General features: G+C 39.7%; 2 protein-coding genes and 1 pseudogene across 5 annotated transcripts; 1 reads left to right on the forward strand and 2 right to left on the reverse strand.

Annotated features, from left to right (window-relative positions):
- The first annotated feature begins 1,369 nt into the window (after positions 1–1,369).
- On the forward strand, positions 1,370–26,286 carry MDM2 (MDM2 proto-oncogene). Of its 4 annotated transcripts, XM_054580080.1 has the most exons (12): positions 1,441–1,604; positions 2,172–2,309; positions 2,413–2,497; positions 6,050–6,124; positions 6,447–6,580; positions 9,342–9,391; positions 12,023–12,090; positions 12,214–12,310; positions 13,309–13,469; positions 17,436–17,591; positions 18,214–18,291; positions 22,905–26,286. In XM_054580080.1, the coding sequence occupies exons 3-12, from the start codon at positions 2,417–2,419 to the stop codon at positions 23,478–23,480; spliced, it is 1,476 nt and encodes a 491-aa protein (XP_054436055.1). In that variant the 5' UTR covers positions 1,441–1,604; positions 2,172–2,309; positions 2,413–2,416; the 3' UTR covers positions 23,481–26,286. The 4 variants fall into 4 exon arrangements, with proteins under 4 accessions (XP_054436053.1, XP_054436055.1, XP_054436054.1 ...); XM_054580078.1 differs by lacking the exons at positions 1,441–1,604; positions 2,172–2,309 and adding an exon at positions 1,370–1,431; XM_054580079.1 differs by lacking the exon at positions 2,172–2,309.
- LOC129075869 (60S ribosomal protein L27-like) lies at positions 16,287–16,696 on the reverse strand (annotated as a pseudogene).
- Positions 26,287–39,692: 13,406 nt separating the features above from the next.
- On the reverse strand, positions 39,693–119,269 carry CPM (carboxypeptidase M). Its single transcript, XM_054580083.1, has 9 exons — positions 119,242–119,269; positions 118,748–118,910; positions 71,322–71,419; positions 61,217–61,389; positions 58,621–58,805; positions 57,728–57,898; positions 54,742–54,894; positions 42,378–42,526; positions 39,693–40,419 (listed from the first exon to the last, which is right to left on the reverse strand). The coding sequence occupies exons 2-9, from the start codon at positions 118,905–118,907 to the stop codon at positions 40,177–40,179; spliced, it is 1,332 nt and encodes a 443-aa protein (XP_054436058.1). The 5' UTR covers positions 118,908–118,910; positions 119,242–119,269; the 3' UTR covers positions 39,693–40,176.
- Between the last annotated feature and the right edge of the window lie 24,910 nt (positions 119,270–144,179).

The following is a 144,179-nucleotide window of genomic DNA, read 5'->3' on the forward strand; positions in this document are numbered from 1 at the left end:
GGCCTAACGAATCACCTGGGTATTCACTGAGCATCCTATCTTTGAACTCTTACAGCACATACCTGTTCCTTTACTTGGCATTAACAAATGCCATCTTGTATAATTTATATTTTTATTCATCTCTTGTGCTTTTATCCTGTGTCAAGTATGTGCTCTCACAACCAGAAATTCATTGTATTTGCTGTGATACAGGTAAGAGTTTTAACAATTTTTAAAAAGACTTTATTTTCAGAGAAATGGGAAGCGAGGGAGAAAGGAGAGAACCTCATGTAGGAGAAGAACGTTGATCAGTTGCCTCTTACAGGGCTCCAACTGGGGACCTGGCCTGCAACCCAGGTACATGCCCTGAGTGGGAATCCAACCTGAGTGACCTTTCAGTTCACAGGCTGCTGCTCAGTCCACTGAGCCATACCAGCTGGGGCTAATTTTATAATAAAAAGATTTTTTAAATGATTTTTATTTTTCAATTATAGTTGACATACAATATTATATTAGTTTCAGGTGTACCACATAGTGATTAAAAATTTGTTATAACTTACAAAGTGATTACCTAAGTCTAATACCCATCTGACACCATACAGTTATAATTATGACATTATTGACTATATTTCCTATGTTGTACTTTATATCCCTGTGACTATAACTGGTCATTTGTATTTCTTAATCCTTTTCACCCTTTTCAACTCTTCCCTCCCCTACCTGGGGACCACAGGTTTGTTCTTTGTATGTTTGTTTATTTTTGTTACTTTTTAAAAGCCAAACCGAATTATCCTTGAATGATGTCAATTGTGACCAATATTAAGAAACATTCTTTTCTAGTAGGCTTTAGCCTCATATATGAACAAACCAAACATTCTAGAAGCATAAAATGAAAAAAATAACTGCTTTTTATCCTACCAGTCTTTTATTTCTGTAACTAAAACATTTATGTGCATCCGTGTACAAAGACTATATTGTTCTATTTTTACTCGTACTTAAAAAAAAATCTTAAAATAACTCATTTATGTACAACTCCAGCGGATGGCGGCGTGCGCTCACCGTACCGCACAGCTGTTAATTTTGGTTTCTTTTTTTGGTAGCGCAGTTCGATACGCATTTGCCCGCAGTTTCCACCGCAGATGGTGTAAACAAAAGAAACACAAAAAACAGCTCAACGGAAAAAGAAGTCCCTAGCATTCCGCGCCAAACCAGGCGGTGGTGGGCAGGGCCAAACCTCCAGCGGGAAGTTGTGGATGGGGCTGGCCGGTCCCTGAGCCAAGCGCCCGGCCCCACCTGCCAGTGCCGCACTGCGATCCCAGACCGCCCCCTTCGCGTAGGCAGACGGGCCCAACACCCTTCACCGGTTGGTGCAGGCTGGGGCTGTGGATCCCGGACGCGCGCGCACACAGAAGCCCGGATGGGTCGCCACTTCCGGCGTGGTCCTCTCCAGCGGTAGGGGTCGCTATTTGGGTCCCCCTTGTCCTGCTCGGTTCCTTTTGGGGCATGTGCGGGCCTGTATTTCTGAAAGGGAAATGGAGCAAGAAGCTGAGCTTGAGGGGCAGCTTTAAACCCTCTGACCTAGGTCTTGCTGCTTCATACGTCAGGAGCCACCGCCTCTAGACATTGTAAGTTCAAAGGCCCCATTGGCCCGGGCCCGAGAGTAGAATAGTTGCCGAAACCTTTGGTGGAGGGCTGCCACGCACCCTTGAAAGGAACTAAGCAGCCTTGGGGGAATCGCTACCCAACTCCAGGCGCGGAAAACCCTGCGTGGGGAGGAGTAGGTATCGGCTGGGAAGCGCGGGAGCAGTTCTGGGTTGGCGTTGTGACTTGGGTCCCCCAGCTCTTTGTCGTTTCCAGCCTATTACCTGCACTCCTTCTTTGTCATTTCGTGGTGGGGGGTGCAGAACACATGCGTTTCTGGAGGTTTTGTTGGAACGAGGCCAGCTTGTTGTCGCCAAGGTTTCAGGCCCGCGCTCCCGGAAGGGGGTGGCGGGGCAGGGGTGGGCTTTGTGGGCGGCTCCATAAAGGTCACGTGGGCGGGGCTGTGGCGCCCCTAGCCGCCTGCAAGCCTGGGGTTGGAATAATGACAGGTGTATGTTCCGCAGCCAATCTGAAGCGGGCACCGAGTCTGGGCGAGATTGGGCTGGTTCTCTGGGCAGGTTGACTCAGCTTTTCCTCTTGGTCCGGTCAAGTTCGGACACGTTCTGAGTCTGCAGAAAAGGAGCTAAGCCCTGACTTGTCTCCAGCTGGGGTATTTAAACTGTGACTTTTGCCAGCTGTATTCACAGCTGTGGTCACAGGTGTACAGCACTCTTTCTGTAGTGATCCAGGTAAGGGCTCCCTTGCTAATGACTTTAGTTTTAGTAAACGCGTTATTATTTGAAGGTATTGTTATAGGTTTTTATTGTGTTTTATTTTTTTCTCTATTCATAGGCAGATGTGCAATACCAATATGTCTGTGTCTACTGATGGTGCTGTAAGTACCTCACAGATTCCAGCTTCGGAACAAGAGACCCTGGTTGGTATTTTGTCTCAAAGTGTAATTTTTTAGAAAATTTAACTTTATGAGGTGATCAACTAAATTCCGTAGACAGCCCCCCTCCCCCAAAATCATAGCATGATTGGTTCTTTAAGTGAAATTATATGTACGCGGGCTTAAATTCTGCTACTCAGGTATAAGTGTGTAGAGGCAAAGTTAACTGTCAGAAACAGTATTTTCTTAGCTCTTTAACAGGGTTTCAAAGTGAGTTCCATTACATTCTGAAGCATGGATGCTGAAGTTTATTAAGTGACAGTTTTTTTCTATTTTGACTCGTTAGTATTTAACTTTTTAAATGGTTCCGAAGTCACAAAAGTAGTTCATGCTTGTAGAGTTTATGCATTACAGAAATGTAGAAAGTAACAACTGAAAGTTCTAGTTTTTTGACCATGTCTGTTAGATTTTTAAAACTATATATACCCATATATACACACACGTACATGAATTTTAATGTTATTTTCCTTTTCTAGTAAAACTAAATTAGAGGTACATCTATGTCAAAATTACAGAATTGTTTTATGTATTTATTTTTTTAAAAATTTTGAAAGATTTTATTTATTTAGTTTTAGAGAGAAGGGAAGGGAGGGAGAAAGAGAGGGAGAGAAACATCAGTGCATGGTTGCTTTTTGCATGGCCCCCAACTAGGGACCTGGCCTGCAACCCAGGCGTGTGCCCTGACGAACCAGTGGCCTTTCAGTTCGCCGGCTGAGCAAAACCAGCCAGGACTGCAAAATTGTTTTTAATAGCATGGTATGTCATAACAGTATATCATATAACAAATTTATGCCTTCACTAAGTTTCATTTGCCTTTAATTTTTGAGTATCAAAATAGTGCTGCTTTGTACACATATCCTAACATGTTTTACTTGAGTATTTCTGTAAGAAAGATTTTTATAGTAGAACTCTGGTCTTAAACTATATACATACTTGATTGCTACTCATAGCTTGCTAGCTCACCAAAAGATTGTAACAGTGTAGGACTAAAAAAATATTAATGCTTTTCTTCCTACCTTCTAAGTTCTTATGCCTGGGCTAAGAAATTAACAGATAAACAGGAGAAAATCAAAGTTTTAATACATGGGCATTGGGAATTCACATAAGCATGAAAATTCCAAAAACAGTGAGACAACATTGGATATATAAGATATTTTTGGACAAAGGAGAAAAGGCAGGACTGGGTAATTAGGTTTCAGAAGTGAGAATGGGCAGTTTACAGGTAGTTGAGGAAGAGTGGAGAACACATTTAACTTTGAAAGAAAATTCTTACTAGGCAACTCAGAAACAATGGGACACGGTATATATAGCTACCAGGACCTTCCCCGAAAGCCCTTGTATTTACTACACTTAATTCAAATTAGGCTAAGACTACATTCTATGATCACCTTCCTGAAGCAGTTTTTCCTGTCTGAATCTTTTGGGTAGGAAGGAGAGTGGGGAGGGTTGAAAAATCGGAGTCTTTGTTTCTTTTTTTTTTAAAGATTGTATTTATTTTTAGAGAGAGGGGAAGGGAAGGAGAAAGAGAGGGAACCATCAATGTGTGGGTGCCTCTCACCCGCCCCCTACTGGGGACCTGGCTCACAACGCAGGCATGTGCCCTGACTGGGAATTGAACCGGCGATCCTTTTATTCGCAGGCTGGCACTAAGTCCATTGAGCCACATTAGCCAGGGCATGAGTCTTTTGTTTCTTAATAAACAGCTTAAAATCAGTGTCCCAAAAAGCAGCTTCAGGGTAGCAAAATTTGGCTCCCCTGAATTTTAGTCTAGTTGACTGGTGTCTGGAGTACAGGTCGTATATTTTTCTTTTTTTAGCAATACCTATCACTGTATGGTGCTTGGTAGAAGCTCAATAAATGTTCGTCAAATAGGTAATTGAAATGGAGACCAACTAAGAGGCAGCATGATATAGTAGGAAGAAAATGGTGGCTTGTAATTGAAGAAAATAAATTGCAGTCTCAGATGGCTGTTAATGATCTTGTCACGTTGGTTTGGCTGTTTAAATTCTTCTTTCTTCAGGAACCTAATCTGTAAAAGAAAAAGGTTGGAAAAAGGCCCAACACTAAAGATTTGTTTATTTGTCCTGGATTTCGTCATTTAGTTTATAGGAAGCTCTTTGAAGTATTGTCAAATGGGGAGCGCCGCCTCACCCCTGGTCTGGGCGGCAGCTGTCGCGGGGGATGGAGCGTGTCGCGGGGAGCGCGGCGCTCCGGGATCTGAGGGTTACCCTCCTGGGCCAGCTGAGATGGGAGAGGGGGCGCTGAATCCCGCAGAGTCTGACCTAGGAGTGTCACGGATGGAGGGGATGCGGGAAATAAACACGAGTCATCGCAAACACTTCTCTGTTTGCCAAGAGAGGGGCATGGCTCTTCCCCCTAGTGGGGAAGGTCCCAAGACCCTTTGTTCAAAGGCTTTTATTGAAAGGGTTGTCGGTGGGGCTAGGTACCAGGAATGCACAGGTTATCTCATTACATCAGTATGTTAATGTTTACAGAGATAATGTTTTGACGAAAACAAATGGCAGGAGCACACCCATTTACATGGGTCCCAGAGGAGACTAGTAAACAAGAGAGATGACTAAACAGGAGAGTATAGTAAACACAGGAGTGCCGCAGGGTCTAGGGTTAGGGTCTGTGAATAATGTACATTTTCTTCCCAGCATGAGCTGGCTATCATCTTTTGAGGGAAAAACAAAGGACACTTTAAAGAATTTACTTTTAGTCCTGATTTCCCCTGGGAACCGCCAGATCCAGTTTAGGGCTGTCTCCGGTATTGTTTCGAGCCTGAGCCAGGTGAGGGGAGGGAGCTGCCAAGAGACAAGGAGACTCCTTTCAGAGAGAATGAGGACTCCGGCCATGTCCATGCCCAGCGGAGGGCTGTGTGCCTTTGTGCCCTTTCTCCATGTCCTCCAATTCCTTGTCTGCTGCCCATACCGGCCGGTATCTGTCTTAGGTTGTTTCTCCTCGTGAGAATACTTACCTGCCATGGATCACCAACCATCACAGGGCCGAGCAGGGTGATGTGAGGAAGACAGGGGCTGTGCCCCTGCCAGAGGGACAGGTTTCGTCTCCTCAGTGGCCCGTTTTCCCAAGGCCTCCTTGATTATTTCCAGCCTTGGGATCCTCTTGCCTGTCGTCGGGGTTACAGTTCCTAAAACCAGACAGGGCGTTTCCCAACAGAATATTCTATTTATGTCTGAGTTTGTAAGGTAGTAAGCAAATAACAGAAATAACTGGAGGAAAAAAAGTTTTCACTGCATTGGCATGGATACTGCTTTTAGATGGCAACTCTTGGCAGTACTTGCATAATAATTAGGTCCCAGAATTTTTTTCAAACTTCCTAGACAGTCTATGATAATCATTTTATATAGCCTATTACATTTAGTGAAAACATTATATCTTATTTTTTTGAAGTATAACCTAATAAGATTGTTAAATATAGTCTGCTACCTTTATTGAAATTATGGACATATTTGCAATGGGGCTTATAGTTCTGTAATAATTTTGGAAGTATAATAGCAACTCTGTTTTTTATAGGTTAGACCAAAGCCATTGCTTTTGAAGTTGTTAAAATCTGTTGGTGCACAAAAAGACACTTACACTATGAAAGAGGTAAGCTTAACTGAGAGTTATCGAGATAACTAATGTCTTACTAGCATTCTGCTGCCTTTTTCCTTCCATATGTATAGTACCTAGTTTTGTGGGCAGAGTTAAGGTCTGAAAAAATACATTTTAACTAAATCAGAAGCAATGTCTCTGCTTCCATCAAATTAAAAGGAAAAGATTTAAAAGCAGCTTTTTAAAGGGTTTTTATTCTAGATGGTTGTGAATGTGGTTGCTGGTTGTTTAACCCTCTTCAGATAAATGTTATTGAATGTGTTTGAAACTAACATTTAATTTTCTTTAATGCTTAGAAATCATATTTCTATTTCAGGTTATATTTTATCTTGGCCAGTATATTATGAGTAAAAGATTATATGATGAGAAGCAACAGCATATTGTGTATTGTTCAAATGATCTTCTGGGGGATTTGTTTGGAGTGCCAAGTTTCTCTGTGAAAGAACACAGGTAAATTCTTCATTTTAGTTCATTGTAAAAAGCTAGCTGGGAAAACCTTTCTGTTCGACTCCATTCTCATTCTCTTTGGTCAGAAAAAGATTGTTATAATATATATAAAAGATGCTAAAATTTAATTTCTTAGCAATATAGCATATTGTTTGAGAACCTGAGTTCTAAAATCTTAAAAACCTGGGTTTCAGACCTAGCTCAGTCATTTATTTACTAGCTGTGTAATTATGTAAATTGACTTAATCCTCTCTAAACCTTAGTTTCTATCATTTATAAAGTAGAAATAATATAAATACTTCATGTGGAGGTTATGAAAAGACCTTGTGCAAAAAGCATACTGTTTGGCACATAGAAAGTATTCAAATATTAGCTATAGTTACTGAATATTAAAAAATATTGCAGTCTCTTCCAAAGTTTTTTTTTTTCAACCCTGTGATAAACACTTAAATTTGAGCTTTAGTTACCTTGGAAATCCTTTTCTTACTTTTTTTTTTAAAGATTTTATTTATTTTTAGAGAGAGGGGAAGGGAGGGAGAAAGGAAAACATCACTGTGTGGTTGCCTCTTGAGGGCCCCCTTCTGGGGACCTGGCTCTCAACCCAGGCATGTGCCCTGGCTGGGAATTGAACTGGCGCCTCTTTTTTTCGCAGGCTGGCACTCAATCCCCTGAGCCACACCAGCCAGGGCTGGAAATCCTTTTCTTGTATACCATTATGGTACTTAATCAGCTGAATTTAATTCATGTAACATTTTGGGAATTATTCTACTGTGAACTGAAGACTTTTTGGTCATTCATACCGTACATTTGAAATCTTGTCCCATTTGGTTTATCTCAGTCTATATGGGGGCCTTAGCATTTATATCTTAATAAATGGGGTGAATACTTTTCATCTGAAAGAATTAAGTAAATTCTACTTGTGTTTAATGCTCAATAATAATAAAGCTAAAAGGATGGTACTTAAATGGGACATCTGTAACTTTAAAACAACTTCATTAATATAAGCATAATATAAGTTTATTGTTAAACATTAAGAAAACATGGAAAGCTGAGAACAAGGATAATTGACTATAGTTAGTCATTGAAAGGTATTTTTTACCTGTCATTTTTATGTAATGTGCAGATGTGTGTTTTGACCTCGTTGTGAACATAATATATTTAATTTTGTCCTGCTTTTTTTTAAACCTTTATTTAAAAAACTTTTTTAATCCTTACCTGAGAACATTTTTTTCATTGCTTTTAGTGAGAGAGGGAGGGTGAGAGAGACACCCTGTGAGAAAGAAACGTCGATTAAACATTAATTGGTTGCCTCCCACATGCGCCAAAACCAGGGATCAAACCAGCAGTCTAGGTGTGTGCCCTGACCCGGAATCGAACCCTCAACATTGGCATGATGCTCCAACCAACTGAGCCACACCACTCAGGACTCATCCTCCTACATATTTTAACACACAAGCATCTTCCATTGAGAAAGTGCTTTTGTTTAATATTTGTGTATATTATCATTTTACACTTGACCTTGGGCTATAAGCTTTAATTTTATAAATTTAAGAAGTAACTAGCCCTCCTGTGTAGCTTGGTTAGAGCATTGTCCTGATATGCTCAGGTTGTGGGTTTGAGTCCCGGTCAGGGTGCATACAAGAATTAACCAATGAATACTTAAATAAGTGTAACAACAAGTCAATGTTTCTTTCTTTCTCTCTCCCCATTTCCCTCTCCCTCTCTCCCTTCCCCCCCCCATTCTCACACCTCCCTTGTCCTCTGTCTCTAAAATCAATAAAAAATGTAAAAAAAGAAATAATTATCAGTGATTTTGCACCATTTGAGTACTGAATATTCTGATAATGTTTTGAGGTGTAATTTATGATATTAAAATTATCTTTGACTTGAATTTTTGTATGCTGAGAGGTTACACACTCACTTGGAAAAAGGATATCAGTAGGAATATTGATTTTTGTGAGCTTAAGGAGCTGTATCATCAGTCCTGAGGGTAAAAAGAAATACTTGGGTTTGTCACTTCCCCCTTAACCTTGAGAATTAGAAATGATATCTTGTGACCAGTAAACATTCTCTAAAATCATTAGTTAAAAAAAATACTGTGACATCAATGAATGCTGGAATAAGTGAATTGTCTTCCTATTAGGATGTAAGTTCCATGAGAGAAGAGATTTGGTTGTATTGTATTCGTTTCCCCCAGTTTCTAGAACAGTGATTGGTATGTAGTAGCTTCTCAGTCTGTATTTATGAAATGAATGAATACTGCTTTATCCTTAATACATTTTAAGATCAAGAAAGAAAATCCATTTGATTACGGGTCCCAGGTTAATAAAGTCAAAACGATAATTAAGTTTCTATAGTGGGTTTTGTGTAACACTACTTTTTTAGGTAGTCTACTTCTAAGCACAGAGCTTGAAAATTTCTATTTGAATTAAAGTATATACAGTATCCTGCCTTCTGCACTCATACCCATTCTCTGGAGTAATTTGGTAAAGTCCAAACAAGGCACATTTCAGGAAAGAGACATAAAATCTTTCAGCTTGAGAGACCTTAGCTATTGGAAAAAGTATCTGTATGTAATCATTCTGCAACTAATTGTGGTGCTTTTTTAAGATTTAGAAGCTTCATATAATGTGAATGCAGTGATATAAAATTTGGTTTGCAAAAGAATTTGATTTGTTTATAGTAATTCATAAAGTCTGATTAAGTCCAGTTTAATACATCTTTATTTTAAAATGTATATTTCTTCTTGTTTTCTCCCTTTAAGGAAAATATATACAATGATCTACAGAAACTTGGTAGTAGTCAATCAGCAGGGTAAGTTAATTTTTGAATACCATAAACATATATCGTAAAAATATTTTAAAGGCATTTGTGCATGTCCATTCATTTTATAATTGAGAGTCTCCTTAACAGATGCTTTAGTTATATGTTTACTTTTAATGAAATAATATAAATTTAACAGGAAGAAATATATATGAACCAAACATAATACTAAGGTTCAGTAATACATATTTACTCTATATAAGGTTAAATGTCCTGTTACATCAGCTTAAGCCTTGGGATATTAGAGTTAGAATTTGTTTGAAAGGTAGATCGTTTTCAATACCTCCTGCTTAATAGAGATGTAATCAAACCTGAAATGTACCAAAAGGCTTGGGTAGTTGAAAGGTAGGACCATTTGAAAGGGTAGGTATTTTTTTGTTTTTCGTTTTTTGACTTTTGTGAGAGACAAAGCTTTGCTTACAAGTTTGTTTAGGTAAGTGGCATTTTACTTTTCTACCCTTAGACTTGTCCTTAACTGGTTATTTTGGGGTCACTTATCCCTTTAATAATCTGACCAAAGTGCTGGGTTCTCATTCCAGAAAGATACACACATATGGTGGTATGCTGGTAAATGTTTAACAACCCACTGTCCAGCGGGAAAGGCCTGATTTGTAGTAGCTGCTGGTTTCCACGGCATAAATACTTTTACCATGGCCATTTTCAGGCTACAAACATACAGAATTGGGAAGAAATGTGCAGTCTGTTTTGAGTGATGCCAGGAGCTAGTTCCAGTACACCACAGATTTCTGAAAGCCCGTCCTAGAAAGTCAATTAAGAACTGTTTTCAGAAGCTTGTTTACTTCCCAGGATGAACTGACCACTCCTTTTTGCTCCCACTATTCTGTATGTAAATTTTGTTATATTGTTTTGTTATAATAGTTTATATTTCTCTTTTCTGTACGCTCTTTAGGTCTGCATTCTTCATCATATGCACATGCGCACAAACACACACATGCAGTACAGTGTTTTATTAATGTGTTTAGTAAATATGTTGGATATTTATTCTTCCAAAGTTAGGATTTAAGATGCAGAAAAGGGCATCACCATCTGTCTTATCCTGGAATAGAAGTGATTATTAGTTTGGTGACTCTAGTGTTTTACAAAGCTCTTTATGAAATCAAATAAAGGCAAATAAACAACTATAGTATCTGTAATAGTATTTTCAGTTTTCTGAAGTATTTGTGATATTCATTCTTTTACATAAACTTTGGTAGAATTTTGAAATGAACAAAAAGAATAAATAAACTTTGGTTGACTGCAAGGGAAATGTTATGAGTGAGATGGTAACTTGTAGATTACTTAGGAAAAAAACATCCTGAATTTGTTTTAGGTTTCAGTTGAGTAGCATTAACTTCAGAACTCAGTGTTCTAAACCTGGTCGTACTTAGTGTTGTGTTTTGTTTTTTTTTAATTACATCTGTTTTGTAATATCTAGTATATTTAAATAAATATAACCTATGTATATGTACAACTTAAAATATACAATACCTTTTTGTCTTAATATAAAGAAGAAATAAACTTATGAGAATGTATAAAATTTCAAATAGTTAATGCTCAGGTCTGACTTCTTTGTTAGGTGAAAATGTCTTAGAGGGAGCAGTAAAGTGCGTTTGATTATGTTCTTTGGTAACTTCTATATCTGGAACTTTGACTTTTTGAGCTCTCTGTTTACACATCAAATTACAAACTACACTCACCGACCTGAATGAGTTTCATCCCCTTCAGTTCACTATCTTCCCATCCAAATCTGTTGTCTGCAGTTTCTGTCTTAGGTAAAATCTTGGAATCCTTAGCTCCTTTCTCTCTTGCCTGGTATATCAGACACCCTGGTTTTTACCTTTTTAATTTCTTCCAAAATTGATTTTTTTCCATGCCTTAGTTTAGATTTTAATACCTTTTCATTTGCATTATTGCAGTTACTATCTCATACTGGTTTTCCTGCCTCTGCTCTCTTTTCCTTCTATTTTGCCCGAGTGATTTGTCATTCCTGTCCTTAAAATACTGTTTAGTGAGGAGTTCCTTGTTGCTCTCTGGATAAAATAACTTGCTTGTACACTAGCAAGTCACTTTTATCTCTTGGATCAAACATTTTCATGGGGAGTGGCTGTAGCAGGGCTGTAGGGGAGATTCTGAAGGAGCCGCTGGAAAGGGTCTGTTGAAGCAGGACTGCCTGCGTGAGTACTCCTTGCTGTTCACATCCTCTTGCTGTTCAGTAAGATACACAGGACCCTCTGCGATCCTGCGATTCCCGTAGTTCACCTGCAGATGTTTTTTTTTAACGCGGTGTTCCCTCGGTCTGGAAATGACCTTTCCTAATCCTACTTCTACATCTTAAATGGAAACTTTCCTGATTTCTGGTTCCTCAGATGCTGCCTGGTCTCTACCAAATAATCATTGCTCTTCTTTACCACTGATTTATCTTACACTTGTATTGTGTTTGCTGTACCTTATAATTATTCTTATGCATTTCTATATTAAAATTGCATGATCTTATTTACATCTCCGGAATCTGGTACAGGGATGGCACCTGGGAGACACATGTTTAATGTTTGTTGAAATGTTAAATTGTGTAAGCAGTCGCCCTTTCTTAGTTTGTGCTTTTCTGTTTTTATTTTCTCTCAGAACCATCTGATTCAGGCACGTCTGGGAGTGAAAACAGGTGTCACCTCGAAGGTGGGAGTGATCAAAAGGTAATCTTGAAATTAATTTATTCTGGTATGATTCTTGAAAATGGGGAAGCTTATTAAAATTAGAAATTAGCTTTCTGGTGTTACCAATTAAGTTTGTGGGTCTTTTTTTCCTTTAATTTGTAGGACTCTGTGCAAGAGCTGCAGGAAGAGAAACCTTCATCCTCAGATTCGGTTTCTAGACCATCTACCTCATCTAGAAGGAGAACAATCAGTGAGACGGGTATATATGAATATTTAATTGTCATTTTCAAACAATTTTTACTCATTTTCTAATGAAATTAGTACATTTAGGCTTACTGAAATTGTGCCTTTTTGGTTAGATGAATAAATTTCTGTGTTTCATTTTCATTTTTATGTGATTTATTTGGTTTAAAAATTGCTTTCTTAGCAACATTTTTCTGGTTGACTGACTACAGCAAGCACGGTTTATTGTGCTCGCTGGATTTTATAGTTAGCTGGCTCTCTATTCAAGATAATAGAGGACAAGGATATAAACTCCGGTTTACTCATTATTCCTAGTTACCTTAGCAGTTAAAATATTTAATTGTTGTTAATGTGATAAAACATTAGTGAGTTTTAAAATGGTAAATAAATAGCATCTTAGAAATAAATATGAGATAAAGAAAATAGCTGAGCATTTTTGCAGAGAAAAGACAGTGGAGGAGAAAGCCGTTGTCTAATCAGAAGTCATTGTAACTAAAACTATGAATTGAGTGAAAGAAAATCAGTGAAACAGAATAGATAAACCCATACTAGAATCTTGTATATGAGGGGAGTAAGGGCAGAGCATGTCTTACAAAATACATGGGACTGGAACAAAAGGTTAGTTATTGGGGGGGGCGGGGAGTCAATTTATATTTGTAACTTATGCCAAAGTAAATTCCAGATGTACCTTCTAAGTATATTAAACATTTTTGTATTTTTTCACAGAAAAAATTTTGTATCTTAAGAGTTGCTGTGACAAATCCTAGATTGTTTGTTTAATACAAGCTGTGGAAAGATTAAATTGTGACTTACTGGAGATAATGTTCTGAAAGAAGCTTGAAAAGCTTTTTAAAATAGTATTCTGCTATTATTGTGCAGAGCCAATGAAAGAGTGTTCACTTTTGAAACAGTAGTTTAATTTCATTAGAGCTAAGTTTTAGTACAAATGACAGCTCAATTTCTAAATAAATCTGTGTGGCTATTTAATTATCTTGTTCTTCCTTACATATCCAGAAGAAAACTCAGATGAATTACCTGGTGAACGTCAAAGGAAGCGCCACAAATCTGATAGTATTTCCTTTTCCTTTGATGAAAGCCTTGCTCTGTGTGTAATAAGGGAAATACGTTGTGAAAGAAGCAGTAGCAGTGAATCCGCAGGGACTCCATCAAATCCGGTAATTTTCTTGTTTAAATAAAACATGACTTATTTTAATTAGACTTAGTTTTAAAATCTAATCTTGGCAGTTCTAGTAAGCATTCAGATAGAATGCTCATGTATGATACGTGGTTGCTGCTATACACAGTGATAAAATAATTTTTTCTTACTTTTTTTTTTTTTTTGAATTTTTATGAGTTCATTTAAGCCAAACTGATGGCATATTCCAGGGAGCAAGATCTCAAATGTGCTTGGTAAATTTTTTTTTTCAAATAAACTTATGTAGATCTTCCCCAACCTAACCCTAGGTTTGGGGGAGAATGATGTAAGATAGTGGAGTTGCATTGGGGTGTGCTGGTAATATTAGTAACGACATTAATAGCTATTAATTTCACCCTACATATTGGAGAATTTTGTGAGCCACTGCTCCAATAGTAAATTCAAATAAATTGGAGTATAGTCTGAGGGTTTAGAAGTTTTTTTTTAAATAACAAAAATTAAAATTTGATTCAGTTAGATATTTTAGGATTTTAAGGCAAATTGGTCGAGAATTTAGAATAAAAATATGTATTTTTAGTATAGTTGTCAGAAAATAAGTTGGCAGAGTCTGAGCTTCACATTTGCCATATGTAGGTCTAGATATCAGGAAGATCTGTTTACTTATGCAGTGAAATGCAGTATATTATTGCATGGATGAAAAATATTGTAGTTTTGAATAATAAAAATTCCAAAGTATTAGCCAGGAATAAAATTCTTAAGAGATGTCACTGAAAGAAGTTTTTGCTACCAAGAGGACTTGACAATGTGATATTTTTTCTTGTCATGAAATACTGGTCTTTGGAATGTTATTAAAATTGGAACATTTATTTGTGATATGGCAGTGCCTCATGATCAGTGTTCTGGATCTGCACGATCCTTTTTTATTTTTCTAGAAGATATGAGACTGAACCAATTGTGATAGTAACCCTATTCTTTTTATGTGTTCTTGTTGCATGTATTATCTTTATTTTTCTCTTCCATAACAGTGATTTTTATGGCTACAGATATGAACTCTACAATTAGTATTTAATAGAGGTGTTACTTATGTTGGCCACTAGATGGCAGGAGGAGAGCAAATTTATTCAGTAGATAAGTGTCAGGTTCTATTTGGCACTGGGGATACAGTAGTCATCAAGGTAGATATGGTTCCTGCCCTCATGTTGATGTTGATAGAACATCAGCAGTTAACAAATAAAACATTTAGTAAATGCTATGAAAAAATACAGACTCTTGAAAGCAAATATATGTGATCTGAAGATAGAATCCAGTAAAAAAAAACTTGACATATATACAACCTTCATGTTTGGATTTTATTCCTTGCAATCTCCTGCTAAAAATTTTTTTTAATTTTCTTTTTCAGAATTCTAGTTAAATTATATTTAAAGTCCTTGTTCTTGCTTTCCTCCTGGAACCACTGCCTGTTATCAAAGCCATGTAGAGGGAAATCTTTGTTTTTGTTTTTTGGTTACTCGTATCCTAAAAATCCCTCTCTGTTAGAAATCTTGTTTTTTAGTCTAAGTCCTTCGTTGTAAAAGGTTTCAGTAGGGCAAAATTTTTTGTTTGTTTGTTTCATATAAGAGTGTTACAGTTATCATTTGGTGTCATCATTCACGAAGTTGTAAATGGAGTTAAAGGAAAGTGCATTTCTCGTTCATCTTTTCAGTTTAATAAACTTGTGGAACTTAAGCTACATATTCTAGGCTCTCTACCAGGCAGTTTACATGATATCTAATTTATCTTCTCAGCTGCCCCAACCTTTATAGATGGAAAAACTAAGAGGTGAGGGTTTCAAATAACTTATGATCTCATAATAACTGTCACAATTAGAATTCAGATAAAATTAGGGATTTCTGACTTAAAAATTTAATATCTTTCCAGATAAGCCCATCTGATGCTTTTTAAATATACAGTATTTAAAGTTTCTGGGTCATACTTTTTTGAACAGTAGCCAGAACTTTAAAAACCTTTTAATATTGCTTTCTTCAAATACTTTAGAACCAGGGTGGACAAACTTGTTCTGTGAAGAGCCAGGTACTAATTATTTTGGACTTTGCAGGCCATAAGGTCTCTGTTGCAACTACTCAATTCTATTGCTATAAGGCAAAAGCAGCCATAGATGACAGGTAAACAACTGGGTGTTGCTGTGATCAATAAAGCTTTATAAAAGTAAGTGGGTGGTGGGCCAGTTTGCTGACCCCTGCCATAGGGGATGCTTTCTGAGATGTAATTTTTCTTGTGATTTACCCCGTTAGTCCAAACTTAGTGTGCTAAAGACTAATCAATTGAAATATCCATTGTTAGGTTACTTCATTAAAAGTGTTATAGCTTGGCTTTTGAATTTAACCTCATTGTTTGACAGAACCCTCCTTAGGAGTTAGAACTGCAACTTGACAAATGCTGCTTTTACCACTGCTTTCTTAACCTCACTGTAAAAAAACAAAACAGTATTATGACTTTAGTGGTTATAAAATAATATAGTTTGTTTTAAAAAATGATAGAAATTTATTAGAGATCATTTAAGTCAAATTCCTTTTATAGATGAAGTAGCTGTGGCCTTTACAGGTTAAATCTGTCCAAGGTTTAATCGCCACTTAATGGCAAGAATAAGAACGTATGTATCCTGATTCCTACTGAATGGACTTTTTCTAGTTGTAGCCTTCTGCTTTGCATATGTTCCTACCCTTACCCATTGACAGCAATTTCTAAGACTGAAGATTTTATTAGGCTCTTAATGCTTTTCTTTTTAAAAAATTTCTAATAACGGAAACAAAAAAGCCACATCTAAAACCACAGCTTCCTATTTGTTCTTGCTGGTCTTGTGCCTCTCTTCAGCCTTGCCTTTGGCCTCCATCGGGACTTGTGTTTCAGAGCAGGATCTCTAAAGACTTCCTCGTTGATGACAGTTTTGTCCGAAGGTATATCCAGAGTACCTTGTGGGCATGAGCGATTGTAATTTATAAACTTTAATGAAAGACTAGCTCTTTGACCTCTTGGCAGTTTTCTTCTTGCCTTTGGCAGCTGTCACTTTGCAGGGATAACAGTCAATTCCAGCCACCAGAGCATTGTTATAGGGGCAGTCTGGGGTCCTGTTCTTCACGTTGACCATTTTGCGTCCAGAGTAGCATGTGCCAGGACCAGCACTATCTTCCAGGCTTTCATAAACTTGCCCATTTCTACAGTAGGTCTATAGCAGGAAGGAAGTTCTTATACTATTAATTAGAGACCTAAAATGAGGAATCACATGATCAGGCACAGAATTTTTTTTCTGAAAATTTTTTGAAAAAGTTTTCAAAAAATTTCTGGAAGCTCTTCCAAAGAAATTCTCAAAGTTCATTATAAAACAGAAATCTCATAATTATTGCTTTGTAGTAGCTACTAGCATTCTTACCAACCTGAAGATACAAAGATGATTAAGACATGGTCTTAACTCTTAAAAGTGTGCATAATTATGTTTTGCATAATTTATGTGGGGAGATATAATAAATAATATCTAAGTAGTAAAGATAATAGATTCAGGGAGCTCTTTTAGTTATGATTTGACAGAGGCTTAGGCTAAAAAGGGTGAGCAGGACTAAAAACTCATTATTGCAGTTACAGAGGGAAGTGGAAGTTGAAGTGCCAAGCTTGGTTTAGGAAACAATGTAGATCTGACTGATAGTTAATATTTTTTAGGGGAGAGTGTCTTGTTGGGGAAAAGCTAAAAATGTTAATATAGTCAAACTGTATTGTGCCTAGAATACCAAGTAGATTTGGCCCTTTTCCTTAATGTAATGGGATTTTGAACAGGGAAAATAATGTATTGAATAGTAATGACCTAGAATCTTAATCTAGTGTCAGTGTGCAAAATAGAACTAAGGAAGAATTAGAGATACAGGATGTAATTTAGGAAGCTGTTTCAGAGGCCAACAAATAATGTTACAATGTCACTTTTTCCCCTTGATTTTAGGATCTTGATGCTGGTGTAAGTGAACAGTCAGGTGATTGGTTGGATCACGATTCAGTGTCAGATCGATTCAGTGTAGAATTTGAAGTCGAGTCTTTAAACTCTGAAGATTATAACCTTAGTGAAGAAGGACAAGACCTCTCCGAAGAAGATGATGAGGTAGTTTTTTTTCCTCTTAACTGTATTCTAAAAATTTTAAATTATTTTTCATATTTGTTGATTGATGAGATTGAAATGATGCATTCAGATTTTACTTGAAATACTTGAGCTTGATATATTCAAGTTAGAATATTGTTATGTGAATTTGAGGCTTTGTAGTTCCTTGTCTTATTTATATTTTTATAAATATGCCAAAAAGTAAGTAGGTCTTAATGAGCATTGCTATAATAGTCTGCTGGTTTTAAAAAATATTTAATTCAGTTCCCCTCCGTTAATATTAATTTACTTTTTACAAAAGTAAAGCATGCATGTCGTTGCATAAAATCACGTAGTATCTCTAGATTTGTTGCCTACATTTCTGGCTAACTCATTGTTATTTAATACCTCCATAGTTATAAAATAAGATGCTAATATTGAATTTCTTCCTTTATTCATTTTAAACACCCTGTCTGACTTTTTACCATGGTCGCTCAAGATTTCACTCATCTCCATTTCTCCCTTTTATACATCATTGATTTGAACTTTGTCTCAGAATTTCTAGATGGTTATATATGCTATTTGTTTAGGACTTACTGCTAAGAAGCCTTCCTGGTTGAAAAAAATAGTGGATTTATTTTACTAGGTATATCAAGTAACTGTGTATGAAGCAGGGGAGAGTGATACAGATTCATTTGAAGACGATCCTGAAATTTCCTTAGCTGTAAGTATGTATACATCTGTATTTTACATATATTTTTTAAAGATTTTATTTATTTACTTTTAGAGAGAGGAAGGGAGGGAGAAAGAGGGAGAAAAACATCAATGTGTGGTTGCCTCTTGAGCACCCCCTACTGGGGACCTGGCCTGCAACCCAGGCATGTGCCCTGACTGGGAATCGAACCCAGGACTTTCTGGTTTGCAGGAAAACACTCAACCAACTGAGCCATCCCAGCTAGGGCCATTTTGCCAATCTTGTGGAATATAAACATTTTCATAGTATTTGTATTAGAATATGGTAGGATATGCCATTAAAGAAATCAGGACTTAAACTTTGCATGCTTCATTGGGTTTCTGAGGTATTGGAAGTATTTTTTAAAACTATTGTATTTATTTATTTTAAGAGACAGGGGAAGGGAGAAAGAAAGAGAGGGAGAGAAACATTGATGTGTGGCTGCCTCTCACACGCTCAAACCAGATACCCAGGCTGCAACCCAGGCATGTGCCCTGACTGGGAATTGAACCTCAGACCCTTTGGTTCGCAGGCTAGCACTCAGTCCACTGAGCTTTACCAGTAAGGGCCTGAAAATTTTATGAACTGAATATTTGCTTTAATTTTTGTTAATGTTGCCTTTTATATTTGAATAGGAAATTTCATTTTTCTTTCTGAGTTGGAAACAATTATCCAGATGCAAAAGTGAAATTGTAAACTTTAAAAAAATTTTTAAATCATTTTTATTTTTCAATTACAGTTGACATACATTATTATATTAGTTTCAGGTGTACACCCCAGTGAATAGACATTACATAAGTTATAAGTGATTGATTATCCTCATAAATCTAGACCCATCTGATAGCATGCAATGTTATTGACTATATATTTCCTACTCTGTACATTACATCCCCATGACTATTCTGCAAAAATCAATTTGTACTGATTAATCCCTTCACCTTTTTCACTTATCCTCAAACCTCCTCTCACTTGGCAACCATCAAAATGTCATATATATATTTGTTTATTTTGTTTTTTACAATCAATTGTTGATAGGTATTTATTTCCATTTTACTGTTCATGTTTTTAATTTAGGTTTACATAACTGATTTTAGAGAGAGAGGGTGAGAAGGGACAGGGAGAGAGAGACAGACATCGACCTATTGTTCCACCCATTGATGCATAAACTGCATGTGTCCCGACCAGGGCTTGAACCTGCAATCCTGGTGCACTGCGATGATGCTCCAACCAATTGAGCTACCCAGCCAGGGCTGTTCATACTTGATCCTTTTTTTTCTTCTTTTTAACAAAGACCTTTTAACATTTCATACAATATTGGTTTGGTGATTATGAATCCCATCAGCTTTTTTTTTGTCTGAGAAGCTCTTTAGCTGTCCTTGATGCTAAATAATAGCTTTGCTGGGTAGAGAATTCTTGGTTTTACTTGCTTTTCATCATTTTGGATATTTCTTGACAATCTCTTCTGGGCCCTGTAAAGTTTTTGTTGAGAAATCAGCTACCAGTCTTAAGGGGGGGCTCCCTTGAAGGTAACTAACTGCTTTTCTGTTGCTGCTTTTAAGATACTCTCTTTGTATTTAAACCTTGGCATTTTAATTCTGATGTGTCTTGAAGTAGGCCTCTTTGAGTTCATCCTGTTTGGGATTCTGCATTTCCTGGACTTGTATGTCTGTTTTCTTCGCCGAGGTAGGGAAGTTTTCTGTCATTCTTTTTTCAAATAGGTTTTCAATTTCTTGCTCTCCCTCCTCCTCCCAGCACCTCCATGATGCAAACGTTGGTATGCTTTTGTCCCAGAGGCGTCTTACACTATCCTCATTTTTTTGGATTCTTTTTTTCCCTCTTGCTCTTCAGATTTTTTGCACTTCCTTATATACCAAATTGCTGATTTGATTCTCGGCTTTATCCATTCTGCTGTTGATTCCCTGTAAATGATTCTTCATTTCAATTAGTATATCCTTCATTTCTGACTGGTCCTTTTTTATGCTATTGAAGTTCCCACTAAGTTCATTGAGCATACTTATAGCCAGTGTTTTGAACTCTGCATTTAGTAGATTGCTTGTCTACATTTTGTTTCTTTTTTGGAGTTTTGTTCTGTTCTTTCATTTGGGCCATGTTTCTTTGTCTCCTCATTTTGGCAGCCTCCCCATGTTTGTTTTCTATGTATTAGGTAGAGTTGCCGTATTTCCCGAGCTTGGTAGAATGGCCTAATGTAGTAGGTGTCCTGTAGGGTCCAGTGGTTCAGTCTCCCTATTCACCTGAGCTGGGCTCTCCAGGTGCACTCCCGTATGGGCTGTGTATACACTCCTCTGATAGTTGAGCCTTGATTGCTGTTAGCATGTCTATGGGAGGAATTTATGCCCAGTCTGATCAACTGAGAGGACTGGGTGTGACTGTCTTAACTCTGACCACCATGATGGATCAGCTGTGCAGGGACTCACCCCATAGAGCAGGACTTACTTCATCAAGGCTCTGGTGCCTGCTGAGTCCACCCCTTGAGTGTGTTGCATGTGGTTGGGTGGTGATGCTTCAGCATGGTGTGAAGATATCCACTGGGTACACTGGCTCTGGGGCCTCCTAGGAAGGTCAGTCCAAGGTCAGCCACTGCCTGTGTTCTGCTCTGGGCCAGTGGGCATGAGCTACAAAGTGGTTTGTAGATAGGTTCTACTTGTGCTGGGCTTGGAGGTGCCCAGGCGAAGCCAGGCTGAAAAGTAAGGCTGGCTGCGGTTAGTGCTGGGCCTGGGGCCACTTAGTGAGAGGTATGGGGAAAAATAAGGCCAGGTGCTGCTTGTTTGAGAGATTTTAGGAAAATCTGAAGCATCAGCCAAGACAAGCCATTAGTATGGAAAAGCCACTGGAAAGAGCTTGGGTGGGTCCAAAAGTTAGGTGTGGCAGGGCTTTAGGGAATCTCCAGGGTGGGGTAAACAGTGTGAGCCAGGTTGATGGGGACTCAGGTATGGTGTCCACCTCTGGTCTCTGTCAGGGGAGGGCTGATCAAAGGAACAGTGTCCTCTGCCAGCATTTTTGTCTAGGAGAAAGTTGCCCCCCCCCCCCGCCCCCCGCTCTCACCCTGATGCCAGGCAGTTCAGTTTCTCTCTGAATGTTTCTGAAACCTTTCAAGCTGTTGTCCCAGCATTGTAACTCAGAGGGAGTGAGCTTGAATAAGTCTGTGTACAGGCTCTTTAAGAGATACTGCCTGGCGTACCAGAAGCCCTCTCTTTCCCTCAGCCTTAATCCCTGCTGGTTTTTACAGCAAGAAGTTATGGAGACTTTTCTTCCTGGCACTGGAACCCTGGGCTGGGTCCCTTTGCCCCTGATTTTTATCTGTCACATGCATGGGTGTGACACCTCCCATGTCTCCAACCCCTCCTACCAGTCTTGATGTGGCTTCTTTAATTCCCTGCTTGTAGGACTTCCATTGAGCCAGGTTTCAGGTGGTTCTGAATGATGGTTCTGTAGTTCAGTTGTACTTTTGATGTGGTTGTGGGAGGAGGCCAGTACCACATTTACAACTATGCTGCCATCTTGTCTGAAAGGAAAATTGTAAAATATTTGAAATTTTTTTTGCTCTATTAGAAAATAACTCAAATAACTAGACTCATTTGATGTCAAGGTGAGTGAAATGTTTCAGATGTAGATCTTGCAAATTTTTGAACTTTTTCAAGCACCACCAACCCTTGATATTATAAAACCTTTGTATGTGGTTTTATCAGTTAAAACAAATCTACTTCAACAACTCGAAAGAACTGATGTGGGAGAATGAATCTTCTCCATTCTTCTTGCTAATGTCTTATGTCATTTGTTGGGCAATTTAAAAATGGTTACATTATTCATGGCAAGATAGGCAGGACCTCTTCTGGCAAGTGTTACATATATAGCATCCTCAGGTAAGAACCAGGCTTCAGTTAAGGCAAGGAGAAAAGGATATGTTCAGTAGAGGCTGGAGATGTGAGGGGAGTTTCTTATCGATTGCGTGGTGGAAAGTTTAGGGAAATAAGTTGAGATAAGGTAAAAGCAATGAGCAGTTACAGAGTTGAGAACTCAGGAAAGGATAAGCAAGTAACGGGCATGCATTTTGGATAGTGACGAGGATGACAGATTACAGCTGGTGGTGATTGCTGAAGAATGTTTTAGCATTGCGTTTGAGAGTGAAGTTAGAGAACACTCAGCTGAGCCCTGGTTTTAGAGTGCTTCCAAGGGGATCTGTGGCAGATTGAGCAGTAGTTTCATCTAGATTGATTGGTTGGACTATGGACATGGTATACAGGGTTGAGCCTTTATGGAAATGGAGTGTGTACAGTTCTCATTACAGAGTAGAAGATCAATTCCACAGCACTTGCTTCAACTTGCTGATCCAACTGTACATCCATCTGTGTATTCCAACTGAGAATTTTATAGGTTCATGGTTAAGCATTTAGCTGGAAAAGAACACTTAAAATTTCATATTTGAGGGAAGACTGTTTACATGTTGACTGCTTTATAGAAAACATGAAATGCTGAAACCTGAGCTGTGTGATGCATTTTACCTTAGACATATTAAAGTTGTTAATGTTAATATGACTTAGTGATTACAGGATTATGAAAACTAACTCTCTTTTATTTCATCAAAGGACTATTGGAAGTGCACTTCATGCAGTGAAATGAATCCTCCCCTTCCATCACATTGCAACAGATGTTGGGCCCTTCGTGAGAATTGGCTTCCTGAAGACAAAGGGAAGGAAAAAGGAAACATGCCTGAGAAAACTGAACTAGAAAACTCAACACAAGTAGAAGAGGGCTTTGATGTCCCGGATTGTCGAAAAAATACAATGAATGATTCCCAAGGATCATGTGTTGAGGAAAATGATGAAAAGATCACACAAACCTCCCAATCCCAAGAAAGTGATGACTTTTCTCAGCCATCAACTTCTAGTAGCATGATTTATAGTAGCCAAGAAGATACCAAAGAGTTTGAGAAAGAAGACACACAAGACAAAGAAGATATTGTAGAATCTAACTTTCCCAATAATGCCACTGAACCTTGTGTGATTTGCCAAGGCCGACCTAAAAATGGTTGCATTGTCCATGGCAAAACAGGACATCTTATGGCATGCTTTACATGTGCGAAGAAGCTGAAAAAAAGAAATAAGCCATGCCCCGTATGTAGACAACCAATTCAAATGATTGTATTAACTTATTTCTCCTAGTTGACATGCTTATTTAAGTAGGATCATAGTTGTGATCCTACTGACTCGTATGCCCAATTGGTGGGGCCCTTGTCCTGTGGACCTGAGTGTCATGTGTTTGATTTCCATTCTCTACACACCTAGGTTGTGCATTTGAACCCTGGCCAGGGCACATAGGGTAAGCACCCAGTCGATATTTCTCATATCCATGTTTCCCTTCCTCAATAAACACATCCTTAGGTGAGGATTTAAAAGAAGAAGAAAAAAAAGTGCTGTGGTATTTGTAACACCACATACCTCTGAACATGCTGTGGATGGATTTGAAGATAGCCAATATTCTCATTGGCGGTGTATCACTTCTGCCTCTGATAAGATCTTTTAAGAAAAAAGTCCACTTTGACTTCTTTTTATTTTACCTTCTTACAACTGTATGGATACCACTTAGTAATAGAAACATTCCCTCCCCCAAAAAATAATTTAAGTAGGACATTTAAATGTAACTTATTTAGTACCTTTCATGTAAAAAGTTTGTGAAAGATTTAATTACTTAAATTTTAGATATTATTAAACTTGTCAATCCTTAGTTTCTCTGTTCTTTCAGAACCTTGTAAAATACTCTATCTAGATAAAAAAAGAAATTGGTAGTTATATTTTAGTATGTAAGTAAAAATGTTCGTTATTTTCCAGCTTCTCCAGTGTAGTGAAGAATAGATGGTAATGATGTCAGTTTGAGAAGTCTTTGAGAGGAACCATCATTTACCCACAGACACAACTTTTTAAGACCAAGGCATCTTAACGTGTGTATCAGGCTCTTTTCTGCACCTAATTTCAGGATTTGGTGCAATCTCTTGGCTAAATTGAGAACTTCTATGACACTTTGAAATGCCTTTGTGACCTGGGTTTTGTGGTTCCTGGAAGTTACTTAGGTTTCAGACCTTTGCCTAAGGCCAGTTTTAGAAACCAGTGAATTCACAAAGTAATTTGAGAAATGTAATAAACAAAAGGACATTTTAAACTAGTTGGAAATGTTCCAACATTGCTCTAAATTGTCCAGAAATTTTGCATCACTTTAAGAATGGTAGGGTCTGATTCTAAAATATCTCAAACTGCATAGATTAACATCTTGATTTATATTTAATTATGAATTATCAGCAAAATAGTGAAAATAGACATTTTGATTGAAGGTCCCAGTGTTTTATTCCCACTTATGATAGTTGTATACACTCAGGTGAGGACAACTTATTAAACTTTAAGACAATAACCACACACATGATCTACCTGATATACATATGTAAAAAAATAAATAGCTGAAGCATTTATTAGCCAAAGAGTATCCTCAAATACAGTAAAGCTATATTAATTTGGGACTTATAATACTTCAAGTATAGAATTAAGGATCTTTTCTGAGGACAGTAGTAAAAATTAGATCGGGTATATTAAGGCAATGATTACACTATTTATAAAATATTCAGATCTTTCCAAATGATCTCATCATGCCTATACGTTACTAACGTAATTTTTTTTTTTAAAGATTTTATTTATTTATTTCTAGGGAGATAGGAAGGCAGTCAGAGAGGGAGAGAAACATGGATGTGTGACAGATAACCGACTGCTTGCCCTTCGCACACCTCCAACTGGGCACCTGGCCCAAACCCAGGCATGTGCCCTGACTGGGAATTGAACTCATGACACTTTGGTTTGCAGGCTGGTGAGCAATCCACTAGCCACACCCATGAGGGCCTGATATATATTTACTATCCATTTGTATACTTAAATTTTTTTTAATAAATGATTTACTAAATGTTTAAACATTTAGAATTTAGAACGTTTAAACAAATGTTTAGAATTGTTTTAAGAATGTGATTATTGGATTTTACAAACACTTTAAATTTTCCCATAATAATGAGTTTTGTTAAAATAGATACCGTAGTTGAATATCATCTATTTGTGTAATCAAAGGTACAAGTCTGAATGTGCTTGTTTTTGGAATGACCATGCCTGCTTGCTTTCAAAATACACGTTGAGAGCCTCCAAGGCTCTCAACCTGATAAAGTTGAGAGCCTCTAAGGTTCTAAGGTCCACTTGAGGGTATCTTAAAATTTAGTAGAGCTGTGAAATGCTTTGCCCCCTATCCAGTTCACTTGTGTTAACCACATTTCAGGTTGTCGTAAGTGGCTTCTCAATAAGTAATAGGGAACTGCCTTTCTGGAAGGGATGAAGCCCAGACAGGGAAGGGAGTTACGGATAGCTAGCCACTGTACCACTTGTCAGCATGAAAAATCCCTATTGTAATTGCTTATAATTTCTTTGTGTCATCTACAAAACTGCATTCCATGGGACCAAGAACATCTTGATTGTGGTACACAAACAGGTGCTCAAGAAGAATTTATTGAGTGGCCCCTGGCTGGGTAGCTCAGTTGGTTAGTGTTGTTCTAATATGCCAAGTTGGCGGGTTCTGTCCTGGGTCAGGGCACATAAAAGAATCAACAACCAATGAATGCATATGTAAGTGGAATGACAAAATTGATGTTTCTCCTTCAATAATTTATTGACTAAATCAGAGCACTGGGACTTGCTTGAGTCTTGACTGGCTTTAAATCAGGAGCTTGTGTGCCCCCAGACTAGACCAGGGTTAACTATTGGCATTATTTAGTTTCAATTTGTATTTTTAGTAAGGGTTCCAAAGACTGGTTAGTGGCATGTCCGTAGGCTTGTGGTGATATCTGCAAGTTAAATGTATTGTGAAGAGTTTGTGGCTGCACTTTCTGGTGGTTTGGATTCTGAATTGGGTTTTGATTTAGTATTTACAAAAATTTCTTCATCTTAAAATATCAGTTGTTTAGAGTGTGGCTATATTGCCTAGGATATAGTCAGTTTTCAATTATATGATAGGGAATTTGTAACATTTACAAATTATGCTTTTAAAAAATATACGCAAAAGTACCAGCCCATTAGAAGGTGCTCAGAGTGTTAAATATGTTAAACTGTAAAGTGGACTGTAAACAGGATCTAATAACCAACAGAGGTTCGATCCAACGTGGCAGAGGTGTAAGTGAAACCTACGTTAACCTCCTCCCAGGACCAATCTGGAATTAAACTGAATTGTAGAGAAATTTGTTGCATTGCGCTATAGGGGGGCCGCCACCACGGGGGAGCGCTGCAGAGAGCGCAGTGCTCCCTGAAACCTGAGGGAAACCAGTTGGGGCCAGCTGAGGTGGGAGCAGGCTCTGAAAACCCGCAGAGCCTGTCCTGCAGTTGTTACGATGGGGAGAAATAAACACAAAACATCTCAAACACTTCTCTGTTTGCTGGGGGAGCAGACGGGGCACTTCACTCTTACCAGAGAAGGCCAAGGCACATCCCTTTAGTGGGGAAGGCCCCATTGTCCTTTGTTCCAAGGCTTTTATTGAAAATCTTATCAGTGGGTTATGTAACAGGAATGCATACGTTATCTCATTACATCAGTATGGTAAGTTTCACAGTGAGTATATGATGGTTTTAAGAAGACAAGTGACAGGAGTACACTGATTTACATGGGTCCGAGAGGAGACTAAAATCAACAAGAGAGACTATAGATAAAGGGAAAGTAGACTTAAAGGTGCCTTAAAGATATAGGGTAAAAGGTGTAAATAAAGTAAATGTTTTAACGATACCAGGTAAGGGGTGTAAATAAAGCAAATGTCTTAACAAGGTAAGGGGTGTAAATAAAGGTCCTTCGCAGCATGAGTTGACCAGAGATCCGAGGGAGGAACAGGGCACACTCTGAAAAATTTACTTTTAGGCCTGATTACCTCCGGACCCACCAGATCTGATTTAGGGCTATTTTTCCTGCACTGTTTCAAGCCTGAGCTGGGGGCAGGGGAAGGGAGCCACCAAGGGTTAAGGAGACTGCTTCTCAGCTGCAATGAGGACTCCGGCCATGTCCAAGCCAAGCCGAGGGGTGCAGGGGGCCTTTTCGCCCCTTCTCTGTGTCCGCCAATTTCTTCTGCCAAAATCAGGCCAACGCCTGTCTTAGGTCGTATACCTCAGCGTGTGGTCACTTACCTGTCATTGGCTGATTGACCATCCCTGGCAAAGCAGAGAGGCAGGGGCTACGCCCCTGCCCGGGTGAGGGGACAGGCCAAGTCTCCTCAGGAACCTGTTTCTCCAAGGCCTCCTGATTATTTCCAGCCTTGGGATTCCCCAGCCTGTTGGCAGGATTACAGCTCCTGAAACCAGGCCGGGCATTTCCCAACAGAAACCATCCCGAATAACCAACTGAACACTAGCTTGAGAGAAGCCTTATAATCAAGGAGAGATAGAAGAAACTGCTTCAACACAATGTGACTGGTATGGAGTGTAGCGTAAGAGGGTAGACTGGGCTCCCATGGGTAGCAGCTGAGGACCCTGAAGGATATTTCAGCAACTGGGGCGTTCCCCTGAGTCATATGGGGTCTAAACCCCAAGCTGGGCTCCCCAGCCTACAGCACCAGAGCCAGAAAGGAACCCAGATAACATCTAGCTGTGAAAAGCAACAGGGTTTCTGTCTTCTAGGGAGAGATGGCTGGAGACTCAGAGGGCCTCTTAAAGGACCAATGCACAAAATTTCATTTGCAGTCAATTACCCCGGGCCCTGGCAGAGGGAGGGCAGAGTGGACTAGAGATGCTTGAGGAGAGTCTGGGGCTGGCAGCCCCAGTGAGAGAACTTAAGGAACAGCTGCCAGGATCCCTGTGCTGAGTCATTCTCCATACTGCAGAAGCCACCTCTCTCAGATGCCTCTTTCTACAGGAGGCATCTTTCTGTCAGCCTTGGGGGAAGCAATAGCCCCGTCCACAGGAATTACTGCCCCACCCTGTGGTGCTTAAGCCTAGATTCTGATTAAAGCTTCATTAGTTTAACAGCCGAACAGCTTAATGACTGATTATTTTAACAGCTAAGGTGGAAAATACAATCAGCCAAAATGGGAAGACAAGAGACGGACCCCAAATGAAAGAACAAGAGAATTCTCCAGAAGAGTTAGATGAAATGGCGGCAAGCAATTTATCAGATAGTTTAGAGTAATAATTGTAAGGATACTCAACAGCGTGAAAAAAGAAACTGTATAAAAGGACTAAAATAAAAAATGCAATATCTGAGATAAATACACTGGAAGGAATCAACAGTAGGTTAAATGAAGCAGAGGATCAAATGAATCAGTGTTTTGGAAGACAAGGTAGGAAAAAACACCCAGGCAGAGCAGCAAAAATAAAACAATTAAAGTGAGAGCTTAAGAAACGTTAGACAATGTGAAGCATAAAAACATCTACATCATGGGAATACCAGAAGAAGAGAGCAAGCAAGGGATTGAGAACCATTTTGAAGAAACAATGACCCAAAACTTCCCTAATCTGATGAAGGAAAAAGACACAAGTCCAGGAAGCTCAGAGAGTCCCAAACAAGTTGGACCCAAAGAGGCCTACACCGAGACACATAATTAAAATGACAAGGCTTAAAGACAAGGAGAGAATGCTAAAAGCCACAAGAGAAAAGCAGATAGTTACCTACGAGGGAGCACCAATTAGACTGGCATCTGATTACTCATCGGAAACGTTTTAGGCCACAAGGGAGTAGCTTGAAATATTCAAGGTGATGAAAAGCAAGGACCTACAATTAAGGCTACTTTACCCAGCAACCCAGCAAGGCTATCATTAAAAATAGAAGGAGAAATAAGGAGCTTCCCAGACAAGAACAAGGTAAAGGAATTTATTAACACCAAACTATTACTGCAACAAATGTTAAAGGGCTACCTTGAAGGAGGAGGAGGAGGAGAGAGGAAGGGTGGAGAGAGGAAGGGGGGATGAGGGAAGAGGGGAAGGAAGGGAAGGAAGGGAAGGAAGGGGAGGAGGGGGGAGAGGAAAAAGAAAAAAGAGGAAAACAGTCTAATAATAAAATGGCACTACATGCATATCTATCAATAATTGCCTTAAATGTAAATAACTTAAGTGATACAACCAAAAGACAGAGGGTAGCAGAAAGGATAAGAAAACATAACCCATATATATGCTGTCTCCAAGAGACCCATCTCAGATTTCAAGATACACACAGACTAAAAGTAAAGGGATGGAAAAATATTTCATGCAAATAGAAAAGAAAAAAACACTAGGGGAGCAGTACTTTTATCTGACAAAGTAGACTTTAAAACCAAGGCTATATTAAGAGACAAAGAAAAACACTACATAATGATAAAGGGAACACTCCAAAAAGAAGATATAACCCTAGTAAACATTTACACACCCAACATAGGAGCACCTAAATATGTAAAGCTATCTCAATGGGTATAAAGGAAGAGATCAACAGAAATACATTCATAGTAGAGGATTTTATACTACAATGACTTCAATGACTAGATCTTCCAGACAGAAAATCAACAAGCAGACAGCAGCCTTAAATGATACAATAGATCAAACTGATTTAATTGATATCTTGGGAGCATTTTATCACCCCAAAACAGCAGAATATACACACTTTTCAATTGCACATGGAATGTTTCCTAGGATAGGTCACATATTAGGACACTAAAAAAGTCTCAATAAATTTAGGACGATTGAAATCATATCGAGCATCTTCTCTGACCACTTTGCTATGAAACTAGAAATGGATCACAAGAAGAACACTGAAAAATATGCAAAGACATGGAAGCCAAATAACATGTTGTTAAACAGTGAATGGGTCAACAATAAGATCAAGGAAGAAATCAAAAGAAACCTTAACACACATGAAAATGAGGACACAACAACTCAAACCTGTGGGGCAGTGGGAAAGCAATCCTAAGAGGGAAATTCATAGCATTACAGGCCTATCTCAAAAACATAAGAAAAAGCTCAAATAAACAATCTAACCTCACACTTAAAGGAACTAGAACAACAACCAACAAAGCTCAAAGAGAGTTAAAGGAAGGAAATAATAATGATCAGAGCAAAAATAAACAAATGGAGTCTGAAAGAAACCATACAAAAGATCAATGAATCCAAAAGCTGGTTCTTTGAAAAGATAAAATAAGATTGACAAACCTTTTACGAGACTTATCAAGAAAAAAGAGGAAGCCCTAGCTGGTATGATTCAGTGGACTGAGTACCAGCCTGTGAACCAAACAGTTGCTGTTTTGATTTCCAGTCTGCACAAGACTGGGTTTTGGCCAGGTCCCCAGTAGGGGACACATGAGAGGCAACCACAAATGGATGTTTCTCTTCCTCCCTTCCCTTCTCTCTAAAAATAAATAAATAAAATCTCTGAGAGAGAGAGAGAGAGAGAGAGAGAAAGAGAGAGAAGGGACCCAAATAAATAAAATCAGAAATGAAAGAGGAGAAATACAACTGACACCAAAGAAATACAAAAGATTGTAAGAAAATATTATGAACGACTATATGCCAACAAACTGGACAACCTGGACAAAATGGATAAATTCCTAAAAGCATACAGTCTTCCAAAACTAAATCAGGAAGAATCAGAAAATCTGAATAGACAGATTACACCTAGTGAAATGGAAGCCATACTCAAAATATTCCCGACAAACACAAACCCTAAACTGGATGGCTTCACTGGTGAATTTTACCAAACATTTTGAGAAGAACTAACACCTCTGATTCTCAAACTATTTCGTAAAATTCAAGAGGGAAGGCTCCCAAACTCATTGTACAAAGCCAGCATTATCCTAATTCCAAAACCAGATAGACACAACAAAGAAAAAAATTATAGGCCAAAATCTCTGTGAACACAGATGCTAAAATCCTCAACAAAATATCAGCAAACCAAATATAGCAATGCATCAGAAAGATCATACACAATGATCCAGTGGGGTTTATTCCAGGAATGAAAGGTTGGTACAACATTTGCAAATCAATAAATATGATTCACCACATAAACAAAATGAGGGATTAAAAACCACATGATCATATCAACAGATGCAGAAAAAGCATTTGATAAAATCCAGCACCCACTGATGATAAAAACTCTCAGCAAAGTGGGAAGAGAGGGAACATACCTAAACATAATAAAGGCCCTATATGACTAATCCAGTGCCAGCATCATACTCAACAGGCAAAAACTACAAGCATTCCTAATGAGATTGGGAACGAGACAAGGATGCCTGCTTTCACCTCTCATATTCAACACAGTACTGAAAGTCCTAGCCACAGCAATCAGACAAGAAGAAGAAATAAAAGGCATTCAAATTGGAAGTGGTAGTAAAGTTGGAGGAATCATGCTACCTAATATCAAATGGTACTATAAGGTTATAATAATCAAAACAGCATGGTACTGGCATAAAAACAAAAATATAGATCAATAGAACATAATAGAGAGTCCATAAATAAACCCACACCTTCATAGTCAGTTAATCAACAGAGGAAGCAAGCACATACAACAGGCTAAAAATAGTCTATTCGATAAATGATGTTGGGAAAATTGGACAGATATGTGCAGAATAATAAAATTAGACCACCTTCTTACACCACATATGAGAATAAATTCAAAATGGATCAACTTAAATGTTAGACTCACATCCATAAAAATCCTAGAAGAAAAACTAGGAGCAAAACCTAGTTGCTCAAAGAAATTTCTTAACAGATATATCTCCCCAGGCAAAGGGAACAAAAGAAAAACAAATGGGACTACATCAAACTAAAAGTCTTTGCACAGCAAAGGAAATCATAAACAAAATAAAAAGACAACTCACAGAATGGAAGAACATATTTGCCGATACATCTGATAAGGGGTAATATCCAAAATTTACAAAGTACTTACAAAACTCAACACCAAAAATACAAACAAGCCAATTAAAAAATGGGCAAAGGACCTGAACAGACACTTCTCCAAAGAGGGCGTACAGATAGTTAATAGACATACGAAAATATGCTGAACATTATTAATCATCAGAGAAATGCAAATTAACTATCTCACATCTGTCAGAATGGCTGTCATCAGTAGGTCAACAAACAAGTGCTGGTGAGGATGTGGAGAAAGGGGAGCGCTTTTGCACTGTTGGTGGGAATGCAGACTGGTGCAGCCACTGTGGAAAGCAGTGTGGAGATACCTCAAAAAATTAAAAATGGATCTGCCTTTTGACCCAGCAATCTCACTTCTGGGAATATATTTGAAGGAACCCAAAACACTAAATCGAAAGAACATAAGAACCCCTATGTTCATTGAAGCATTAATTACAATCGCCAAGATATGGAAGCAGCTGAGGTGTCCACCAATAGAGGAGTGGATAAAACAACTATGGGGCATTTACACAATGGAATTGTACTTAGCCATAAAAAAGAAGAAAATGTTTTACTCTTTGCTACCGTATGGATAGACCTGGAGGACATTTTGCTAAGTGAAATAAGCCAGTCAGTGAAAGATAAGTACCATATGATTTCACTTATATGTGGAATCTAGTGGACAAACTGAACTAACAAGGAAAATGGGGACAGACTCATAGATGGAGAGCAGGGTGACAGCTGGGAGGGGAGAAGGTTAGAGGGTGGGGGGATTGAGCAAAAAGTCAAAAGGACTCAAGGACATGGACAGCGGTGGGGTGATTGCCGGGGGGAGGAGGTATAAGGGGACTAAAAGGTAATGCAAAAAATGCAATAAAGATTAAATTTTAAAAAACAACAGTAAATAGAACAAAAGCACTAGGAAGTGACAAGGAAGTGGAAGACCACATGTGTGTGGTAATTGATAGCTAATGCATTTGAAATGATATATAACGATATTACTAGAATAATTGGTAAGGACTGGAGAACCATAACTCATTATTCAGTTTTTCCACTACTGTCATGCTAGGTGAATTTCATTTCTTTCTCAGCTACATTTTAGTATGTTTGTGTTTTTCATTTATACCCTAACGCAGGCTACATCTAGTATTAGGAGTGTCTTTAAGGACACAGAAACATCAACTTAAATTTACTTTACTGCCTTTGGTCTTCCCCTTTTATTGGTTGTATTATGGGGAAAAAAACCCCTCAATTTTATTGCTTGTTGGCTATTATCTTAAATCCTCTTCCTGTTCATTTTAGACTTTTAGGGCTCTATGAAACTGGTGCTTTCCTTTCACCATTCTCTCGCTTTTTTTAGTGTAACAAAGTTTATTTGCATCCTGACTCCCAGGATGTTTAATTTTTATCCTGTGGAGTGGGAAGGGCTAAATTCCCATAACAGATCTGGTAAACAAGTACCAAACAAATCTGGTACTTGTTTGGTACTTTGTTGGTAAACAAGTACCAGAATTAGAAACAATAAATGTACAGTAGAGCCTAGGATGGGGTCTGGCAAGTAGTAAGGACTTCTAATAAATCGCAGTTGTTTAAGCTCCTTACATCCATTCATGACCAACTTCCATAACTCAGCTGAGGTAACCTTGGATTAACCCTGTCATTTTCTCTACATTCAACTCTGAGCACTTGCCACATGCACTGATACGTTGCTTTGTACTCTTGCACAGCAGATGATTGTAACATCCTATGTGCCTCCTTCCCCCAGATGCCCAGTATTATGCATTTTGTGCACAGCAGGCATTCAGTAAAGGGTACTGAAGGAAAGGGTTTCCTTTGTCAAGGAAAGCAACTCTGTAGTTTTTCCTAGTTTTTACCCCCAAACAAGTAGTTGTAAAAATCCTGAAAATAAGGAAACTGGTCTTTAAAGGCTGATATGGTATCAGAGTTGTAACAATTGGGAAAGCTTTTCTTAAAAAAGAAAACATCCCTGTGTATTAAATACTTTTTCACCTTTTATCACGATCACTTTTTAAGAGGCATGTGAAGACCAAATCTTTTCAGTTATCAAACCGCACTTGTTAAACCACAAGGTGGAGGCGCCACATTGGGTTCTCTGAAGGCAGTAGCATAGGTAAACCCAACGATGGACAAGGAAGATTGCTGGTAGAGAGCAATGAAATGACGAGAGTTCTATTCCCAGTTAAAGCAAGCCTCACGTTTCAGTCCTGAAATCCTTCACTATTTGTCCTTCAGAGCTTCATGAGACACTCAGTATACATAAAAATACTGTGCTTTAGTGTTGAGAGATCGTTGATCAATTAGAAAATTACTTTGACCTGAGTAATCACTAGTATAAAGTCTGGAAATCATTAGTGAATATGTAAGAAGGTGTAGCAATTATGTAAACTGGTGCTTCTAAAATTTGGGGTTTCATTCTTTAAATCAGTTGCTTTTTATTATAAAACTAGTAAATAGAAATTTTTTAAAAAAGGACTAATCATTTGTTTATACTTTATTTTCTTTTACATTTCCCCCTATGTTTAGTATTTTGAAATGTAGGTGATTTAAAAATTGCACCTTGCTTTTTTTGAGGCGGCGTAGGGAGTAATGGATGTTCTGAGTTGCAAATTAAAATATTAAAGTATAGCTAAAACATACCAGGAAACTTCTGCAAATGAACTCTCTTTCAGAAATAGGAAAACTGTTCCCAGTTTACTTTCTAAATTGAGATAGTGATCACTTTTAGAAGTTGGTACCTGTAAATTTGCTGTTTCCTACTTGGCCTTGTCTCCTTTAAACTTTCTTAGCGTGTCTCAGAGGGCAGACATAAACTTAAGCCTGGTTTCTGCCTGACTAGAAATTTGATATTGGGTTGCATCGAGGAAGGGTAAAGGCTGCTTTCCAGTTCTTGCAGGAGGCAAATTATAAGTATGCTCTGTTTCAAAAGCACATTATTATTTAGGACATTTGTTATTTAGCAATTATGACTAAAGACTTCTCCCTATTATCAACATTTCTCAAAATGTGTTTTGAAGTCTAGGAAGGTAAGTTCAAAGGTATGGTACTAGCTAAATTATTATTATTTTTTAAAGATTTTATTTACTTATTTTTAAAGAGGGGGGAAGGAAGGAGAGAGGGAGAGAAATATAGATGTATGAGAGAAACATTGATTGGGGACCAGATGCGCAACCCAGGCAGGTGCCCTGATGGGGAATTCAACCAATAACTTTTGCTTTGCAGGATGATGCCCAACCAACTGAGCCACACCTCAGGGCTGGGCTAAATTATTTAATGTCTGAGAATAGGTTGAGATCTTTTTAGCCCCAAGACCTTTAATCATTTGCCAGGCCCCCTACCAGCAACCCGGGCTTCTTACCCATTTAAAGTTTGAGAATTAGGCTAAATTATTTAGAAAGTGGTTCCATGGCTAAGTATGTTTGGGAAATCCCATTTCTTTCTTGCATGATTTCTCACATCCATTCACTACATTCATGTCCATTGTGAATTTTCCAAAGTTTTTGTTTTTGTTTTTTGAACCAGAAGGCCTGCTTTTCATTATCTACCCCATAGTACAAGTTAATTTGGAATATAACATATTAGGATGAATTAATGAAAGAACTCTCTGGGCTTTGAAGAGTTACTGCAGTATTGCCTCATAAAAGGGCCTTAAATTCAGTCTTTTCCAGGCTTTATTCAATGGTAAGCAGTTCTCTAGTATGTGGACTTCGTTAAACTTGCATAAGTATTTGTTTTCAAGGTAGCGTCATGGAAAGAAACAGCATTCATAGTTTACATGAATATTAATTTATTGAGAATAAGAAATATTCTAGATTTATTAAGTTCAGAGGTAGTCATGGCCAATACCCAATACAACTTTATAGTCTTAATTTGTGTACTTATTCTTAATTAGAAAGTCACTGAGAAAATTTTAAAAATCATCATGAAACATCTATAAAAGGCTGTGGAGTAGTTTATATACTAAAGCATGATAAAACAATTTGTAAGCAATACAGTAAAATATCTGCTTATTAGTGATATAAAGTCTACAACGAAGTTAGACTTTCTCCAAACTTCTGTTTTAGGTGTTATTAACTTTGTTTTTATTGCTCTTTAACCATTTTCCCCCTCTTTCCCCATTGAAAGTCATGAGGAAGGTATAAGGGATCTGTCATGAAATAGACACTAATTAATTGTATTTTCACTGTGTACAATAAGAATCAAACTTCTCAGTAAGCAACTTACCCTGTTGCCATGAGACAATCTGTGATGCTCATTTTTCTGGAAAAGATATTTCCAATCAAGTGTCAGATGTTTTTACACTTTAAAGGTAGACCATGCAATTTTGCTTCTAGAACAAAATATTGAATACATCCTACAGCTCAGTTCTGAATGTGATAAATTAAGCACCGAAATCAACACTGACACTTACCTGCAGGGATTTAACATTTCTTTAAAACACTCCCCGCCATTCATATTCATTCATGTTTGCATCATTTGAGTAGTTACACCAGAAAAACTCTTGCTTCATGAAAGTTAATTAAATGATCATTCTAGCTAATCAATGTTTCATTTTAGTTTTCAGACCAATTCTGTTTGTACCCAAGGCAAAAGACTTTGTCCTGGATAAGCTACACTACCTTTAAAATATTTTCACCTGAGGGTTAATCTTCCTTCTTCCACCTGGGCAAGCACCAAAACCAGCACCAGCGTGCCTCTCAAACCACCGCTTCTGACAGTCACAGAACCAGGCCAGCAGAGGCCTTCATTTTATAGGTAAGGAAACTGAATGTGGGGTGGTTTTGAACTCAGAGCCTCTGCCTAATTATGATTTTACTGCCATGTGCTATTTTTTCTCCTATCTTGAAAACCTTTACCATATTGGTTTCTCCATAAAAGGAGTTATACCTGAACTTGGAACCTGAGGAACATACCACGGTGGAGGAAAGTAGAGAAGGCTATGCAGGGAGATGTGCGGATCTGGTTGGACTATAGTCAACATTCTATAGTTGTTTCTCCTCTTGGGCACTTCAGTGGATTAGTGCAGGGTGTGGCTGTGATTCTACTGTACTTACTAAAACCTTGCTACACACTGTGGGGCACAGAGCCATCGCTGAAAATATGTACCCCAAACCTGCTCTGAATTAAATTCAGGTTTGGTGTAAATTTGGTTTGGAGATTATTTTGTTTTGCTCATTTCTAAATAATTTTGTTTTATTCTGGTAAAATTTCTTGTTTTAAAAACATTTCCTAATATTCAGTCTCATGAACCAATTCAGATTTTGGTTCATATTTCTTCAAAAATTGCTATCTTATAATTTTATTAACCAATGTCACCCCAATAAATTTAATTTAAAAGTTAACAAAAAAATTAAAACTAAGGTTAAAAAAAAAGGGAAAAATTTCATGGAAAAGGAAAAGTTAGGACTCAGAATGCCTGACTGAAAAATTGTTTAGGGCTTGATCGTAAATCGAGCCAAATTTTATGAATGTTTATGTGTAATATACCAATATATCTTCTGTAATACTTTAACATATATTTTCAAGTATAATAAATTATGGCTTATTTAAATAAAAATGATCAAGATATTTAGGTTATTACCATATTTAAAAGAAGTAATTAAAAGATTACACATTCTAGCCCTGGCTGGTGTGGCTCAGTGGATTGAGTGTCGGCCTATGAACCAAAGGTCACTGGTTCAATTCCCAGTCAGGGCATATGCCTGGGTTGTGCGCCGGGTCCCCAGTTGGGGGTATGCAACAGGCAGGCACATTGATGTTTCTCTCCAGCTCCTTCTCCCTCCCTTTCCCTCTCTCTAAAAATAAACAAATAAAATCTTTAAATAAAAAAGGATTACAAATTCTGTTTATATTAAACATGTATGATTTTGTGCAGGTAGAATATGCTTGGCACAAGAATAGCTCCTAAATGCCCATGTACCTCCCATTCATTTATAGTTCTCAGACATTCACCATGTACCAAGCCCAGAGTAGTTTCATTTTCAGATCCTACAGAACTTTCAACTTAAAGTAAGAGCCAAGGCAACTCATTTTCCATGACCAATACACAGCACTTAGAGACTTGGCTTACCAGGGTGGCTATTTTTTTTTTCTGTTTGATAGTTCCTGTTAACTCTTACATATAATGTTTTAAGTTAGGTTAGCTCTCATTATAGCAGAGAATAATTGTTTCATACTGAGTACTAATGGTAAAAATTTTGTTTTCTGATTTTAAAAAAAAGGTAGCTGTAGTGTTAACAGGTAACAATATCTTTACTATGAACCTTAGGATAAATGCAAAGTCCAGTAAAAGCACCATATTTGAATTTATTTCTTGATACATATATGAAAACACTCTTCCGTTGATGTTACTCGTGAACTGGAAATTGCCAAAGCATGGGCTCTAGTTTCATAAGATGACTCAAAGCCCTATACAGTTTCTGGGAGAGACTGGGAGTAGCAGACTGCTAGAACCCTTTGTTCATTCATTCGGTTCCTAATATGTTTTCTGAGGATAAAAAAAAAAATGCATTTTTCAAACAAATTAAATAGCCCCTGGTTCCAAAGAGCTCCCACTCTACTAGAGAAATATCCCACATGGAAACAGAAGGTAGTAATGCAGTGTTGTAAGTCCAATAATAGAGTTAACCTGTTTCGTTAAGGGAGCAAAGGGGAGGGGCCCCCAGGTTGACTGGGAGGGGGTGATTTAGAAAGGAATGGGGTGATGGTCAGCAGAGGCCTCCTGGGTGACTTGATGCCTGAGCTGAGTTTTAAAGGAGGAGGGAGAGAGAAAATGTGGGTCAGAACGGCATTCCAGACACAAGGGACACAAACAGGGTATCGGGTGCGCAGGAACTACAAGCAACAGGTTGTTGATTTTTGTTTTAAAGAACCACCCCTCCAACCGTCCAAGGGCTGTGTGAAGGACGGATCTGAAGAAGAGGAGAAAGCTGGGAGCAAGAGGCCAGGAAAGCTGTTGCCTTGGTGCAGGTGAGCTACGATGGCCAGCATGGGGCAGTGCTAGTAGCCATGGAGGAAAAGTAGACTTAATCAACATTTATAGTTAACATCAGTCTTCAGTGATTGACTGAATATAGGGGTTGAAAGAGGAGGAGGAAGTATCGAGGGTGACTCCCACGTTTCTGGTTTGGTGGTACCAGTAACCGAGACAGGGAAATAGGGGGAAGAGCTGCTCTAGCAAACAGTATGTTCAGTATTGGACATGAGCTCGAGGTACCTCTGGGTCACATCCCGGTGGATATATATCCAGTGAGCAGTTGGATGTGAGCCTGAGGCTCAGGCAAGAGGCTAGAATCACACATTTGGGGGTTATCAGCACAACAGAAGGCTGTGGCATCCAGGTACAGAAAGGCAGGGACGCTTCCATTGGCCCATTGTCCTGGGCCTCTGCAGGCACCCTCTTGTCATCCCATTAGGCTCATATTTTCTTGAGCCACTGAGGCACGGTTGCCTATTTTTTCTCATATTTTCTTAGAACATTTGCAAAACTAAACATCTCCAGTCCTGCCATCATGTTTCCCTGCCCTGAGAACTAGTTACGCACGGCACTCTCCCTTCATATATCACACTCATAGCAAGGTCTTGTATAGAATAGGTGATCCGTAAATGTTCATGTTCATTGCTTATATTCATCTGGCTCTCTGTATACAGAATTAGCTCCCTTTTTTTTCTTGCAGGAACTTCTTTTTTGTTTCTCAAGTTTAAATTCTTACAAATTTCGAAGACTACTTTAAAATTAAGTGGAAGTGGGCAGTACTTGATAGGTGAGTGAATATCTTCCATTCATTATCGAGACTAAATCATTCATTTCATTATCACAAGTCGTTTGTTGTAGGGTTTGGAAACAACCATTTATCTTCTTAGGGAAGGATGGCAGAGTTTGTCCAGTTGTCCCGCAGCGGGAGTTAGATTTTGCAGGAACCTGGCGTGGGTAATCCCTGATTCCAGGCGGCGATGGGGTGGAGTTTCACATTTTGCTTTATCTGAACAGTATGTGAAAAAGAGTCACTAAAAATAAGAACAGACCAGGCTTTGTTGCAGCTGAGTGGCTTGGCAAGTTACTGTATAGAGGAATCATAGGACATGGAGGATTTGATACTGGGATAGAATCCCATTGCCCTCTGAGTGGAAATAAAATATCCTTTTTAAGAGCACTGAAGTCCTGGGATTTTTGGGGAATGATCACCTTTGTGAGGTGTGGATCATGTCCAGGGACTGTAACCTGAGAAGAAACAAGAAACAATCATCTGAATGATTTCAAATGTTTTGTAGTGCCAACACTGAAAACACTAATATCCACCACTAAAATGCAGCCTTTATGGAACACGTGTAACAATCTGCCAGCCTCCCAGGCTAGTAACCACTTCAGTTCTGCTCAGTGAAAGAGTTATCCACTGTCTGTTCTTAGGGACCATAGTTGTTAATGCTGTTGCCAACAATTACAAAATGAAACAAAGACACAGCTCCTTTATATCTGGAGATGTCAGTCAGGAAAAGGAAGCAGTGGACTGATTCTGCCCCAGCGTTTTCATGGAGAGTAAAGGTAAAGAGCTGACTATTTCCCTGTGTCCCAAGTCTGTACTTTAATGTCCTGACTGGGTATGAAGATTATTTAGAAGTGGAATTCTTTTCTCAAATTATCCCATTTCCCTTGCAAGGGATCTAAATGTATAAGTTTATTGCTTCCTTAGAATGTTTGAATTTTATTTGGTCTTGTTTTGTGCATATGAGTCTGAATCTTCAACTACATTTGTCTTTTTGTTGTTGTTGATGGGGGAAATGATCAGGAGAGATAGGACAAATCCTAAACTAAATATATATGGTGAAGAGAGAAAAGAATGGAGACTAACATTTACATAACCATTAACTGGTATATATTTCGGCCATTCATTTCAGTTTCCAAAATCTTCAGCTAAATATATATTTTTGTCGTTGGGGGAAATGATCAGGAAAAATAGAACAAATCCTAAACTAATTATATTTGGTGAAGAGAGAAAAGAATGGGGAATGTAACTTACATGACCATTAACTGGTATGTATTTTAGCCATTCTTTTCCGTTTCCAAAGTCTTGCCTTCTAATTTTGTCCTCAAACTAGTAGCTAAAGCCAACATGTACTATGTTAGTGTAACTAACTGGAAATGAACTATTTATAACTATTCCATAAGGGTGTGGCTTATTTATGGGATTACATAAAAATAATTTAGTCCACTACAAGGAGAACCCTTATTTTCATAGAACGGAAATGTCACAGTAAATAACATAGAGTCACAGTGAGGTGAGGTTATCCAGCGGATTCTAGCCACTCAGTGGGAGGAGAGATTCCTAAGAAGGGGGTTAGTGACTGATGAAATACAAAGCCAGTTTTCCTGCAGAATAGGCTACTTTCTCCTAGGAGTAGTTCTGCTCAGAACAACTGCTATGGTTGGCATTAGACCTACTAATCTAAGTAAAGGAATCTTGAATTTCTTAGAGAAAAGTCATAGCATCAGAGAGTAAGAGGCACAAAATGTACCCTAAATCGGGTACTTATTCATTTAGTTGATTTGCATATACCTACTTGGACTCAAACCAGTTCATGCTTCCTACCAGGAAGAAATGACTCAGGAACATGCATCTTAAGTCAGAATTAAAACCTGGAACTTCACTTGCATTGATTGGAACACTCATCATCATTTGCTTACGAAAGAACTGCAAAATATGTTTATCACTTGCTTAATATAGTAAAATTTGTGGATCAAGTTTTACTTCTAATGAATCCTGAAAAAATTTTGTCCAAATCTATTTTTTAATAGCAGAAATTATATTTCATGAAATGGGTATTAAAATGGTATTTTATAAAGCTTGCAAGTACTCTAGCTATATTGTTTACATATTCTTACTGTTGATAAGGTATGTTCCATTTTTTTAATCATAAAATGTATTACAAGACATAGGATTTGGCCTTTATTAAAAACAGTAATTGCCAATTGGAAAAAGAACACGATTTTTTTGGTTTGTTCCTGTCATGCTCACCTCTCTCAGTCCTTGCTGAAGGCAAGTCTGATGTCATCTTTTCCTTTTGTCGTGATGAATTGTACTACTTTCAGACTTCTCAGGCTTATTTTAGATTCCTTCTGGGTGAGGACACATTGCGAATTTTGTAATATTTTAAGAACAGCAACTAGAACTGTATACTTACATTTAATGTATACGATCCAGGCAAGAGAAGGAGGTAATATTCTCCAAATTTGTTTGTTTTGTAGGGGCAGATATGTTTTCTGTCTTGGACTTCTACAATTACATTGGGTAATGGATTTCCCTGATGATCAAAAACTTGACCCTTTAGACCTATAAAACAAAGAGATAATTGTTAATACCATGTTTCATGGCACATGAAAAACAATTCTTGTAATTATTTAAGTAAAATATGCCTAATATTTATTAGCTGTTCTGAGTTAATAAGATGTTTGAGGAGAACTTTTTAAAAAAGTTGAGATAGAATCGACATATGTTAGTTTTAGGTATGCAACATAATCATTTGATATATGTATAGATTGTGAAATAATCAGCACAATATATCTAGTTAACATAGTTATAATTTTTTTCTTATGGTGAGAACTTTTAAGATTTATTCTCTTAGCAAATTTCAAATTACCATACAGTATTCTTAACTACATTCATCATACTGTACATAACATGTCTCCAGGATTTATTTATTTTAGAACTAGAAGTTTGTACCTTTTGACCACTTTGATACACTCCTCCCACTCCCGCCTCTGGCAACCAACAACTTGTTTTCTGTATATATGAGTTTAAGTTCAGGGTTGTTTGCTTGTTTGTTTTATTTTAGACTCCACATAGGGTAAGATCATATGGTATTTGTATTTGTCTGACTAATTTCACTCAGCATAATGCCCTCGAGGTCCATCCATATTGCAAATGGCAAGATTTTATTCTTTTTTATGGCCGGATAATATTCCATTGTAAATAAATATATACCACATTTTCTTCATTCATCCATTGATGGGCATTTAGGGTGCTTCTCTGTCCTGGCTATTGTAAGTAATGTTCCAGTGAACACAGGAGTGCAGATATATTTTCAAGTTAGCGTTTTCACACAGAAATAGAATTGTTGATCATATAGTAGTTCTCTTTTAACTTTTTGAGGAACGTCCGTATTGTTTTCCATAGTGGCTGTACCAACATCTCCACCAACAGTGTACAAGGGTTCCTCTTTTTCTACATCCTTGCCAATATTTGTTATTTCTTGTATTTTTGGTAATAGCCATTATAACAGTTGTAAGGCAATGTACTTCACTGTGGTTTTGATTTGCATTTCTTTGATGATTAGTGACATTGTGCAACTTTTCGTGTACTGGTTGGCTATAATTCTTCTTTGGAAAAAAATCTCTATTCAGACCCTCTGCCAATTTTTTAGTCAGAGTGTTTTTTTCTTGCTATTGAGTGGTATGAATTCTTTATATATTTTGAATTTTAACCCATTAGGTGTATGGTTTTAAAACATTTTCTCTCATTCAGTAGGGTGTCCTTTTAATTTTGTTCATGGTTTCCCTTGCTGTGCAGAAGCTTTTTAATATGATGTAGTTCCATTTGTTTAAGTTTGCTTTTTTGTCTTTGTTTTTGGTGTCAGGTCAAAGAAATCATCACCAAACTGATGTTAAGGTGCTTACTGCCTGTGTTTACTTCTAGGAGTTTTATGGTTTCAGGTCTTACATTCAAGCCTTTAATTAATATTGAATTAATTTTTGTGTACAGTGTTAAACAGTGGTCTATTTACATTCTTTTACATGTGGCTGCCCAGTTTCCCCAGCACCATTTATTGAAAAGACTGTCCTTTCCTATTGTATATTCTTGTCTCCTGTCCTCAATAAATTGAATGTATATATATATGTTTTGTTTCTGGTCACTATTCTGTGCTGTGGATATATGTGTCTGTTTTTAAACCAATACCATACTGTTTTGATTACCATAGCTTTGTAGTATAGTTTGAAATCAGGAAGCATGATGCCTCCAGTTTGTTCTTCTTCCTCAGATTGCTTTGGCTATTTTGAGGTCTTTTGTGGTTCCATAGAAGTTTTAGGATTGTTTGTTCTATTTCACTGAAAAATCCCATTGAGATTTTGATAATGGAATACATGAAGCTGTAGATAGCATTAGGTAGCATGGACATTTTAAAAATATTCTTCCAATCCATGACCGTGGAATATCTTTCCATTTATTTATCTCTTTTTCAAGTTCTTTTATCAGTGTCTTAAGATTTCAGACTACAGGTCTTTTACCTCCTTGGTTAAATTGATTCCTATGCGTTTTATTCTTTTGGATGCAGTGGTGAATGGGATAGTTTTCTTGATAATTTGTAATTGTATAGAAACACAACAGATTTTTGTATGTTGATTTTGTATCATGCAACTTTACTGAATTTATTTACTAGTTCTCAGAGTTTTTAAGTGGAGTCTTTAGGATTTTCTAAATATGCTACGTCACCTGCAAATAGTAATACTTTATTTCTGTTCAAGATGGAGGTATAGGTAAGCACAGCTTGCTTCCTTGCACAACCGCATCAAAATTACAACTAAACAATAAGGAAACCATCACTAAAAACTGTCAAAAATCGAGTTCAATGGAAATCTGACAGAATTAAAGAAACCAAATCCATCCAGACTGGAAGGAGGGTGCAGAAATGCAAAACGGGTTGGGCTCACATACATATATAGTAGATAAAAATTTGGAAGGGATATCTCGGGAGTGAGGAGTGCCAGCTCCACACCAGGTCCCCCAGCCCAGGGTTCCAGTGCCAGGAAGGTAAGTCCCCATAACTTCTGGGTGAAAAATTCAGTAGGCATTGAGTCTGTAGAAGACACTTCTGGAGTCCCAAGCAGTTCCTCTTAAAGAACCCACTCACAAACTAACTCATACTCAATCCCTCTGAGCTCCAGGGTAGCATGTTGAAAGGCACCACTGGCATATGGGGAAGAACTGAAGTGTCTGGCATTAAGCAGAGAGCTGGGAGACAGTTTTCTCCCATTCCAGACAAAAAGGCATGCAGAAGCGATTGACCCTCTTCTGAACTCTTCACCCCACAAAGCCATAGAGCTGGCAGGCTGGTGCCATATCTGAGACACCATTAACCTGGCTAACACTGTTTGACCTGCCCTGGATCCCAAGGCTCCATCCCACACAACTTACAGCTGTTAACAGTGGCTTTTCCATGTGAATGTCTGGTCTTGGCTTATGCTTCACAACTTCCTAAATCCTCTCAAACAAGCAAGAATGGCCTCAGTGAACTCCCAATCCCCTACCTCTTGTTAAATGACCCCAGGCCCAGTATAAGCAGCAGCTAGCCTAGATTCACAGCTTGGCTTCATCTGGGAATCTCCAAGTCCAGCACAAGTAGCAGCCATCTCAGATTGCTTTATAGCTCAGGCACAGTGGCCCTGGGTTAAACACAGGTGGGACTGGATTTGGCCTTCACGACCTGGGAAACCCCAGAGACTGCGCACCCAGTAGACAGCTACAGACCACGTCAGAGCACCACCACCCTGCCCCTGCACAGCTGCTCCTCCACAGAGGGTGGAGGTTGCTGATCAGTGGTCACAGCCAGTCCCTGCAGCTGACTGGCCTGGGTAAATCCAGCCCATTGACCTGACAACAACAATCAAGGCTCAACTACAAGGGGACACTGTACTCAGCCAACACAAAGGGTGCACCTTGAAAATTGAGCTTCGGTGATAGGGGAGACTGTGTTACTGGACCCTACAGGGCACCTACTACATTAGGCAACACTACCAAGACACAGAGCCAAAGCGGCTCTACCTAATACATAGAACAAACACAGGGATGCTACCAAAATGAGGAGACAAAGAAAAATGGCAAATGAAAAACAGATCAAAACTCTAGAAAAAGAACGAAACAGAAGGGAGATAGGCAATATATCAGATGCAGGGTTCAAAACATTGGTTATAAGGATGCTCAGGGAACTTAGTGAGGACCTCAATAGTATAAAAAAAATCCTGTAGAAATGAAGGATATACCAATTGAAATAAAGAACAATTTACAGAGAAACAACAATAGGGTGGATGAAGTTGAGTCAAATCAATGATTTGGAACATAAGGAAACAAAAAAGAACCAGTCGGAACAAGAAGAGGAAAAAAGAATCTTAAAAAAATGAGGATAGTGTAAGCAACCTCTGGGACAACTTCAAGCTTTCTGACATTTGTATCAGAGCGGTGCCAGAAGGAGAAGAGAAAGAACAAGAAATTGGAAATCTATCTGAAAAAATAATGAAAGAAACTTCCTTAATTTGGTGAAGGAAATAGACATGCAAATCCAGGGAGCAGAGTCCCAAACAAGATGGGTGCAAAGAGGCCCACTCCAAGACGCATCATAATTAAAATGAATCAAAGGGCAGATAAAGGACTTTCCAGACAAGAAAAAACTAAAGGAGTTCATCATCACCAAACCATCATTATATGAAATGTTAAAGGGACTTATTCAAGAAAAAGGAGGTTAAAGCTATGAACAATAAAATGGCAATAGATGCGTATCCATCGACAATTGAAACTAAAAAACAAACTAAGCAAAAAAGAATAACAGAGACAGAATCATGGATATGGAGAATGTTTTGATGGTTGTCAGATGGGAGGGAGTGTGGGGGAATGGGTGAGGAAGTAAGGGGATTAAGAAGTACAAAGGTAGTTACAAAATAGCCATGGAGATGTAAAGTACAGTGTAGGAAATGGAGTAGCCAAAAAACCTATGCACAACCCATGGACATGAGCAATGGTGTGGAGATTGCCTGAGGGAGCGGGGGGTGCTGGGTGGAGGGGGGCAGAGGGGAATAAATTGGGATAACTGTAATACCATAATCAATAAAATATAATAAAAAATAGTGATAATTTATTTCTTCCTTTCTGAATGGATTCTATTTATCTACCTACCTATCTATCTATCTATCATCTATCTATCTTTCTATCTATCTACCTATCTTTGCATAATTGCTATGGCTAGATCTTCCAGTACTAGGTTGAATAAAAGTGGCAAGAGTGGATATTCTTGTCTTGTCCCTGACTTTAGGGGAAAAGCTTTCAGCTTCTCGCTATTGAGTATGTTAGCTGAGGGATTGTCATAGCTGGCCTTCATTATGTTGAGGTATACACACTGTTGATAATTTTTATGATAATAGATATATTGAATTTTGTTAAATACATTTTCTGCATCTATTTGGATGATCATGATTGTTATCTTTTATTTTGTTAAAGTGGTGTATCACATTGATATGTGGATGTTAAACTACGCTTGCATCCCTTGAATAAATCCCACTTGATGATGGGGTATGATTCTTTTAATGTTCTGTTGAATTCAGTTTGCTAATATTTTGTCAAGGATTTTTAAACCTCTGTTCTTCGGGGATATTGGCTTGTAATTTTTTTTGCGTCTCCTTTTCCTGTTTTAGCATCAGTGTAATGAGGGCCTTGTAAATTGAGTTTGAGAACATTCCCTCCTCTTCTTTTTTTGGAAGAGTTAAAGAAGGATTGGTATTCTTTTTAAAATATTTCATAGAATTTGTCAGTGAAGTTATCTGGTCCTCGGCTTTTGTTTGTTGGAACATTTTTTATTGTAATTTATTCTCCTTACTAGTAAAAGGTCTGTTCAGACTTTTCTATTTTTTCATGATTCGCTCTTGGTAGGTATATGTTTCTAGGAATTTAACCATTTCTTCTAGGTTGTACAATTTTTGGGTGAGTAATTGTTCATAGTTGTCTCTTATGGTTCTTTGTATTTCTGTGGTATTACTTGTAATGTCTTCTCTTACATTTTACATGTTATTTAGTCTACTTTTTTTTTCTTGGTGAGTATTGCTAAAAGTTTATCAATTTTGTTTATCTTCTCAAATAACCAGCTCTTCGTTTAATTGTTCTTTTTTTGTTTTTAGTTTCCATTTCATTTATTTCTTCACTGTTTCGTTTTTTCTTCCTTCTAACTTTGGGCTTAGTTTGTTCTTCTTTTTCTACTTCTTTGAATGCAAAGTTAGGTTGTTCAAGGTCTTTAAGTTTCTTAATGTAGGCATTTTATTCCTATGAACTGCTTTTGCTGCATCCCATAAATTTTGGTATGTTTTATTTTTTATTTTCATTTGTTTCAAGATACGTTTTTAAATTTTTCTTGATTTCTTCTTGGACCCATTGGTTGTTCAGTAACTTGATTCATCTCCACATATTTGTGAAATTTCCAATTTTCTGGTAATTAATTTCTAGTTTTATGAGGTCTGTCCAGATAAAGTCCAGCCATTGTTAATATAACGAAAATGGTTTGTGCAACATCAGTGTAACCTGACAGCCAAGGAAAGTGGACTGGAATGCGCATGCGTGAACAATGATGACTTCACTGTACTAGTCAGTGGGGGTAGTAGACACCATAGAGTGAGCATGTGTACTGTGTGGCAGTCACATTCAAAATGACTGAGTGAGCAGAGCAATGAATCTGCAGAAAATTTTGCATTAAGTGTGAACATTCCTCTGTAGAAACTATGCAGATGATTCAGAAGCTCACAGCTATGGCAACTGGTAATCTTCAGCTTCATCATGACAACATGCCTGCTCATGCATCACATCCCTTGCAGAGTTTTTTGGTGAAACATCAAAGCACCCAGGTGACTCAGCCCCACTACAGACCATATTTGGTGCCTTAAGACTTCTGGCTGTTCCCAAAACTAAAATCACCTTTGAAAGAGATGAGATTTCAGACTGTTGATGAGATTCAGGAAACTAGGAAACTATGACAGGGCAGCTGATGGCGACTGGGAGAACTGTGTGAGGTCCCAAGGTGCCTACTTTAAAGTGGACTAAGGTGTCAGTGTCCTATGTACAATGTTTCTTGTATCTTGTATCTTCTTCAATAAAGGTCTCTATTTTTCATAGTACCTGGCTGGATACTTTCTGGACAGAATATCCTTTATATCTTTAGGTAGCACCTAAATCACAAACATCGGCCATAATTTAGTAACCCTATTACGCATTTATTTGTTGGATTCAGTGGCATTTTTCTTTGAAAAGGCATTTCTATTGTGTCCTTCTTAGCAGGTCCTCTGCTATCTTAGATAAATACAGCATAGCTTGGTGAGACGGAAAGAACGTAGTCAGGTCTCAATTTGAATCCCAGCTCTCCAGTCGCTAAACCCTCCCAAGTCTCAATTTCATCATCTGTAATTTGGGGATAATATATACCACTGTTAACAGGAGAAACGTGTTTCTTCCTGCTGACACAGTAAAGAATTGCAGATCAACAAGCCTATTAGCATGCAGGCAAAGTTTATTAGTGCCAAGTCCTAAAGGGAAAGCAAAAGCAAGGGTAGCAAGAACAGGGGTGGCCAAAAAAGAGAGCGGCAAGAGGTCAGGTGGCCAGAGGCACCCCCTGTCAGAGGGCGGCTGGCCAGGAGCCCTCTTGCCAGAGGCTGGTTGGCCAGGGTCCCCCCATGTGGCAAGAGAGCCAAGAGAGTGAGTCCTTTGTTCTGAGGATTTATATAGTTGGTGAGATGGGGGTGAAGAAGTTTGCATATTGGTTGACAGGTAAAGGTGGTGCCAGCTTCCCCAGGGGGATATGACTACCCAAACATAGGTATGTGTGGGGGTCTGTTAGTCCGAATTCATATCATGCTCTGGCGTCTGTTAGCCCAAATCTTTATTTTGCTTTAGACTCTATTTGTTCATTTTGCATATGTGATGGGAGGCAGGCAGTTAACCAAAGTTGTTTTATGGGCCCTTTCTTCGGGCTGTAGACTCTACCCTTCCCCTTTCCAGGCTTTGGAATGAACACAGTGTCTCAGGGTTTTCCTTTTCCCAACTAGGGGAGATGATACACACAGACTTTCAAGGGCTCCCCTCTCCTGCACTGTCTTGTTCCGAATGCCTGGCAGCCTCATCCATCAGGCTCAGGACTGCTGGGTCCACGGGTGAGACGTGTCTTCCTTTGCTTTTAGCCTCCTGTGTTCAGTTCTTTGTTAGATTGAAATGGTGAGGGCTCTGCCTTTGTTTACCCTCTGGCTGCTCATTTCTAGCTGCTATCTAAATGCTAAAAGGAGTTGCCTGGCAACCAGGAGCTGCTGGCCAGCAACGGAAGCTCAGCCTCGAGGTCTTCCTATGCTGTCTCCTGGGTCACGACCTTCCAGGATGGTTGTGGCGATCAAACACAACAGAAGGCTGAACAAATATTAATATTTTTCTTTTTTAAAAAAATAGCTTTGACCAGTCCATATTCTTTTCTTAATCCTTTTCTTATTTGGGTAAGAAAAACTATACAAAGGAACAGAAAGAATGTAGCTATTGAAATTTGTAGTTGTAACAAATACTGAGTACATTTCTGGACTGTCAATTCAACTTTGTTCCAACAAGGTCTGGAGTATGTGATGGAAGAAGCAATGCGTATTTCTTCCTCCTTCGGGTCTCTGAACTAGCTCATTTTCCTGCCACTTAGAAAACTTGTGCATTTGAGCAACATAGCTTGTGGTGGAGGTGTTGTCTGTTGGCATCTTTTCTTTTTTTCACTGACTTCTACAAAACCAATCAAATCAAACAAAATAAAAAGCAAACTTAAAAAATTAAAAACTACCTTTGTAACTGACTTAATACTATCCTTTAACTTCTAAGATAATGCTGAAACAGAATTCAGGATGCTAATAATGAGTAGCTGGCAGAAGACACTAAGAGAAAAAATATCACGGTCCTTAAAAAAGGGTAGCAAATTCCTTCTTGGATAGAATTGGTTATACTTGAACACAACAGACTTTAATTTTCACATGAACAGTGTTTTTGGATGGTCTTAGGTACCCATATGACACCCATATATTAGTATGTGTCACAACTGAACAAAGATTTCAAGTGACCTGTAGTCTGCCTACCCTCAAATATGGGAAAAGTGGAATAATTGGATTCAGGGGAATCACAAAAATCTTCACAATTCAGTTTGACCCTCATTAACTATCCTCTAAAAATCCAAACATTCACTTCCATATGACCCTTACACAAACCTAGACAGTTCTTCAAGCGAGGGAAGGCTGGGGTATTGGAATGTCACTGTTGCTGAATAAACACAGACCATGCCTAAACATGGAGTTTCTATCTGAGGGAAACCCCACACCATCAGCTAAACAAAAGCTTCATGTCTTACATGTCTTTACAATAGTCTGTCCAGGCATCACCAAACCTTTCACTGAGAGGAAATTAATTGTTTTACCAGAAGATGTGATTTATTTGTACATGTTGACATTGAAACATTGGAAAAACACCAGTAGATCCAAAGAGATGTATAGAGAGCCAGTACTATTACATCAGGGGAACAAAAAGTAAAATTTTGAAGAAAGCTCAGGTGATAAACAAAGGAGAATAAAATGTGAGACAAATTTTGTGGCCACGCAGGAAAATGAGGGGAAGAAATGTAAAGCTCACCCTCTCTTGGAAATGTATCAAGCTTCATGAACAAAAAGCCCGTGTCTGGTAAGGACTGGAATTCTGCATCTGTAGGGCGCAATGCAGAGTCCGAGCAGGGTGGTACTTGGAGACTGCTTGTTCACTCCCTGGTTCCCACCTAATGATCGCAGTTGCCACCTATTCTGCGTCTGATGACAGATAGGTATCTGAGTCCCACTGGCTTCAGCATATATCAGATACCTTGGACCAGGTTGTTTACATTTCTGTGTGCTGCGGGCCATACTCCAAACTTTGGGGTTCAGAACTGCTTTGAGGAGAGAGGACAGCAACAGGTAAAATTGTGTCTTGCTCATCTTTTTTATGAAAAAAGATTTTATTTATTTATTTTTAGAGAGAAGGGAAGGGAGGGAGAAAGAGAGGGGGAGAAACATCAATGTGAGAGAGAAACATTGATCAGTTGCCTTTCACATGCCCCCAGCTGGGGTCCTGGCCTGCAACCCAGGCTCGTGCCCAGCCTGGGGATCCAGCTGGATGCCTTTCAGTTTGCGGGGCCACACCCAACGCCCTGAGCCACACCAGCCAAGGCTTGTCTTGTTCATCTTTGCTTCTCCCCAGAGAGGGGGACAAGCATCCCAGGGCCCTAGAACTTGGACTCACCCTCCTTTGCTATCTTGGTCTTAATGTCTGGAATCCTCCTTAAAATACCAATGACATTCTTCTCAGAACTAGAACAGGTAACCCTAAAATTTATATGGAACCACAAAAGACCCCGAATAGCCAAAGAAATCTTGAGAAAAAACAACGTGGGAGGTATCTGTTTCCTTATTTGAAACTGTGCTACGAAGGTATACTAATCAAAGCAGATATATTCTGTTACACCATATATATCTCCATCAGATCAATGGAGAAGGATAGAGAGACCAGAAGTTCACTGAAACTGCAGTTCAGACAAGTGGCTTGTTCAAGGTTTTACACAAGGGCAGACGACAAAACAGCTTGGGCCTTACCCAGGCCCCTGTCCCCTTGGCCAGGTCCTTCCATTAGAGCAAGAGGCCAAGAAAGGCCAGATGTTGGGGGCCAACATCTCAGAGACTTAGAGTCATCTTAGCAAGTAGTGAAACTGGCCCCGTGAATGTGACTTAGATGGACAAATATCAACAGTTCTGTTAAACCAAAACAATACTAATAAGGAGGTGTTCGCTCCCATCAGCCACAAAGATACGCTTTGGCTTCCTCCTGGGCACCAATTTGAAGAGAATCTTTCTACCAAGTAAAAATATCTACATTGTAGCCATGTTTTGAACTAGGGTTTCATGATTAAACTAGGAAAAAAATGCCCCTGTCTTAAACCACAAGGGGGCAGGGTTGATGTGCTAACATATATTTTTAAGTCAGTTGTATATATCTGATTATAGAGATGGGCAGACAAATAACATATCCTTTATAAAACCTAGTGTAAGTGGACTTATAAGCCTTCCAAATTAATGACACTAGTTGTGCCATAGTTTATATATTATTTAACAGCATACAAAGCTCCTTCACTGGCAGAGTTACGTCAGCATGATACTTCAGAGCCTGCCTTAATTCAGTGCTTGCTAAGTAACCTTTACAAGTAGACTGAAATTCCAGAAATAGTGCAGTTACGTGGAGCATATTTCATGTTCAGTTGCCCTCCACTGGTGATGTTGATGAAGGAGGAATTTTAGAAAAGAACAGGCAGAGTACACACTAAAAGATCAAGATAGGTAGAAGTACAACAGAAAGGAAAATCTAGTGGAGAAATACCAGAATATTAAGGAAGAGAGGACCCAAAACCAAGTTTGATGACAGAAAGCAGAAAGACCAATAATAAGCTTAATAAATGTTATTAAGATGCTGGTGAAAAAGACGAAAATTTGTAACATCTGTCACAGGGACTCAACCTACCCCATGTGTCTCTGCTGGAGAGATGAGCCCTGTGGGTTCCCAACAGTCTCTGCGTGCTTGTATTGGGGTGGGGGGCACAGGATTGGGGATATAAGCCTGAAAGTGGGGGGCATCCATTTTGGGGCTGTGTGGCCAAGGAAAGCTCTTGATTCTCCTTATACTTAGCCTTGGGCCCCTGTGCTTCTTGCTATTCCCTCCATCAACCATATCCATCTCATTTAGCAGGTGGGAAGCATGCAGAATATGACAGGAATTGTGCAGCAGGCACACGATACACACATCTTCAACACAAACATTCACCCTCCACTTTTGCTTGATGTGGTAGCATAACTCTTGTCCCAGTTCCTGATGTTTCTTCCCCCCGAGCCACTCTAAAGGGAGCAAAATAACTTTAACTCTCGCAATGCAGAAGAGCCCTCCACACCCTGGCCAAGGAGACACAGTCGGGTCAACTAAACTTGGACGGTGTGTGATTCCATCATCATCACCAGCAGAGTGTTTCCAGCATCAGCATCACCTGGGAAGATGTTAACCACACTCTAAATCACACCCTGGGGATGGGGCCTGGCAATCTGTGTTTTAACAGACCCTTCCCATGAGTTGGCTGCACGTGCTTGAGAATTACCACTCTTGCCACATTTAGTCTGTTCATCTGTGATAAAGGCCAGTCAGCTGTCAAAACACGAGTTGGGAAGGTTCCCAGTGCCAAGTCATTTGGCAGAGTGGAGGGGTGGGAGGAGTTAAAGCTCATGGTGTTCGATCGCTACCCCAGTTCTAGGAAAATACAAAACGGCCTGTCCGGTGTTCTCTGAGCCTGTGATATTACATGGCGGCTGACAAGCAAACTTGGCTTTTTTCTAACTGGGTGATGATGTAACAGTAACAACCTGGTTTCCTGGTCTTTTGCCAGTTTTCCAGGTCATTCACCTTGTAAAATTAGAAGTACTCTGGATTTTACATCCCCACATTAAAGTAACACACACCATACTTTCTCTTATATGAACTCACGGGCACTGCGTTTCTCACACGCTGCAGATATTCATGCATAGAGAATTCTCAACCGTTAGTTCTGGTACAAAAATGAAAGCTGTACCTAGAAGACACAAATAGGGTCCTGCATTTTTTCAATGCAGGGGTTCTGCCAAGATGTCATATTTTCTGTTAAGAGTAATTAATAAGAAAATCTCACAAACCTAGGTGCACCTGTTTTATGTATTCAATCAACGAGGCTTTGTTAGAATCCCAGAAGAGTGGAAGCTTCTCCTCACGAGGATATTTACAGCATGACAGCTCCAACGTAATTTCAAAACACTGGGCCCAGATGTAATTATAATCTTGCATTCCACCTAAACACAAGCATATTTAATATTTTTTAAGGTCTAAAATTGGGGTGAAGCCAAGTGTCCCATACCTTGAGCTCAAGTGAACCAGACAGTTGCAAGGAAAATACATGTAAACAGGAAAAGGTGAGTTTGACATATTAGCATACAAAATCAGGGCTTGAAAATTTATTACTCAGGCATGACCAGGCAAACCTAAGTATTCCCATATGGGTAACTAGATCACAGCTAAATGAAGTACAACTGTGCATAAAATTAAGCGAGGGGTAGGGGAAGGGTTCCATTTGGTAATCATGCGCTAAAAAAAGGATTCTTCAAATTATATTTCTTTCCTAAATTACGTTTTGAGCAGATGCACGCTACAGTGAGACTTATTTAGAAACAGTCCAATAAACCATTTATAAATACACTCATAACATAAAGCTAAGTACACTGATTTGGAGGAATAATCCTGGCCAATGTTTACTGAGTGTTCGCTATTGCCAGGTACTGTTTGAAGAGCTTTGTAGCAACTCACGTAAGCCTCACCGCAATTACTACCCACATGTTGCAGATGAGGAAACTTAATCACAGACGATAAGTTACACGCTCAGGGACTGCAGGCAGGGGTTGACAGACCAGAGCACAGGCTCCTGTGTGAGCCCCCGTGCCCTTACTCATGACGTTAAACTGTTTCCAGGAAGGAAAAAAAGGTGCCGGCTGACTCTAGGGAGGGAAGAGGCCCAGACCAATGCTGCTGCTTCGGGGTGGCCATCGCCCTGCTTACTTCCCAGTTCGTACCTCCGGAGAGCCTGTTTTCAAAGCGTTATAGTCATATTTCATATTTTCTAAGGTGCAAAATTTTCCATATTTTAAAATCTCTGAATTGGGATGTGTCTTAAATCTGATGGTTGAAAAACATCCTTGTGTCGTCAGTTTGGCTGGAAATATTTTGTTCTTCTTTTCTCAATAGGACATTATATTTTACACATCAATGCCATTTTGGATTTGATGAAATATAGTAACTTTGAAGGAAGCAGTTTCTGCCATACTTTAATTTGTTGTACTTGGTATCTGCCCTGTTAAATATGTATTCTCAACTACATCAGGGTATTTGGGAAGGAGTAAAGTAGAAAAAAATTGTATGCTAAAAGTGGTTGAAATATTGATAAATCAAAATATTATTTAAATAGTAAATAGTTTTTATGCAGGTCCAGATTCTAGCCAGGAAGAATTTCGCTGTCCTTCCTATTTTTTTTTTTTTTTTAATAAGAGTTCTGTATTTCTCCCCAACCTCATTTTCACCATGAAATAGAAGAGGGGAAAAAATGGAGAGAGAAAGAGGACAGAAGCCCTTGGCAGATGGCTGTGTCTCAGGTGGACAGAATTTACATGGTAAAACAGGTGTGCACAGTACGCAGAATTGAGAATGCCAAGTGCGGAGAGTGTGTGCACCTCTGGATAAGGCCAGTCAGGCCTGGCTGATGAACCCTGCAGGCCGAGCTGGAATGCTTTGTGTTAAGCCCCTTTAAGTAGCTGGCTCTGTCCACCTTTTTTCCCAGAAGGATACACAGCTTGCACATAGGCACACTTGGGAACAATTCCTGACAGCAAGATTGGGGTTCCTAGCTAATTTCCCACACATCTGGATCGGTCTTGAAACTTACACACAGTGTACGGGAAAGACAGCTCTGCCATTGGGCAGGAGGGGCCCTTTCCTCCCCACGAAGAGTGATGAGCAGCGGTTAGGCTGGAGCCCTGAGGCCGGGGCCGTGGGGACGGGATAGGCTATGTCTAGGGGAGCAGAGAGAGGTCTGGGGTGTTGTGGTCTCTGCTTATTTATGTTACCTGGAAAGCTGGCAGAAAGCTGCCCAGACACAAAAGGACCAGCTTATGCAGGACTACGTGATAGCTTATGCACCCAAAGTAACAACTGGGCAAGTGTCCTGTGTGCAGAAATGCAGCCTGAATCTTGTTGTTGGGAGGCTCAGGCAAACCAGCATCAAAGGGGATATTTTCCACTGAGGCCATGGAAATCTGGAGCCAGCCCACTGTCTTCCCTCCCATCTTTCTGTCTTCCTCCTATCAGCATTCCGTTCCCAGACTAGGATGAGTTGTCTGACATCCCTGGGCTTCTACTTATATTACTCCTTCTGATAAGAGCATCTCTGCTCCCACGTTTCCTGCCTACCAGTTCCCCTCCCTCACCCAGCCATCCTGTTCTAAGGCTGGAAAAGTGGAGGCCCCCCTCCCACGGTATCCAGCCTGAGGAGCTCTCTTGGTTAGTCTGCAGAGCGGCTTTAAAATCATGAGACTTCAGGTACAAATCCAGCTTGTTTTACAAACTGGAAGATGCGGCAATAATGGGACCCACTGCGGCACAGCAATAATTAACTGGATCCAAGGAGCAGCTGTCCCCATTAGATGAGATATAAGCTTTCAATTTCTCCAAGGCCTTCCCCCTCCCTCCTGTATTTTGGTTTTATACCCTGGTACACTGTACCTTTTCTAAATCTCTATTTTTATTCTAATTATACTGCCATTACAATTATTTATTTGCATGTCGCTCTTTCCTATTAAACTTGGGGTGAAGATCTGTGTCCTGTTCATCTTTCTGGGCACAGTTCCTGAGTCTTAGTAGGAAAAAGTTGTGCAAGTATCTGAATGAATGAAGGCAGCCTTGGCAGTGAGGAACATGTCCAAGCGCCTCTCCCACGACCAGTCCCCCCAACTGTTCTTGTGATTGAAGGGACTGCACTGTGCCTAACGAACTTATGACAGCTGCCAGGGTCAACAAAAACCAGCTGGTACTTCTGGGTGCAGGCAATAGGGAGCATGACAGAAATGAGGAGAAACTCACCTCTGAGTGGGTACCAAGAGTATCCATTAGTAATCCCATTAGGAAAGTTCATTTTATTTTTACACTGATCTCCTTTCTTCATGTTGAGATTTCTTGAAGCGTAGGTATTTGCAAGATATTGAAAAACATCATCATCAGGGGTTAAGCTCCGAGAGTGTAATGACCCAGTTGCTATGCGTGAAAGACAAACCAAGACCTTTGTGTTGACAATGGAGTAAGAGGGAGCATACGATGCTGTATGAGCAAAGACATTGCCCCATCCTGCACAAAAGCTCTAATTTCCTAGAGAGAAATCCTTTACCCTCTTCCATGAATGCTCCCTCCACCCTTCTTCTTAGTGTTTAATGAACACACACAAGGTGGCATCACACAAAATAAGCCATCTGCATATCCAAGCTCCTCTATATCTGATTAACAGTTAAATAGCCTCGTAGTCACTCTTGCTATTTTCAGGAAGTCAGTAAAGTTTCCTTAGGTTCTGTAAGGGTTAAATGAAGCCACCGTAATATTTTAAGTCTTTGGTATAGACCTCATCCTACAGAGTTTTCAGAGGAGTCAGCAATTATTACTCATATGATTAGCAGAGAAAGGTGAGTTATTCTAGTTCTATTTTCTCTTCGCCTTGTTGCCTCTTGTGGGATAATCTAAATCCCAATTTTACTGTTTCATTGATAAATGTCAAGTAATCCTGTTATTGCTTGTCAATTCAGCCATACTGTCCATCCACTGTTTATAAATTGTAGGATGGGTGGCTCAGTGTTGAGAAAATGAGGCTTTTTCTACCCCTTCCAGAGAAGGTAATTGAGGAGGAGGGCTTATCCCCATTCAGAGGCAGAGAGTTTACAGTTTCACTCTGGACTTAGAAAGCCAGAGCCAGGCCCCTGCTTGCTTACCTGGAACACCGTTATCAAACGGGTAACTGGCCACCAGGGCACCACCGTGGAGGTTTGCGGAGAGGACAAATGTCTCTGTTTTCAGCCACTCCATGATTGCCATAGTTTCAGGCTGCCTTGACACATTATTAAATTCAAAAGCATCGGGGAAATTTCTATTCAGGTCATAGAAGTTACCATTTTCCCTTTAAGAGAAAGAATGTTTTAGGGTTTACTGGTGGTATGTGAGGGAGTAGATTCGTGCCATGGGCGACCTTTCATTTGGGCTCCCGGTGTGGGGGGTGGTCGCCTCGGCAGCCTCCAGTGAACCACGCCTGGCGTTCACACAATATGTCATCCCCCTCTCGTGTGACTTGCTCTCACCCACGGGATAGTAGCTATTGTGACGTAAGCAGAGGTTTGATAAGCGTTTCCACCTTGGGGTGCTTGCTCTTGGAACACTCCATTTGGGACCCTGAGATCCCAATGTTAGCCGCGTGGAGAGTCCACACAGAGAAATGAGGAACCCAGGTGAGAAGACTCCAGACGTGGTCCCGAGTTAGTGGTCTCAGCCAGACCCCAGCCGAGGCCCCAGACATCATAGCACAGAGACACGCCATCCCTCTTCTGCCCTGACCAAATTCCTAAATTATAGAATTGAGAGTAAATAAAAATTTGTTGTTTTAAGTCCCGAAATTACATGGTGGTTTATTACATAGTATTGGTTGGCCAAAAAGTTTGTTTTTTTCCATACTATGGCTCTGGTAGTGCTTAGTTGTCTTTTACTTCATTTGAAACAATTTTGTTAGATTGTAGTGTGACAGCTGTCATATTAGCATGTATTTAATAAAAAAGCCAATCAAAATTGGTGAATTTTTGTGTAGCCATTTTAATATTGAAGATGGAAGAAAATGAGCAACACTTTCAGCATATTATGCTTTATTATTTCAAGAAAGGTAGAGATGCAACTGAAATGCAAAAGAAGATTTGTGCAGTGTATGGAAAAGGTGTTGTGACTCACTGACTGTGTCAAAAGTCGTTTGTGAAGTTTCGTGATGGAGATTTCTTGCTGGACGATGCTCTACGGTCAGGTAGACCCATTGAAGTTGATAGCGATCAAATTGAGACATTAATTGAGAACAATCATCATTCTACCATGGGGGAGAGAGATGACATACTCAAAATATCCAAACCAATAAAGTTATTGGTGAAAATGAAAAATGTGTCTTTTATTTTACGGAAAAAACTAAACGGACTTTTCGGCCCACCCAACATTTGATAGTGGAAACCACTGGAATGTGCTACTTTATACAAATGTACTTCTAAAAAGCAGACTGGCCATGTTTAAGCATGCTAGGAAAACTTGAAGGGAATCAAGTGGTGAGATTTTTTTTTTTTTGGTAAAAGCAACTAAATTTTAGTTACACAAATATAAACGTATATTAGACATTTGAGAAAATCCAAACTTCCTAAGGTAACTTGAAACAAAATAAACTGTTTAAATCAGAAATACTGCTTTCTACACTGACAGTGCTCTTGCAAACACGGTGAATGTTCCCAAAACTCGCTGAACTTTCCGTGGAAGTGTGGTAAGCATCTACCCCACAAAGTGACACAGTACAAGAAAGGCAGTATCCTCTGTATGCGCAAGGACAGCAGCGTAATGACGGGAAGCAGAGTGGCTATGACGTCAGACTGTTGATTTTCTGCAAAAAAGGCTAAAACTACAAAGAAGATTGTGCTGAGGCTTGAATGCATTGAGCCCAACTGCAGATCTAAGAAAATGCTACTATTAAGAGAGTCAAGCATTTTGAACTAGAAAGAGATAAGAAGAGAAAGAAGATCCAGTTCCAAGCTTCATATTTTGTTTCATTATGAAGATAAAATCTTGGGGGTCTGTTCACTTCAAAAAGGAAGGAAGGAAGCAAGGAAGGAAGGGAAGAAGGAAGGAAGGAATGTACAGGGGTGGTACAGAGTGGAGGGAAATAAAGGAGAGGAAAAAATGGGACAACTGTAATAGCATAATGAATAAAATATATATTAAAAAATATATATACACAAATACTAACAAAAACTGATGGACAAAAAACAGGTTTTAAGTAAATGTATAATTTTACATTGGGCCTCATTCATAGCCATCCTGGACCGCATGCAGCTCATGGGCTGTAGGTTGGACATTAAAAATCGTGCTATGAAAGTCAAGTGCCAGGTGACATGAGTATGACTGGGAACCTAATAGGTCGTCACAGGCTAGGGAAGGGGGATTTGCGGACATGCTGGTGAAGCAGTGGGAGGGGTGAGGAGGGGGATGTGGGGGATGAGAAAGAACCTGGGAGTTGCAGAGCGGAGGGGTCCAAGTTTCTGGAGCAGCATGAGGGGGAGGGGCGGCAAATGAAGCAGTGAGGGGGCCCAGCAGTGAAGCAGCCTTATCCGGGATTTTACTTTTCATCCTAAGAGCGATGAGCCGGCAGCCCGGAAGAGACCTCGGCACAGCCATGACAAGACGCGGGCCGTGAGATGCCTCCCTACCTCCTCTCGCCAGGGCCAAGGGGACTCTCCCATGGGGGCCTTTTTGTTTTGTTCTATTTTAAATAAAGATTGACGAGCCCCTTCTTACCTTCCGTTAGTGTAAAAACAGTCAGGCTTTTTGACAGCTTCAAATCCATCTGGGTTCATTGAAGGCATGATGTGTATCCGGGTACTATTGATTAAATTTGTAATTTCAGGGTCTTTCCCATCACTGGTTACGAGATATTCAATTAAATGTAGCAGCAGTTCCCGCCCAACAGTCTGTATGTGGGAAAGGGGTGTTGTTAGGTCAGAGGAAAACAAGAATAGTCCCCAAAGCACAAATTCCTGAACAAGGGACTCTACACATGGTAGATTCCAAAACCAGCTGCAAGAGAGAGAGGGACCACCATTTCCCAAGCAGACCAATACTCTGGCAAGTGATAATCAATAACAGGTGTGCTGAAATTATTTGTCAGTACAAGTTCTTTTAAAAGTTAAAGAAAAAAATACCCATCTGTAAATACTTATTTATTTATTTATTTAATTGAGCCCTGGCTGGTGTGGTTCAATGGATAGAACGGCATCCTGCAAAGGGAAAGGTCGCCAGTTTGATTTGCAGTCCAGGCACAGGCCTGGGGTGCGGGCCACGTCCCCAGCTGGGAGTGTGCGAGAGGCAACTGATCAATATCTCTCTTATACATTGATGTTTCTCTCCCTCTCTTTCTCCTTCCCTTCCCCTCTCTCTAAAAATAAATACATGAAATCTTTAGCAATTTTTAAAATTTAATTATTTTTAGAGAGAGGGGAAGGGAAGAAAAAAGAGAGAGAGAAACATCTATCAGTTGTTTCTTGCATTCTCCCAACACTGGGAACCTGGCCCATAACCAGGCATGTGCCTTGACTGGGAATCGAACCAGCGACCTTTTGGTTTGTGGGATGGCACTCAATCCATTTAGCCATACCAGTCAGGGTTGTAAATAATTTACTTTTTAAAAAGGAATTAGAGTGAACCCAAAACACTAATCCCAAAGAATATATGTACCCTATGTTCATTGTAGCATTATTTACAATAGCCAACCTATGGAAGCAATCCAAGTGCCCATCAATAGATGAGTGGATAAAAATATTGTGGTACATGTATACACAATGGAATATTACTCATCCACTAAAAACAATCTTACCATTTGTGACAGCATGGGTGGACCTAGAGGGTATTATGCTAAGTGAAATAAGTCAGAGGAAGACAAATACCATATGATTTCACTTACACAGGGGCTGGCAAAAGTGGCTTTATAGTTTTGAGTATGCAAAATAGTTTATTTTTGTATTAGTATGGTATTATTTGCTTTGAACAACTGTAAACCTACTTTTGCCCACTCCTGTATGTAGAATCTAAAGAGCAAAACAAATGAACAAACAAAACAAAACAGGCTTAAAGATACAGAGAACAGACTGATGGTTGCCAGGGGGAGGGGGCTTCGGGGGGGCTGGGTGAAAACGGTGAAGGGATTAAGAAGTATTAGTTGGTAGTTATAAAATAGTCAGGAGATGTAAAGTGCAGCATAGAGAATACAGTTAATAACATTGTAATAACTATATGGTGTCAAGGGGGCACTAGAAGTATCCAGGTGAACACTTTGTAAAGTGTGCTGTATGCCCCAAACTAATATAAAACTATTATTGAATGTCGAAGAAAAGAAACATTTTGTGTCATTACTATTTTTCTATATGTTTGTTTTTAACGTACATTAAAACAAAAGCATGACTATGAAAATAAAATGGTCATTACGTCCACCTAGAATTATCCTATGTACCAATGATTGATCAACTGACGGCCTGTGAGAGATCGTGCTTTACAGTTCTCAAAGAAGAGATTTACTATTTTTCTTATTAAAAAACAAAAGCAATTCACATTTCAGCCTTATTATAGAAAGATTTGATTAGGCCATCTTAATTACTCCCTGTAATCCTGGATTCAAGGAATGTTTCTGAGGAAGGAATGTTTACCTCTTACATACAATCAGATGTGGGCGAGCAGTTAGGAAATGGGGAGCCGGACCAGCAGGTGGATAAATACAGACAGTGCTGAGGAGGCACTGATGTTTGCAGTGGGCAGGAAAAGAATGTTCAGTTACAGCTCCGCTGTAGGAATTCACTGCTGTGACAAAGGATGAGCAATTCCTCTATGCCCCTCCTTGGCAAACAAGCAAAGAGACCACATTTTGTGAATCTGTTATCTGAATAAACACAATAATTGGGACTAAGGAAATGTGGTATATGTCAATTACATATTCATAGATAGCCATAAAATTCAGAGTGGAAATATATTCAGTTCTGACTTCAATTTTTTTCCTGCTCATTTCTTTCTTTTTCCCCTACTGTGACTTTTGCTTTTACAATAAAAGTTTGTCACTTGAAAAGGTCCTTACGAACTAAAAGTCAAGTGAGCCATACACTGGGTTTTCAATTCTGTGTTTTGGAAGCTCCAAGCACTTTTGGACGCAACCTCCATGAGCTTTTTACTGGCTACACTAAAGCCAGTAGAGAAGGGACTGGTGACTTTAATTTTCAAAGGCGACTTTAAATGTAGAAAGTATAGGTGATTTAAGGAGCTCTTCTGGCAAGGGGTTGGGGAAGAGAAAAAAGTAAAGAAAAGGGAGGAGGAAGAAACCAGGAATCACTTGCAGCTCCTAAGAAATTCAAATGCTAGTTGGAGACTGTAGGATGGTTCAGTTAGAGGGATGGTCCAGGAAAAACCGGAGACCCATCTGAGTCCCAAGTCAAGTACTCAGGAGAGCCCTCTCAGAATCCCCACGGGGTTCTGACTGTGAATTTCCTCTTCCCCGTCTGAGCCATATACCCTCAAGCATGCCAGAACTCAAGGTATGAGTTGGCAATGAAATTCATTCAACCAAAAGCAAATGAAAACAAAGGAGAGTAAAGAAGTTATGATTAAGCTATAAAACTAGAGAAAGCAACTGTGGTAATATGGGTACAGAATATAGTATAAAAGTTAAGACTTATAATTAGCAGAGAGCCTAGAGGCTGGGGGCAAGGAAAGGAGAAGAGAGAAAACTTTTCAAAGTGCCAGTTTCTTCACTTTTCATAGCAATGGCTTGTAAGATATTGTCAAAAGTTAAAATAATTTTGAATAATTTCAAAGATTTTTGTAACTTTTTTTTACTTTAGAGGAATCTTTTGATAATCAATTTCTTTTTTGAGACAATATCAAGTTCACCAATTATTTTATTTTCACTTCAGTTTTATTGCTAAATCCAAGTAAAATTAAATCTCAACCTTACAATTTATTTAAAGATAACATATGCTATGACACACATTTTATTTTCTATCCTTTTAATCCTTCTCATTCTCTTACTACAGAAATACATAAATGTCTTGGATAATGTCTAGCAAATATTAATGATAGTTATTTTTTAGTGATGGTATTCTGAATGATTCTTATTTCCTCTTATTTTTCCAGTGTCACTTTTAAACCAAAGAAAATCTATCGTAGTGGGGAAAAAACAATAAAATCATGATTTTTTTCAAGCAAAAAATGTGTAATAAAGATATTTTCCGTTTGTCTCGATATGCCAAAACAAATCACAAGTTCCTAACTGCAGAGGATAAATAAAAATCTTGGAAATACAATAAAGAACTAACAAAGAGTCCGATAATTTAAAAATGCTGAGGTAAACAGATGAAATTTCAAGGGGAATTAAACAAAGTCCTCTTTTTTTTGTTGGGCCATATTTTTGCTGACTCTGTAACAGCAGATTTATGCCAAATAATATTCAAATTAATTCTTCCCAAGCTTAATATAAATGTCTCAAACACTCATGTTTTATGTATTTACTTCCCTTCATTTAAAATTAAGTCTTTGAATATGAAACCTTAGAGAATCCAAATTTTAAGAAAGAATGTGGTCAAACAGTCTTCAATAGCTTAACTGGCCTTTCACTTAGCGTGCTGACTTCCTTTTGGGGAGAGTGTGGTCTTAATGAGAGAATCCTCAGTGAAGAAGCTGAAAGGCTGGATGAACATACCAGCTTCAGGAGCTTTTCCCTCATAATTCATCCGGTAGTTAAAATGCCAATAACCCGGAAACCAGAAAATAACTCTATCAGTTTTAATTCAGTACAGTCAAGTTGGAATTTGTTAGAGAGTAAAATTGAGTGATTGAGCTCTTTCAAGAATGTGTATAAAGAACGTAAACATTCTTTGGTAGAAACAACCCACAGCATAGGCAGTGTGGTGCGTGAGAGTGAGTGTGAGCGCTGGCACAAAAGCTTCAGCTCTCCCGGTGACAGGATCTGTTGCGGCAATGCTACACTGCAATGCAGCTTCTGGGGAGAAAAATAAGCCTGTCAGCTCCGAGGCTGCACAACGGTGTTACAGATTTAATTCACTTGTCTGATTGATTAGCTAAGCCCTCCTTCACATAGCCTAACTATTACAGTATCTAGCACACTTCTGGGCCTCCCAAAGTCAGGGTTCCATTTCCTGCCTCTGTGGTCCCATAACTCTCCTTGCTCGTGGTGTCCTAACAGTTCAAATACATGACAAGGGCTGACGGACCTTGGCAGACCACCCTGCCCCACTCCACCACCTAAAATCCCTGGGGGCAGGGATCCTAACGGCTTTCTCTGTAGCACTGGTGTCTCACCCAGCTCCTGATACAGCATGTACTCAAAAATTACTGTTGACAAATCCATTACAAGGTCAAGACTATTCTAAGACGGAACTTTCTGAAAACATGAGGACTCAAGGCCCTTAGTGAGGAGAGATGTGCAAATGCTCAAGTTATTTCCTTTGAAGGATTTTCAATATTAAACAAATTTTACAGGGGTGGGGTTAACAATTCTGGTCATGCTGAAGACTCTGGATTTCTGGTCACCCCAGCCAAGAGGGAGATAAAGAAAAAGGATAGTTATATGAGGAATTAAATACATGCCTTAAAGGAATTAGATACTTCATCTGGAGTAAAGATTAATTTTGTCTAAATCCAAAAAGAAAGAATTAATTATCCAAAGCCATGCTGCAAAACTGAGGACATTTTGCTATCAACTGGAAAAGAAACTTGGGAAGTGGCATTTGGAAGGACAAGCTTTAATGCTTTAATTTTTTGTTTTGTTTTTACTAAGTTTGGAACCTCTACATGTTAACTACACATCTTAGATTTTCCAGGACAGGCACAGTTTCAGAGAGTATGTCCTAATGTTTACGTAAACATTAAAATACCTTCTAAAAACATTTAGACATACAAACTACATCTCACAACCTGTCTCATATCCAGAAAGTGTGTGAAAGTCATTTATCTTTTTAAGTTGAAAAATATGGTCATTATTATCCAGAGAATGTTTTTCTCTTCAACCTATATATCTGGAATACTCATACAATTAGTTATATGAATTGATGTAAAGTTCTAAGTGTGATGTGGATATTTCAAAAGCCTATACCCAAATAAATCATCATAGTAAAAATAATGCATTGATATTTAAGGAACAGAAACTTTTAAATAATAATCTCCAAAAAAATCAGAATTGGCAACTCAGTGAAGCTTAACAAACACATATTGAAGACTGACCCCCATACTACTTATGACCATGGGTGCTGAGATCAAAGGCACCTTGCGAACCCAGCCTCTGACCTGTACTTTGCCTATTACTGGACTAGTTTAAAACTATCGGCACCTCACTTTTTAAGCACATAGTCAGGCCTCACTTTAATACATATTTTCATTAGAGAGGAATTAGACATATCTTAACAGTCTGGAAATTACCCAAGTATAAGATTGTTTTGTTCTACAAAGTTTTTTTTAAAAATGGAAGAGAAGACAGACACAAAGCAAAGCAAGGGGAGGGTTTGAGGAAGGAAGAAGCAGCGATTTCCCAGACTTCTCTCCTGCACCCACAGATAGGCGCAGGTATTAGTTGTTTCCAGTTTCAGGGCAGGGTCCCAGGTTTCAGTGAAGCTCTGATTGTAGACGTTGGGTTATCGTTCACTCCAGAGCCAGCCAGGGGCGGAATGAGGCGGAGGGCCCGGCAAGGAGGCAAAGGCCCGACTCCCAAACAACGTGAGCATCGGCAGAGTGAGGGGATGGCACCGGGCCCCACTCACTGTGCACGGCTGCCGTCCCTTGTGACTAAAGCAGTTGTTAGTCTTCAGGTGTGTCAGCACTGCCACTTAGGAGCTTGCATGAATTAAACCTAGAAATGGGGCTTCTACGATGCAACGCACCAATGTATGTGCAAAGGACTGGACAGCCCAGAAAAACACCTGCTCTTATTAACGTGAGAAAGGCAGAAACTCGGAAATATTTTTCCCATGTTCTGAAACAGCATGAACATCAGGTGATGAAGGCTTATCATATGTCAGTTAGCTCCCCCGTGTGACTCCAGAGCTGTCGGGGGTGGGGGTGGGGTGGGGGAGAGCAGGGAGCGGGAACAAGAAAGGGACAGAGAGGTGACTGGGAGATATTCACTCTGGTGTTTCTCTGAGCTTGCTCTCCTCTCACGTGGTGAACGAACCCTAATCCTGTTGTCAAATGGCACTGGAGCAAGGAAGTATCCATCGAAAGAAAATTAATTCAATTCGTATGTAAAAATAAAAACAATAAAAACATAACATTCCAAAAGCAGCAGGGAGAGTAAAGGAGGCAGAGCTGAGGGCTCCAGCTCTGGGTTCAGGTAGCTGAGGACCCAGCACAAAGCTGGCCTCCCTTCCAGGTAAATGACTAACAGACGTGCCTCCCGCAGAGCTGATCAAAAGCTTAGTGCAGTCTGTGCTCAATGCCTGTTGGCTACTTCCCCTGTTTTCCTGTAATGCACTGTAGAGAAGGTAACTTGCCACCTGATCCATGTTGCACAGCAAGCCAGTGTCATGGAAAGGCCGTGAGCCAATGGCAAGGTGACTGAAGACAACAAGGAAAATATCATATAATACAAGAGTAGATTTAACTTCATTTCTTCTGTAACAGTACTTGCTTGTAGAGAGGCCATTTTAAGTTGATTTTGCTACTCCCAGTTTGGTGTTTGCATTCCTGTGTGTAGCCAGCCTAATGGGCCTGAACCCTCAGCATCAGCCGAAGTAACCTGTCTTCACAATTTCTAAGATGCGTATTGGCCAAAAACATTTCACCTAAGTCCAACAAACTTAGATCTAACTTCTCATTTGAAGTAAACAGAGGAACTAAACACAAGTTCAATGATACAATAAGGATGGAAACAAAATATGCAGAACATGGGACATTCTGCAGGACAACTGATCAGGTCTTTATTAAGTCTACTGTCATGAAAAGATTCTTTAAATGCAGATTAAAAGAGAATCGAGGGGTATAGCAACCAAATGTGATACACCGTCCTAGACTGGATCCTTATTTGGGCAATTTCAGGGGACATTTTGAGGACAATTGGAGGAACTAGAAAGTGGAGTATAATGTGAAGATAGAACAAAGATCTATTGACATGAAAGGGGAGTTAGTATTAACTTTAAAAATATTTTAAAGAGCAAATTACTGTGCTCATTTGTTAAAAGTGCAGACTTGTACAAGCACATGCAAAAATCTGGAACAATAAATAATAAGGAATTACCAGTCCTAATATTTGGAAGGTCAATATACAAGCTTCCTTGTTTGCTTATCTCTATTTTTTCTAAGGTGTACATATGTTAATTTTGTAAAAACATTATTTTTAAGTTAAAAAAATATCGGGTTCTAAAGTAAGAATGAGGTACAAGGCCGGTCTGGTAACAGAATCGTGTCTTCCTGACATTGTTGCGACTGTCATCTGGCCGTGGCACTATGTGTGGAAACACACACACACTGGGGTAGGTCCAGGGAAAAGAGGAAACGTTTTTTAATAGTGTGGTTAGTTCTGTCCACCACGCTGCTCTGCGCACACATGGCCCAGCTGGGCTCCCCGCAGGAGGTCCGCAACTCCCAGGAGAGCCACAGACCCTGAGGTCAGCGCTCAAAGTTTGTGCCAGAATAGTAAGGACTCCATCCCAAGAAGGTTAAGAACCACTGCCCTAAAATGTTAACTATGCTGCTTTTTATTTTTACTTTTTTTAAAAAAGATTTTATTTATTCAGTTTTAGAGAAAGGGGAAGGGAGAGAAAAAGAGAGGGAGAGAAACATCAATGTATGAGAGATATATCAATCGGATGCCTCTCACACGCCCCTGACTGAGGACCTGGCCCTCAACCCAGGCACGTGCCCTGATTGGGGATCGAACTGGCAACATTTTGGTTCACAGGCTGGCACTCAATCCACTGAGCCACACCAGCCAGGGCATATGTTTCTTTTTAATAGTGGGTTTTAAAAATGTTCTTTCAGTGCCAGAAGACCTGAGAGAAGAAGGATGAAAGAAGCAGTCAGATCCTCTAACTCCCGTGGCTCCTCTGCTCTCCTGGGTTAAGCCACCGCTTCCCCCAGCTCCCAGGGGCACCAGGATGGCAGAATATACAAGATCTCAGATTCAGAATGATGAGTGTCTCAATGGCTCAGAGAGCCCACAAACTCTGCTCCCAGCCGGGACACACAGAGGGTAACAGGATGTCAGGTCCCAACCCCAAAACACACTGGAACTTTCCCCTGCCCAATCTCAGTCCTCAGGTCAAAGTGAACTAGAGAGCCCTGATTTGATGGGATGCACTAACTACCTGCGGAGCAAGATGCCAGAAATTTAGGAATGTACTTGGGAGGAATAATCAAATTCAGAGATGAGTGAGGGAAAGGGCTCTTGTTTATCTTTGGGAGTTTCGATTCAGAGGAATAATTTTTGAGTAATAGGCTGCACCCTCTGAAATGCCAGGAATTCAGTAAAAAAGCAACTGAAGTCAATAAGTGTCATATATCTCTTATAAAAAATGGATTCCACGGGACCTTGATCAACAGGGAAAGGAAATCTGGGCTGCTGTCTGTAATGAATGGTTGTTTTATTAAAAACAACTTTGGTCAGACTCCCAGCAATATTAAGTCTTTGAAAACACAGCCCATTATGCTCAAAAAAGTCACAGGGGGATTGAACTTCCACTCGCCTACGAATCAGGTTCAAAGATCAGCCCCTTACTTGGAGGCCAGCGCTTGCATGTTAGCTCCAGATGCAAGAAGTGCCCGCCCTGGGCAGGACAGGTTGGGCAGCATGCCTGGAAAGGGCAGGCTGTGTGTGTGTGTGTGTGTGTGTGTGTGTGTGTGTGTGTGTGTGTGTGATGAGGGGCGGGTCCTGAAGCCCAGGTTTGGGGAGGGTTAAGCCAGGACAGGAAGCTCAGCGTTTGGTTAGAGCATGCCACCCACACTTCGGCAGCTTCAGAAGTGTTTTAACAAGCCAGCCAGTGGTACTTACTGGATATATTTTTACTTTGACATTCCTTAAAGTTAAGTGTGTTTTATAGTTTGTTACTATTCCTACATAAACTTTCTTCGATGTGATGACTAGGTTCTGTCTTTCCCTTCCGCTTGTTCGCCTAATTGTATGGAGTCCTGGTGAACAGAAAATACTACAGTTGCCATATTCTTAAACTGCTCTGAGGAAGTAAGGTGAGACATAGTGGCGAGCACTTTCAAATGCCTAGCAAGAATGGCAGGGCAGGTAGAAGTGGTAAAAGGGCATTTTGCAAAATATAACATAAATAACAGAAAACCAAGCAAAAATAGAGCTTATCCCTGCCAAGTTGGAACAGGCGCAAGACATTACAGAATTTATGGGTTTGTAGAATGGTGGGTATCAGAGAACTCTAACTTTGTCTAAATTGAGCATTGAAAGCACTGAATATTAAGAGCAGGTGACAAAAGCTTTCAAAAACCCAGAAATTATGAGTTTGGAGAGCTATTTGGGATCTTCTTGTGGTTTTAAGTTCAAATAGAATTTAGGTCCTTTGCTAGGTCACCTTGATGCTGACCAGGAGGCAGGGAAATCAACCCAGGAAGGAGGTTGCAGACTCAGCTGGCAGTTGGAGTTTGGGCGCTACTGGTCTCCCAGCCCCCAAACAAAACAAGCTCAAGTGACCCTCACAGGACACTGGGTAAACAACCAACTGGCTGCAATGGTGGTTGGGCCCTGGGTCCTTATTCTTGCAGAAGGCCTAAAAGGAAAACCTGTCCAGATTCTTTGCTATAATTTGTGCTGCCTCCTTGGCATTTACAAAGAGCTCAAAAGCCCAGAGGAGAAGTTTCTGTGGTGACATTTTAGATGTTCAAGCCCCATACATACCTCATCTCCATGCATATTTGCCACGTATTTGAACTCTGGGATCCCAATTCTGTGTTCCTTTGGTGAGCGTCCCACAACAAGAACCCACAGGTTTCTGCCTTTATAGGGAAGAAAAAGATCGAAAAAATAAGTTGTCTTTTAAAATGACAAATGAACTCTGGGAGAGTGACCAAAGGAAACAGACAATGCTGCTTGTCCCACCTGATTAATGTTTCATAGTGACTGCAGGTCATGACTAATGCCTCTGCGCTTAAAGCGCTCCTAGTTTACTGCCAGCCAAAACCCTTTCAATTTAGCACAAATATTTAACTTACTATATTAAGATGTGATTTTTTAAAACCTGAAGACTTATGAGGCTACATGTACCTGATTTTTCCAAAATGCTTACACACTTTGCTATGAGTTTCTAGTACTTTATAGAAGTGATCTGTTAATTCACACAATTATACAAACTTAAGCTGCAGTTGATGGTTGGCTGGGTACCATGACTCTCGGGGCAAGGAAAAGGGAAGGCAGCAACAGCCACAAAACACATAACTCAGGAGAGAGCTTGTTCTTCAGGTGAGAAATCCTGCGTCTTGTCTTCAGATGCTGAGGGGACACAGCTCCTTGGCAATGAGTGTCCTTAATGTGCCCTTGTCTTGTAAAGTAAACTGGGAACCACAGTGTGTCCTAATAATACCTCCCGGAAAACAGCTAGGTCATAACTCTCTCACAGATGGTTTGATGTGGGCAAGGAAGGGCAGAAACTACAGATCATTGAGGATTTTCTTTGTGCAGACATTACAGTTGGTACCCTGGTTCACATTATCTCGGGTAAATCCCTTGTCACAACTCACCAAGATGGATTCGTAACCAAACTTCACAAATGAGAAAGCTGATCTTCAAAAATTAAGTGAACTGCTTGTGATCACAAAGCCAGCCAGTAGGGGGCTGTGACTGGAACCTCAGGGCCAAGACCTGAATCCTGTCTACTTGATTTCAATTAGCGCACGTCCACTAATGAAAACTGCCCATGTCTCAAGAGCTTTGGTTTCCTAATCAGGAAAATGAAGAGGCCCCTTTCAGTTCTATAATCATCTGGCTCTTTGAACGCAAACATTTAAAGATTAGAGATTGGGGATTGTAAGTTTGATATCTATCACATGTATACAAAGTTGAAATAGTTGTGATATCTAAGCCTTCTGTGGAATTCAAGAGCCCAGAAAGGAATTTAATAGCAGCGAATGGGCTCATGTAGAGAAGGTTTCTGCAGAATTTCTAGTTCCTTAAATCAGGGGTCCCACAGCCTGGGGACACTCAGTTGCCTTGAGAAATCCAAGGAGAAGCAGATACTGGACTTACATTTTTCACCATTTATTGTTATTATAACAATAAGGTGATGGCTTTAAATTTAGTAACTACAGGAATTCCCAGAAAATAACCCCAAATGCAGTTTATCTGATTTATGCCACCTGTTCAGTGCAGAACATTCATACATCCACTTATTTAGCACTATTTTATCTGGGCATATAACCAGGGATTAGACTATACAGGTAAGTCACTCTATGCCCAGTGAGTTTCTGATCTAGTAGGGAAGAGCACCATGCAAACGTGGAATTACACTAGACTGTGACATATGATCATAGTACTGTGTATAAAGTATTGTTGTGGATGTAGGATAAAATGAATGGATAACCTTTTCCAAGGATGGGGATCACGTAAAACTTCACAGGTATAGGGCTTTGGATCGGATGTCTGAATGGGGTTCAGAAGAATGAGTTTGCTATGTGGCCCAGCACAGTTCACCCGCCAGAACCATTTCATTAACCAGAACCTTCCATCCTCCCATAATACCAATTCTCAGGTCATTTTGAGTTAATTGTATAAAGGTAACATTTTCTTGTGAACAACGAAGAGCTTTTTTTGAGGAGTGAGCTATCACACCTGGCTTTTTAGGTTTCCTTCCGGGGAATACTTTTAGGTGGCTATTCATGCTTTTAAAGCTACAATAATCACAGATTTGTACAACATATGGTCTAGTCCCCTTATAGGCAAGGGAAAAAATTCATCATCATTTCAACATAATATTTACCGATTGTTATATTTATAATCTACATCTGCAATGGCTGGCCTGTTAAATAAAGGGGAGTGTAAGACAACAAGACCTGACTAGACATGGATAGTCAATATTATTTGGTTTGAGGAAGGGGAGAAACCAAACCAGTTAAAAAAACAAATACTTTGATGGGAAACTCAACTTCAATTTTAGCACAAATGACCCCTAAGTGAACTGCAAGATGAGAAACTCACCTTGAATAAACCTCAATGGCACAAACTCTAAGAAAGAAACCAAGCAATAAATCCGGAAGAGATTCATACAATACTTTAGGATGACAAGCCTCTCGAAGGGTTTTAAGCACGCTCTCCAATGAACTCTGGCTGTCTCTGGTTTCGACCAGGGTGAATATACAAAGGACAAACTATTTACCTTTCATAGCTTGATTGCCAAGGTAAGGGTAATTTAAACAAGATTCTTTTTCCTATCAGGGTTGGAAAGGTCACCTTTATTCCCCAAGGTGCTTGTTAATACCAGGTGTGCTTAATAGTTATGGATTGCTTGGTCTCTTTCTCCTCATTACAAGGTAAACAAAACTTGGATTCCAACTCTTTCGGTATCCGTATTCAGGAACTCGCTGGGGGCTTGACACAAATCCCAGTGATGTGATGGGGGTGTCCAGCTGGGTTTGTCTGGAGGGCGGGGGAGAGTCTTACAATTCAGAAGGCTGCGCAAAGACAAGAAGACAGGCTATAAGGACCACAAAACTCTATAGGAGCTTTCAAGATAGGAGAAGCTCAGAAATTGAAGTCGGATGTCTGTCTAGAAGGCATCCCTCCACGTACTATGGAAAATAGAGACATTTGTTGAAGACGATACCAGATGCAAGAAGCACTTTACATAGGACAATGGCACTTCAGTCCCCTTCAAAGGAGGCACCTTGGGACTTCACACAGTTCTCCCAATTGCTATCAGCTTCCCTGTTGTATTTTCCTGACTCTCATCAATGGTCTGAAATATCTTCCCTTTCAAAGGCGATTTTAGTTTGGGAACAGCCAGAAGTCGCAGGGCACCAAATCTGGGCTGTAGGGGTGGCTAAATCACCTGGGTGATTTGATGTTTCACCAAAAAACTCTGCATGAGACCTGATGCATAAGCAGGCACATTGTCATGATAAAGCTGCCAAATCACCAGTTGCCCACAGCTGTGGCCTTCCAGAATCATCCAGATAGTTTCCACGGAGGAATGTTCAAACTTAATGCAAAATTTGATGCAGATTTTTTGCTCTACTTGCTCAGTCATTTTGAATGCGATGGCCACACAGTACACATGCTCGCTCAATGACGTCTACCGCCCCCACTGATTAGTACAGTGAAGTCATCACTGTTCACACGTGCACATTCCAGTCCACTCTCCTTGGCCGCCTGGTTACATCGATGTCCTGTAAACTGTTCTCATTATATTAACAATGGTTGGACTTGTTCCAGACATACCTTGTAGAGCTTCAACAGGCAGAAATGGGCAGAGCGTCATTTCCATATTAGAATCATCTGGATCTTTGTGAAAACGCCAATCCCTGAGCCCTGTCTCCTAAATCCAACCCTAGGCAGGAAGCCTAAAACCTGCATTTTCAGGCTCCCTTGGTGATTCTGAGGCCCATTAAAGTTAGAAAGCTGCTGAGACCAAGGCAGTGAACATCCAGGTAGATTTGGGAGGCAGCCAATCTTTAGGTTAAATCATCTCATTTTACATATAATTGTGAACATGTCTCTATGTTATCAAATATACTTCTACTGTATCTTTTAAAATGGCTGCTTAATATTTTATACATGAATGTACTGCCATTTACACAACCAATGCTCTATTGGTAGGTATCCAACAATAGGTAATTTTATATAAATTTCAGCATGTCTTCTGAAACTGTGTACAGAATTGATAACATAAAAACATTTTATCATGTGAAAGAAATCAGAATGCATAATCATATATAACTACAACCACGTAAAACAAACTTTACATTAAAAAGTACCATGGAAGGAAATAGCTCCATAGCATATAAAGCCTTAAGTTAAATAATGGATAAGTCCCTTAAGAGAATTACTTTAAAAATTATGTTTTAAAATAAAACAGATAAGCTATGCTCAAAAAAAGAAAAAAATTGAATTTGGCACACTATCAGTGATAAGGGGCTAAGTGATAGGGTGATAAAACCAAGTAAATTTTTTTCACTCTTATATATTTCCAATGTTTAAAAAAAAACAGCCACCAAGTCCTATCACTAAGTCCACATACTACATGCCAAGCACTATGCTAAACACTTTGTGTTACTTGATCTTCACAACACTTCTGTGTGGTGGGTGATATCCACAATTTATTGTTGAGGAAACTGATTTAAGTGGCAGCACCAGGGTTCAGCCCCAGGCCTGTCTGATTCCAAAGTCTGCTGTTCTGGATACTCCCTGCTGCCTCAGTTTCCCTGAAGGTTACTAGACAGACCAGAGCCAACCTTACTTGGGAGGGAATATTCCCAAGCACTTCTCTCTGTATCGTGTTGCCATGGTTTGCACCTGGAGCAAGAGGCAGGCTGCTCCCTGGCTACAACCAACGGAGCCAGGACAGGATGCCGGAATGGAGGGCTACCCTACAGGAACATTCCATTTAGGCGTTGATGTAGCAATGCTATCAGACTATCTCGAATCTGGGAGTTTCCATGGGACATGCCCAGAGAGCAGCAGAGACCTTGCTTGGGTGGCCAAGTCACTGAACCAGAGCTGGAGAGATGATGAAGCACATTCCAATTTTTCATGAGACTTGAATATACATCTCATCCATGAGGCTCTGGTATCCAGAGTGATTCCTCAGTGGCTGGTTTCCAAAACTTGCACATTTCTGTGTATCCTCACCATTACCCTTTGGCCTAAGTCAAAGCTTGAGAGAGAGAGCTCAGTGTATTGAGTTTCAGTGTCCTCTCCCATAAGCGTGAATAACAGCCCTGTTAGCGAGGCTGGTGTAAGGCTGGTGAGCTCCTTCCAAAAATAAGCTAAAGATCTGATACCAAACCTTCAATTCCACATTGCACATTCCCTTTACTACACACACAGAGGCTTATCACACAGTGCACAAAATCCTACGTTAAATAATGGACCAGTAATGTGAAAATAGCACATTACTTAAGTCAGGTTATAGGCTCAGCCTCCAAAGTTTACGTCTCTTCAGTGGTCCATTACAAAAAGAAAACAAACACTGGCACAAAAAACAAGGACCAAAAGCCAGGGCAAAAGTTTCCAGATGGGCTATGCTTGCACAGTAGTATTCACAGCTCAAAGCATTTTGTATGTTCACTTAACAATGACGACCATAAGCAGTAGGTACTAGGATTGTCCTTTCACTGCGGTGGACACAATCTTACGTAACCTCATACGGCAGTGGTTCTCAAAGTATGGCCCATCGGCACCACCTGGCAACTTGTTAGAAATGTACATTCTTGAGCTCCATCCCTTAAGTGCTAAATCAGAAACTGGGGGTAAGGACTAGCCTACTGCATTTTAATAAGAATCTAGGAGATTCTCATTCACATTAGTTTAAGAACCACCATAGCCAGGAAAGAAGCTGCGTAGTCTACCCACAGAATCTGCTCTGTTCTTAACCACTCCGCCGCACTGCTCTGATCACCTAAGGATGGAAAATATCAAAGACAAAAATCAAAGGGAAACAAACAAACAAACAAACGTGACCCAGGCTTGCTATGTTCCATATCTGGTGCTGAGATATTTTTCTTTCTCCCCATGGAAGGGCTGGAAGGAGGAGGTCGAGAAGACACTGTGAGGAGCCTTTGAGAAGGTAAAGCTAGTGTTTGCTCCATTTGGTGTGCGAACTCAAAACTGGTTTGCAAACTGGTACACCAGTTTGTCACCCAATTGCTCTCTACTTAAGGACACAGGCAAATCCCAAAGTTGTTGAGTCTGGAGTGGCTGTGCTTCAGGGGACTTGGCCTCTAGGTGTTTTCCCTGTGCTATGTTTGGCTAAAAACTAGGGCGGGCGCAGTAGCAACAGAAGGACAGACAAAACCCATCGCTGCTTCTTATCTTGTTTCTGTGACATAAAATGTCTTAACTTCATGGCAAACAGTCCAGTGTTCACTGAGGCTTCTGTACTGAATAGAGGGGTTCGGGCTGGTAGGTGTGAACACCCAGTCTGTTTCTGTGCTTGCAAAGCTGAGAACCCACACAGGACAGATGCAAAGACCTCCCCCTGCACCTCCAAGTCAGCCATGTAATCCCCATGAAGCTTGGCTGCCATTTCCTGTGTCGTGCGCCAGGAATTCCTGACCTTGTTCATGTGCACAGGAACTCGTCAGGAAGGGGTTTGGAAAGGAATCAGGGGTCTCAAGAGTCCTGCTGCTACTGTTGTAAGAGTAAGTGCTCTACTCTGCATGGAAGCAACACGGGCTGGGCTATTTCTTTTGCCTGGGGCAAATCTAAATTCCAAATTACCAACAGCTGAACAGGTGCAGTTTTGTTTTTATAGCACTGCAAGGTGTCATGCACATTCACCTTACCTATAGGCTGATCATAGACAGCCAATAAATTACTATTAAAATGCACTGAAAATACTGTATTAAGAAGGAATGCCACAGTAAGACATCACTGGCAAAACCTAAGTCTTGGGTTTTTTCCCCTGGGTAATCTCATTCTATCTGCATGCACCTTTGAATGGTATTTGTATGTGGATAGATATGATTCCAGAGCTGAAGTAGTGCTTTGAATTCTAGGAGTGCAAAGTTGGGCATGAATTTATTTATTTTTTTAAAAAAAGGACATCAAGAGCATCTAAATCCTTGCCTCGTGGTAAGGAATGTGGGGCCATCTCCAGTGAGGCAAGCGGGAGTGGCCCTTTAAGGACACACTGAAACACGGAGGTAGACAAGGGTAGGCCAGGAATGTGTGGGGCACAGGGCCTGGCATCAGGAACCGGGAGCTGGGCAGCAAAGACTGGCTCTACCACAGGTATGAGGCCACGCTGAGAGCAGCAGGCAGCGCTGTCACCTGCGACTGAAGCCTTGATGGACTGGAAGCAGCGTTCCCAGACTCATTTGTAAAAAATCAGATCCATCTCCGCTGTGTAAGCAACCGTCCCATACAAGGGCTTAACTCTTCATTTTCTCACGGACTCATTCAACAAATACGTACTGACGACCTATCCTGACCAGGCGGCTGTAGTCAGCGGGAACAACTATGAATCCCTCACTGGTTATATTGTCCAAAACCCACTCATTTTGTATTTCTGACATCACTTTTATCATTAAAAAAAAATGAAGTCCAAAAGAATTACAATGCTTGATAAACTTTCTATTATTTGGGGTTAATCAAAAATGAATTGGATTGCATGGCTCCCCTGCCATCGAGGTAGCGCCACGGCACATCTCACTTCTCACGGACTGTCGCCGCCCTGCCCTGAGCCTCCCGCAATCCCATAGACCAGGCTCCAGCCATTCTTAATCATGTGTATTTCCAGAAGGAACCCACCATCTGCCTTATCTTTAATGCACGCTCTTTCTTCTGCATGGATAGTCCTTAGTCTACCCGATCAAAGGGGCAACTTCTACTTGCCTGTTCTAGGCTCAACCAAAAGCCCCCTCCATCCAGCACCGTTTTTCCCCTTTCCCTCCGCTGGTCTCATCCCGTTCCTCACCAGCCTAGTTACTCTTCCTTTTGAACTCTGATAGTACTTCTGTAACCCCTCTCCTACCACTTACTGAAAACACAGGCTTTCTTGCCAGCAGGGAAGCATGCTGTGCTTGGAGCACTCTGTGCATGTCGTGGCTGGCACCGACATCGTAGATGATTGATAAATATTGCTAAATGAATGAAAGACTGGATACACTGGTAAGCAACTGAGGAAGTGCAGTTGGATCTGGGGTCAGCTCTGATCCAGAGATTAGATTATTTTCTGGTATTGATGACAAAGTCTGCAGCCACACTTCAGCGTGCCATCTGATGGGCTCTGAAAAGGCCCGGTTTTCTAGATGATTCCAGAGTAGATGCACTTTCTAGAGTATTTCCATATAAAAGAGTGCCAAGATTCAAACCACCTATGTGGTTTCAGGTTAGACTCTTCAACATCATGGGGAGAGGAGATTTCATCTGCTTAGACATTTTCCCCCCAGCACTGATGTTTCTAAATACCTGAGAAATGTAGATGTTAGGTTCTGTTTTATTTCTTCCTGAACAAGTGAGTGGAGAGGTTTGGGGATCTCAACTTCTTTTTTTTTTTTTTCCCCGTCAAGGCGCATTTTACTTGTATTATTGATCATGCCACAAAGTATAATACACTGTGCGTTACTATGTTGCTTTGTTCTAATATCTCAAGAGGAAAAGAACATGTTTTTGAGAGTTAATATAAAAATAAAATAACCAGGTTAAATTTGGGGAAGAAAACTAATTAAATCAATGATTTTGTGGGTCAAAAAATACAGGTGAAGAAGGTACAAAATGTATTTACCGACTCTGTAGTATTATAAACTTTAGTTCTTATAATCCAGTGAATTAAAAAAATGCATTTTGGATATTCAAAATAGTTAAAAAATTACATGTAGCAGATAATCATGACTGAGCTGTATTATATACAGTGTAGGGCTAAAGTAGGCTCACAGTTATATGTGAAACAGTTTCTTCTTGTATTATTATTTATTGTATTATTTTCCATATGAATAACTGTAAGCCTAGTTTTACTCCACTCTGTATATGCACATATATCCCCCCAGGGGCTCAATGAGATCTAAAAAAATAGAAAAGAAATGCAAACATTACCCAGGTCTTAGGGAGGCATACTAATGAGATGTTCTGCTAACTATGCTGTTACTGATGAAAACTGCTAACACTAAATGACAAACAGAAATTGGGCTGTTTGCTGAATGAATATAATCTGGGGTAGTTAAGAAAACACATCAGTTCAATGTGGATTTTACAAAGCTTTAGTAAAATTTTTATAGCCTAAATAAAAGTTTGCCAATTATCAAGAGAATTGGGACTACTTGGTGCTTACATTTCAGGGTCCAGTATTGATTCCCTGAACTATTCAGCGCCTTCTACTGAAATTCATTATATGGATACAATCTGTGAAACAGCACTGTGGCGCCGTGGACAGACTGTGCTTTGCAGCAAAAGAGACACAAATTTGAGTTTTCACTATAACTCAGGGTTTCAAATTACTCACTGAGTCAGAACCCTAATTTCCCACCTGTAAGTAAGATGTTCTGGCTACTTGCTGTAGTTGCTGTCTTTCTTTGGACCTAGCAATCCTTCTTGTATTCTTCACTGTACAGATCTCATCATCATGGAAAAAGGGTGGCCGTGTCCTATGAACCAGGGGAATTAACCCTCAACCTTACTTCCAACCCCCAGAAGTGATTATGCCAAGGGATGAGAACATGATTGGAGCAGAGCCAAGCATATTTCCTCTGTTCTTGTATTCAAACTAGGGATGGGGGAGGCAGCCCCTTTCCCCTTTGGTTGGGGATCTGCAAGGCATTGAACCAGAGCTGACTGCAGACATGCCTCTGATGAAGGAAAACACTTCGACAAAAGCAAAGAACAGCACCTATCGAGATGTTTTTTCCACTCAAAACAGTTTTTGACCTCCTCAATTTTCATGCCTTTTAGTTTTTTGTTTTACCTCTTCCACACCAGCAAATTATTTCCTTTTGAGGACTTTTTCCACTCATTTGTCCCCGCAAATATTTATTAACTCTCTATTATGCACCAGGCACAAGTAGTGGCTAGTGAAACAAAAAAGAATCTCCATGTTCTAGGGCTCATAACCCTGGTCTCCGGCAAAGGCTGGGGTCGGGGGGCGCGGGGGTGGGGGGCGGGGAGAGTGGGCTAGACACGCCCGAGAAGAGACCCAGAGAGGAGGCCTCGGGGAGAGAACCGAGGGAGCCCCGGCGGGTTCCCGGCGCCCACCCATCCCCCGGGTGGCAGCGGCCATCCCGCTCAGGCGGAGACTTAGACTTCTAAATCAGGGATTCCTCTGGCTGCTCAGGGACCTTTTTCTTTTTCGTTGGTAAAAGGAAAGGAAAAATCTGAAAATGCATGGAGTTGAAGTACACTTTTTTTTCTTCTTTTCTGATTTCAAGAGAGTCAAGACTCCCAGAGAAGCAGGCGGCTGGTCTCGTTAATCAACAACCATCAACCAAAAGAGGATTCTGGGAAATTCCTCTGCCTTTGTCCTCTGCCGGCTCGATCCTCCCCATTCCCCTCACTCTACTCCCAGGTCAGAGGCTGACGAATCTGTTCCCCTTCCTCTAAAAATTTTAATTTTTAAACCATAAATGATAAAATGATAAGAAGTGTTTAAAAATCAAGTTCTAAAAACCAGCCATAATTCTCATGTCCTACCATCATAATTTCCTCGTTCCCTTCTAGTCTTTTTTTCATATAGAAACAGGAAATTTGTTTTTAAATCCCCAGAGTGAAAACCTCTAGAGGCCTCAAGCTATAAAAAGCTCAGAACTTCCCTTTTTGGTCCCTTGGGAGAGAAGTCAAACATAATCAGGTCATCTTATCTAAAAGTACAAAAAGTACTTAAAGAGATTTTTTAAATGGTATTTTAAAAGATACAATAATTACAGCTAACACTATACATTTACTGTACATTTAAGGGTTCTCTCTTAGGGTTGGTTGGGGGCATTCTGGTTAAGTGTTGATGTTTTGGTTCCTTTTCTCCAGTTGGTGTTTTGATTTCTTATGAGTGCCTGCTGTGATTTATGCTGAGGTCAATTTGGCTCCATTTGTCCCAAAGAAAAGCATTTGTTGGAGGCTCATTTATCCTTACTGCCTATTTTTGTTACCATAAAGGTTCATCTTTTAGTGGCAAGAAATAATGGCAGTTAATTTTCTACTGTCCTCATAGGCTGCTTTGCAGAATAAAACTTTTTCTTCCCATCATCCTACTCCCTGGGTTTGTGCCCTGAAACGCTCTTATTTCAAAGTGATGCCAGCCGGAGTCCAGACAGAAGGATGCTGAGCTCCTGAGAACAGAAGCCCTGATGGGGACAAAAGTGCCAAAACAAGGTTTCTTCAGGACCGAAACTTAGCAAAGGTGGACTTCTCATTACTATTACTGTTCTGAGATTTAAATTTCACCAATAGCTCAATAATTTAGCAAGTACATCAAAACCAGTTTTTCAGCAGCACACTATCTGCCTCAAAACAACATGCAAAATTTCTTAAAAGACACTCTGGCTGGTATGGCTCAGTGGATTGAGTGCTGGCCTGTGAGCCAAAAGGTTGCTGGTTTGATTCGCAGCTAGGGCACGTGCCTGGGTTGCAGGCCAGGTCCCCATCTGAGGGTGTGTGAGAGACATCTGATCTATGTTTCTCTCACACATCTATGTTCCTTTCCCTTTCTTTTTCCCTTCCTTCCCTTCTTTCTAAAAATAAATAATAAAATCTTTAAAAATAAAAAACTTCTTAAAAGATATGCAGTTTCCCTTTAGGGGGACCTCATAAAAAGATGAGGTGTGCAGGTTCGAGAATCAAACTGCCAAGGTTTAAACACCTAGCCACGCAGTACTGGGCACACTTCTTAATCTCTCTGGTGACTCGGTTTTCTTATGTGCATTATGGGATTAATTTTACCTGTACATTTTGGGGTTGCTATCTGATTTAGTCCTCATAGTCTTCACAAACAATGCCAGAAACACTGTGAGCTCATGCTTGTTTGGGGACCTGAATGCACAGAATGGGCCGATGACAAAGTATAGGCCCTACCAGATGACACAGTATTAGAGCAATTAAAGAAAAATTCAAATATAAACAATGTCCATAAAATATAGAGGCCTCATGCCAACAGCCAGCAGAAATGTATGATCCAGAAGATGTGCAGATCCATTCAGACAGGCCAGACACACTGAAGATTTTTTTAAATTGAAGTGTGGATTCAGAAGGCAGAACGGGCCACCTTGAGAGAATCTGTCCTTCACAATCTATTAGCACAAAGACTGTCATGAACATTCATCCCGCCAGACATCAGGTGAATTTACTTTTTAAGTCCAAGGACAGCATCTCATTCAGAATTCCCAGGACAAAATGCCTGAGGATGGTACTGGGCCTGAAAGCAGGTCACCTTGGCTAATTGTGTTGAAACATTTACCACAGACATGTCTTTCACAACATTTTCCTACATGGTCTGTTGCCAAAGTGATTGAAGCCATCACATAGATTTTAACTATCTCCAGGCTTAACCAGGTTAAGATTTCCAGTCTGTCCCTGTTGTGGAGGGATTTCAACTTTACTGAAAGAGGGCAACCTGGGAACTTGTCAATGAGGAACTGGTTCATTAGGAGTCAGTCAATGACATAAAACGGGTTCAATATGAGTTGGTCGAAGGCAACAAAAAGCAGGGGAACTGTCCCAGATTAGGAGACTAAAGAGATATAACACTACATGCAATGTGTTTCCAATCCTTGATTGGATTCTAAGAGGGGGAAAAAAGTTATAAAAGGCATTCTTGGAACTGCTGGCGGACTTTAAATATAGAGTATATTGTTTATGGAATGATCATTTTTCTTAGTTTAGTAACAGTGTGTTGTGATTAGGTAGGAAGAGATCATTTTTAGATGGTACGTGCTGAAGTATTTAGTAAATAAGCATTCTATTTGCCATTTGATAGTTGAGCAAAATCTGTAGATAGAGCTCATGAGAGAGAGAGAGCAAGCAAATATGGTAAAAAATAAGAACTGGTGGGTCTACATGAGGATTGTGTATTTATTTTGCTATTTTTACAATTTTTCTATAGGTATGAATATTTTTAAAATAAAAAGCTGGGGAGGGGGAAGGTTTAAAAGAGGTAAAGGTAAAACAATCATGGCCTGATCTAGTGGCTTCTGGCTTTGGTAGCATGTAAAGGTGAGATGCAGGATCAAGAGAAGTCAGAGGTGGTCAACTAAAATGAAAGGTGAAGCCGTGGGAAGGGAATGGAGCCCCAAGGTGAGACATTCACAGGCTGCCTCTCCCCTCTGAAAACACTGTACTAGAAAAGGGGTTAAGAAATTACTATGTAAACTATCCAAAATGAAGGCACATTAGCTGGTTAAATATCCCTATATACTGAGAAAGAAAAATCATCTTGATGCAAATGTGAATGTTGACAAAGGATAGGGATTTTTAATTTCTTATAAGACCAGAAAAAAATCTAAAAAATTTTTTAAAATTATATGCTTTAAGTGATCATTCAGCCTTCTGGTCACCAAGTCATTAATCTAGCAAGGTCCAAGCTGTTCACATAGGATAAGAATAAGGAATAAGTAAAGCTTGAGTGTAGGGCAATTTAATCATGACTTCCATCTCTTCCCCAAGACTGGATGTTGGGTCAGGGAAAGAGAAATGTAAATGGTTGAAATTATTCCCTCGGCCTCACATTGATTACCACTCCCCTTTGGGCTTTAGTTAGAACGGATCAGTAAGACTATTACAGGAGAGGGAGGGGAGGGGAGGCTGAATCAGTGGCTACTGAGAAGGACAGTAGGAGAAGAAGGGCCTGAATGTCTCCCAGCCTGTGGACATGGGCTCGGGAGAAGCCCCGCTTTATCCAGTGGACATCAATGAAGGACCATATGTTTGTGGCTTTCAAGCATTCTTTCAATTTATCCCTTAACAAAGTCAGAGTCTAAATTTGTTGTCAACAAATGTAAGAAACTACCTGATAATTACTCAACCTCTTTCAAAGGAGAGGTAAAAATGACATTTACCTCATTTCTGTTTGTGTTTATTTTTAACATAGCCAAGAATATGAGCATACCTTAACACTATAGTTCTAGATCAATTTAAACCATGAGCTGGTGCTCATGGTTTAATGAATTTCTGGAAAAGTGATATGTTAAATTTGCTGTACTTACGGTTGTCAAGTCAATACAAATATATTTACTTTAAAAGAACCCTAAAACAAGAACCAGTGCCTATGCATTTATATCATTGCAACATTCTACCTTCAGGGATTATCACCAGATTTCTTAAGCTTACAAAGCAGTTGGCAAGGCTGTTTTCAGCAGACCCATTCACCATGATCCCTCATTAAGGAGCATTATACGGTGAGCTGCTTTAGTAGGAAATTCTACTGATTTGGGACTTTTCCAGAATTCACTGAGAATTTCATTTTTAGCATTAGGAAGAAGGCAGCATATTTAAGTGCTGTCATACTCATGGAATCTGAGGGAAAATCTAAAAGATTTCAGGAAGTCACACCTGCTTAAAATGCTGATATTTTACCTAATTTCCAGTTATTTTCATACACTTCATGTTATTTAATTTTCAAGAGAAATCCTATGAGATAGGTAAGGCAGGTGTCATTCTCATTTTACAGATGAGAAAATAGGCTCAGTCACTCTGGGATCTGAACTGGTTTTTTTGTTTGTTTGTTTTACTCTAAGATTAATGTTTGTTCCACATTGCTCCAATGCAGAACAGAACTTCCTCTGTAACCACCTTAGGTGCAATAGATACCTACCTTTTTGAAAACAAAGAACTTGAGGCATCTAACTCCCAAAACAAAGCAAGAGCTTCATCTCCCATGTCCCTCTCCCCATACAACAAAAGCAACTGTTAATAAGTTGATTCTCCAATATTGGCATTAGGCTCATCAATGAGAAGATGCTTTCAGGTGTTTACTTTCTTTTGCATCTGTAAGAGGTGTGAGACAGTAACTGGTTACCATTCAAAGCCAATGTTATCTACAAAATAAGCCTGTGTACACATAGACAAAGAAATCAGCATTTATTTTGGAAGTCACTAAGTTTCCCAACTGCTTCTCCAGCTGTGAATTGATTCATCATAAGTCTTTCCTAAGCTGAAGACCATAGCTTTAACAATGCCATCTTGCACCCCTAACTGCAGCGTTAGGTCTGTCTAAAGGAGCAAGACTGAATGATCAGACTCTGAACTGTCTGCCAGAGCAGACCCAAGATTACACTCAGGTGCCACTGCCAATGAACATTTTAAGGTCAAAAAATCTCCCAAGCCCAACTCTTCAGCTTCATAAAACTGTATAATTAGCTTCATCTCATATCATCTCCTACCTGAAAAGACAGGTTGAAAAATGCCCATTTCTGAAGAAGCATGAGGAAATGCAGCTGTTAGTAAGCGACCTGAGTTTACTCACATTAAAGCATATCTTATCTTGATCTCTGTTAGTTTGTATATGTTTAATTAATTATGTCCTGCCAATTTTACAAAGGATGTGAGGCAGCTTGGTCACATAGCACACTGCTCACTGGCAACCTATTCTCAGGAAAGAGTGGCCCAGATGCCTAGAGTTGATTTCATGTACATAAATGTATGACGTGAGTCAGGTCTCTTGAAAGGCACCACTTTCCATGGGCTGTGACCTAGGAACCTTGGTGAAAAGTCCAAGTAAAGATATGGAGCAATTCCAGAGATGCTTTTTGACTCTATCAGACACGGTCTCCCAATGCATCTAGGTAGCTTTGGTTCATCTCACAATCACAGCCGGCACCCATGATTTGCAGCACATGGTGGCCAGCCTTTGTCCTTTCTGATAGTGTGTCTCTATTTACCTCAATTGAATTTAAGAAATTTGTAGACAGGGACCTGATTCATGGTCTCCCCTATTTCACTTCACTGCGCTCAATCCAATGGTTGGGCCGAAAGGATGAGGCAGAATCTTAAGAGAGGATGGGCAATAAGGTTTACCAGGGCTTTTTCATTGCTCAACAAGTCAGCAGTACTCAGCCAAAGAATGAGTAATAGGGCAATACCTTGAGTCATGCCTAACCATTACTCAGAATTAGATGAGCACTTCCAAGCCAATAATAATGTATGGTTCAAGCCATATTCTCCATTTAACACACATGTAGGTTGGCATAAAATGGTATGACAAAGGTCCAGGAGAAAAACTGGGGAGGAGCTGTTTTAACCATGGCTTTTGCATGTGGGTGGAAGGGGAAGATGAGGCAGCGAAGAATGTGGATTGTGATATAGTCACACATGGATGACTTCTATCTAATGGAGATAAAACTTTGGTAGAGAAGAACCACACCTGAAATTTATCATCTTTACATTAAAATGCAGGAAGATTTTTGAATATCTCTCATATAGGCACCAGAGGGATTCAGAGAAATCTTCTTGTAGCATTTTACGTAATGTTTCTGCATTTTTGTAGATTTTTCTAATCATGCAAGCTATATCCTATAGTGTGAGTTCAGTCATTCTCAAAAAAGTGTTTTGCTGCTTTTGTTTTGTCCTGCTGATGGACAGAGTTAAGCTAATCAACAGCAGACTAGGTCAGTAGCATCACTGTGTTTCTTACAAGCTTATCTCTGGAATACTGGTAGCAATATTTGTTACAACTGCAAACTCTTGGGCTCTACCCACAAGAGAAATCTCTAGACATGAGTTCAGGAGTTTGAACTTTTCACAATACCTCTGTTAACTATAGAATACACCATTAAAAAAACTTTTTAGTGAAACAATATACATATAGAAAACTATACATTGTTGTACAGCTCACTGTGGGTTTCATAAAGTGGTTGTGTAGCCAGCACCCTAGAAACACCTTTGTGCCTACTTCCAGGCACTACCTCCTATTGTGGATTCATTCGAACTGTTGTGTAAGTGTAAGTCATTCATTCTCAGGGCTGCATAGTATTCCATTCTGTGATGTGAACTAAATTAAGAACCACTCCCCTCCAGAACGAAGCGTAAGCAGAACTATACATGGATATGCCACCACTTATATCAGAAGGCACTCTCCTCCCTTTTTACCACAGTGTCAAACTTTGCCAGGAACTACAGATGTCATGCTGTAACCAAAGTCAGATGGGCCAGAGCAGCAGCTCTTTTTCAACTTTAGGGAGGCCCCTTCCAGGGAAGTCTGATAATCATAGGGGCAGTACAGATATCTTTTCCTGGCACAGGTTTTTCAACTCTGCTTCATGAGGTCTCACCAGAGTAGAATTATTTTCTGCCCACCTCATTTGCTGAGATAGCTATTGTGGAGGCATCAGCACAGTAGCTACAATTACCTTGGGCCAGATTATCTAGGTCCAAGTTGTAATTCTGCTACTTCTGATGTGGCCCTTGGCACCCTTGAACTCTTTGGAACCTCAGCTTCCTCATGAGTAAAATAAGGCTATAACTTATATCTCAGTAAAACTTGGTGGGGTGGGGGGGAGGAGATTCAAGATTGCAGAGGAGTAAGTGAAAACTACACTAACTACCTCCCAGAACCAATCTGGAATTACAGCTAAATTGTAGAGAAATCATCTTGAATAACCAACTGAACATTAGCTGGAGAGAAGTCTTATAACAAAGGACAGACAATAGAAACCACTTCACCATAATGAGACTGGTAGGGAGTGCAGAGGCGGTCAGAGAGGGCTGGCTGCACTCCCACAGGTGGCAGCTGAAGTGCCGAGGGATATTTCAGCAGCTGAGGCATTACCCTTGAGAAATGTAGGATCTAAATGCCAACCAGGTCTTCCCAGCCTACAGCACCAGAGCCAGAAAGGAACCCAGATAACATCCAGCTGTGAAAAGCAGCAGGGTTTCTGTCTGCCAGGGAGACATGGCAGGAGATGTAGAGAGCCTCTTAAAGGGTCAATGCACAAAATTTCATTTGCAGCCAATTACCCTAGGCTCCAGCAAAGGGAGGGCAGAGTCGACTAGAGATGCTTGAAGAGAGTCTGGCGTTGGTGGCTCTGGGGAGACAACTGAAGGAACAGCCATCAGGAACTCTGTGCTGAGTCATTCCCCATACTGCAGGAGCCATCTTGCTCAGGCAGAGCACTCTACTCCATGAAGCATCAGCCTGAGGGGAAGCAATACCCCCAACCACAGGAATGACTCTGCCCCACTCTGTGGAGCTTAAACCCAGTTGCTGGTTACAACTTGATGAGTTTAACAACTGATCAGCTTAATGACTGATTAGTTAACAGCTAAAGTGGAAAATACAAAGAATCAACCAAAATGGGAAGACAAAGAAATAGACCCTAAGTGAAAGAACAAGAGAATTCTCCAGAACTAGATGAAATGGACACAAGCAATTAATCAGATAGAGTTTAGAATAATGACTATAAGGATATTCAACAGCATGCAAAAAGACATAGAAACCATAAAAAACAGACCAGTCAGAAGTAAAGAATGCAATATCTGAAATAAAAATACACTGGAGGGAATAAACAGTAAGTTATATGAAGCAGATGATTGTATCAGTTATGTGAAAGACAAGGTAGAAAAAAACACACAGGTGGAACAGCAAAAAGAGAAAAGGATTTTTAAAAAAATGAGGAGAGCTTAAGATACATTTTGGACAACATGAAGTGTAACAACTTTCAGAGAAGGGGAATACCAGAAGGAGAAGACAGTGAGAAAGGGACCAAGAACCTCTTTGATGAAGTAATGACTGAAAATTCCCCTAATCTGGTGAAGGAAAAAGACACACAAGTCCAGGAAGTTCAGAGAGTCCCAAACAAGTTGGACCCAGAGAAACCTACACCAAGACACATCATAATTAAGATGACAAGGCTTAAAGACAAGGAGAGAATTCTAAAAGCCACAGGAGAAAAGCAGGTGGTTACCTATAAGGGAGCACCAAGAGCATAGATGCTAAAATCCTCAATAAAATATTAGCAAACCAAATACAGCAATGAATAAAAAAGATCATACACCATGATCAAATGGGATTTATCCCAGGAATGCAAGATTGGTACAACATTCACAAATCAATAAATGTGATTCACCACATAAATAAAATGAAGGATAAAACCCACTTGATCATATCAGTGGAGGCAGAAAAAGCATTTTATAAAATCCAGCACCCATTGATGATACAAACTCTCAGCAAAGTGGGGTTAGAGGGAACATTCTGAAACATAATAAAGGCCATATATGACAAACCCACTGCCAGCATCATACACAAAGGGCAAAAACTACAAGCATTCCCCATTAGATCGTGAACAAGACAGGGATGTCTGCTTTCACTTCTCTTATTCAATACAGTACTGGAAGTTCTGGCCACATCAGTCAGACAAGATGAAGAAATAAAAGGCATCCAAATTGGAAAGGAAGAAGTAAAACTGTTATTATTTTTAGATGACATGGTACTGTACATAGAAAATCCCAAAGATTCCATAAAAAAACTACTAGGACTGATAAATGAATTCAGCAAAGTAGCAGGATACAAATTAATATCCAGAATGAGTTGAATTTTCATATGCCAATAAGGAACTAACAAAAAGGAAAATTAAGAAAACAATCCCATTATGGACTTCTGGTCAAGACAGAAGCATAGGTAAAAACACTTTGCCTCTTCATGTAACCACAAAAAGAATTACAAATTAATCTCAAAATATAACACCAAGAACTGTCAGAAAATTGAATGATATGGAAGTTGGACAACCAAGGATTTAAAGAAGCCACATTCATCCAGATGTGTAGGAGGGATGGAGACATGGAGGGGCAGTGGTGGCAGTGGAACGACATGGGTGGTGTCACATTCACTTGTGGTGAATAAAATCAGGAGCGATACCTTGGGAATAAGCAATGCCAGCCCTTGGTCAGATCTCACAGTCCAGGGTTCCAGCCCCAGGAAGATTAACCCCCATAACTTCTAGCTTTAAAAACCAGTGGGGGTTGGGGCAGCAGAAGAAGCTGCTGGATTTTCAGGAAACTCACTTAAAGGGCCTACACAGTCTTAAAACTGATGCAAATCCACCCTCTCTAGGATTCAGCATCAGGGCAACAATTGGAAGGGTGCCCGTTGCATACGGGGAGTGGGTGAAGTGACTGGAAATGGGGTGAGTGCTGGAAAAGCCCCCAGAAGTTAGGCAGTGGCACAGTCTCCTCTCTGAGCCCTACCCCTACATGGAGCCACAAAACAGTGAAGCAGGTTGCCCCACCCTGGCATTATCTAACACTTCACCCCACACAATTTACAGGTGCCTTTTATGGGGAGTAAAAACAGCTTTACCTAATAACACACAAATAAAGACAGAGAGGCTGCCAAATTGAGGAGACAAAGAAATATGGCCTAAATGAAAGAATAGAACAAAACTCCAGAAAAAAACTAAATGAAACGGAGATAGCCAACCTATCAGATGCAGAGCTGAAAATACTGGTGATCAGGATGCGCAGAGAACTCAATGTGTACAGCAACAATATAAGGGAAGAAATGAAGGTTACACTAAGTGAAATGAAGAAAAACCTACAGGGAACCAACAGTGAAGGGAAGGAAGCCAGGATTCAAACCAATGATTTGGAACATAAGGAATAAATAAACACTTAACCAGAACAGAAAAAAGAAATAATAATTTTTAAAAATGAGGATAGTGTAAGAAGACTCTGGGACATTCCAAACATGCCAACATCTGAATCATAGGGATGCCAGAAGGAGAAGAGGAAGGGGAGAAATTGAAAACTTATTTGAAAAAATAATGAAAGAAAACTTTCCTACTATGGCAAAAGAAATAGACAAACAAGTCCAGGAAGCACAGAGAATACCAAACAAATTGGACCCAAAGAGGAACACACCAAGATACATCATAATTAAAATGCAAAAGGTTAAAGACAAAGAGAGAATCTTAAAAGCAGCAAGAGATAAGAAGTTCCCTACAAAGGAGTACCCATAAGACTATCAGCTGATTTCTCAAAATAAACTTTGCAGGCAAGAAGGGACTGGCAAGAAGTATTCAAAGTGATGAAAAGCAAGAACCTACAACCTAGATTATTCTTATCCAGCTAAGCTAACATTTAGAATGGAAGGAAAGATAATATGCTTCCCAGACAGGGTAAAACTAAAGGAGTTCATCATAACCAAGCCATTATTACATGAAATGTTAAAGGGACTTATCTAAGAAAAAGAAGATCAAAACAATGAACATTAAAAAGGCACCAAATTCACAACTCTCAACAACTGAATCTAAAAACCAAATAAACAAACAAACAAAGTAAGCAAACAAGCAGAACAGGAACAGAATCATAGCTTTGGAGATCATAGGAGGGTTATCAGCTAGGAGGAGGAAGGGGGAAATGAGGGAAAGATGCAGGGATTAAAAAGCATAATTGATAGGTACAAAATAGATAAAGGAATGTTAGGAACAATATAGGAAAAGGAGAAGCTAAAGAACTTGTATGCATGACCCATGGACATGAAGTAAGGGAGCGATAGCTGGAGGAAAGAGGGGTACCAGGTGGAGTGGGGCAAAGGAGGAAAAATTGGGACATCTGTAATAACATAATCAATAAAATACACCTAAAAAAGAAAACAATCCCACTCACAATGCTAAAAAAAGAATAAAATACCTAGGAATCAACCTAACTAAAGATATGAAACACATGCAGTTGGAAAATTATAAGATACCGAAGAAAGAAATTACAGGAGATACAAATAAGAGGAAGCACATACCATGTTCTTAGGAAGAATTAACATCATTAAAATGTCCATGCTACCCAAAGCAATCCATAGATTCAATGCAGTTCCTATCAAGATTCTAATGACATATTTCACAGAGCTAGAACAAATATTTCAAAAATTTATATGGAACCACAAAAGGCCCCACATAGCAACAGTGATCCTGAGAAAGACGGATAAAGTTAAAAGAATCACTCTCCCTAATATCAAACTATACTGTAAGGCCACTGTAATCAAAACAGCATGGTACTGGCATAAGAACAAGCACATAGATCAATGGAACAGAATAGAGAGCCCAGAAATAAACCTACACCTTTATAGTCAATTAATATTTACAGAGGAAGCAAGCACATACAATGGGCTAAAGATAGCTTATTCAAAAAATGGTGTTGGAAAAATTGGACAGATACATGCAGAAAAATGAAACTATACCACCTTCTTACACCACATGCAAGAAAAAATTCAAAATGGACCAACTTAAATGTTAGGCCTACATCCATGAAAATCCTAGAGGAAAACATAGGCAACAAAATCTCAGATGTTGCTTACTGAAATTTCTTATCAGATATTTCTCCCCAGGCAAGGGGAACTAAAGGAAAAAAAATAAACAAATGGGACTATATCAAACTAAAGTTTTTGCACAGCAAAGGAAATCATCAACAAAATAAAAAGATAACCCACAGAACAGGAGAAAATATTCACTGATACATCTGGTAAGGAGTTAATATCCAAAATTTACAAAGTATTTACAAAACTCAACACCAAAAATGCAAGCGAGCCAGTTAAAAAATGGGCAAAAGACCTGAACAGACACTTCTCCAAAGAGGACATACAGATGGCCAATAGAAATACGAAAATATACTCAAAGTCACTAATAATCAGAGAAATGCAAATTAAAAACACAATGAGATACCATCTCATGCCCGTCAGAATGGCTATTATCAATAAATCAACAAACAACATGTGCTGGTGAGGGTGTGGGGAAGGGGGAACCCTTGTGCACTCTTAGTGGGAATGCAGACTGGTGCAGCCCCTGTGGCAAGCAGTGTGGAGATACCTCAAAAAATTAAAAATGGATTTGCCTTTTTACCCAGCAATCCCACTTCTGGGAATATATGCGAAGGAATTCAAAACACTAATTCAAAAGAACATAAGCACCTCATCTATGTTCACTGCAGCGTTATTTCCAATCGCCAAGATATGGAAGCAGCCCATGTATCCATCAGTAGATGAGTGGAAAAAAACAACTATGGGATATTTACACAATGGAAAACTACTCAGCCATAAAAAAGAATAAAATTTTACTCTTTGCCACAGTATGGATGGACCTGGAGAACATTATGCTAAGAAAAATAAGCAAGTCAGAGAAAGACAAATACCATATAATTTCACTCATATGTGGAATCTAATGAACAAACTGAACGAACAAGGAGAATGGGGACAGACTCATAGATGGAGAGCAGGGTGACAGCTGGGAAAAGGGTGGGAGATCAAGGGGCAGAGGGGTTAAGCAGAAGGAAAAAGGACTCATGGCCATGGATGACAGTGTGGTGACTGCTGGGGGAGGAAGGTGTAAGGGGACTAAATGGTAATGGAAAAAAACACAATAAAGATTAAATAAAAACAACTTGGGGGGAAAAAAGGCAAGAAAAAAAGCCTATGACAGTACCTCATAGGGTTGTTATAGGGAGTAAATGAGCTCACACTTGAAAAGCACCTAGAACAGGCTCTGGCACACAGCCTCAGGCAAATGAGTCTGATAAATGAATTGGTTTTTCTCAATGCATTGGAGTGAAACGGACATTAAAGGATCGTATGGGTCTCCTGCCAAAAGAAGAAAGGCACTGGTGTGATTTTGAGTGGATTAGTCCAGACTAGGTCTTAATCCACCCTCTTCAAAGAATTATATCTACTGAAGGTTCATTCATTTGTTACTCATATTTCTACCATACAACATTCACTTTCTTAAATCTAACAGGTGTTGATTAACCTGCCTACATACTTCAGTAACATGCTTTTAATAACCTCAGATAGCCAAAATTAATGAGAACCAAGTCAATCATTATTCTAGGGTTGGATTACTTTTAAATAGGGTGTTATCCCAAACTTGAGTGGGTCCTGATGATGGATTAACAATTCTGTTACCACTAGAAATACCATAGAATCCAATCTCTGATTCATTTTAGCTTGTTTTCTGAAGCTATGACACTTTGTGTATATATGAGATGCTTCATGTATTTCCTGAGCTGCTGTAGCAACCAGACACAAGGTCAGCCACAGGCTCATCTTTCTGCCTCTGTCCCTACCTAGATCCTTTATGACCCGAATCTATTCCACAGGCCTCTTTCCCCATCACTTTACCTTTGCTCCCCTGGACATTCACTAAGTGCCATGGCTCTTTCCGCTTACAGAAATCATACGTGCTTTTTAAAAGTGTGTACATTAAAAAATATATACTGTAGGATGTGAAATCTACCCACATACCACTCCACTCACAAAAATAGATTCCAGATGGATTCAGGTGCTATAAACATAAAAACTAAAACTGTAAAAATGTTGAAAAAAGTATAGACTATACTTATGACCTTGGGGCAAAGAAGGCCTTTTTAAATGAGACATAAAACATAAAAGCATAAATAAAAAGATGGATGATTATGACCTCATGAAAGTAAGAAACTTCACTAAAGCAAAAAATATTGAAAATAAAGTTTAAAAGACAAACCACAGAATGGGTGAAAATATTTGCCACTATATAATAAAGAATATCTAAGAAGGCCTACAAATTAGAAAAATGGGGAAAGGGAATGAGAAACTATAAACTGCCAATAAGCTTTGCACGTAAGTCCCACAAGGGCAGAGACTTGTCTGTTCACTGATGTCTCCAGCAACTAGAGCACAGTCTCAACATTTATAGGAGGTGAAATAAATGTAATGTAAAAATATACCCATTCTGATTTTTCATCATGAAAATACAATTTAAACTGTGGATTTATTTTTACCCATTAGATTGGAAAATTTTCACAGTGTTGCTTAGGGTGTGTGGAAATGTACATAATTGTGCAGTGTTGGGAGGGCAATTTGTTGGTATCTACCAAGCACAAAAATGCATGTACCTTTTGATTAGCAATGCCTGCCTTGGGAAATTACTGAGCTCATACACTTGTTCAAGGATATGGATCACAGCATTGCTGGAAATACCTGGAAGTTATAAATGCCCTATATACTCATCAACATGGGAATGATTATATATGCTATGATAAAAATCAAACCAGGAATAGTATGAAGCAGTTAAAAACAGTGAGACATGGCTACCTGTACCAACCTCCAGTACACAGAGGGAAAAAGGCAAGTTGCATGACAATATATATGGAGGGATACCCATAAAATGAAACTGTATTCATGTGTATATATGTAAATACAAGAAAAAAGTTGGGATATAAACTTTTTTTTTTCCTTCACAATATATTCTGGACATTTCCCATGTGAAAACATAAAAGTCTACCCCAGTCTTTTAGGAAAGTTGTATAAGGTTCCGTTGGCTGAGTATAGCATAAAGTAATCAAATCTCTCTTGATGACTCTTTTAAACAGCTTTATTGTGATATAATTCATATACCATACAATTCACCCATTTAAAGTGTACAGTTCAATGGTTTTGGTATGTTACATTAGGTTTTAAAAAATTGTGTAAAACATATGACATAAAACTTGTCATTTTAACCATATTTAGTATATAATCAATAGCATTAATTAGATAGCTATCATTTTCCCTTCTTACTAAATAATGCTCTAAATCTACATCCTCATACATACTTTGTACAAATGTGTTTCTCTGTGGGGCAAAAAGCTCTCATCTGCTGAGGGCCAGCAATTAACAGTGATAAAAAGAAATATGGGCTGGTCTTTTTCTAAGATTATTACATTATTGTTAAACATGATTTTAAACCTCTTAAAAAGATAGGGGGCTTTCTAAAGCAAATGTAAAAGTGAGGAAAACAAAAAAAACCTTTTTTTAAAAATATTTATTCATCAATAAAAGCAAATAAAATCAAAAGATGATTTGTTACCCAGTCACATTTTGAGCACTTAACATCTATTAACTTATTTAACCCTCTCCTCAACCTATGGAGTAAATACCATTATTTCCATTTTACAAAAGAGGAAATAGGCACACAGGGGGTAAGAAGCTGGTCCAGGAAAACAGTTACTAAATAGCAAGACCAGGATTTGAACCCAGGTAACCTATACTCTTCAGAGGCTATATTCTTAACCACTATTAATAACTGCCATATTAGTGTTTAACAAATAGCTCTGTATTTATGGGTGTGGATATAAATATGGCATTTTCTTCTATTCTGAAAGCCCCCCCAATTTCAACACCTGATACCAAAGTCTTTCTCTTATGAAGATTTTAAAAATTAAAATTACATTGTTAAACACCCAGTTAATCTATGTTTAAAGTGACTGCCAAATAATAACTTGTTTTAAAGGTGACTATATTAAAAAAAAACAACAAGTATCAGAAAAGGCATTATTACACTCTATTCACTTATAACCTCTAAGATCACACTGTGATTCTTACGAGCCTGAGACGTTTTGGAACTCAAATGCTTGGAGAGTTACCATCTCTCCAATAATGGGCAGCATTATTGCTCTGGTCCACTAGCTGACTCTGTTTCCCTAGAGTTTCCACCTCTAAATTGAATGGTTTATAACTAGACTATGTGTACCACTGTACCAGTTCGTAATATGTCCCTTAGAGGAAATATAGTTTGGACTGCTGATGAATGGAGCATGCCCCAGTGTTTGGCAGCCTGGATTCTTTTTTTTCTTTTCAATTGATTTTAGAGAGAGGAGAAGGGGAGGGGAGAGAGAGAAAGAAAGAGACATCATTTGGTTGCCTTCTGTATGTGCCTCAACCAGAGATTGAACCTACAATCCAGGTATGTGCCCTAACTGGGCATTGAACCTACAACCTTCTGGTGTATGGGATGATACCTCAACAAAATGAACCACCCAGCCAGGGCAGCAGCCTGGGATTCTGTTAATTTACCCAATGTAAAAGGTTATTTCGTTTTCCTTTAATTCATTTCTAGCTCTGCCTCCAGCACGCAGAGAAAAGCTTTTCCCCGCTATCAAGTAGGACCCCAGTGGTGAGGAATGACATGGTTACGTTTTAACCTGATCTCTCATTCACAGGATACACAGCTGAGGCTGGCCAGCATAGCTTGAATGCCCCTACACTGCACTGGCATCTTTTCTTCCTGGATATTAAGGATGCTGAGTGGGCCTGATGTCTTAATGCATAGTCTTCCCTCGGCTTCTGCAGCCTTAGCATCTAAGGTATCTTAGTCAGTCCTCGCTGCAAAACCCAAAGTTCCTGAGAGTCAGGTTCTGCCTCCTACTCTAGAGTTCTTCCTTGTAGATCAACAGAGTCTGTATAAATCTGAATCTCACTGGTGAGGAGGGAGCTCCTCAGCCCAGGCAAATCAGTACAGGTGTAAAGTGTTTCTGAGCACTTTCAGATATTGAGAGAGACTGTATCTGCTCCAATCATAGCAAGGACGTGGGCGAGAGGAGGGCCAAAAGATCATTATCCTAACTCAACATACAGGTGATCAGCCAAGCACTCTTATTTACACAAGCTCCTAGCATTTGGCTTGATATATAGAATATATTCAGTATTTTTCCACCAGATACCATCTTGTTTCGATCAGTTTCAGAGGGCTCTGAACCTTTGTAAAGCACCACTTATACACGTCCCACTAGAATACTACGTTCCAAAGGGTGGGAACTGATACCCCTTGGCACGCGCCAGAGTCTGGCACATTGCCTTGCTCGTGGCACATCCTCAGCCCGTTCTTGCACAGGTGGCCTCATTATGCTACACACCCTGGTTGTGGAACCTTCATACAATAAAGTCTTATGTGAAAATCCAATGGAAAAAGTTAAAGCTGAGCTGCCCTGGTTTAAGGAAGGAGGCCCCAAGCTGCCTGTCTCCTCACCCATAGAAGTATCCCAAGTCACCTCACAGAAGCCTCTAGGCTCTAGAGACCATTTGAAAGCTGGAAGAACTGGGACTTTGAATGCTGACAGGCCTGGGTTGGAGTGCCCAGCTCTGCCACTGTCTACCTGAGCTGTCTTGGACAAGTCACCTTTTCCCCAAGCTTTGATTTCCCATCCCTGAAACAGGGATGACATGATCTAATTCCCTGATGCACAATAACATGTGCAAGTAGCTGGTACATAGTAAGCATTCAATAAAGTATCCAACTTTATTACTAACCCTCAAATACCCACTTTCTATTCCTTTTTAAACATATTTTCCCAGGGACAGAGAACAGAATGTCCTGTGGAAACACAGTTCTCTTGGGGCTACAAATACTGCATTTTCAGTGCAGAGTTACTGGAGTCAAAATATTTTCCCTATTTATCACTGTTCTTTGAACAATCTGTTTTTTTTAAAACCAACACCATGATAACAAAAAGTCCTTCTAAAACTTTGTATTTCCCAGTGAGCACAAACTAAGATCCCCGGATGCTCAGGCCCCTTAGACACTGCCGTTCGGTCTTTATCCTTGTCCCCATGGGCAAGGGCGGGTCCATTTCCTCAGCACACAGGGCTCCCTCTGCTTTTAGCAACGCCCTCCCACCATGCCTGACTCCCATCTCTTTTTCCATTCACTTTACCTGGAATTCTCATCCCCTCACCTATCTGCCTGGTAACACTGAAAGCTTTATTCAAGTATCAGCTTCCCTGATAAGCCTTTCTCAGCTTTACCCTAGAGGCCAGGTCTTTGTAACAGTGCTTTTCCCGTTACAGAGGTGGTGTGCAGGGCTCCCAGCTGAGTTCCCGAAGAGGAAGGCCCAGCTCAGGCGTCCTTCCGCACAGATTCAGGGAGACCACAGGAGCTCAGAAAACATTTGTTGAACAAATACATAAAAGAATTTAAAATGACAAATTTGGGTTAATTTTGGATCCTCCATTTCTTCATCTATAAAATCTATTTGTTCTCAGCTCTAAAATGGGAATGTAAATAACACGCCACAGAGTTTTTATACAGTTTAAAGGAGGAAAGTTTGCGAAGGGCCTAGCTCAGTTCCTGGGACGTAACAGGTAGCCATTATGTCCCACCCCTGCTGCTCCTACCGAACAGCTCACCTAGAACGTGCGATCCAGATTAAGTTCGCTCAGTGCCGCCACATACCACCCGAAAAGACAAAGGGTTGTATTTCATAACAACAATGTTCCAAAATTATTTTTAAAAAGATTTTATTTATTTACTTATAGAGAGATGGGAAAGGAGGGAGAAAGAGAGGGAGAGAAACGTCGATGTGGGAGAGAAACATCAATCAGTTGCCTCTCCTATGCACTTGAATGGGGACCGAACCTGCAGCCTAGGCATGTGCCCTGACCTGGAATCAAACAAGTGTCCTTTTGCTTTTTGGGGTGATGCCCAACCAACTGAGACACACTGGTCAGGGCCCAAAATTATTTTTAAGTAGAAATTATCTGTTCCTATCTTGTGCACTTCTAGTGGGTTATGGAAAACAGTATGGAGGTTTCTCAAAAAAAAAGAGAGAGAGAGAGAGAGAACTACCATATGATCCAGCAATTCCACTTCTGGGTATATATCCAAAGGAAATGAAAGCTCCAACTCTATGAGATATCTGCACCCCTGTGTTCATTGCAGCATTATTCACAAATAGCCAAGGCATGGAAACAACCTATGGATTCTTAGGTGGATGAATGGATAAAGCAAAACACACATACACACATAAATCATTCAGACATAAAAAAGAAAATCCTGTCATTTGCTACAATATGGGTGAAACTTAGCATTAGGCTACGTGCAAGAAGTCAGAGGAAGACAAACACTGCATGATTTCACTTATATGTGGAATCTAAAAAAGCTGAACTTACAGAAACAGAGTAGAATGATGGTTACCAGGGGACATGGGTTGGGGGAAATGCAAAAGTATTGGTCAAAGGGTACAAAATTCCAGTTATAAGATAAGTAAGTTTTGAGGAGCTCATGTATAGCATAGTGACTATAGGTTAACAATATTGTATTATATGCTTGAAAGTTACTAAAAGAGTAGATCTTAGATGTTCTCACTACCAGGACCAGAAAATAGTAATTAAATGAGGCAAAGGATGTGTTAACTAACCTTATTATGATCATTTTGTAATATATGTGTGTATCAAATCATCACATCATACACTTTAAGCTTACACAATGTTATACGTCAATTATATCTCAATACAGCAAGGAAAAAATTACCTGTTCCTAGATACTCTGGCATTTCTCTTTGAATTATAGATTTAGCTCATATTGATCAGTTTCTGTATGGTTCGCATACATGGAATTTATCTACAAAATTTCTGATTAAAGAAACATTTCTTTTTGCGTGATCTGTGTTCTGCGAGAGTGAAAAGACACTGTGTGACACACTTGAAATATTTCTAAGAAGTTCTAATGGTAAAAATAAATTACTTCTAAGTGAACAATTTGAGCCCATTATGGTATTTAAATCAGAATTCTTCACACTGATTGTTCTTAGGAACTGTTACTACTTCTACAGATTTAATAATCTCTCGTTGCTGTTTTGGTTTACTCGCCCTGGTGTGCTTGTATTTTCTCACTCTTCTATTTTTTAATAGAAATAGAAAATTCTATTTTCAGAAATTGCTGTTCTGCCTTATTTCTTAAAGGGAATCTTTATTGTAATGCAAGATGAACGATAAAACTATCAGAAATTTTGCCACCAGAAAAATGTTCCTATTTTCTGATCATGCATGAATCCCTAGAATGATTATGACTCCCCTTGGATGAAACAAAGTCCTCACCAACGGTACAAGTTCTTCCATGACCTGCCCGCCTTGCGGAACACTGAATTTCCTGGGCTCCTCAAGGTCCATTTGCTCCTTCACTCCCAGGCCTTTCGACATGCTATTTCTTGCCTTGCTTCCTCCCTTTCACCTGGCTGGCTTCTATTTATCCTTTTGGTGTCAGTGCCACAGATGCCCACGGGGCCAATCACATCTGTATCTACGGAGTGACCCTTCCCTCCCACTCACCCCTCAGCCGGTCAACTCCGCCAGGGCAGGAGCCACATTTCTCACCTCCATATTGCTAGGCCTCATGTCACAAACTACGTTAAGTGTTCAATAAATGTTTGCTGAGTAAATTAAATCAATCTGTCTAGACAAAAATAGAATTTAACTAACCATCCCTTAAGATCTTTCACTTAACTTTATGGCTCTCAGTTTTCACTTCCAGCAGCATTCAACATGGTTAACGATGACCTCAGCAAGGAAAGAACTGACACCGTCAGTCTGTTCCATTCACTTCTGCCTTATCTCCGAGAACACCTGCAGTCACAGGGAGGACCCTAACCAAACTGAGCACTAAGCTCCTGAAATGTTCACTAGTTAATGATGTTACTTCGTACCACCAAGTCAGTGGGTCAGGATGTACCAAGCTGACTGAAAGCACTGTTTAAAGGAAACATGAAGATTCCTGATATGCACCTGGTACCCAGTGTGGGTCTGCGCCCTGGCTGGTTGCACAGCTCGCTGACCCGCTCCCTGGAAGGGCTCTGCACTGCTGAGACTGGAGTTGGCTCCCCCGGCTGGAGGTGCAGTTCACAGTTGGAGAGAGACATCACCTGTGGGATCCTCCCCGAGGGAGAAGAAGAAAGCCTATCCTGGCTTCTCTCATCTCTGCCCATATATATCATTATCGTGCTGTTCCTACGCTGTACCCTCTGCTTAATAACGCTTAGCTGTGAGTGTGACTTTATACTGAGTGGTTAGTCCTAGCAATTCACTAGTGGGTGGTCATGGGACCCCGAAACAGCCTCCTTCTTGAACTGCTGCCCTTTCTTGATGCCTGTGACACCACTCATTGTTCTCTTCCTGCCTCACTGCTGGTTTTCTTTTCATTTCCTTTGTTGGCTTCTATCTCCACCAGACTCTAAATGGTATGTTGTCCTACAGCTCTATTCCTGCCTTCTTTTATTTCCATTCTCTAGGTTAGTTTATTAGTCCCGTGGGTCTCAATACCATCTATACGTTGATGACTCTCCAATTTATTTTAACAGCCCAGCCTCTCCCCCAGACTCCATACACATACCCAAATGTCCTCTGGAGGTGCCCGCTATACATCTACTCCGGATTTCAAACTTCTAAAAAATTGTTTAAATCAGAGCTCATGATTTCACCCCAAACTTGTCCTCTTCCAGTTTTTCCCATCTTGGTAGACAAAACTCATACTCTCAGTTGCTCAAATAGAAATCTTAAAGGTCATCCTGGATGTTTAATTTTTTTCTGCCCACCCTCCTTCTAATCCATTAACAAGTATTGTTGGTTTTATTTCCAAAACATAATCTCCAGAAGTGGAATCCCCCCACTTCTTTCATTATCTAATCCAAATCACCATCAATGTTTGCCTGGATTACTCTATTTGGATTTTTCTCCCTGCATCCATACTTGCTCCTGAGTAATTCTCCAGTCAGCAGCCAAAATTTTGTTTTTCCAGACCTAACCAGATGACATCATTCTGCCTCAAACTCTTCCTTAAGTCTATCCTTAGAGCAGAATTCAAACTCTCCGTGTCTGACTGGCTTATGAGGCACTCTGCGGACCGTCCCTGGCACCCGCTTCACTCCCGCTCCGTCCAGCACCTCGGCCCCGGCTCTCTGTGCTTCAGCCCCACTGGTCTCTTTTCCACAGAGCACAGAGCACCCATTCCAGCTCCAGGCCTTAGCGCTCACCCTCTGCCTCTACATGATAGAGTCTGAAAACACATTTTGTACATTAAGAAGTACAAGTTCTTAAAACTCAAAAGATGACCAAGCCCAATTAAATATTTAAGGCTAGAATGTGGTATTTCCCAATTTGTTTTTCTATTTCTTTATGCGTAGAAAGGAGCTTACTAGTAACAAACGATAAATCAGCTAGGCTTATCTCTAGGTTATCTCTAGTACAGTAATATTTGTCATCTGAGTCCATTAGAGTAATGGGACAAAATAATGGGAAAGCTTCTGTGAAATTGCCACATGCTAAAATAACCTGTGCTTCTCACCTGTCCCCAGGTGTTTACACTTTCACAAGAGTGAATACTCTCCTTTAAAAGAATTTTAAGGACTTCCAGTCAAGATGGCAACATGGGTAAACACTGGCTTGCCTCCTAGAAAAACCACACTAAAATTACAACTAAAATAGAGAACAACTCTCACTCAGAACCATCAGAAATCAAGCTGAATGGAAGTCTGACAACTACAGGATTAAAGAAACCACACCCATCCAGACTGGTAGGAGAAGCAGAGATGCAGAAAGGGCTGGTCCCATATCCATGTGTTGTGGACAAAAATTTAGGAGGGATACCTTGGGAGCAAGGAATCCCAGCCCCACACCAGGCCTTCCAGCCCAGGGTCCAAGTGCCAGGAAAGGAAGTTCCTATAACTTCTGGCTGCAAACCAGCAGGGATTAAGCTGGTGGAAGAAACTTCTGGAGTCTCAAACAGTTCTTAACTGAACTATACAGGGACTTCCTCAGACTTACTCCCTCTGAGCTCCAGCACCAGGGTAGCAGCTTGCAAGGCGCCAGTGGCTTATAGGGAGAAAGTGAAGTATCTGGCATTAGGGCGAGAGCTGGTGGACAGCTTTCTCCCAGACAGAAAGGCAGGAAGAGGCCATTGTCCATTTTCTGATCCCTTCTACCAATGGAGCCACAGAGCTGGCAGGCTGGTACCATATCTCAGATTCTTTCAACCTGGTTAACACTGCTCTGAAGATCCCGAGACTCTGTCCCACCCCACTTACAGGCCCACCCAAGCTGCTTTTCCATATGAATGGCTGGTCTTGGCTCATACTTCACAGCTTCCTAAATCCTCTCAAACAAGCAACAGCCAACCTCAGTGAGCCCCCAGTCCCCATGCCCCTTGCTCAGTGGCCCCAGGCCTGGCACTAGCAGCAGCCAGCATAGATTCACAGCTTGGCTTCGTCTGGGAATCTCCAAGCCCAGCACAAGTAGCAGCCCTCTCAGACTGCTTTAGGCAGGGTGGTCCTGGGCAGAACACAGGTCGGGGCTGACCACCTATGAAACCCCAGAGCCTGAGCACCCATGTCCACTGTCTACAAATCATGTCAAAGCACAACCACTCTGCCCTTGCGCAGCTGATCCTCCACAGAGGGGGAGGCTGGTGGTCACAGCCAGTCCTTGCAGCTGACTGACCTGGGTAAATGCCTCCCATTGACCTGACAACAGCAGTCAAGGCTCAACGACAAGAGAAGGCTGTACTCAGCCCACACAAAGGGTGCATCTTGAAAATCGAGCGTGGGTGATAGCGGAGGCTGTGCCACTGAATTTTACAGGACACCTACTATGTTAAGTCACATTACCAAGACACAGAGTCAAAGCAGCTCTACCTAATACATATAAACAAATATTGAGAGGCTGCCAAAATGAGAAGACAAAGAAACATGGCCCAGAGGAAAGAACAGATCACAACTCCAGAAAAAGAACTAAACAAATGAAGATAAGCAATCTATCAGATGCAAAGTTCAAAACACTGGTTATAGGGATATTCAAGCAACTTAGTGACAACCTCAAGAGCATAAAAAGATCCAGTCAGAAATGAAGGATGTATTAATTGAAATAAAGAACAATTTACAGGGAAACCACAGTAGAGTGGATGAAGTTGAGAATCAGATCAGTAACTTGGAACATAAGGAAACAAAAAACAACCAATCAGAACAACAAGAAGAAAAAATAATACAAAAAACCCCTCTGAAACAAGGATAGTGTAAGCAGCCCGTGGGACAACTTCAAGAGGAGCAACAGTCACATCACAGGGGTGCCAGAAGGAGAAAAAAAAGATCAAGAAACTGGGAACCGATCTGGAAAAATAATGAAAGTAAACTACCCTAATTTGGTAAAGGAAATAGACCTGTAAGTCCAGGAAGCACAGAGTCCCCAACAAGATGGATGCAAAGAGACCCACTCCAAGACACATCATAATTAAAATGTCAAAGTTTAAAGATAAAGAGAGAATCTTAAAAGCAGCAAAAGAAAAGAAGTTACTTACCTACAGGGGAGTTCCCATAAGACTGTCAGCTAGCTGATTTCTCAATAGAAACTTTGCAGCCTAGTAAGGACTGTCAAGGAACATTCAAAGGCATGAAAAGCAGGGACCTACAGCCAACATTGCTCTACCCAGCAAAGCTATCATTTAGAATCAAAGGGCAGATAAAGAGCTTCCCAGACAAGAAAAAACTAGAGCAGTTCACAATCACCAAACCATTATTATATGAAATGTTAATGGGACTTATTTATGAAAAAGAAGGTCAAAACTATGAACAATAAAATGGCAATAAATACATACCTATCAACAACTGAATCTAAAAATCAAATTAAGCAAACAAGAAGAATAGAGACAGAATCATGGAAACAGAGAGCATTTGATGGTTTCCAGATGGGAGGGGTGTATGGGGCAATGGGTGAAGAGGTGAGGGGATTCAGAAGTCCAAATAGGTAGTTACAGAATAGCCATGGGGATGTAAAATACAGTATAGGACATGGAGTAGCCAACAGACTTATACACATGAACAATGTGTATAAGGTGAAGGTAAGGGTATGGACCTGAACAATGAGGGGTGATGGTCTGAGAGAGTGGGGGGTGCTGGGTGGAGGGTGGCAAAGGGGAAAAATTGGGACAACTGTAATAGCATAATCAATAAAACTTAATTAAAATAATGAAAGAAGTTAGTGGTTGGACTTTACTGAGTTGCCAACAATGGCATGGGAGTGAAAAAGGGACTAAAAATTAAAGCTAAGATACCTTCAGCACCCCATCTAACCGTGTATTTCTAAAACATGTGCATTTCTGAACCACTCACAGCAAGAATAATTAAACATGTTGGCTGCCTTCACCTTAAATCTATACAACATTGCTGAGTATGGAGAGAAAAAAGACCTTAAAATTGAGGGGTTTCAAATCTCTGTTTAACTTTTTTGGGGGAAAGCCTTCATCACGTGTTCCATTTCTCTATTTTTACATTCTCTAAATAGACACTTCAATTATTCTTGTGCTGTTGAGATAAAACCAGGGATATTTACTTAAACTCTTCTTAATGGAGGGGTGTGTGTGTATCCTGTATTTACCCTCTCTTCTTTTGATGCATGTTGGGTAGGTTTGGTGGGGCTGAGGGGTGGGGGAAGAACAGCGTTAGGCTTGTCAGCGAATAACTCATTGTCCTCTTTACCTCCTGAAACACACTAACTTCCCCGCTGCCTCCTCCACACCAGGAATTTATCTGGAGCTGTGGCAGAATGAGGTCCTCAAATTATGCCTCTCCAAGTTATCACATTACTTACCGTAAAATAATTTTAGCCAAAAAATGTTTACATTGCAAAAAAAATCCATTTCCCTGAAAGACTAAAGTACTTACTATACAATATGTGTAATTTCATAGTTATCACATAAAGTTACATAGAGTATATGTAATTATAGAAAAGTATATATAAAAATATACATCCTATATACTTATACCAAATAATAACATACTACACTGTATGAAAGTATATTTACATTCATGTTTCATTTACTGCACATGGAAAGACTCTTCAGCTTTCACCCTTAGATTGTCACATTTGAGCATGTATTGGCCTAGGAGACAGGATGAACGGAGCCTGGTCCCTTCTCTGCAGGTGCAGCGTAGCTAGAGCTACTCGGGGAGAGGAATGCGGGATTCTAACTCCGCCCAGGAGACTAGAAAACAGCTTCCAGTTTTTACTGGTACCATTTTCAACTAAGCCTCAGTGAACTGAATAAATATCCAATGGTCTGTCACATCCACACCTGCTCTAAAAACATAACATTGTGCTACATTTTACCTGCTCTATTCATAATATACCTGTGTGCTTTGTCAGAAAGGAGTCTTGGTTATGCATTTGGGTACTGTCAGTTCACGTGACTTCAGTTGTGCCGTAAGTGTAGCCCTAGTGCCCTCAGAGAGATTCCTGTCAGAAAAATTTAAAAAACTGGGAAAGCATCTAATTGAAAGTCCTTAATTTAAACAAATAGAAGAATTACTTATATAGTTGGTTTCTTCTAGTGAACTTTGTAATAGGGTAAACCCTTCAAATACATAAGCACTATTGTTAATGCATTTATACCCCACCAAAAAGGCTGTTATCTTCAGCTCTGGGTAAGTTCATGATAAGTCTCTGGGGCCAGTTTGAAGGCAACTTGTTTGAAGTTGGCTGCAGTTTTCCTGATGCAGTGAAGACTAAGCCCTCGGGTTTGAAGTTATGTATGTGAGAGGTCACAGACTCGAAAATTTGTACTTTAATTTAAACATCTGACATGCAGAGATGAGAAACATTTTTAATGTGCATCTCATGTCTGTTTTATTTTAACACATACTCAAATTAGGACTTAACAAACCTCTCAGCAAACTGCTATACCATATATTACATTACACTAAACTGTGAAGAGATTAGAAAGAGTTCCAATTATTTTAAATCATTAGATAGGAAGATTTGATTTAACTCCCTTCCCCTAACCCAAATGGACATTAGTATTTAATATTTCTTTTTAATTTTAAAATTTAAAAAAATCTTTAGGTCTTTATTAACACAATAACAGGTGAGCATATATTAGTTCCATTACTACTTAGGTTTAAGATTCTTTTTATACTTTGTTGCTCTGTACTCTAAGAGAAAGGGAAATTCTAAATATACAAACAGAGTTAATGGCAGTTATCACCTCTCAACTCTAGATAACGGCTGTCATCACAGTGTTACCTCCAGACACACACATATTCGTTGATTAAGAACAGAAACCAAACACCTTTTCTGATGCTGCTGCCTAAATCTGGAGGGGGTCTCTATTAGCTCTCTGTGTCTGTGATTATATAAACTAACAGTTCCTTACCCTATCAGTCTATGACTCTTTTTTCATGTTAAATATTTTGCAACTCTCCCTTTTCCATGCTGGCATTAAATTCATAGAAAATATAACATTAAGTACCTAATTTAAAAAAGATCAATTTACTGTTTACACTGTATATAAAGAAGAAATAAAAGGAAAGCAACTTATAATAAAATGTAGTATCAGAATAAAAATTTGGGCACAGTGCACTAAGAGACATAATAAAAAAGTCAGGTGCTTATCTACAATATAGCCCTCCCTCTATATCCGTCGGGGATTGGTTCTAGGACCCGCATGGATACCAAAATCCAAGGATTCTCAAGTCCCTTATATAAAATGCTGTAATATTTGCATGTAACTTATGCACATTCTCCTGAATACTTTAAATCATATCTAGATCACTTATAATATTTAATACAATAATGTAAATACTATGTAAATAGTTGCTTTAAGTATTTTTTAAGGACTAATGACAAGAAAACAGAAGTCTGTATGTGTTCAGTACAGATGCAACCATGGTAGACCTAACTATATCGTATATATCAGCAACAATGTAACTTTTCAGAACTGTTTTTGATATACAGTCGGTTGAATCCAGCAAGGCAGAAGAACCTGCAGATATAGGAGGCTGACTGTTCTTGAGCATCACGGTGACCACATCGGTTATAAATGCAGACTAATTCAGTTGTGTGCTCATGGGTGTGAGGATTTTATGAATGTGAAACATCTCTCAATCAAGTTTGGAGAAAAACAAAATCAAATTTTACTCATTTTATCTGTAGTTACATCCCTGGAAAGTTCAGTATATAATAAAATTGTAGGGGCAAGTATTTTGTGTATGTCCATAAAACAGAGTTTGGTTTTCGGCTCAGATCATTCTAAGCTGGTCTTTCTCCTGTGGAAGGCATCAGAAAGTGTAGGGGGCAATTTTTCACTATGGGTGACTATTCTGTGCATTGCCAACAAGATTAGGAGAATGTACTAGGAGTGACCGCCCCCCGCCCCTAAGACTTCTATGGCCTAAACCTCCCCTCAATTTCCAAAATTCCCTCTAGGGGGGGCTACTGCTCTTAATGAAAACCACCGTTTTCAAAAGATGCAGTTTGGTGAATGGGTGGTGTCCTGTAAGTCTCCTAAGTGCGTAAATCAGAATCTCTGCCTTCTTCTGTCTCATAATCCAAGACTTTTGCAAGTAGAAAAAAAATTAAGGTTACACCAAAAAATGGAATTCAAACTGCTTTGGATAAAACTGTGAATACTGAAAAGGGTTCAGGAAATTCCACGGATCATGCACATTAAAAAACAACAACAAAATCCATAAACATTTAATATGCATGGGTGATAGAGGATGCTTGTCGACTTTTTCAGAATCACGGGGGTTAGGGGGAAAAGCTGTAGGAGTGGAGGGTAGGTGACAAGAACAGAGAAAAAGATAACTGGAGAAAATTTTCTCTACAGAAAGAAGGTTTAAGGGTTTATTTACTATTTGGCACAAGACTGGTTCCAGTACCTCTTTGTCATTTACAAACTATGGACAATTCATTTAATCTCAATTCTTTCCATGCAAATGCGGGGATAATAATGGTATTTCATACCATCATTAAAATGATTAAGTGAAATATACATGTAAAGTGCTAGACAAATAGTAAAATTCACTTGATATTGGCTGTCATTACTATTTTTTTTAAGTTTGCTTGCACCTAGAGTATTTCTGTTTAGATACATCTGAGATTTGGAATAAAAATTGTTACTAGATATAAGAAGTAGAGTGGTGGGGGGTAGGCAGAGACAAATGTATTTGAAAAAATAAATTAAAATTAAATTTAAAAAAAGTAGAGTAAAATTTTGTGTTACTTTTAGGATATTCTCTGTCTCAATTCTCTCTTTTAAATTATACTACAAACGGGATAAATCTAAGTCATTTCCTTATAAGAAAACAACAAATAAAAGCCGTGTCTTTAGAAAACCCCGAATGGTTATAAAACAAGGCTGGTATCTATAAGATGTTTCAGAAAAAAACTTTGCATTTCAACTTAAGAAGGGGAAAGTCTTGCTTAATCAGTATAACTTGAAATCATAAGCATGTGTATTATAGCTGAAATTTCTAGATGTTAGTGGTTTTCTTGATATTTAGTCCTTAATAAGTCCCCCTCTTTTACATCACAAAGAGCATTTTATACAGGATCTTAAGCAAACTGGCTTCATGACAATATTTGAGAAATAAACAGTGTGACAGAAAACTAAATATTGTTGCAAAATTTTTTTTAGGCAAACATTTATTTTTATTTGCAAGTGCAGTTTCTGCCAATAGTGCTCACAAAAACTTAAGCTACTGTAGCTTTTGGTAAACTCAGCAAATAGCTTAAAAAATATCGAGTGATGCAAAATTTAATATACAATGTTTGTGGATTTTTTTTCCTTGAGGACCAATCACCAGCCAAAATCTACACAGTCAAGGGCAATAAACAATGAGAGATCTGTATAAGCGAACACAGTCCACACCTCGTTGGGGCAGGAACCTAAGCCAAATCTAGGGAGACTTTTTAGCATCTGAAATTGTATAAAGACTCCTGGCAGAGGAATTAAATCAATATCTGTTGAATGAATATATGAAGGTGAAAGTTCTTGGCAGGGGAAAAAACATGAAATAAATTTTCCTTTATGTGTTAAATAAAATGAAAAATTGATAGTGCATGAATCTTTCATCATCATCACCTCAACATAACATCTATCCTCTTAGCAAAATTTTAAGCATACAATACAGTATTATCTATAGGCACTATGCTGTACAGTAGATCTCTAAGACATATTCATCTTATACAATGAAAACTTTGTACTCTTTGACAAATACTCCAGTAATCTTTCAAACCACTAATGCCAGTATTGATTTATGAGTAGTATAAGATTTGGAAGACTTGTTTTTATTTTAGCATACATTCTCATGAGATTATAAGCCAATACAATCTTTTTGGAAGGCAATTTGGTCACATGTATGAAATAACATAAAACTGCTTAAGACCCAGTAATTTACATGTATGAAAAAGGACTCCCTAAAGCAGCTAATGTATCCTTAACAGTAGCTCTTATGTAGCACTGATTGTGTGCCAGAAATTATGATAACAACCCAGGGTTACACTGCCTATAACGTAGAGAATCTAGAATTTGAACATGGACACTGTGGTTCCAAAACTCGTGCTCTGACAACTTTTGCTGTCTTAGCTACAAAGCTGTTCACTATGGCACTGATTATGAGAGGGAAAGTTTAGAAGCAAACTAAATGTCCATGATCAGAGTACGGGTTAAATAACAATAGTACACTCATTGATAAGATACAAGGCAAGCATTAAAAATAAAATTTTCTAAATAAAATGTTGGCCTGGACAAACCAGTATTTGGCACATCGTGGGGGGAAGGCACATTTCCTTTGGATGGTGAGATTTAATTTTCTTTCTGGTGCTTTGTTGCATCTTCCAAATTTTCTAAATGAACTTGAATTCTTTTTGTACCTAGAAAAATACTACTAATAAATTTCTCTCTAGATAAACATAGCCCATCAAAATATAATGAAAGTCACATATGTAATTTAAAATGTTCTAGTAATCAAAATCACATTAACAAAGATAAAAAGAAACAGATGAAATTAATTTTAAGTGTTTCTTATTTAACCTATGTATTAAAATATCATTTCAACATGTAATCAATAAAAAATACTAATGGAGAATTTTATTTTTTTTCCTGTTAAATCTTCAAAGCCACTTTAGGACATCTCAGTTTGGTCTAGTCACATTTCAGCCGCTCAATAATCAAGTGGCTAATGGGTAATGTAATATATTGTAATGGACAACACTTCCTTGGCAGAAGCTGTAGTTTCAGATCAAATGTGCCCAAACTGTGAATCTGAAACCCTTCACAAACAACCTCAGTCTCCGTGTAACCATCTACATCTCTATCAGCTGCTTTTTTACTTTACTTTTACTGTTGATACTACTACATATGTCCCCAGTTGTCTGTGTCTGTGGGTTATACATATATGTTCTTTGACTAATCCCCTCACCTTTTTTCATCCAATCCCTCCCTCCCTCACCCCCGATAGTTGTCAGTCTGGTCCATGTATCTATGTCTCTGCTTCTATTTGGTCTGTCAGTTTATTTTGTTCATTAGATTCCACATATAAATGAGATCATATGGTATTTGTCTTTCTCTGACTGGCTTATTTCACTTAGCATAATAATCTCCAGGTCAATTCGAGCAACTTCTTTCAAGAGGAAAGAGATGTGCTTGGGAGATAGGTCAACCTGAGTTTGAATCCTCCCTCTAATGTTTATCAGTTGTGTGATTTTCAGCAAGTTAAATTCTCTGTGCCATAATTGGTCTATTCATTAAATGAGGGTAATACCTACTTTGAGTTGTTGAGACTGAAATAATGTATTAAAACACCTAATTCATGGAAAATATTTGATAACAGAGGTTTGTATTATCTACCCCTTGCCTTTTGCAACCCTCCTTAATTAGATAAAGTAAGGTACTAAGCAAGACATGATTCTTAAAAGAGAGATTGTAGGAATTCTCATTTAAAATGATGCTAGGATTAATTTTTGGGGATGTGAAAAGTTAAGCAGGGAGAATCCACAATAAATACATTTGTATTTTATTTTATTTCTTTAATTATATTTTATTGATTATGCTATTACAGTTGTCCTGGATTTTATCCCCTTTGCCCCTCTATCCAGCACGCCCCATTCCCTCGGGCAATCCCTCCGCCATTGTTCATGTCCATGGGTCATGCATATAAGTTCTTTGGCTACTCCATGTCCTATACTGTACTCTACATCCCCATGGCTATTCTGTAACTACCTATTTGGACTTCTGAATCTCCTCACCTCTTCACCCATTACCCTACAACCCCTCCCATCCAGCAACCATCAAAATGTTCTCTGTATCCATGATTCTGTCTCTATTCTTCTTGTTTGCTTAGTTTGTTTTTTAGATTCAACTTTTCATAGATATGTATTTATTGCCATTTTATTGTTCATAGTTTTAACCATCTTCTTTTTCATAAATAAGTCCCATTAACATTTCATATAATAATGGTTTGGTGATGATGAACAGCTCTAGTTTTTTCTTGCCTGGGAAGCTCTTTATCTGTCCTTTAATTCTAAACAATAGCTTTGCTGGATAGAGCAATGTTGGCTGTAGGTCCCTGCTTTTCACATCTTTGAATGTTTCTTGCCAATCCCTACTAGCCTGCAAAGTTTCTTTTGAGAAATCAGCTGGCAGTCTTATGTGAGCTCCAAAAGAAAAGTCTTATGTGGCAGTCTTTTCTCAGGCAGAAGTTCCTGTAGGTAAGTAACTTCTTTTCTTTTGCTGCTTTTAAGATTCTCTCTTTATCTTTAAACTTTGACATTTTAATTATGATGTGTCTTGGAGTGGGCCTCTGTGCATCCATCTTGTTGGGGACTCTGTGCTTCCTGGACTTACAGGTCTATTTCTTTTACCAAATTAGGGAAGTTTTCTTTCATTTTTTAAAAAATAGATTTCCAATTTCTTGCTCTTTTTCTTCTCCTTTTGGCACCCCTATGATGTGACTGTTGTTCCTCTTGAAGTTGCCTCAGGGGCTGCATATATTATCCTGATTTTTTAAAATTTGTTTTTCTTCTTGTTGTTCTGATGGATTGTTTTGCTTCCATATGTTCCAAATCATTGATTTGATTCTGGGCTTCATCAGCTCTACTATTGTTTCCCTGTAAATTGTTCTTTATTTCACTTAGTATATCCTTTGTTTTTATGCGATCTCTTTTATGCTGTTGAGGTCCTCACTAATTTCCTTGAACATCCTTATAACCAGTGTTTTGAACTCTGCATCTGATAGATTGCTTATCTCCATTTCATTTAGCTCTTTTTCTGGAGTTTTGATCTGTTCTTTCATCTGGGCCATGTTTCTTTGTCTCCTCATTTTGGCAGCCTCCCTGTGTTGTTTCTATGTATTAGATAGAGCTGCTTCAACTCCATGTCTTGGTAATGTGGTCTAACATAGTAGGTGTCCTGTAAAATTCAGTACCACAGCCTCCTCTATCACCCAAACTGGGTGCTTGAGGTGCACTCTTTGTGATACACCCTCCTTTTGTAGTTGAGGCTTGATTGCTGTTGTCAGGTCAATGGGAGGCATTTACCAGGCCAGTCAGCTGCAAGGACTGAGACCATTGACCACCAACTTCCATCCTCTGTGGAGGATCAGCTGTGCAGGGGCAGGGTGCTGGTGCTCTGATATGGTCTGTAGCTGTCCCCTGGTTGCTCAGGCTTTGAGATTTCCCAAGTGGTGCAGGCCAAGGTCAGCCACCACCTGTGATTTGCCTGGGACCACCCTTCCTGAGCTATAAAGCAGTCTGAGATGGCTGCTACTTGTGCTGGGCTTGGAGATTCCTAAGCAAAGCCAAGCTGTGAATCTATGCTGGCTGCTGCTAGTGCCAGGCCTAGGGCCACTTAGCAAGGGGCACAGGGACTGAGCGCTCACTGACGCTGGCTGTTGCATGTTTGAGAGGATTTAGGAAGTTGTGAAGTATGAGCCAAGACCAGCCATTCATATGGAAAAGCAGCCAGGATGGGCCTATAAGTTGGGTGGGACGGAGTCTCTGGGGATCTTCAGAGCAGGGCAGTGTTACCCAGGTTGATGGAGTCTCAGATATGGCACTAGCCTGCAGGCTTCATGGCTCTGTTGGGGGGAGGATGCAGAAAAGGGATAATAGCCTCTGCTCGTCTTGATGCCAGACACTTCACTTCCTCCCTGTATGCCACTGGTACCTTTCAAGGTGCTACCCTGGTGCTGGAGCTCAGAGGGAGTGAATCTGAGTAAGTGAGTCCTTATGTGGCTGCTTTAAGAGAAACCACTTAGAACTCTAGCAGTTTCTTCCATTGACTCTATCCCCGCTGGTTTTTGCAGCTAGAAGTTTTGGGGATTCATCATTCTGGCACTGGAACTCTGGGCTGAGGGGGCCTGGTGTGGGGCTGGGACTCCTCACTCCCAAGATATCCCTCCCAAATTTTTATCCACCACTGGTGGATTCATCATCTGCGCCCCTCCCAGCAATACATTTGTATTTTAAAGCAGACTACTAATGGTAGAGAGCAAATGACACACATCTTTGCTTCACAAGGCATTCACTCAGCAAATATTCAATCCATCTAACATATAAATTACTGAATATGTTCCAGGCATCCTGCTACATAAAGGTTAAAATTTCAAAAAGGGGAGAAAGGGGGATAAGCTTCTTTAACTGAACAGCAGAGGGATCCAATGAACATTGTACTTTTACTGATTTTTCTCTACTCAGTTGTCAGGTTTTTTGTTTTGTTTTGTTTGTTTGAGTTGCTTCTTTTGTTTCATGTAGATTTTCTTTACTATGTTATTAGGTAGTGGGGTTTCTCCAAAAGATTCAACTGAAATATGGTCAGTCTGCCAGTCTACTGTGTCTGGAACCTAGGTGAAAGGTATACATGTACTCAACTTTTCTCTGGGTTTGAAACACGTTCAATAAAAAACTGAAAAAAAAATTGAATATAATAGAAGGTACTTATCATGACATGTGTTGATGGTTTTATAGGATCACTATTTGTAAAAAAGTTATCAGAAACTATACAGATGCCTCAGTGAAGTGAATGACTAAGAAAATTCAGATAATCAAGAGGATAAAATACTATATAGCAACTAATTCACATCTGTAGACTGTCAATTCATGGAAATATATGATAAAATAATGAGAATTGGAGAAAAAAAAGTAGAATGGAATCCATTATCACAACAATGAAAATATATGAAATACTCATTTACAAAAATTTGAAAATGTATTTGGCAAGGTAGGTATATTACTTTCCCTTCTGGGTAAGTTACCCATATTCATAACAAAAATAAAAGTAAATATCATGTATGATAAATCCTATTTGCGAAGCAAACTTATACTAGAGCAGCTATTTTTAACTTTTTTTTAATCTCATGGCACACAGAAACTACTAAAATTCTGCGGCACACCAAAAAATGTTATTTTTTTTGCCAATCTGACCAAAAAAAATAGGTATAATTTTGATTCATTCACACCAATGGCTATTGTTATGTTGGTCTGTTGTCACTTTTTTTTTTTTTTTTTTAATTTGACAACAAGGGAAAAGAGATCAGCGCTCCTGCACTAGAGGGCAGGTTGGCCAGGAAAAATTGCCTGTCTAGTGAAGAGCGCCAACAAAGGAGCACTGTCTTTCAATGCTCATGCTAATAATATGCAGAAATAGTGGCAACTGACTCCCAGCTGCAAGGGTGTAGTTTACCCTACCACCAGGAACCTAATAGCAGATTTGGGATTTTTCTTAATCTGAGTAATTATTCAGAACATAATCAGCGCAAACATTTGAACACTAGTGTTATGTTATTTTTACATGGTAACTCCTCAGTCTTTTAACCACAGGAGTGCATACAAAGTAGAAAAAAATTAAGCCTGCTAGTCTGTGGTCTGATATCACGCAGGATAGATCAAAATAGCTGGTTCACATTAAAGGAGTCCCCAGCTTTCTTTCACAAGCACTTTGTGCTTACAGAAAGAAAAACTTGCCAAATCTAGTACTTTATTTAGTACTTAAAATGAACAACATCCTCCTCATTTTGTGGTTTAAACGATGACTGAACAATAACTCAAGCTAGTTGTGTTCTATATTTCCTTTATTAATATAATTAGCATTCTTAGATCTTTTAAAATTGCTCCTCTCTAACCTCAGGGGGAAGTGATTTCAAAAGGCTGAATACATATGCTGATTCAAGGTATGATTTCTCATACATCCAACCTCTATAATTTTAGATTATAGAGCAATGCAGAGTAATTCTGGCACCAGCTCTTTGGCGATGTTATTTAAAAACAAAGGTACCATTATACAGGTAAGCCCAGGATTTTTATTTTGCATTGCACACAAGTAAATGTATGTAATGCCTCTTCTTTAATATAAAAAGCTTTGTGAGGAAAGAGGAAGAATATGGTAATTCAGAGACTCCCAATGGGCTGAAAAGCTAAGAGCTAAAATCCATGTAGGGTTTGAAGTTTTAAAAAGTTGAGATCCAAACTCCATAAACTTGAGAAAACTTTTGATTTAAGCACTAAGATTTCCAGTAATCTCTTTGCAGGTACCAATGCAGTTAAAAAGGATTAAGAAGTAATATCTGGTAGAAGAGTTTGCCTTGCCCCAATGTCCAAGCCTTGAAGTAGTGATCTGGGTGCCAACCCAGGTTATAAAACTTACCATCGGGGTGATCTTGGGCAAAATACTTAATATCTTTATAATTCAACATCCCCATCTATAAAAATGATAACTCCTTAATATAAAGTTGTATATTTATACTTCATATAGTTTCTAAATTAAATCAATAAAGCAATGAAAAATCCAGAAGTAGTACCAATTACTCTTAATGTATATTTATTATCCAGCAATTGTCTTACTCAAATGGATGATTTTAAAAACAGCCTTTAACAGTATCAGAGCCATATAGTTTTGCTTAACTTTAAGCATTTCGGCTAATTATACATGACAAGGAAATCTCATCAACAGAACTGCACTATTTTAGTTCAAAAGAGACCTTTAGACGTGATATTAACAAACAGTCCGAATCATATTTTAAAAAGTCAACAAAAAGGGAAACCTGAGATGGATAAACGGACTGACTTCTCTGGCAGAGGCTTATCTAGAAAAATAACTAAAATACACATTCCAGGCAACCGATGTTTGCAAGACCCAAAAAGACAGAGCGCCGTTCACTCCTAGGACTCAATGACATCGAATGACAGCAGAAGCATTTAGTAAAACTCAGGTCATCCTGTTACTACTCCCCTGACAAAATAAAGCAACACAATACACAAAAAGCAGAAAACAACCGCCAAGGCATTGATGTACCCGCTTGGCGCTCCTCTGAGTAGCTTCATAGAGAGGGGACACGAAGCTAAGGCATATTTAATGAATGAAAGCAAGGTTTGGAAAAGTGCGCAAGACGGACCCTACCTTTCACAGATTTCCCAATACTGTGTAAGTGAGTGATAGAACTGTAGTTTTGGGCAACCTTCTTCAAAAACTCTTCCATCTCTTCCTGGTGGTGGTAGCTGAAATCCAGCGCAGCTACCAAAGGCAGCAGCAGCCCTAGCCAAAGGCAGGCGAAGTCCATGTTCTAGAGATGAATAAAAATGATAATAAAGCTGAGACCAGACAAGGGACTGGGGGGTGGGAGTAGCGGGCGGGGGGGTAGTATGGGCGTTACTAGATCCGGCACTGCCACTCTAGTGTCAGATATCCTGACACTATCGTTTCCTGCTTCCTAAGGAGGTGAAAGTTGGAAGCAACACCTTCGGGAGTTAGGGCAACCGGAACATGGGCAGCGTGGGATACCCTCCATCTCACCGCCCCCCGCCGCCCCTTCCTTCCCTCCCCGAGTCCCCGCTGCGAGTCGCTGCCCGGCAGCTGCGGCAGTGGCACCCGGCCGCGCGCGCCCTCAACCTCACCCCGGCACAAGCGCGCACCTTCACCCGCCCGCGGCCGCCAGCCCGGGCCAGTCATTATAGCTCGGCTAGGGGGCGGGCACTCCCAGGACCCGCTCCCGTGTCCTGACTGACGTCCCTCCTGCCCATTCAGGCGCCGTGGGGCTCCTCCTGGGCGGAGCCCGGACGCGTGGGCCAGGACGCCTCTGCCTTCGCACCTGGACGACCCGGCGCTCCTGCCGCCATGGGTTGCAGGGGCGCGCTGGGCTGTGCGGATGGGCAGCCGCTTTAGTCTTTGTTGGTTTGAAGTGTGTCCCCCGCTCTGTCACAATTCCAGTCGCTGATGGGGTCGTGGGCGCGCTGCCGAGGGTGTCTGGCTGCTGCAAATTTGGAAATAATAAAAGGTCGGCGGATTTCCCACGCTGGGCGTTGCGGGCCGGCGCGCCTCCGGCTCACCTGGCGCCCCAGGAAGAGCAGCGCGAGGTCGGGGTGCCGAGTGTCCGGCACCGGCTCTTAGGGGGGTCTGTCTCTGCGGCCGGAGTCGCTGGGACCGCGCCCCCAGCCGCGCCAGGCTCCTCAGCCCTGTTCTGAAGTCGCGTGGGATTTCAGAAAGAAGAATGCATATGTGTAAAAGTTTTAAATGCTGTCAAATGGGGGTCCAGGACAATTTCCAACAAATGCATGTGGTGTAGGAGATTTGAGTAATCAGTTAAATTTAAAACTGGAAATCACGTATTAGAGAGCAGAGTCACTATTTGTAAATCCAGCGCTCCCTCCACTAATCCTTCCTCGGTCAGTTTCCGTTCTCTCTTCCTAAAATGCTTCTTTCTGGACAGGTTGGGTGGTCTGTGTTTACACCGGGGAGAAAAAGGACTTCATCAAAACCTGAGGCAGTTTGTGGTACGGGCAGAGACCTCATACACCTGCCACGCATTACCTGTCAGGGTAACAAGGGACTCGTGCCAAGGTACTACGATTATAAAAAGTTTGAAAATCACTGACTTGCAGTAACATCCCTCTTCAACAGATTAAAAATTGTGGTGCCGGGGGCCCACTCCAAATGAATTGAACGAGATTTCTCTCATCGAGGCCCAGGAAAAATATTGTTTTTAAAGTGCCTTAAGTGAATTGAATGTGCCTTCCAGAGTTTGCACGCCCCTTTTTGTGGCAGATAGATACTATTATAGAATTGAGCTCTTAGGTATCCCAGGCAGCAGAGCACAGAGGTCTAAGAACTAAGGCTACAGCGTGCCATGATCTGGTTCATTGTGTGAGGTGTTTCTTAAAGAAATAATCTAGTTTAATTAAGCAAAATTTTCTAAGAGTTGGAAAATTTTAATATGATATTGTTGGATTTTTTTTTTTTAAACCTCACTGGGGGATATGTGTATTGATTTTAGAGAGAGAGGATGGGCGAGAGAGAGAGAGAGAGAGAGAGAAATATTGGTGTGAGAGAGAAACATGAATTGGTTGCCTCCCATATGCACCCTGACCCGCCAGGGATTAAACCCTCAACCTAGGGATGTGTTTTGACCAGCAATCAAACTCACCACCTTTCGGGGTATGAGCCGTGATATTCTTGGATTTTTTAGTGGATTTTTTAAAAAAGATATGCAGCAGTTACTACGCTAAATGTGACTTCTAAAAATGGCTCAGAGAGGTTCTCCTTACATCGTGTTCACTGAATCCTGAAAGGAGGCGGTATGGGCCTTGAGGGAAGTAGTTAGATTTAGGCAAAGTCACAATAAGGAATGGGAAAGGGAACTGACGAGGAACAAAGGGAAGGATTGCTGATTTGACTTAGAAATCAAATATTTGTTATAAAAACAGTGGCCGTTGCATGGTTTCCTTTAGTGTTCTGTGGCTGGATACTGGAGGTTTTATCAGTACAGGGATGCAGATTGCCAAGGCTGTTGATCCAGAAAGACAGAGGGGCAAAGCATGGTTGAAAGTACTGCCCTTAGAGTTCACGCTGGGTTGGAGGGGAAGCACATTGAGGAGGGGGTCAATCAGAGAATGGAGGTAGGGAGTGCAGACGATTGAAGGCTGAAGATCTAGAACCTAGAAAAACTGTGGCCCAGGGACAGCATCAGCATCACTTGGGAACTTGTTAGAAAGGCAGACTCTTTGTCTTACTTCTGTAAAATGGGAATAATCATTTTATCAATGATTTGGGGTTTATGGTTATAGGGATCTTAAAGGGTTGCATACAATAGTTCTTTCCTTATTAAGAACGTTCATCTGTTCCCTTAAAGGAAGCCCTTAACAGCTTCTCTTTGGCATATCCGAGTTGCCAGTATCACTGCTTTTGTGCTTTGGAGCCATAATTATTAAGTTAAATAAGGGTTACTTGAACACGAGCACTTAGATACCGAAACAGTCAATCTGATAACCCAGGAGGCTACTGAATGACTAGTGGATACAGTGCACAAAGGGATTATTCATGTCTGGGCAGGACAGAGCAGGACAGTGCTAGGCTACTCAGAATGGCATGCAATTTAAAACTTATGAATTGTTTATTTTTGGAATTTCCCGAATAATATTTTCAGACCATGGTTGACTGCAAGTAATTGACACTACTGAAAGCGAAACCATTGATAAAGGGGAATGCTGTAGTTGATAACTTGCAAATTCTTTGAATCAGTTCCTTTTCAATGATCTTTTGAAACAGCCAAAACCATGTCCATTCAATAATACCTCCACAAAATAAAAGTATAAATATACTCAGCACCCAAAACAAATTCTTTTGTCTCCTCATGACTGATTGATTTGATCAGCCTATCAATAATTATTAAACATCCAATAATGTGCTAAGCACTGTAACTCCCATGGTGAAAAGCAAAACAGCCTTTACTTTAATAGAGTTCATGTCCTTTTAGAGAAGATTAAGAGATGAACAAGCACTCAGTTACCATTTTGACGCGTATGACAAAAGGGAAATTACAGGATATCATGGGACAGAGTAACCGAGGGTATTAGCTGGGTTGGGGTGGGCCTGGAATGGAGATCAGAGGAGGCTTCTTGAAAATGTGTCTGTTTAGTGAAACCTGAAGGATGAAGACATGGGGGGCACAAGCAGAGAGAATAGAATGCTTTATTATACATTCTCATGTAGTTTTTATTACATTTCTTCACACACCATTAGAAACAATATTGAGATAGTCAGCAGTTTCATTTTTTTAATAGATGTGTAGTGTCATGTATTCTATCCATTTCCAGCATCCCTACATTCCAAATAACTCTAACAGCTGTTCCTTATCTAAAGAGGCTCTGAACAACCCAGTTTGATGGGGTAGGGGTGGTTCTTCCACCAGCAATAAGCAATGTTAGGATACCCGTCTGTTCTGGAGGGGCTCGGCTGGTCCTCGCACGCTCCAGTTTGTCCTTGCTGCGTCCATCTCTCCTTCCTAACTACCGACCCTGCAGTCTGCAGCCCCAGCACCAGACGCAGAACTAGTAGCCTTATATAGACCATTTAACGAGCTCCAAAAATTGCTGGTTAAAGTTTTGATTCTTAAAGCAAATCTCTCATCGGTATCATTCCTAATGGTTCTGTTTCTCTGATTGAACTTCAACCGACACAGGGAATTACACACTAAAATCAATTTTAGGGCTGTGTCCTAGCAAGCAAATACATTTTTGCATAGGAAGAGGAAAAGGAAGAAGGGCAGAAAAAAAGGACTCGGACACCACGAGCTATATAATGTGCCAGCAAAGGCCAGAGGGGGACCATGTGAGGACAGAAATGAAGCTGGAGTCTCATGAGTGGGTGTTTGCTGAACTAGAGCTTTGCCTGTGTCCCCTGGCCCTGTGCGCCTGTGCCCCCCATTGATACAGCATGGGGGGTGGTATGGGGGGATGGTATTTGACAGGCCAGAAGACCTTCATACCCAAGTGATAAAGAAGATATATCTTCTTGAAATGTCTGGGTTTTTTAAAAAAGATTTTATTTATTTTTAGAGAGGGGAAGGGAGGGAGGAAGAGAGGGAGAGAAACATCAGTGTGTGGTTGCATTTCGCATGCCCCCTGCTGGGGACCTGGCCTGCAACCCAGGCACGTGCCCTGACTGGGAATTGAACCAGCAACCCTTTGCTTCACAGTCTGGTGCCCAACCCACTGAGCCGCACCAGCCAGGGCCAAAATGTCAGCCTTACTTAAAGATTTTAGCGGGACGGTAGAGTCTATCTTATTTTTAAAATGTATCCAACAGATATATTAGGGAACAGCATGCAAACATCACTCTTTTTTTCTTTAGGATAAAATATATGAGCCTTCAAAGGAATGTCACAATTGAGGAGAGCTGTTTACTGCTTTTTCCTCAGACCTAGGTTAGTGAGTCCGAGGTCCCTCTATTCTGACATACTTTCAGAAACTGGTCAAGAAGCACCAGTTTAAGGCCCAGTGAGAGTCAGGCATGAGCTTGCTTTTCCCTGAGGCTAGTTCTTGCCAGCTCCCACCTACAGGACTTACTATACAATGTGTAGGCCCAGTACCAAATGAAGTTGTGAGGTCCCATGTTCAAGTATTATTGAGAATTTCAAGACAGTGAGACTATGGTATTAAACCCACGTGCAGCTCCCCACACCCATGACACTGGCTCTGCCCACTTCCCTCCTGTCTTTCAAACACATATCTGGGATATTTCTAAGGCAGAGCACCAAAGAGGAGAGAGAGACTTTCCCCCAGTTTGTTCTATTTATATCTTTTCACACTTCCCAGTGTTCGCCTTCTCCAAATGGTTGGAAGAGGACAGAGAGGACGAGGTTCCGTCTTGTCAATTAGCCCTGCAGGTGCCCTGGATGCCGGCCTGTTTCCCATGAAAGGAGGCAGGGAGGAAAACCGTGTACCTTTCTAACTGTGTACACCTGCTCTGTGCTTACGGCGGGTCAGAACACAAGGCTTGAGCTCTGCTGCCTGTGTTATACCCTGGTTTATTTGGAGGATTCTGGCTGAGGTTGGATGGCTGATATTCTTCATCTAAAATTTACAGGTGACCTAACCAAAACGGCTATTTCCCAAGAAGATAAGGTCAGGCAGGGGAGGTAGGTATTAGTTATAGAAAACAGCTTTCTCTGCAAGTTATCACTGTGGGACCCAGCCCAGAGCATTGGTACACATTCCCCCTACAGTATATTTGGCTGAACACTAGATAACAAGCTCAAGCAGTACACTTCACGTGACTGGAGAATGAAGAGCCTCCTTCAGCATCTATATACTTTCTCTCTTTTAAAAGGTCTTCTTTTGTGGTTAAAAATCTTAAAGAAACATTTCTTTCTTGTTTCCGTGCTTGGGATAGCTTTCCTTCTAACTCTACCTGCTAAAATTCTATCTTGCTTTCAAGGCCTATTTCAGAAGCCACACTTTTTCAAGAATCTTTTCTGACAATCCTAGTTCTATTTCCCTTAATGTTTTTCCAACTTATTTTGTAATGTATCCTAAGATGTTTGTTCAGTAAATATTTATTGAACACCTTCCTATATGTGCCAGATGTACTAACCTTTCTCTATTTTGAATTCATCCATGTATTCGGACATCCCGATTTGCACACTGCTCTGGTCTGAATGTGTGTGTCCCTCACCAAAAGTTCACATGTTGAACACCTAATGCCAAAGGTGATGGTGTTGCGAGCTGGGACCTTTGGGAGGCACTGCGGTCATGAGGATGCGGCCCCCATGAACGGGATGAGTGCTCTTATAAAAGAGGCCCCACAGAGCTCCCTTGCCCAGGTGAAGACACAACAAGAAGATGTCTGTGCATGAACGAGAAGCCTCACCAGACACCAAACCTGCAAGCATCATGCTCCTGGACTTCCCAGTCTCTGGAACTGTGAGAAGCAAATTCCTGTTGTTTATAAGATACCCAGTCTATGGTAGCCTGAACGGACTAAGACAAGTGCCTTCCTTCTACGTCCAGGCGCTGGGTTGCAGTGGCAGCCCAGACGGACTCAGGCCCTGCCCCTGTTATGGTGGCAGCGAGTGGTAGAGGCGGTTCCTGTTAGAGTTTTGAAGGCAGGGACTGCTTGTGACTCATCTTTGTGTCTCCTTCAGCAGCAAGCACAACCCTTTTTCTTTACTATCTGCTCCATGAAAACAAGTGCTAAATTAAAGGGAACATGATACAATTTCAGTAGCACTTTGTGACAAGTGAAATAAAAGTCTGTCACAATTGTAGACAGAGTTTTATTAGTCGAGGGATTTGTTATAATATGAATGCCTTAACCATAGAAGTCAGCACCATGTGTTTACGGTAGCTTTGTTAGCATTGCAACATAGAAATTCATCAAGCATGAGTTATATCCGGGCAGGTTTTTTATTTTTGTTAGACTTTTTACAGTTGTTTTATTGGTTTTTTCTTTCTTCATGATGTCTTGGAGAGCTACCCCATAAAATTATCAATGCTGGTTATTTAGGAGTTCTTTCAGGCATTTCAAGATTTATGAGCTATGTAGGTGGCAATGAAAACTTCACAGCACTTTGTCGTGTATTTTCTGTGTGCCACATAGTTTGGGGGAAAAAAAAATTAAAAACTTTTGAGAACATCATTGTGCATTCCTAGACCAGTCCAGGTTTGGGTGTCTTAAAGAGTACACCTTCTATGTCTCCAGTCTCCTCATTCCGTCCCCGCCCCGCTGAAACTGCCCTGCCAAGGCTGCCAAAGGCCTCTGAGGGCCGCACCTGTCTGCACCTTATGTGACCTCCCATCAGCATCCGGCACAATTAAAAACACTCTCCCCTCAAAATGCTACCCTTTCTTGGCTTCTGACACACACACACAGAGTCCAGATTTTTATCCTTTTCAATGGCTCTTTTGCCGACTTCTCTGCTTACCTCTTAAGTGGTGGCATTCTTGACTCCTCGTCTTCTCCATTTACCCTCCTTCTTTAGATAATCTCATCCAGCCCCATGGCCTTAAGTTCCACCTATATACCAACAGCTCTCCAATCTACATTTTTTATCCTTGACCTCCCCTCTGTGTTCCACACCTACATACCTAAGTGGCTCCCTTGACAATTCTACTTGGATGTCTAATAGACATCTCAAACGCAACATATAAAAAGTATAAGTCATGATTTTTCCCTCAAAACCTGTTTCATCAAACTTTCCCCGTTCGCAGCTTTTCTTTTTCTTTTCTTTTTTTAAGTATTGTTATTTCTTTATTTCCACCCAAGAACTTTTTTTCCCCATTGATTTTTAGAGAGAGAGGAAGGTAGAGAAACATCAATGTGAGAGAGAAGCATCTATTGGTTGCCTCCCAATCATGCCCAGACTGGGGAGGGTATATGCCTGGCCTGGGGATCGAACCCGCAAGCTAGATATGTGCCCTGACTGGAAATTGAACCACAACCTTTTACAGGAGACACCCTATCCAACTGAGCCAATCTGGCCAGGGCACTCTCCTCCCAGCTTTTCCATCTCAGGAAATGACACTACCATATACCCAAGTACTCAAACCAAAAAGCCAGAGTCATCCTTGACTCCTCTCTTTCTTTTCCTCCCCACCATATGGAATACATCAGTAAATTCTGTTCACTGTCATCTCCAAGACATATCCTGACTGTCTGCTGCTGATGCCTCCGCTGCTGTCATCCCAGCCGAAACACCAGTATCTCAGTCCTAATTGCCCTCCTTGCTTCCTCTCTGGCATCTACAGGTAGTCTAGTTACAATTCAAATGCCAGAGGGTTGTTTTAAAACACAAGCAGAACATGTCATGCCCCTGCTTAAGTCACTCCAGTGGCTTCTGGTCACACTCAGAATCAGATCCAAAGCCTCTTCCTGGTCTCCAAGACCCCACATGAACTGGCCCCTGCCTACCTCTCACCTTCCCCTCCCTCGCTCATCCTACTTCCTAGCTACAATACCCTCGAGCAAAAAGAGCTGCCTCTCATTTTGGAGCCTTTGCACTAGCCCTTCCCATGTGCCAGACACGTTCTCGTTCCAGATCGTTGCATGTCTGGTTCTTTCTTATCATTCAGGTCTCAACATCAATGTCATCTCCTCAGAGAGGCCTTCGTTGATCGCTCAGCCGTAGCCCCAGGCCCACACCCTAGTAGTCACTTCTTTTCACATCACCATGTCTTATTTTCATCATAGCACTTATTATTACTAAATATTTTTTTTTTGTAGATCCTCTCCTCACATACATATGGAGTAACCTCCGTGAGAATAGAGACCTGATCATCCTGTTCAATGTTGTATGCCCTGGCACAAGCTAAGTCCTTAATACATATTTGATGATTAAATAAAGAAATGAATAAGTACCTTTTTGAAAGAGCCAGTCCTTCCGTAGGCTGCCATCTAAGTTATGAGACTCGGAGATGTTTCAAAATCCCAATTGCATAGCCAGAAATTTTAACTGTAAGAATCATTCCATTGGCCATTGTCTTGATATATCATTGTAAGTGTAAAAAATATTACCTAAAAAAGAATATAAGTCTCATGCTACCTTGTTAATACACTAATTAATCAAAACATGATCCCAAGTTAGTCATCAGATTATTTTCATCTTGGGAATCAGAGGGAGTGGGACAGGGAACAAATAACTTATAATGGAAGTTTGACAGAGAGAACATGAAAAGTTGGCTCTCTGGGAGCACTGACCAATCAGGACAGACCTGGGTGAAAAATTGGCAGGAGAAAGAAGGTTGTTCCCTGAAAGGCCAAAGTTGGAGAGAGGGTGAAGAGAGGATTTGCTGAGTATTTTTCACATAATAACATTGTTAGGTGCTTAGGGATGAGGAAGAAGTGAAACCCTGTCTTTGGACCTCAGTGTCTTCTGAGAGTGCCGACTCTGTGGTGATTTCTGGTGAAAAAGGGTGATCATGTTTACTAAATAAGGCACAAACATTTCAGTTCTGACATATCACCAGTCTTCTCTCCCAACATCAGTTTATATCTCTACTTTATAAGCAAAAGGCAGTTAGCATCAGGGTTTATAAAATTTACCAAAACATACAAATGTAAAGTAAATGATACTCTGCTAATTTGGAATGGATTCTGGCAAGCATTCTCAGATAAAGATACAAGTACATTCTTTGTTCATTTCCATGAACAGTCTTTTTATGGCTTTTGAGACCTAGTTGAAATCAGCAAACGTAAGAATTAGTGTTTCTGATAGGTGTTGGTCTTATAAAACTGGAAAAAGGAGATCACATTTTCTGTACCATATGAATGCACAAGTGATTCATTCTTTGGCTCAAGATGAAAACATTTAGTTTTGGCATTTTTTTTTTTTCTGCATTAGCTTCACAGATTTTTCTCAAAGAGATGTAGACACTGGATGGACTTCATTCACAAGGAAACACCAAAATAAATGGAATGACTAATGTCCAAGAATTTAAAACTTGTAAAGATTTAAGAGAAAACTATGTTAGTCTTTGTGAGGATTTCTCTCTGAAACTTGGTTGTAACTACTTATTCTGTGCTCTAAAGTCTCTTTAACTTCTGGATACTCCTGTTACTTTTGCAATGCTACATGGCCAAATCAGTATGAAAATTGTGTATAAAATAGCATATTGAATCTTGAATCAAAGGGACAGTGCTGTGTTTACTCATATGACCTTTCCTCCAGGCGAGCCTAGAACATCACCTTTTGGAATTGGTGACCTAGGTCCTGGACCAGCTAGACTCATAGGGCCCAGTGTAAAGTGAAAAAGCAAGGCTTCTTGTTAAAAATTTATTTCAAATTTTAAGATAGCAACAGCAGACCATTAATCCTGGCACAGGCTCATTAAGTGTGATGACTAAAGAGGTCTTGAGCTCAGGAAGCTGGCCCTGCATACATACATCTTTATTTTAGATCCTCTGAGTATGACTTGTTCAGGTGAACTAACCATTCTGAACCTACCTTTTCCCACCTGCAGAACAGATAAGAAGAATTAAGCATATGGGTTACCTGTAACAACTGAGGGAGGAAATCAAGGTATTTATGTCCTTTCCATCTCAGGAAATGACACTACCATATATTCAAGTACTCAAACCAAAAAGCCAGACTCATCCTTGACTCCTCTCTTTCTTTTAGTAAAATAGAAAATGGAATTATACAAAATTTTTCTAGTGTAAGGATTTCTCCTGACAAGGTCTTCTATTTTAAACTTGGAATTCTTTTAGTAGAGCTTCAGAATCACTTTAGAATATTAGTTCCAAATATTTACTAGCCCAAGCAAAATTCTAATACTTTTTCTCTATTCTTGTGGTTCCCAGGCCTATCTGATCATCATAAATACTTAGGGGCCATTTAGAAAACACAGATCAATGGGCTCACTGTAGACCTATGCAATCAGAATCTCCTAGGCCTAAGTTTCCAGTAAGAAAGCATATAGAATGAATACGTGCTGCATGGATGAATGACTAAAACACCATTTTTGGCCTACTTACCTTGACTTTTTACTACACTTTGTCAGGCAAGTAGAATCATACAGTATTTATTTTTTGTGACTAGCTTATTGAACTTAGCATAATGTCCTCAAGGTTCATGCATGTCATAGTATGTATTAGAATCTCTTTTCTTTTTAAGGCTAAATTATATTCCCTTGTATGTACATACTACATTTTATTTATCAATTCATTTGCCCATGGACACATGGGTTGCTAGTCTTTTGTTTTGTATTCCCAAAAGGCCTTTCCAGACATTCTTTTGAAACAAGTGCAATGTTCGCCCCAGAAAGAATTCTTAATAAAATGTCTCTATTATTACCAATAGTAAATTAGTGTTTTGGCTACCGGGTTAAAACAAAAAACAAAAAAACCCCACTCCAAACCATTAAGTAAGTGTTATGCCATAGTTTGAGAAAGGTATCATCATCTACCTGAGAGTTCCAGGGTCCCCATTGGTAAATTCTGGCTAATTAGTGAACTTGACTTATCTTTGCAGGTCTTTTGCACATGGTAGCTCGGAACCGGAAGCATTAATGGAAGGTTAGGCAAAGAGGGACTTGATTTTAAAGACCACTTTCTTGCCAATATGACTTCATAGAGAAATGAAGTTCATCAAGTTCATGTAAACTCAGCTGGAATCTTTATATACATGCGGTAGAGTTAAGGCAATCCATTAAGTTCCCATAAACATCCTCAATATGCTGTGTTATGAAGCTACTGGCCTTCCACTTAGTTCCCTTGCTTCCCTTTCCCTCTACCTCATCCTCTTTGATCAGAAATATATGGGACTTCATTGTATCAGGCTTCTTCTTGTTTTGTGTAAATGACATAAATAAATATAGGACAGATCCTGTCCTAAATAAGGAGAGAAGTTGTAGGTCATTGGAGGTAGAAGGACGAGGAGGAATGAGAAGCAATTTCTCAGACTGTAGGTATACAAGGAGCATGTTAAAGGCCTAAGGTAAGTGAACACATATATCACAATGTCTGAGTTGATAAGCAGGACCAAAGAGAGACTGTCAAAGGAAAATAGCAGAAGTTGGCAGCATAGAATGAAAAACAGGACAGATAAGCAGCTTTTCGTTCTATTTCTTGAGCTGAGCTTCCCTGGTCATGGATTTGCTCCCATGAGTCTACAGACCAATGCGTAAAGGTTGATAGACATACGTTGATGCAGAAACTCCCACCTTCTTCTCACTCAGCTGCCAGAGTCTGAAATTTGCCAGACCTTACCCTCCAGGTAGGAGATTGCAAGACTCTTCTTGGGGAAATTTTTGATCAGCTCAAGGGGAAATACTTAAAAATACTAACATGGGGTTAGAATGGGGAGAGAAGGAGAGTCAGCAAATGATCCACCCATATTACCTTGGGCTTAGAGTGAAGATCCAAGCTAGTAAGCCACATTCTTGAACCTCCAATCAGCTTTTAGTCTCCATTCTTAACTGGGGGTGTTAATGTGCAAAATAGACCAAAGCCATGTTCTCCATGAGCTTTCATTCTAACATGGGGAGTGGGGGGAAAGAAAAAAAAAGGGTAAAATATATAGTATTTTTGATAGCAATAAATGCTTTGGATAAAAATTAGGCTGTGGTGGTTATGAGATAGCATTCCGGTAAGGTATTGTAATAGTAGATTAAGTAGAGGAGGGAAAAAGCATGCATCTATTCAATCTGCCATCTTCCCCTGGGAGCTTCACACCTGAACAGCCTTGAGTGCCTGAAAAGAGCTTGCTTGCACTTGCCTCTGGGACCTTCGCAGTTTCGGTTCCCATGGTTTGGAACACTGGACTAAGCACCTCTGTTCAGCCTCGAGTGCTAACTTCTGTGGAAGAATGAGACTTGGGGTTGTACCTAAAATCACTGTAATTGGTTTAGCCTCACTTATTTACTTTTATTTGTATAACCTTCGCAAGGAGGAAATGTTTCTGTATTATCCTTACATCAGAAAAACCCACAGTCTTTTATACTGGTTGAATTCATTATACAATATCAGTGGGGTTTCCTGGTTAATTATCACAAGGATGGTGAGCTAGTTCAACCTATGACAAACAGTTTACAACCTCAAGTGAAGAAACAGGGGTCTCTGCAAGTGACATTTTAATAAGTTGCATGTACTTCTGCAATACAAACGTTCATAGTCTCAGGTTGTGGATCAACACCCCACCGCCCCCCACATAAAAACATATCTTTGTTACAGGAACACCTATTGCACTTCTTAGTTAAACAGACAGAAAGCCTAACTTTATGATTACAAGATAAAAGATCATTATAGAATTAAATTGGATGGAAACAGGTAAGTGAACATTCTCTAACCTCCTCCTTTTTAAGAGGAGGGTAACAACTGAGCCATTGCTATGTGAAGTCGAAGCATTTGTGCCCCAACTCACAATTTCTCATTAAGCAGCACTGTGATTTTAAGTGAGAGTGAGTCAAAAATTTTGAAACTTATAGTAACTTTATTTCAGCCTCTATATCTCAACTTAGTCATCATTCCTCCAGGAAGCTTTCCCTGATTACCCAAGAAGGGAATTGCAACCTGTATTTCCCCATTATTTATGCATCAGATTGTGATCGCCTTTGCCTTTGTCCTACTTTTGAATACCCCAGTAAACTGGACACTTCTCAGAGCAAGAACTAAGTTTATCTTATTTTCATATCAATCCCCAGGGCCCAATACAGTGGGCAGCTTTTGATAGAAACAAAGCAAACATTTTTTAAACAAATGGCTAAGTATATAAATGAACAAAAAGTTAAACATCATAATGGGAAATTAAACTAGTTTATATTCTTTAATGTCAGTATTAGAATAACTGTTCGCTTATTTATTAAGATGTTCATTTAAATTTAAAATAACACTTCAAAATGCAGATTAAAAAAATCAAATATTGAACTCTGTTCATGTGTCACCTTCTTCATTATGCCTCCTCGGACTGTTCTTTCTAAAACTGCACCTGAGTGACTGGTCCTCCCTTTACGTCCTTCTTTCCGCGGTCCTTGTAGAACCACCTGAGGCTGTATATCACTTGTCTTTCTGCTCTGTGGGAGCTCTCGACAGTAGGGATCTCAGTTTGTTAGCACTGTATCCTCAATGCCTAGAACAATGCCTAGCATATGGTAGCAGCAAATAAATAATCCTCTATAAAACAAATTTCAATTATTAATGGAAAGTACAGGCATAATTCATTTTATTGCTCCTCACTTTATTGCACCTCATAGATGTTGCGTTCTTTTACAAACTGAAAGCAAGACCCTCCACCAGCAAAAAGATTACCACTCGCTTCACTGTGGTGTTCTGAAACAGAACCCATAATATTTCCCAGGCATGCTTGTAATTGTTGAGGTGAGGGTAGAATTACTTATTTTATTTTTAATGAGAAGAACACTGGCTTTTATGTAAAGTTCTGTGCTAGTAAACCTATTAGACCACAGCCCATAGTAGGGATTCATTTGACATAGCAACCTGGCATGTCATACAAAGTAATACTTTTATTACATGCAATGCTCTTTTTTTTGTTTTATCTTTTCCCTTCCACTCTATTAAAAAAAAAAAAAAAAAAAAAGCTAGTCTCACTATGGCCAGGTGACTTGGTTGGAGCACTGTTTTGTGCACCAAAAGGTTATAGGTTTGATCCCTGGTCAGGGCACACACCTCGGTTGGGGGTTCAACAAGCACCTACGGGAGGCAACCGATCGATGTTTCTCTCTCTTGTTGATGTTTCTCTCCCTCTCTCTAAAATCAATTAAAAAAACATATCCTCGGGTAAGAATTCAAAAATAAATAAATAAATAAATAAATAAATAAATAAATAAAGCCAGTCTGACTCACTTAACTGATTTCATGATCCACTCAATTTGGAAAACACTGATCTAAAGTGCTTTTACCTAATAAAATGCCCAACTCTTGTAAATAAAATAATGAAGACCTTCGCTATGGCATTACAAATATGTTCCGAACATTCCATGGTAGCTCTGTTGATTGCTGAAAATAGAAAAAGAATTAGTTCCAACTCCGTAAAGTTATATTTTGGGGGTCTGTTGGACACAATATAATTTATTCTACACAATTTTATTTATTCAGTGTTGTTCATAAGGAAATGTTATGTAAGTAAAATTTGTTAAAGTATGGCCCACCATATTAGTTAAATTACTTTTGGGGGGCACATTTAGAGGCGGGGAAAGGAAATTTGAGTCATTATATTTGAAGCATCAAGGATAGACAAAAAGATATCTTTGGCAATGAATGATTCTAATAAATTATAATGAATAAAGGGCATATAGGTCTTTAGATATCTTAAAATTTTTCTTCATTTTATGATGAGGTAAGACTCTGAGAGACCTTGAGTTTTGATATGAGATTATATGTTTATTTTCTAGGAGTGAAAAAAGTTGTGTCATTGCAACCATCATGGTGTTAATGTTCATTATTACTCAAAAGAAAATGGTCCAGGCAGAAAGTATTTGCAAGAATACACAAAAGAGGAAATACAAATGACTAATATATAGAAAGGTGTTTAACCACAATGGTAATAAAAGAAGTACAATTTAAAACAAGAATGAAAAATTTTTTAACCTATCGTACGAGCAAATTTTTTTCAAAATTTTGTGTCTACTCATTTTTTAAAATGAGGCGCTTCCATGAGGTACCACCTCACACCAGTCAGAATGGCCACCATAAACAGATCAGCAAACAACAGGTGCTGGCGAGGCTGTGGAGAAAAGGGAACCCTAGTCCACTGTTGGTGGGAATGCAGACTGGTGCAGCCATTGTGGGAAGCAGTGTGGAATTTTCTCAAAAAGCTGAAAATGGAACTGCCTTTTGATCCAGTGATTCCCCTGCTGGGACTATACCCTAAGAATCCCAAAACGCCAATTCAAAAGAACCTATGCACCCCAATGTTCATAGCAGCACAATTTACAATAGCCAAGTGTTGGAAGCAACCTAAATGCCCATCAATAGATGATTGGATCAAAAAATTATGGTTCATTTACACAATGGAATACTACACAGCAGAAAAAAAGAACTACTAAACTTCGTAACAGCATGGATGGAACTAGAGAGCATTATGCTAAGCGAAAAAAGCCAGGGGGCGAAAGACAAATACCATATGACCTCGCCTATATATGGCCTTTGCAATACAAAGATGCAAGGAAAATAAGACCAGCAACACTGAAAGGAAAAGAAACCAACAGAGACAAGAGGGAAGGAGATGGTGGGGGTGCAGGGGAAAAGGAAGGGAAGGGGAAAGTCAAGGAACATATAGCAAGGACTCATGGACAGAACCAAAGGGGAAGAGTTGAGGGAGGGAGGGAAGGAGGGAGGGGGCAAGGAAAAGTGGCGGGGGGAAGGCAGAGACAAATGTATTTGAAATAATTAATTAATTAATTAATTAAAAATGAGGTGCCTAATAAGAGTAAAGTTACAAGAAAGTGGCCATTCATATGTTGCTGGTAGGAATGAGAATTGCTACAACCCTTTTAGAAAATAATTTTGTGATGTAGCTTTAAAAATGCTTATTAACGTAATTTTAATTCTAGGACTCTCTCCTAAAGGCATCATCAGAAATTTGGAAAAATTTTTTTTTATAAAGTTAGTAATCATAATATTAAGTAAAATAGCAAAAATTAGAAATAAGGTTTAAGTTAAAGAAAAATGTGCGGTAACTCTTATTTATATATTGGCATTTATCTGTCCATGTTTTTTGTCTGCATATATATGCATATTTTTGTTGTTTAAAAATGGGGTAATTCTAGTAAATTTTTTTAGTTATTAATATATTGTCAAGCCTTTCCATGCCAACAAATATAGTTCTATCACATTATCATTAATAACTGCATATATTCTGCATTATGACTATGCTGAAATAAATGTAACCAAATTGCCCACTTTTAATATTTATAAACCACTGTTTTACAAAGTGCATTTGATGACCCTTAATAGGCCATGAAATAAATGTAGGGGGTCATGACTAACAGTCTTATTTATTATATTTAAGTGTTATACCTTTATAATATGTTTTGTTAAATAATTGATAGGACAAGTTGTTCCTTGACCATATTTTTCTGTTCTTCTAAATGATATTGGTTATTCTTATGAGTTTAGTCCAAAAAGTTGATGCTTCAAATTATTTTATATAGGTCCAAGGAAAATGCTGTGGAAAATTTCACATTAAGTTTAAAAATTAATTTGGGTATATTTATAAGAATGAAACTTTTCATCCAAAATTAAGTATCTCTTTATGGAATTATTTTCTTTTATGTCTCTAAGTAATTTTTCAGGGGAGTCTTCATACAAGCCTTCATATTTCTTGCTATGTTTATTCACTGGTGTTTCATATTTAGTTTTGCTTTTGCAAAAACATTTTCATTATTTTTTTTCCAACTGAACACAGCCCTCTCTAGGAAGGATACCAATGTTTACACACTTATTTTGTAACTGAGCATACTGAATTCTAAAAATATTTCCCCACCCAAGTTGTAAGTCAAATGAAAGCTGCAAAATGTAACTGAAAAGTTTTGTTCCTATCCTCCTTTCTTCCCCATCACATTTTATTTGAGTCATTTTTCTTTCATTAAATATAAATGGCTGACCCGTGACAACAAAAATAAGTGCGTAAGGACATCCGTATGATCAGATCTCCTCCTTGAAAGAGTAGAGTGAATTTCCAAGTAAACACGATTAAACAGCACATAACAGCACCCACCTGTGGTTGCTTTCCCTGTCTCCCTTTGTCAGCAGCTGCACATCCTGAAACCATGTTTTCCCCTGAACTGGAAGAACATAAAGGACTCCTTGGCTAGGTAAACCCTGATCCTGCATCTTGATTCTCATTGCTACCTTTGTATATGTCACATTCAGTGTTATTATTATCCTCACTTTATGAATGAGAAAAGAAGGCACAGAGAGGTTAAATATTTCATTCACTCATTCAATTAGTAAACACTGAGCACCTAGTATGCACTAGGCCCTCTTCTATGACCATGAACTAAAGGAAGTCCCCACCCTCGTGAAAGCTACATTTTAATAGGGCAGACAGACACAAACCAAAAACGTACTCTGTCTAAGGCCATACAGCTCAATTGTGAGTCTGGCTGCAGAGCCCGTGAGCTTGACCATGATATTATGCCACACAGAGAGAGAAGAGAACACGGGTCTTGGAGAAGATTATCTGCCATCTCCTGAAAACCTCATAGGACGGCATGACTGGGGTGAGCTGACCCAAGGCTCTGCGGGAGGCCTCAGGGAGAGGACTTCTGTCTCTCCGAGACAGCTGCTTTTCGACTCTTCCATGTGTTCACCTTTCCTGACCCCTGTAGCCCACCTACCCAGAGATCCTGCCTTCACATCCTTGCTAGCTCAGATGCTAATTCAAACTAAGGTATTAATGATTGATTAAAGCAAAGTTATTTAGCAGAGAATAATGAGGCTGGATTTTAACATACACTGTAGACCCATGCACACAGAAATAGTTGAGAGGAGTTTTAGGCAGAAACTTTCAATATCATTCAAAATCACCTTTAGAAGTAGTGCAGTTGGTTGGAGGGCTATACCTGAAGCTACATGGATTAATTTATTATTTTTTAACATACAATAAATCAACTTTTACTTAACAAAATCCCATTTACTAGCTCCTGTTAGTCCTTAATTAATGAAACCAAGGCTCTTCTTGCCTTATAAACATAAATATTTGATAGATAGATATTTTTCAAACATCCAGAGTTAATTTTCATTTACTAGTTTCAGGATTTGTCTAGATTTTAATTTTTTAAATAAAACTACTTATGCTGTTTAAGTCCTCTGAAATCTTTGGAGTTAAGCAGGCTTTTAATCTGAAGCCAAGTTTTATTTGAGAACCCTAGAAAGTTTATGAAGGATTTAAGTTGCTTTTATTAAACACTCTTGGTAGCTGAAATACAGAAAAAAATATTTTCTCTGCTATTAATCTAGTTTGATGTGAGTTCATGTTAGTCTCTTGGAAATAAGCTTCCAATTTTCAACTTTAATTAAAAAATAATTTGTGGGTTCTTTGTTGTTGTTGCTTTTGTTGTTTTTGGATCTGTGAAAGCTAGCAAGGAAAGAGGAAACCCAAAGGAAAAACACCCTGGTATCCTGTAGCCTTTCTATTAGCGCTGCACAGAAGTGTGGTTTATCCCTTTGAATCCTCTGTAATTAAGTGGTTCACGCAAATTTGGTGAACATACTTGCTGTGGAAACTTTACACGCTTTTTTTTTTTTTTTTTTTAGCACATCATGTGAAATCCTTGCAAACACAAGGATCTTTTATTTATTGACAAAGAGAACAGTGATTCTAGACAAGCAGCTCTCTTGTCCTCAAAAATAAGAAAGGGAATCTGGCCCGTATTTTGATGCAGAGTCACCAGAATAAAAACTGCACATTGTGTGTTATTTCTCCTTTATTTTGTGAGTGCTTTCTATCCAGCAGTGAAAATTATTTGTGTAAACTAGCTCATGCTTTCTGCAAATGACCTGAAAAACGGAAACATTCTCAAGTCATTCAGAGTCAAGTATAACATTACTGACTAAATTGGACAAGGTACAAATGTACTTCCCTTTGGGAATTTCAGACAAAATTAAAAAAAACTGGTGGAATGATTTTCTTTCTTTCATACATTCTTGGATGGATAATTAGGTATTCGTCTTGCAACATGGATCAAGTGCCTTCCATGTGCTGGGCTGTGTGCTGGGCACATAAATGAGACAGGGCTCCTGGCCTGGCATGGCTCAGTTTTGTAAGGAAGACAAGCAGGCAAACAAATACTTACAAGGTTGGGAGCCTCTTGCTCTAATAGAGAACACCTGGCAGGAACAAGGGGCTTCGTCACCCAGGGACCCAGCAAAGGAAAGGATGCAAACCTGTGGATGGTGTCAGGTGGGTGCTAGACTTATGGAGGGATCATTTCCTAAGTTTTATAAATGCCTAAAGGCTGTGCTATATACCTGAAACTAATATAATATTGAATGTCAACTGTAATTGAAAAAAATATTTAAAAGACAATGTAAAGCACAGATAAACACTGCACTGGTTTTAAATCTTTACTGATTCCAACCAACACTGTATAGACACTTAGAAAATTACCATTTATTGCCTATATGCATGGGCGGTCATAGTCCATAAGTGGGGTACTTTTGGGAAGGCCTCTGATACAGACAACTTCTCTTTTAAAAGAGGTTTCTGACACAAAGCTCTGACCGGGGTTTAAACCTGCAACCTAGGTATGTGTCCTTACTGGGGATTGAACCCACAATTTTTTGGCATGTAGGGACGATGTTCCAACCAACTCAGCCACCTGGCCAGGGTCAGACCTCTTAAACTTTTAAAATGCGTGTGAATAATCTGAAGATCTTATTCAAATGCAGGTTCTGATATAACAGGTCTGAGATGCAGCCAAAGATTCCGCATTTTAACGAGCACTCAGGAGATGCCAATTTGAGTAGCAAGGGTTTAATGTGTGGTAACTGCTCCCTTTCCTGCTTTTTTCTGCTTGATACTGGAAAAACCAATCATTGAAGAAGGATAAGGTCAGAGCCTATAGGTATGAGCTCCTGAATGACATGTTCTGCATTTAGAACGAGTTCACGGAAGTTACACTGCATTTACTTTACAAATATTTACTTTTCTGATCCCAAGATTGCTCCCTGTATTTGTACAGTCCACACTTTTAGCAATCCTAGGACACAATGATGTTCAAATAAAGTTCTTTGTTTGCTTAGGTGAACCATGATCTTAAAATATCAAAATCAAAGGAGTTCAGAGACATTATGGTTGACGCTCCAGTTGTGATAGAGTTGTCAATGTGTTTATCAGTATAATCAGACATTTTTCTGGGGAGCTGTCAGTTCACCAAGTGCAAGTTTGAAAAAGACATTTTCCATTGATATTTGACAGAAGTAGAAATAAGGTGCTGAACTAAGAAGTAGAAACAAAGACTGTGTCAGAAGATGTATTGGAATGATTTTTTCAAGAAGCTAGATAGCAATAATAACTTATATTTGTTTAAAAATTTATAATTTTAGAGTAACTTCATCTGAGTTATGTCATTTGGTCTTCAAGAAAACCCTAGAAGGCAGCTTTTTAAAAAAATAATAGATGAAGAAACAAGGTCTGAGAGGTAAAGTAACTCGTTGAAAATCAACTGCTACGGTAGAGCTGGAATTAGAACAGAGATTTTTTAGTCTCGTTCTCTTCTCATTACAACATTAGCAACTATATTGTATGTTTGCTCTCAATGCTCTTTCCTAGGGCAGACATCAATAATTGATCCTAGAATTCTTTTTCACTGGGCTCTTCACAACTTTCCCAATTCCATGCCCCGCAAACCTAGAAAGCCACTGTCAAGGAATTGGCCCTGGTACGGGAGAAGAAATCTACTTCTCTCCTGGCCGTGCTACTTTTGTCATCACACAGAGAATCATTGTCCTCAGAGTTCTGTAAAAGGACAAGCATTCGTTTTTCAGGTATGCTAAAGAATATTCTCTTAGAGAATGTTTCTGTAGGTCCTTTCTAACTCTGGAATTCCATGCAGTTAACTTCGTAGTTATGATTTTTCCATGGCTTTGCCTTGAAGTTACAGTGAGAAAATATACATGCTGAGGTAGGCAGAATTCTAAGATGAGTCCCTTGATCCCCACTCCCTGATGTTCGCACCCTAGAAAGTATCCTCCTCTTGAGTTTAAGTGGGACTTGTGACTGGCTTTTAGTCAATAGAATACTGCAAACCTTAGTGGATTTTGCAGATGGAATCAAGATCTCAAATCAGTTGATTCTGAGTCAATCAAAGGGGACATTATCTGGGATGGGGCTGACAATGAAGTAAAAGTCATTAAAAGAGGACTGGGTTCTCCCTTAGGTCAGATACTCTCTCCATTGCTGGCTTTGAAATGTAGTGCCATGTGGTGAGAGAGCCTATGGAGAAGGCCATGTGGCAAGGAGCACAGGTAGCCTTTTGAGCTGGGAACGGCCTCTGACCATAGCCAGCAAGAAAACAGGGAATGTCAGTTGTACAACCACAAGGAGATGATAAGTTCTGCCAACAACCTGAAGGAGCTAGGAAGCAGATCTTCTCCAGTTGTGCCTCCAGGTAAAAACACAGCCTGGTTACCACCTTGCCTGCAACCGCATGAGACCTTAAGCAGAGGCCTCAGCCATGCTATGTCCAGCCTCTTGGCCCACAGAATCTGTGGGATAATAAAAGTGTATTGTTTTGCCCTTACTGGTGTGGCTCAGTGGGTTGGGTGTTGTTCTGCAAACCATGAGGTACCCCATTCAATTCCCTGTCAGAGCACATGCCGGGGTTGAAGGCCAGGTCCCTAGTTGGAAGCATGTGAGGGGTAATCAATCGATGTTTTTCTCACACATCATTATTTCCCTTCTTTTTTCTCCCTTCCTTCCCCTCTCTCTAAAAACAAACAAACAAATAAATAAATAAAATCTTAAAAATAAATAAATAAAAGTGTATTGCCTTAAGCTGCTAGATTTAATGTTTGCTATGCAGCAATTAAAAAAAAAAACAAACCTAACACACATGCCTTACATTGCACTTGCATTATTAAAACTTAATCTTGGTTCTTTCTTTGACTGTGCACCTATTTACCTATTCAAAATGCTAGTTAAAGCTCACCTAGACTTAATTTTGTCTGAACTTGAGAAAGGTGGAGCACAATAGGACCCTAAGGTTGCAGAGCTCCTCCCTGGAATAGAGGGACGACTTCACTTGGCACATTTCTCCACATACCCACATTTCTGAGTAACATTGCAGTCTAATTGACAGTTAGCTATGAAATCGCTATAAACAACAGAACAATCGTTATACTTTGCTATGATTTTCCGAGCTTTACTGAGAACCACCACAGCAAAAAGGCACTTAATAATATGTGTTCTTGGCAGTCCTGCTGGAAAGCCCTGTTGGAGTAAACAATTAAACTTGACTTACTTTTCATATATGAGACTAAATTCTAAGTTTTCTTTAGTGAGACTTTTCAGCACAATGTAGGCTTGGAGGATACATCCACCCGTTTATCACTTAGCATCAACTATGGGCCATGTGCAGTCCCGGGCAGCAAGAATATGAGAGTGATTAAGATAGCACAATTGTTCTCAAGTTGCTAAAGGAGAATATAGGCAAGAAAACCAATGAAAAGGGTGGTGGGTAAGTAAAATTCAGAAGTTTCTAAGAAAAGAACCATCCCCCAAAATGAGTGCACTGAAGTTCGTGGCTTACTTGTGTCTCCTAAGAGACTGAGAAGCTGCTACCTCTTCTTACTGTTACTGTTCTTTATAGTCCAGATATTAGCAGTGTGTGCACATAGTAGATATTCAGTGCCATACGTTATTAAAACTAAGACCCCATTAAGATTATATCATTATTTTTGTGTCCCACCAAAAATCAAAAAAATGCTGCTAATTAAACTACAACATGCCAGGAATCATAAATGGATTCTGGTTTCAGAGACATTAAAATGTGAGGGAAAATGCTCACCTTAGACTTGATTTACAGTAAGTAATCATTGAACTATTTTATTGAATTTCCAGAGGGATTAGAAGCCTCTAGAGGTTTCAGAGTGGATTTCAAAGACATAATGTGCGCTCACAGCCTGTCAGCCAGCACTGAATACTGTCAACTCAATCCAGGTTGTTAGCAGAGTGACCTCCTGAGCTCTTGGCCACAAGACAAAGTCATGGAGAGATCTTGAAATATCTCTAAGAGTTGTAAGGTTCTAAAGCCGTGAAAGAATGTAAGATCCATAAGTTTAAAATTTTTAAAAAATTATTAGGTGGAAAATACATTTACTTATATAAGGAACCCATCTAGTTCAAAGGTCTTTTGAGTTAGACCACACACACACACACACAAACACACACACACACACACTGTTATGGGTTGAACTGTTTCCCCACCCCTCAAATTCATATAATAAAGTCCTAACTGCTTGCGAAAGAATGGGAGCTAAACAGGCCTGACAAGCCTAGTGACTGAAAATATCACAAGGATGATTTGAATATTAACTCCTAATTGGGCAGGTCACGGTGTGTAGACACATCCCAGGTTCATATCTTCTTTAGTAAAAGGTTAAGTGAGCCCTGTCTATTATTGTTGTGCATCTAGATTGACACCCTAGGAATGTTAGGGTAGTTTCCTCTTCCAGACCCCTCAAAAACAGACTCACTGGCAACAGAGCATAATGACACCAAAGTCCTCATTGCTACCATGTTGCCCACATACCATCTCTATTCACTGTAATTGTTAAATGTTAACCATCCTGTGACCCCCAGTATTAAAGAAGTATATATCTCTGTTATCCTTTTTATCTGTCCTAGAGATTTTCCTGCTTTGTTTTCTCCCACATCCTTAATTTACAACCAATAGATTTCATGTAACCTTTCTCACTTTTCCTCTTTGATTCTGAGATGTGTAAAAAGAACTGTAATCTGACCTTTCTCTGGAGCATTTGCTCAATTCATTGAAATCTTGCATCCTTACCTATCCTCAAAATCTTGGTTCAAAGAAATTCTTATTAAGACTTTCCACTGGTTTGGGCATTTCGTTTGTCAACACACAGCACCTCAGAATGTAACCTTGGAGAGAGGGTCATTGCAGATGTAATTAGTTAGGATGAGGACACAGTGGAGCAGGCTGGGTCCTGCTCCAATATGCCTGGTACCCTTATAGAAACGAGAAATTTACGCATCGACAGGCACAGGGGGAGAAGACCATTGCACATGAAGGCAGAGCTCAAGGCCCTAGGCTCACAAGCCAAGGAATGTCAAGCCACTGGAAGCTAGAAGAGAGGCATGGAGCAGATTGTCCCTCAGTGGTCTCAAAAGGAACCAGCCCTGCCAACACCTTAATGTCACATGTCTAGCCTCCAAAACTGTGAGACAATATATTTTTGTTGCTTAAACTACCCAGTCTGTGGTACTTTGTAAGGGCAGCCCTAGGAAAAGAATATATCTACACAACTTACGAGCTAAAGAAAGGCTGCAGCCAATCACATGATGGGCCTGGGTGGAAGTCACAGACTTCTGCGAGTCAGCAGTGTGAGTCAGGAGATAAAAAACCCTTTCGACATTTTGAAACCCATGACGCAATGTCTATAAAAAAGACAATCTGACAGGGTGAAGAATTGCTCTGGGTGTCTGCAACTCTAGGTCTCGGCTCGACATCTCTGATCATTAGAATCCTCACATAATAGGGTGGTAACTACTGTCCTTGAGAGCTGGGTGACCAGGTTGGGTCGGCAGCACTCCTCCCAGTCTTTCCATTCCAGGGAGACTAAGAATTGGGTACAGAGAATCAAAACCAAGATGTTAGTACATTTTGTATTAAAAAGGATCTGTGTGTATTCGATATGTGCCAGATGTCCATCTTCTCATAGAACTCTCTGTCACCCAAGCCGGAGAGGCTCAGAGCTTGTGTTGACTCAGGAGAGCAGATTGATAAATTTTTAAGAATTTTGCAAGCTATTAATAAACAATGTTCCACTCCTTTCAACTACCCAAAACCTAAAGTTATAGCTAACACTGTTATAACAGTGCTGAAGCTAAACTGTGAAAGAAGTCACAGTTTAGTGA

Source organism: Pteronotus mesoamericanus, unplaced genomic scaffold, assembly GCF_021234165.1.
Source record: "Pteronotus mesoamericanus isolate MK-2021 breed Mesoamerican mustached bat unplaced genomic scaffold, CSHL_Meso_final contig_56, whole genome shotgun sequence".
In the NCBI taxonomy this organism is placed as follows: Eukaryota; Metazoa; Chordata; class Mammalia; order Chiroptera; family Mormoopidae; genus Pteronotus; species Pteronotus mesoamericanus.

What these genes read in the sequence shown, in the direction of transcription:
- MDM2 (XM_054580078.1), top strand. Translation starts at nt 1,397, where the DNA reads ATGGGTCGCCACTTCCGGCGTGGTCCTCTCCAGCG. An exon ending in CGGCGTGGTCCTCTCCAGCG is followed by an intron (nt 1,432 to 2,412) that starts GTAGGGGTCGCT and finishes CTCTATTCATAG; the next exon opens with GCAGATGTGCAATACCAATA. An exon ending in CTTCGGAACAAGAGACCCTG is followed by an intron (nt 2,498 to 6,049) that starts GTTGGTATTTTG and finishes TGTTTTTTATAG; the next exon opens with GTTAGACCAAAGCCATTGCT.
- CPM (XM_054580083.1), bottom strand. Translation starts at nt 118,907, where the DNA reads ATGGACTTCGCCTGCCTTTGGCTAGGGCTGCTGCTGCCTTTGGTAGCT. An exon ending in TGTTTTTACACTAACGGAAG is followed by an intron (nt 58,806 to 61,216) that starts GTAAGAAGGGGC and finishes TTTCTCTTAAAG; the next exon opens with GGAAAATGGTAACTTCTATG. An exon ending in GTTTGATAACGGTGTTCCAG is followed by an intron (nt 57,899 to 58,620) that starts GTAAGCAAGCAG and finishes TTTCACGCATAG; the next exon opens with CAACTGGGTCATTACACTCT.